Here is a 130511-nt window from a genome sequence, read left to right on the forward strand (position 1 = left end):
AGCGGTTTGCATGTTTGCTCCGAAGAGCAAATAAAATCGCTTGGTTCTCTCCCTTACTTTCCTCCCCTGTCTCTGTTTCACTTCAGTGTACTCTCTCACTCGCTCTCTCTCTCTCTGTGTGTGTGTGTGTGTGTGGTTGCAGACAGGCAGCGGCGGCTGTGCTTCACAGGACTGAGGTGGATTTTGAAGAGGACAGAGCCACATGTTTCAGATTTGAAAGGCTGAATCTGTCATAAGCAGAGAGCACTTTGGAGATATTGCAGTTTTGTGATAAGTTCCTACCTACTTTGTTACTATGGCATATTTTCCTGGCAGGGTTTGGCAAACAGAGCAAGACTTTAATGAAAAAAAAAAAAGCAATATGAGAAAGAAAGATGTATATGTTTATTTATAAATATACACAGATATATATAGTGTAGATAGTATCTACAGTCATGGCCAAATTATTTTGGCACCCTTGGTATATATGATCAAAGAAGGCTGTGAAAATTAATCTGCATTGTTAATCCTTTTGATCTTTTATTTAAAAATTCACAAAAATTTAACCTTTCATTGGATAATAAGAATTTAAAATGGGGGGAAATATCATTATGAAATAAATGTTTTTCTCTAATACACGTTGGACACAATTGTTGGCACCCCTAGAAATTCTTATGAGTAAAATATCTCTGAAGTACATTCCCATTCATATTCACAATTTTGAGCACTCCAGGGTGATTATGAACATGAAATTATCCAGCCATGGCTTCCTGTTTCACAGAAATATAAATAAGAGGGAAAACAAGGCCCAAATTCCCTTAATCATCCATCACAATGAGAAAAACCAAAGAATATATTTCTGATGTGCAGCAAAAGATACTTGAGCTTCACAAATTAGTGAAGTGGCTTTAAGAAAAGAGCTGGAGCAGTGAAAATTCCCATTTCCACCATCAGTGCAATAATTAAGAATTTCCAATCAACATAAAATGTTACGAAACTGCCTGGAAGAGGACGTGTGTCTATATCGTCCTAATGCACGGTGAGAAGGAGAGTTTGAGTGTCTAAAGACTCTTCAAGGACCACAGCTGGAGAATTGCAGAAAATAGTTGAGTCTCAAGGTCAGAAAACCTTAAAAGAAAAAAAGTCAAAAAGCACCTACATCACCACATGTAAAAATTGTGGTGAAAATTATCCTCGCTCATCCAAAAACAAACTCCAGCATATTCAGTTATCAGACACGACTGGAACTTCAAATGGGACTGGCTTCTATGGTCAGAGGAAACTAAAAAATGACTTTTTTAGCAGCAAACACTCAAGATGGGTTTGGTGAACGCAGGGATAAAAAGTACCCCATGTGTACAATGAAATATACTGCTGTATTGTTGATGTTGTGGGCCAATATTTCTGCTGAAGGTCCTGGACATCTTGTTTAGACACATGGCATCATGGATTCTATCAAATACCAACAGATAAAAAATCAATAAGTGACTGACTCTGTTAGAAATCTTATAATGGGCCATGTTCCAACCGTACAATAATCCAAACAAAAAAATGGGTCACTGAGCACAAAACCAAGCTTCTGCTGGCCAGTCCAGTCCTCTAACCTGAACCCTATAGAAAATGATTGGGGTGAACTGAAGAAAAGAAGCACCAACATGGAGCTGGGAATCTAAAGGGTCTGGAGTGATTCTGGATGAAGGAATGGTCTCTGATCTCTTGTCAGGTGTTCTCTAACCTCATCAGGCATTATACATTTAGAGCTGTTAAACTGGCAAATGGAGGTTTCAAAAAGTATTGAATAAAAGGGTGCCGTTAAAGGAGTCATCGGATGCAAAATTCCCTTTACAAGTTGTTTGAACATAAATGTGTTTTTGGAAGTGTGTGTACACATCCATCCTATAATGATAAAAATCCACCCAGTGTTTTTTTTTTAAATCCCCTTTCTCAAATCAGGCTGTTCTGAGGTTCCTGTCAGAATGCCGTGTACAGGCCCCTCCCACGATAGTTGATTGACAAGACCGTCTTACCTTAGACCTGTCCTGAGTGAGCTGAGAGCTGTTCGCCTCCGGTGCAGGGGAAGACAAGATGTCTCAGATTAAGTGATTGAGGTGTTTTGTTGTTGGATGTAGTAATGAATATAGCAGTCATCATTTACTCCCAACATCTGAGCTGCTGAAGACGCAGAGGATTAACGTTACTTTCGCTTTGAAGTGAATGCGCTGATCCCTGATCTACATAGATGCTTCTATGTTTGCCCGAATCATTCGTGATCCAGCTTTATCTACAGAAGAAGAGAGTATAAGGATTTTTATGAATCTTTGCAAATCGCCTTTCCTAATAATGTGCTAGTTAGCCAGTTTCGCGGCTAAAGTTTAGTATGCTCCATAGATGCCTCATTATCGACTGTTTCTATGGGCCGCGATACGTAAGCCATCCGCCATTTTTGTAACGTCTGTGAATCTTTGAGTGCATTGACTGTGTGCGTCTACAACAGCAAGTTATATGCTTGTATATCTTTGAATATTCATTGATTATTATGGTGAATGCGAGATGGCTGACGCGTCAACGTATCTGGAGCGGTCGAATAGGGAATCTACAGTATCTATGGCCTGCTCGTCACTCCAAGGAAGAGAGGGGCGGGGTCAGCAGAGCTCACTAGCATTTAAAGCAACATGAACTAGAACAGCATGCTGAAAACAGAGCTGATTTTGACAGGGTAAAGAAGGTGTTTTTTGCACTACCATTGAGGAATTTTAACCAAAGTATGTTATAGACTTTTCATTAAGACCCTAAAGAATCATATCAACTTGTGGAAAATGGAAAATCTATCTATCTATCTATCTATCTATCTATCTATCTATCTATCTATCTATCTATCTATCTATCTATCTATCTATCTATCTATCTATCTATCTGTCTATTTGTCTGTCTGTCTGTCTGTCTGTCTGTCTGTCTATGTGTGTGTGTGTGTGTGTGTCTGTCTGTCTGTCTGACTGACTGTCTACCTGTCTATGTGTGTGTGTGTGTGTGTGTGTGTTTGTGTGTCTGTCTGTCTGTCTGTCTGTCTATCTATCTGTGTGTGTGTGTGTGTGTCTATCTATCTATCTATCTATCTATCTATCTATCTATCTATCTATCTATCTATCTATCTATCTATCTATCTATCTATCTATGTTTGTTTGTTTGTTTGTTTGTTTGTATGTGTCTGTCTATCTGTGTGTGTGTGTGTGTGTGTGTGTCTGTCTGTCTATCTGTCTATATGTGACCCTGGACCACAAAACCAGTCTTAAGTCGCTGGGGTATATTTGTAGCAATAGCCAAAAATACACTGTATGGGTCAAAATTATAGATTTTTCTTTTATGCCAAAAATCATTAGTATATTAAGTAAAGATCATATTCCATGAAGATATTTTGTAAATTTACTACTGTAAATATATCAATAATAATAATAAATATATATCAGTAATATGCATTGCTAAGAATTCATTTGGACAACTTTAAAGGCGATTTTCTCAATATTTTGATTTTTTTGCACCCTCAGATTCCAGATTTTTAAATAGTTGTATCTCGGCCAAATATTGCCCTATCATAACAAACCATACATCAATTGAAAGCTTATTTATTCAGCTTTCAGATGATGTATAAATCTCAATTTCGAAAAATTGACACTTAAGACTGGTTTTGTGGTCCAGGGTCCCATATATCTATCTATCTAAAATTGTGTTTAGTTTATTTTTACAGTGTACAGTTCAAAAGTTCAAGATCAGGAAGATGTTTAATTATTAATAATGAATTTTATAATTAATTATTAATTATTAATAGATTAAGAATGCATTATATTGATGGAAGTTACAGTATAATTGTACAAAATATTTATATTTCAAGTAAATGCTGTTCTTTTGACCTTTTTATTAACCAAAGAATCTCGAAAAAGTGTATTTCCATAAAAACATTAAGCCATTTTCAATAATACAAAATGTTTCTTGAGCAGCAAATCAGCATTTTAAAATGATTTCTGAAGGATGATGTGACACTGAGTTATGATGCTGAAAATTCAGTTTTGTATCACAGGAATAAATTACATTTTAACATTATATTAAAATAGAAAACAGTTATTTTAAATTGTAATAATATTTCACAATATTAATTTAACTTTTTACTGTATTCTTGATCAAATAAATGCAGCCTTGGTGAGCATAAGAGACTTATTTTAAAAAATATTAAGAATCTTAAAATGAGACAACTGTCCCTTTAATGAAAATGTGAAAATGATTAAATTATAGAAAATACCATTGGCTCAAGAGAAGTCAATGAAAATTCCCAACTTTGATAGAAAATGTCAGAGAGAAGCACATCAGCCTCAGCCATGTGTACCCATACTACTTTTTTAAAGGAGTCACAATAATGTAGCATGTTCCCTTTAATATTAACGTTTCCCAACACTGTAGCCCATTGAGAACTGTTAATTCCTTTCAGAAAAGTTATAATGCAGGTCAATGCCTTGAGCTTTCCATTTAAGATGAAGGCTGAATTAACTTTGAACATATTGCTGGTGGAGTCAGACTCTGGAACGGGGTCCAGCTCAAAATGGAGGCTCAGCAAATGGAGGCACCAAAGCAGCGGCACTCGCCGATTAATCACTGCTAATGAGCTACGGACCCTGAGGAATACAAGAAAAATCAAAACAAATTAATAGGAAGCAATGGAGAAGATTTTAAAATACTCATTTGCATCCCCCCACAACAGACAACAATTCCCCTATCCAATCAGTGCTTGGGCTTTAAGAAATCAAACATACCCTTATCTAGGGAGGGATGCTCCTCTGACAAGCCTGTGATTGAATGAATGCATTATCCATCGCTCAAAGAGACGCGCTGTTTCGCTCAACTTTTCCCAGGGTTGCTTGCCTGAGTCGGCGCATGTTTACAGCGGCCGAGGTTGTCCTGTTATGGATGACTTGGGCGCACGGTGGAGAAAGACTCCTTCAAACTGATGGAGGGTGCACTGCTTATTTCAGCACAAACGCTCAACCCGAGAGCAGGCGTTTAGCATCTTAAGCACAGGCCACGGTGTAGAGCGTGTCAACAGCGCAGCTCTGATAGATCAATCTGGCTTTTCAAGATGAATTCAGTTCTGGATAATTTTCAGCAGCATGGTGAACCTTTCACTGCTCAGCAAGTATTTAAGTCTTATTGAGATGTTCAAAAGGAGAACGCTTGGGTGTGGTGTGTGTACAAGTGTACGGCAAGTTGTATGGGCATCCTTTACGGTGTGGTAATAGTATTATTTTGTAATATATGGGTATATAATGAATTATATTTGGTATATTTAATTTCGAAATGCTTCACAGAATGTTTTAATCATTTTTCAAGTCCCTTGAAGGCATAACCATTATAAATTAATCAAGTGATTTGATTTGATTTGATTCAATAAATTATTTATTTACTATTATAGTATTTATTAATATTTTCAATTAGCTTTCAATAAGTTTTAGTAATTGAGATATGTGCTTTTGTGATTTTATTAGATTTTTAGCTTTATTTTATATTGTACAGGTATATAATAAATTATATTTGGTATATTTAATATTAAAATGCTTCACAGAATATTTTTTATATTTTTTCCACGTCCCTTGAAGGCATAATCATAATAAAGTCAAGGCATTCCACTGATTAAAATGTAATCAAGTGATTTTAATCAAATTATTTGTAATTATATTGCATATTATTAAGATGCTAAGAGCCTATAATTTAATAATTTATTGCATATTACTATGTCAGATGAGTAAATCATTAAAGTGGCTTTAGAAGTATTTTTTTTTTCAGATTATTTAATTGTTTAAAACATTTTGTTAAATAAATACAGTGTTATTGTAGTGTTATTTATATACTATTAATGTATATTTCAATATTTTTGATTGTTGGTCATGCCATTATATTATATTATATTATATTAGTTTTTGTGATATTTATATTTAGCTTGATTTATATTAATTTCAGTTTTTGTCATTTTAGTACTTCAACTTATTTTATTTCAGTCAGATTTTTCATCTAATATTAAAATTATGAAAATAATTTCTAATAGTTTTAGTTAACAGTAACACTGATTTGATTATGGAACATTTTTATAAAATAGTACATTTAATCAAGTTTTATTTGACCTTTTATTTCCATATCATACAGTAAACAGTAAACATACAGTAAGTTGCATCTCACTGTTTTTCAGTGCCTTGTGCCATGAGCACCACATTTTAAGATGCAATGTCATCCATTTAGTTTCTTTTCATTTAACAACAAAATGTGGGGATAAAAAGCATTTTCCATCACACACCATCTAGCTATTTTTGAACGCAATGTATTTGTCCCTCATGTATGGCTGCTTACTCATTATGTGTTGCCTGCTTAAATTCATTTGACATTATTGTTAACATAATTAATTCCATTAAATGAATGTGTTGCAATGACAGCCGTAGTTTAACTGAAATGATGTTCGTTAATTTATAGAGTATTTGTGTTTCCTTAAATCTGCCCTTGTCGCTATCACACAATGGCCGCATGATCCACATGTAAATCTTCCATACAGTGTCAATTCAGATTCAGTTCACGCACAGAGGGAAAAAACTCACAGCAGAGAGACGCTCTGATTACTACTCAGCCATAATCCCTTTTCTCTGATCTCTGCTGATTTTAGTTTAATATTCCTGGGACTTTTTTAGAAGGGGGAATTATTCAAATACAAGGTGGAAATCGCTTCTCTACCTGCAGGCATTGAAGGCAAGTTTGGAGGGAGCGAGGGTGGGTGGGAGATAAATCGGAGCAAAGTGCTTATATGGCCTCCGAGGTTTTTTCTCCCTGATGTTTCCTTCCACGTCACCGGACATCTCGAACACTCGAGGTCATTTCCCCTTCTGCCCTGCTAATTTACTCGCGGGTGGCGTGTGTTTGGCAATGGCTAAAATCTCGCTCTTGAGCTTCAGCTACCCGCCCCCCGGGCCACCCAGACTCTCCCCCCGATCTGGGGTGTTCGCTGATAGCGGCGTGATAGCTGCCATGCCTTGAATTTCATTCCAGGATCACACCTCGCCAGCAGAGGAACAGGGGCTGCTAAATCACCTCTGATAATCAGCTAGACGGCTAAAGCAGCCTAGCATATCAACCATTTACTGGATATTTCCTGCTGCATGTGTGTGATGGGCTGTTGGTTGTTGTAGGTCTATTAATGCATTTAGGTTCATACAATATGGGATAAAATTAAAGGAATATGCCAGATTCAATGTAAGTTAAGCTCAATCGACAGCATTTGTGGCAAAATGTTGATTACCACAAAAGAGAATTTGGACTTGTCCCAAATTTTCTTTACAAAAAAAAAAGGTTACAACTGAGGCCAGTTTTTGGAGGATTCAAAAGCAGAAATGTGAAGTTTATCATTTTGTAAAATCATGTTAATTTTTCACTTAAAATGTGTGTGCAATTTAAGTTATTTAAGGTCATTTCAGGATTTTGATGATCATTGTCATGTAAAATTCGTCATAAGCTTACAAAGAAAAGGTTAGTAAGTAATATTTTTCCACACTTGTATGTTTTTTAATGTTTACAGCCTGTAATTTCTGCACCATTAGTGTCACCAAATTTGGTATATTACTTATTTAAAGCCACTATACGACTTCAGGCAAAGAAATACAGTGCATGTGTTGTATGGATCACTTTTGTCATACTTTTATTGTGTGGTCCTGCATCTTTGTTAAAGCTTGGAATCTTTATTCCCTGTTTATTGTTATTGCAGTGACCACCAGAACATTCTTCAAAACATATCCTTTTGTGTTCCACTGAAAAATAAATTTATACAGGTTCAAACAACATGAGGGTGAGTAAACAAGGACAGAATTTTAATTTATGTGTGAAAAAGTCATTAGAAACATTGAAAACATATACACTTCACCTTTCAATTACATATTTGTTAACCCAATAAACACCTTAAAGAATTGGGTGCAATGTATTTATCATAAATGTTGCAGAAGTGATGTATTACAGATGAAAAAAATGCCATCTTGCTGATAATAAACACATACAGTACATGGAATAGACAAGTGACGTATGTATGACATCAAGACACGATAACAACTGTTCCACCCATAATGCTATTTTTTTTTTAAATAATGGCAAGTCTGTATTGGGGGTTGTTTGGCTGGAAAGCCAGGTCCAGAATGCAACCTCAGCCTTTCATCCAGGACTAGCTTTGTGTCAGTGCCAGCTTGGGGATTCGCACTCCGGGAACAGTCACTTGGAGACCCGCTGTCAACACAAACACAGCACAAAGAGTCCCAAACCGCCTTCACTCTGACAATGTGCAGCTTTAAGCTCTCTGCCAGCTACCTGATTGGGGTGGTGGATGCCAGCAGAAGAGCTTAAGTACAGGCTTCAGAAAGGTTTACCACCAAGATCTGTATTTACCCAGCTTCCCTGCAAACTTCTGTTTTGCCTTTTCAAGGTATAACTAGCATTTTAATTTTCATATCAGATGCTAGCATAACATGCTTTTTATAATGGAAGGTGTCTTCATATTCCCTTGATAGTAAAGTTGTGTAATTTTGTTCTGCAGCAGAATTGAGAAAACAATAACTGTTACCAAACAGGTTTCCCAGGCACTCTCCCATCTGTTGGATGAGCCAGTGTTGCTATGCTAAGCTGGTCCTATATGATGCAACAATTTTTTTTAGATTAGATGTTTTGTTATTTCAGCGTTGTTTCAATTAAAATACATTTTTTTAATAGTTTTGTTATAGTTAATAATTTGATCATTTTTACAAAATAGTACATATATATGTGTGTGTGTCTGTGTGTATATATTATCATGACAACTCTCTGAAGATTTTAGCATGGTAATGGATATGGTATGTTAATGGATATGGTCTTGGCAGAATAGATCTGCTATGCTGGTGCTGCTGTTGGTTTTTGCTGTTGTTGTAGATTATTGCTGCTGCTGCTGCTGCAAAGCAAGTACAGGAACTTGCTACTGCCAGTACATACACTGATACAGTGCTGTGAGTATTTAAGACTGCTGCTGCACAAGTAGCATATATATAATAACCCACAGCAGATTTATACAGGTGGAGCTGGGGAAGGTGGAGGGTTTCAGAGGAACTCTGAAAGCGTGCTGCAAACTGCTCTAGTGAATGCCAACCAGCCATTTAAATTTAAAGCAGCAAGCTCATTGGCTATGTATGCAACATGAACCAAGCAGCTTGCGTCAAGATTTTTAACACTGTGCATATCATCAATTTGCGATAACGACCCATCAGCCTGCGCCATCTAGAGTTGACAGATGACAGAACTTGGCATATACATTTTATTTCTATATAATTCCACATAACGTGCATCTTACTGTTTTTTGTCCCATGAGCACCACATTTTAAAGATGCTTTGTCAAGTTACTAGTTGACATACCAAATAACATGCTTTTTATAGACATAAATGTGCTTCCAAAAAGTGGCTAACATGCCAGAAAGTCTGGCTTTAAATCTGTTGATATTAAAGGCGAGACATTTTTGTTCTGCAGGCACCACCAAGCAGAAGTGAGAAAACAATAACTGTTTTCACACAGGTTTCCCAAATACTTTTCTCTCTATTAGTCGGTGGGAAAAAACATTGGTTGAGACAATATTGCTGTCAAGCTGTTCCTATATGTTGAGCTGGTCAATTTTATTTGATTTTATGTCATTTTTTTTTTTCCAATTAGCCAAAACTATTTTTTAATTAACAACAATTTTAATCATGTTTTACAAAATAATACGTTCCCATATGCACATACATTTTAAAGATACTTTGTCAATTTTAAAAGCATTTTTCATTGCATAGCAGCTAGCTATTTTTTTTTACGCAAGAACACTGTTTATAATATATCTGTATCCCAAAAACCAACCAAACAAACAACACGCATCTGACTTGCTGTTGCTAGGTCTGGCATGCTTAGTGCCTTCCACTACACAAGGAACCAACTTCTGAGTGCAAACATGTCTGATTTCTTTAGGAGGGTTTGAAGAAGTAAAAGAAGAAATCATGCGGGTACTCATAGGGTTCACATTTTTCAGTGTAAATACACTACTCACATGACTTATAAAATAGTGTAAAATAGTACAGAAGTATGCATAATAAGATGATTTTGATGGTGCCTCAGTGTTCTGTAATATTTGGAGAAATCCAATATTATTAGCAGTCCAATTCATCTCAATGACAGCTGCATGCGTTTGAATGGTGTTGCCATAGCTAACCAGCTAAACATTGGCCCATTGGGAAAAAAACACAATATAGTATTGGCTTACTTGTCTCTGTATACTAAGCTAGGAAAAGAAAGTATTCCGCATCCGCAAAATTACATACATCACCTTTAATGTAAGTGTTGTATGATACATTCACATTTGTTTGTGTTAGATTTGGTTAAAAGAGCTACAGTTTCAAATCAGAGCTTTGGCTGAACTATTCTTATGAGTTTGTGTTTTGATGGCAGCAGTCTCCATTTCTTTGCTCTAATGTACAGTGCCCTCTGCAGGCAATTTGTAACTCTCAAATTTGACGTAACTGGCAACATTTTCACTTCCTTTGAACACAGTATGCACATAATAGCTACACACAATGAAATACCTGTATAAACAAAATGAACATGGTTTAATACTTCTTGCATTCGACATTTGACATGACAGACACTAACACAAACACACAGACTCCTTCTAAAAATGTAAACGCCACTCAGTACGCACAGAGCCCAAATGAATTTTAAGCAGACAGATGCATGCTAATTAATCACACAAACTAATGCCTCATACCCCAACAGGCTATTTTCCCTGTGCTCTTCTTCTTGATATGGCAAATAGCAGGCCTGCCTGCCACGCAGCTAGACACTTTGTCAAACAAATATGATCAAAACAAAGCTAATGACGTGTAAATTGTTTATGATGTTCTGTGCAATGAGCAGCCCTAGCGTGTGTGTGTAAGGGAGGGTAATCACTGCCATCAGCTTGACATAATCAGGAGGAAATGAATATGAGTATTTCACAGCACACTTTGAGCCAAACAGTGATCTGGGGGCATGTGATGGATGCAGGGCAATTTGAATGATATGAGTGATCGTTCGTGTATATTTTTCCCTGTGAAGTATAGATCAAATGTGGGGCGTATGAAATGTATTGGAGTGAAACAGGTACGTAATGGACTGGCAGGTGTAAATGAATCAGGTTTTGAGGAAAACTGCAGGAGAACATATGCTCTGAATTTATTATATCAGTGTAGTATAAGAAATGATGAATGCTGTAACAACATTGTGTGTAGGCCTATACATTGCAGTCACATTGAAAATCTGGGATTTTACATCTATATTAAACAAAAGGTTTTCATTGAAGAATTATTGAAAAATACTAATACACTACTTTATATGTATAAATATACAGTGTAATCACATTTGTGTGTATATATATATACATATATGCAATTACATACATTTAAGTACTGAGTAATATTAAATAACTACATGTACTTACATTATGGTTAGGGTTAAAATGAGGGTTTAGTTTAGGGTTAGTTGCATTGTGCCTCATTTATTATTACTATGGTACATGTAATGTGTAACAAGGACACCATAAATAAATTGTTACCTCAGTTTTTCACATACACTCTTACAAATAAAGGTGCTTAAAAGGTTCTTCACAGCGATGCCATAGAAGAACTATGTTTGGTTCTACAAAGAACCATTCAGTCAAAGGTCTCTTACTCAAACCATCTCTCTTTCTTACCTTTTTATAATCTGAAGAACCTTCTTTCGCCCAAAGAACCTTTTGTGAAACAGAAAGGTTCTTCAGATGTTAAAGGTTCTTTATGGAACCATTTAGACTAAAAGGTTCTTCTGTGGCATCATGAAGCACCTTTATTTTTAAGTGTATATATCCATTCACCCACTACAAAAGTAAAACACGGTCATTGCAAATCATTTCTCAAATGATGAAGATTATTGTTCAGTGCTGTGAGTAATGTATGCTAACAACATCATTGGTAGGTGTGTGTAAAAGGAGATGTTCATGCATCAAATTGAAAACACACACTTTAGCTCTCCAGCAGACAGACAGCAACACAGCCAGCAGTTCAGGCAGTCTGCAGTGTCTTCTGTAAGGGGAATGCAGTGTGTGCCTGCTGGGCTGTCACACACCAGCCAAACGAAAGCAGAACCAACCCTAATCCAACACACTGAAGCAATGCATCGTTCTGCTGAGTCCTCTGGCAGAAGTACAGCACACACACATTTAGATGCATGCAGGTGAAACACAAATACATACACATATACTATTTATTGTAATTCTGAAGTACATCGTTTAAATGAATTATTTGATTGTCATCTGCATGCATACATCATCATTCTATACTGACTTGTGATTGGTGTTCCTAATTAACCATTTAGAGCTGCCAAAGTGGTTCTGATACTTCATTTGTGTAGAATCAAAACCAGAAAACCTAAACTTTAACATTATTTAGTGCTTCCTAGTTCTCTCAGGTAAACTAGGAATAGTTCTCTCTAGTATTATTACTGAAACACATATAATTCCAGGTATAGACAAAAAATGCAGTCTGACGCTTATGACTCTTTGAACTGAACAATGTGGTAAAATCATTGCCTTTGGGGAATAATGGGGATATACATATTTATAACCAAACATAAATACAAATACACAGAGACATACATCAAAACAAACAAACAAACAAAGAGGACTAATCTGAATTTCAACATTTGTGCTATGGCTGTTTATGGCTCATTTTAGTGCATTTTGCACTATGCATAATGTAGAGCATTGAAATCGTAAATAAAATAACTATGGTAATTTCATGCAATTTCACGATAGATCAGTGAATAGTGGTTCCAGCTCTACTTGGCTCTGATAGCACATGTAACGTTTGAACCTGAAACTAAAAAATGAAATTTCTTGACACAATCTCACCATGCAAGAGATGGATTTCCCTCTCCAGGAAACGAATGAACAAAAAGAGCATTCAATATGTAATTACCTGTCATAGACACAGTCACACCGGTGAAGGGAATTCAATATGCACCCGTGACACTTCCGGCGTAATGTGATGGAAATAAGTGTTTGTTTTGGTAGGTGGAGGGGGAGCTAGGTTAGTGTATGTGCGCACGTTGTTTGGCGGTTTGTTGGTGCCTGAGAAACTGCATCTAGTTGTTCATTATGACCAACCATAGAAGAAAATGAAGGCATGGAGAGATGTTTCGTTTCATGGACCAGAAACATTGTTTGTGACACTTAAGTTTATCTCAGCCATTTCAAAACATCTCTCTCTCTCTCCCTCTCTCACTCTTTGTAATGGTTGTGTGAGTCTCACTCAGTATTTCTCATTCTTATTAACTGCATGGGTGCAATTTATTTTCCTCTCAGGCAACGGAGGTGGCTGGGAATGTGGGAGACTCTGGTCGACGCTGATAAGCCCACGCTCACATACACGCCTGCAGGAGGGACCAGATTTACCAGGAAGACAATGTCCACTAGGTCACATACGTGTGCTTACACATGGACACGAGTGGAGTAATTTACTGCACCAACATAGATAAACTTAAATTAACAGATAAACAGACTAGCACATGCTTATAGGAGCCAAACATGTACAGTCATTCAACATATCACCTACACATGCACATAACATCATATAACACATAAAAGCAAGTGAACTCGCCACCTGACCCACAAAACAGTCAACCATGTTAAGGGGTAGTTCACCTAAAAATGACCCAAATCATTTACTCACCCTCATGCTCCAGTCTTTCTTCCGTTGAACATAAAGTGATAAATTCTCACTCACGTACTGGTTGTGACCAAATTATTGAGTCAGTGAGTTGAACCTAAGAACCAGAACAGAACCGTAGTGAGTTAAACCTGAGAACCTGATCATTCATACATGTTTTATGAACTGAATCAATTGAAAATGATTCCAAAGAATAAATTGTTCACAAAGCAGAAATACTTGAATTGCTACAGGAATTCTCAGGAATGTGTCTAGAAAAGCTATTGGGTATCAATATTTTTAGTGAATAATGATTCAATTTCACATTGTTTATCACACAAAGCAAATATAGTTCATTTGGACCACTTTTAGGGGCTGTTCACACACATGAGATGCAGAGCATAACAAAAATGGAATAGAAAAAACAGTGTCTTGAGACACAGCATTTAGAAGTTAAACTTAATTTAACTTGAGTTCTAAACAATGGTCAAAGCCATCCTTCTAGCATGTGTTTAAATAGAAAAACTACGGAAAAAGCAGCACATTGGAATGCAAGAGCGCGTTCTGTGTGAACGGCCCCTTATGATGCTTTTATGGTGAATTTTTTGTTATTTTGGAGGTTTACAGCCCTAGTCCTCATTTTCTTTCATTGCATTAAAGGTATAGTTCACCCAAAAATGAAAAATTATGTCATTAATTTCTCACCCTCATGTCGTTCCAAACCTGTAAGACCTTCGTTCATCTTCAGAACACAAATTAAGATATTTTTGATGAAATTCGAGAGTTTTCTGACCCTGCATAGACAGCAACAGAAGTACTACATTTAAGGCTAAAAAAGGCAGTAAGGACATCGTTAAAAAAGTCCATGTTAAACCATTATGTTATGAAGCTACGAAAATACTTTTTGTGTGCAAAGAAAACAAAAACAACAACTTTATTCAACAATGTCAGAACACCAGCTCCTGTGTCAGCAGCACCACACGCATGAATGCGTGGTGAAGACTGACAAGGAAGAGAATAAATTGTTGAATAAGTTGTTATTTTTGTTGAATTTGTGCACAAAAAGTAATCTTGTAGCTTCATAATATTATGGTCGAATCATTGATGTCACATGGACTATTTTAATGATGTCTTTGCAACCTTTCAGTGCCTTAAACGTAGTAGTTGCGTTGCTGTCTATGCAGGGTCAGAATATTCCCGGATGAAGGTCTTATGGGTTTGAAACCACATGAGAGTGAGTAATTAATGACAGAATTTTTTCACCTATTTTTGGGTGAACTATCCCTTTAAGAAGAGTGTCAGGGATGATCTTCAAAAATTTACTTTTTGTGTTGCACAATTCATAAAGAATGAAAATAATTTAAGTAAATAATAGCAGAATTTTCATTTTTGGAAGAAACATTTTAGATAGTTTCTTCTGAACTATCTAAAGGTGAATTAAATGAGATATAATCAGGGAATAGCAATTCCTTTTTTGCTGCTTAGTTAGTAACTAGCATTAAAGAGAAAGTTTCAGAGCTGTAAAAAATATGTAATGATATTCCTCCCTAGTTGCTTGTTTGTGTTTATGTCTGGAGCCGAGCAAAGCAGCAGGATGATAAGGGAGAAAAACGACGGTGCACACTGTGGCGTCAGGAGCACAGAGACGTCTATAAACTAAAAGAAGCACTGCACTGTCGGAATATGACAGCCAATCCATCAGGGAAATGGAAGCTCTGTCTACTGCACCAAGGAGAGAGTGGCCAGAACTTTTATAAATAGTCAAGCATTTTTAAGGGAAATTGAAAGTTGTCAGACATATGCTTTTCCAGTCTTTCTGTTGATCATCCAAGTGGTCGTGTTGGCTGAATATGAACATTAAAGCATACAAAGTAGGAAGGTTGAAGGCTAATGTACGGAAGGGCATGATGGGATAATTTCATTTGTGGCCTTGTGTCTTAGAGCAGATCTCAGCTTCGGCATTCTGGGGGATTTTTTATGAAAAGCTAATAATTAAAATCAAATGTAACATTAAAACAAACAAATTGGACTGAACAATTAATTGATTAATTTTGAGCATCATTACTCCAGTCATATGATCCTTCAGGAATCATTCTAATTTGCTGCTTAAAAAACTATTATTATTATTATTATTATGTTGGAAACCACTGATTAGGTTTCAGGTTCAGGTAGGTTAAGGTTTCTTTGATGAATAGAAAGTTCAGAAGAACAGCATTTATCTGAAACAGAAATCTTTTGTAACATTATAAATGTCTATATCATCACATTTGATCAATTTAAAGTGTCCTTGCTAAATAAAAGTATTACTATATATATATATATATATATATATATATATATTTATACTGACTGTGGTATAGTGTATAATGTTACAAAAGCTTTTAATTTCAGATAGGCTTAAATGCTGATCTTTGGTATTTCTATTCATCAAATAATCCTGAAAAAAAACAAAAAACTTTTAAATATTGATGATGATGATGATGATGATAATAATGTTCCCCTTTCAGTCGGTGATCGTTCAATGTTCCCCTACGAGTCACGTCGGTCACTACGAGTCACGTCGGTGACCGACGAATTGGGATCTCGACAGAGAGACCAATCCACTTCGAGTGTAACTAAACGAGCCAATGGACATTGGCATGCGATTATTGCATCCAGCTGCCACTGATCAGCGTGAGTATAAGAGGCAGCAGGTGCACCGCATTAATTCATCCTTTTGCTTAGGAGACGAGCAGTGGTGCATCACTACTGCTCTCTACTTCGGTGTTGCAGAGAGAACGAGAGAGTGCGGGCGTTACGGCAACAGCAGCGGTGGTCACGGTCTCGCCGCTTCAACGAAGATCGTGCAGACAGCCACACCAGGAGTGTGCGGTGGCCAGCTCCCCTGCGTACTTCAGCACTAAAAGAGCAATTTCTCTAAAAGAGCAACTCGGGTGATCGCGTCTTATAAAAAGATGGAGCTGCTTTAGGGTACGCAGGCATCCCCTCGGTGGAGTGGTCTGTGGCCATGCAACTGTGTCCAACAGCCACTACCACCCTGCGGGGTGATCCGTGTCTCCCATCACGGGCCTGTAAGTATTCGTCAGGCCTAACTGGCCGTGCTTTCAGAGCTTGTGGGGAGGTGGCTTCTGCCCTCCTTACTGCAGGTCCACCATGCCAAAGCCCTGAAAGGCCTGCACGAGGGTGGTCATGACCTGGCGGTTCTACATGAGCTGCGTGCTGCGACGGACCTCGCGCTTCGAGCGACGAAGGTGACCACACAGTCTCTGGGTCATGCAATGTCCACGCTAGTGGTCCAGGAGCGCTATCTCTGGCTGTGTCTCACTGACATGAAGGAGCAGGAGAAGGTACAGTTCCTGAATGCTCCCGTGTCACAGACCGGCCTTTTTCGCGATGCTGTCTAGAGCTTTGCCCAGCAGTTCTCGGCAGCACAGAAGCAGACTGAGGCGATCAAGCACATAATGTGCCGGAGGAAACCTGCTGCTTCCACCCCGGCTGCAGCCCCTCAGCCTGCTCGTCGCCGTGGGCGCCCCCCCCACTCCCGTGCAGCCGCAGCAGCCTTCCGCCAGGCAGTGTCATGGAGCCGGTCGCAGACGGGATGGCCAGCCCGTCCAGGGCCCTGCCAAACCTGGCGGCAAGCGCAAGTGCAAGAGGCCCTTAGACGGGCGACCCAGAGATGGAGGAGACTGCTCGTCGGGAGATGGTGACCGCACCACTCACTCCCCTGGAGGAGGGCCGGGTGGAGAATGTTTTGTTTCATTTTGTTTTTGTTCCTGGTGCTTTTGACCTGGTAGCCAAAACATCAATAAAAGAGTGGTTTCCTCAATCTCTGGGTCTCAAGAGGAGGAGAGTGGTGAACCGTGCATCACGGGATCTCTTCCCTCCTCCTCTCTCGCCAGCAGGCAGCGGGTGGTTGCCCAAGAGCACCCCTCCTGCCCATTCGTGGAACCAGGTAAGGGCGGTAACACTTGAGTCCCCGCTTCAAGTTGTCAAACGCCGGGCTGTCACAAGCCTCAAGCTGGGTTCCTGTGTTTCCTCCCACACGAGGAGGTACATCGGTGGCCCCGTTAGTTCCGCTGGCATGGTCTCTCGGAGCCTGGCTAGTGCTCCCCAGTCCATCCCGGTGGCTCCTGCGGACCAACAGACTCGGCTACGCGATTCAGTTCGCCCGGCGTCCCCCCAAGTTCAGGGGCATCCGGTTCACTTCAGTCAAGGCCATCGATGCCCCTGTCTTGCGTGCGGAAATCGCTGTCCTGCTGGTGAAGGATGCGATAGAGCCGGTCCCTCCAGCCGATATGAGGTCAGGGTTTTACAGCCCTTACTTCATTGTGCCCAAGAAAAGCGGTGGGTTACGACCGATCTTGGATCTGCGAGTTTTGAACTGTGCACTTCACAAGCTGCCGTTCAAGATGTTGACGCTGAAACGCATTTTCGGGTGCATCCATGCCCTAGATTGGTTTGTAGCTATTGACCTGAAGGACGTGTACTTTCATGTCTCGATCCTCCCGCGACACAGGTCATTCCTACGATTCGGGTTCGAGGGTCGGGAATATCAGAACAAGATCCTGCCCTTCAGGCTGTCCCTGTCGCCTCGCGTCTTCACCAAAGTCCCCTGAGAGAACGGGGTGTGCGCATCCTCAACTACCTCGACGACTGCCTCAAGACTTTATCAGGCAGGACGGCGATCCCACTGAAACTCTTTCAGAGGCTCCTGGGGCATATGGCTGCAGCTCTGGTGATAATTCCGCTCGGTCTGCTCCATATGAGACCGCTTCAGCACTGGCTCCATGGCCGAGTCCCGAGGTGGGTGTGGAGATGCTGTACTCACCGGGTTCAGATTACACTGGCCTGCCGCAAAACCTTCAGCCCATGGACAGATCCCTCGTTCCTGCAGATGGGTCCCCAACTGCGTTGGCATATCAATTGCCTCGAGTTGCTGGCAGTACGCCTTGCCTTGAGCCGCCTCAGAGGACGCCTTCAGGGCAAGTACGTTCTGGTCCGTATGGACAATACTGCGACCGTTGCGTATATCAACCGGCAAGGCGGTTTACGCTGTCTCGAGCAGCACATCCAGGGGAGTGGAGACTCCATCCCCAGGTGGTTCAGCTGATTTGGGGACGGTTCGGAGTTGCTCAAGTGGACCTGTTTGCATCTCCAGAAACCACCCACTGCCAGTGGTTCTACTCCCTAACCGAGGCAATGCTCGGCACGGATGCACTGGCACACAGCTGGCCCCGGGGCCTGCACAAATATGCGTTCCCCCCAGTGAGCCTACTAGCACAGACACTGTGTAAGATGTAGCAAATTAGCTTAAAAGGGAATTGTATATAAATAATTACAATTAATTATGATTAATTACAATTATTTATATCGGCTGACAGTGATAACTGTAGCAGAATTAAATTGCCATCGACTGATCTGGTCGTCCAGCGACCATTCAGTGTAAGTTCATATCAACTCTAAGAAAGGATATTTTCATGGCCACAGAAAACACTTTCTTAAGTATTAATGCATTAGAGCATGTAGCGAGGGTCAAAATCGTAAAGGGACATTAATTTGCAAGGCAGAACCAGAAACTCATGTAATTTGTGCACACAACTTTTATTAAGTAAACGCTAACACACATAACTAATCTAAACAAACAAACAAACATACACTCACGCGTATATACAAAAGGGGAGCTAAAGTGGATGAATGAAGCCATTAGAGAAAACAGAATGCAGTTATGGAAAGAGTCAGTTAACCACCTGAGTTAAACCATCAGCGCCGTTTATAACGGGGTCTATAACTTATACTAAATCTCTGTTTAGTTTAGTTAGATGTACCATACTTGCACTTCCACGGCTGTTGACGTGTGTCTGGAATGCAGTCTCGGATGAAAAGTCTTGATGGTTTCAAGGTTTTGGACTCGCAATCACGTTCTTCCGGGTTGAAGAGTTATGAATTCCAAAGAGGTTATTCTGGTTCTGAGGTCCGCGGAGCTTTGGTTGAATGGAAAGTCAAGGCCGCAAGGCCTGGCGCAAAACTTAGTTTCAGAAGAGTTCTAGCTCACATCCTTCTAGGATCTAACAGAACTGCAAAACCGAGATATGTAGGAGCCCACCAGGCACGCCGGTACCGGCTCAGGCCCTCCACACGGGCAGCAATCCGGAGATTTAGCAGTTGAGTTTTTGCATAAGAAGCGGGCGGAACTGTGCGTGAGCCCTTTAAGGTGAGAAAAGTCACGCCTCTCAGGATGGGCTTGACCAATGGGAAAGGCTGAATTTCCAAGCGGGAGTTTGGAAATACTGGGGGTTATGACTCTTTGTCTGAGAACATGTTAATTTGCAAAGGGGTTGGATTGGAAGTTTTTATACAAACTATTAAAGATTCTTAGGACATTAATATGTTGCATAGGTATCAACATGTAATATTCACTCTCACTTAGATCATCCGAAGACGAATTGATAGAGACCAAACATGTTACAGTTAGAGTGATATTAACTAGTGATCTATCAAAAGCATGCATAGAACAGTATACAATACACAAAAACATATACAAGAACAGTAATAATATACACAATGACCTAATGATATGTGTGCTCATTCAAAGAAAGGTTTTTCTATGAATTAATTAGAGAAGAGTCCATTTTATGGCATAATGTCTATGAAGTGAGTGTTGCTCGGCCATTTGCATTCCTTTGAGCAATAAAACTAGTGTTATCTGATGGGTTGCCATGGGACCAGGGGGGCCTGAAGTCCTTGACAGTCCGACTGGCTCCGGGTATGTGTATTGGGTGAGGGGTCTGTGACCATTTGTTAATCTAATAACTAATTGATTTGTTAAATCAAATGCAAAATTGTGTGTCTGATTGGTCCAAATGCTACAAAGATCAGGGAGGACGAGGAGCAGGTCTTGTTAGTGGCTCCATGTTGGCCCAACAGGACCTGGTTCCCGGGAACTCATGCTCCTCGCGACAGCCCCTCCCTGGCCGATTCCTTTGAGGAAGGATCTGCTTTCTCAGAGACTGGGCACCCTTTGGCACCCGCCAAGATTCTAGGTGACCTACCCCAGGAGGTAGCACTCACTATTGCTTCAGCACGAGCACCGTCCACAAGACGGGCCTATGCTCTGAAGTGGAATCTGTTCGTCGAATGGTATTCCTCTCACCATGAGGACCCCCGGAGATGTTCGATCAGAGCCGTGCTTTCCTTTTTGCAACAAGGGTTGGAGCGTAGGCTGTCCCCCTCCACCCTTAAGGTTTATGTTGCTGCTATTTCTGCTCACCATGACCCCGTAGAGGGGAGGTCAGTGGGGAAGCATGATCTGGTCGATTACAAGTCTGGCTTATGAAGCACAAGGTGTGCCCTGCCCACTCAGGCTGCATGCTCACTTCACTAGGTGTGCAGCATCGTCCTGGGCACTGGCTTGTGGTGCCTCGCTAGCTGACATCTGTAGAGCTGCGGGCTGGGCGACTCCTAACACGTTTGCTAGGTTCTATAGCCTGCATGTTGAACCGGTTTCCTCCTGCGTTTTCACCTCAAACGGGTAGTGGCGCTGAGAGGCCTGGTTCAGAGTCGGCTTGCGGCGTCCTTATGCCTAAATTCTCCAGAGAGTTCCCTGACCGGGCAACCCTGTCGAGTCCTCCAGCACTCCGGCGGCCAGACCTTTCAGCCAACGAATTCTCGAAAACTGGTGTGAGGCTAGTGCCCATATGAGTGACCCTGTTGGGATCCCATGTGTGTATTCCACGGTACACTTACTAGGGCCATGTTTCCCTGGCAGACCACGTTCTGCCGTCTCTAAATGATACAGACTGAGTCATCTCAGAGACTTCCATGTGCAATAGGGCCCAACGGGGTTACTTCACATGAGTAATGTCACTTAACCCCCTCTGGGAGGAAGTGACTCCGCAGTGTGCCTCTTCCAGGTGGAAGGGCACGCTTTCCTAATGTTATCCAAGTCCTACTGTTTGGGTTGCTCGAGGAACTGCAGTAGTTGACCTTCTCTGTGTAGAGCCCGGTCCTATCGTCTGCCTTATAGGAAGGATCAGGAGGCCTACACAGGGCGCTGGAGGGGGCAGCTCCTGTGGCGCTTTGGTAGGGATCCCAATTCATCGGTCACCGACGTGACTCGTAGTGACCGACTGAAAGGGGAACGTCTCGGTTACATATGTAACCCTCGTTCCCTGAAGGAGGGAACGGAGACGTCACGTCCCGTCGCCACAGTCTCTGTACCACCGCTGATCTGCCGAATCACCGACTCGTCTCCCCAGTGAAAGCATGAATTAATGCGGTGCACCTGCTGCCTCTTATACTCACGCTGTGATCAGCGGCAGCTGGATGCAATAATCGCATGCCAATGTCCATTGGCTCGTTTAGTTACACTCAAAGTGGATTGGTCTCTCTGGCGAGATCCCAATTCGTCGGTCACTAACGTGACGTCTCCGTTCCCTCCTTCAGGGAACGAGGGTTACATACGTAACTGAGACGTTTCTTGAACAGAAAATCAGCATATTAGAATGATTTCTGAAGAATCATGTGACATTGAAGACTGGGGTAATGATGCTGAAAATTTACCTTTGATCACAGGTATAAATTACATTTCAAAATATATTCAAACAGAAAGCAGTTATTTTAAATAATACAAATATTTTACAATATTACTGCTTTTAAAGAATTAAGATAATTCTTTAAAAAACATTAAAAATCTTACTGTTCAAAAACCTTTGACTGGTAGTGCATATATAAACCTGTTTACTTGCATGTCATGTGGCCATTAACTGACATCAGAGAACCGTGAACATGCAAATGTGCAAATTATTTATTGAAATATTAACATTGAAATCTCAGACAGTAATTCAAGCGAATGTTTTAGCTCTAATTGGTTTGGCTGACAAAAAAAAAAAAAAAAAAAAAAATAGGAACCCCTTTCTTAGAGATAATGAGGGGATGAAACTAATTGAATATAATGGAATAATGTAGAAAAGTGAAGCCTTTTTGGTTAATAACATTGGATTTGTTCCTTTTACCCAGCCAGAGTGAGGTCAACCAGTGACAACTTGTTCCCTGGGAACAGGTTGATTATGGTCTAGATAGAATCAATAAGAAGTAAGAATGTCAGGATGTTTTCTTTATTTTGTCAAGAGACACCAAAAATGGTTGCTACCTCAGATATGAATCATCAAATTCAATCAAAACTTCCATACAGAACATGAGGGTTTGAATTTTTACATTTGGGAAGAAAAAAAATGGAAATGATCATTGAGGATACAAAAATGAAATACAAATTTAACTTCAAAGAGGAAACACAGTGTATCTAATTCAAAGAATAGCAGAATGAAATAGGCAGGAGAGGCAGTTGATTAAAGCTGAATATCTCCTCATGTGGAAATGTTAGGCAGACTTTTGAGAATGCCACGTTAAGGAGACGTACCCCGAGGCTCGGGACAAAATACGTTACTCGGACATGTGGTCATCCTTTCATCTGTGCATGGCCAGCGAGACCTACGCTATTAACCTCATCAAAACTAGCATGGCCTGCAAGTCAAATATTATGCCATATCCTGAGGAATGTTTCCCACTGTTCTTTTTGGACAATAACTGAACCCACATGAAAAAGAAGTTTAACTTTGAAGTAACTGCTAGCGGCTGCAAAAGCAGTTGCAAAGAAGAGTCACATTAAGCTGACTGCCAATTAGCAGAAGGTGTAAGATAAAGGAGGCCTGAAAATTAGCACCATCGCATGGGAGTCATTAAGTCCAATGACTGAAAGAATATGCGATACAGTTTTGCTCATTTAGGTGCAGACAAAATATGTACAAAAATATGTTTTTGTTTCAAATGTCAAACTCAAATAGCTTCCTCAATCATTGGACCTACACATCATTAGGGCTGGAAGCAGTAAACTGTTATTGTTCACAATGTATTTCATTCTTATCCAGAACCGGTTAGATTTTTTCTTTTCAAAAATTATTTTCATGTCCTTTGCTTATAGCATGAAAAACATTCTCAGAAACTGTTCCCTGTAATACTCAGTACTGAGCACCCAGCACGACTAGTGAATGATCCTTATGAACCCTTTTTTAGTGAATCAAAAGTGCGACATACAGCACGACCAGTGAAGTCCAATTTCTAAATGAATAACTCGTAAGGTGGTTCTTTGTAGTGAATCAAAAATATACAGTGCGAACCAAGAGTGTTTCTAGCCTTTGGGGACAGGCCCCTGTCAAAAGTGCACCCACTCTTTTATGATACTGTTTTAAATATATGGATATAAATGGTCTTTAACTGGAGTACAGAGTTCACAAACTGAATGGTGCAATAAAGAGCAGTTTCGTCGCTAATACGTATTAATAGAAGACATTTCTGTATTGTTTCACACTATAGGTAAAGTCTTTATCCAGGGCTTTTTTGGTTTTGTCTCATAAAATACCTCATTAAGGTGTGAGAAACCAAATCTGAAACCAAACTAACTTTGACAGTATTTAAGGCAATTTTGTAAACACTAAATAGCTGATAGAAAACAGGCATGACATGATTGCTGCAAAATTATCAGGGAAAATTATCAGATCGTATATGGTAATCGCAACAGTCAGATAAGAATTTATTAATAATATTTAAATATTTCAGTAAAGGGTAAGGGCCTATAGGCGTGAAAAGTTAAGTTTGAGTCCTGAGCGAAAGACTCGTATCAATCAGTTCTTTTTTGTGAATCAAAACATGCATTGCAAACAGTAAAGTCTGATTCCTGAGCGAATGACTCCCGTGAGCCGATTCTTTTTAGTGGAATACTTATGAATCAGTTAGTGTACTTGTGACACTTGCTGTAAATCAGTGAAGTTACTGACTGTCAATATGAGAGTGCATAGTTACAGATGCATATGGTATTTTATAAAAACTGCATTATGTTAACACATTTTGTCATTCATACCACTTTACATGTATTATACTGGAACAATCCCAACATTTGGCAACAATATTGTACTTTTGTTTTCTTTAAATTTATTCCTCAAAAGGTTCTATTAGAACCATCTGATCCTCAAACACTATTAAACTTTAATGGAAAGTTCAAGAGCTTGAATTTCCACCCCTTTATTCAAAAGAAAAGAAGCTTTTACCTGTATTCCTTAATAAGCTCTTTATATATTGCTAGGCATTTCAGTTATTTTGTCCACCTTTTGTAGCAATGTGTAGGTAATTGTAAAACAGCATGAATATAATCATGCTTCTGCAAAATAAGAGTAAAGATATCCTGCTGTTAATTAATGCATTTTGCTTCTGTCAAACACAGGAGTTTACCAGAATGTATCAGCTGCTCTCATCCAAACAGTGAAAGTGAATGAGAACCAGAGGCGTTCAAAGACCAAAAAGGACCATGAATGAAAGCATGATAAAAGTACCTTATGACTCACGCACCATTTTCCACGTCTTCTGAAGCCACACGGTAGCTCAGTGTGAGGAACAAAGGGTGAGTAAATGATGACAGAATTTTCATTTTCGGGTGATCTATTCCTTTAATGGCTTTGTTTTGCTCGGATGAGCTCCACGCTAATAATTTCAACAGCATTCATAAGAATATTTCTTAACTTCTCTTTGCCAATTAATTTCAGTTTCCAATTGAATAAAGGATTGTGCATTGGTAAAGATTGTCTCTTTCCTAAGGAGTAAATAATCATATCTGAAATGATGATTAAATTAGCGCAGCCCTGCACACGGAGGGTGACATTAAGATAACACAGAGATAACATCTCCACACAGGAGCGATGTGTTTGTAATCAAATTCACTCAATTTCAGCCACACGCTCCAATGGAAGCGCTCGTGAGGAAAAGCAATGGGCACCTCAGCAAAGATAAACGGTGGCCAACGTGGTATGATTTACACCATATGAATGGATAAATATTTCAATTTAAATGCAAAACATTAAACTGGTGCAGGCAGTCGATCAATGCAAGCATTCCGTAACATACTTCTTTAGGGTTCATAAAGAATAGCCCATTCAATTACTCCTCTTCAAATGAGGTTTTAAAGCTGCCGTGGCACAGTACGTCTTTATAGTAATGTTTTGATTTCCTAAACCTTGTGTTATTCTTGTTCTTAATGTAATTGCTTCTGTCTTTTGCCTCATCAAGCTGACAGATATCTGCAGCAAGATAGTTTCTCAAGATCTTCATGCGGCTCCTCTGTGGGTTTCTCCATTTACAGCCTCTCGGTCCATCACCGATATCGTCACTAGATATTGAATAATGCTTTATGCAAACTTAACATAGTCATGAAGGTGTATTTTCTGTTTAATTTCTCTGTTTGTAATCTAAAAGTGTCTGTCTAGATCCCACCAGCTAACGGAACATTCTCAGATCATTTGCGAATGGTAACATTATAAGCATAAAGGTAAAATTATGTAAGCACAAAGGTTACGTGAATAGAACATACTGTACATTCAAAGCTATCTGGTCTTTAGTAACATTCTGAAAACATAAGTACAAAAACTTTATTTATAAATTGTTTATGGAGCATTTTTCTGAAACATTTTATTTTTAAATGTTACTATTTACTATAGTTCAGAGAATATACAGAAGTAACATTTCAATAATCTTTGCAAAATGATAAAATGGAATGTTCCCTTTAATGTTGTCTTTAACGCTCACAGAACCAAGAAAAAACAACAACAACATTTTTTAAAATTTACGTTTTGAACGTTTTCATAACTTAATGGGAATATAATATTGTAAATAATAATTGCTTACAAAATATTTTTGTTAGTTGGGCAAATCTGGGATTTATTATGTTGAGTATACTGTATATTGTGAAATACTTTTGTATAATTTAAAAAAGTTGTAAGATATTTTAAACTCTTATTTTCATCAGCCATATCTCCAGTCTTCAGTGTCACGTGATCCTCCAGAAATCAATTTTAATATGCTGTGTTTGTGCTCAAGAAACATTTCTGATTATTATTAATGTTGAAAATGCTGTTTAATATTTGTTTTGTTTTTTTATGAACAGAAAGTTCAAAAGAACAGTATTTATTTATTTTATTTATTGTATTTTTTTTTTGTGACAATGCAAATGTCTTACTGTCAGTTTTGATTAATATATTATAATATATTAAGCATTAATTCTGCAATACAGCAATTCATAAACTGCACCATACTTAATATAGATGCAGAATGATGCAGAATGATGCATTATTAATATATTTTAGCCCACAAAAATGCCTCTAAAAATAAATAAATAAATAAATAAAAACACTTACTGACAGATATGTGCTGCTGCACAATCATATTCTCCTTGGCTAATATGAAACATTCATTTAATTCATTGGCAATATCACATGTCATCTACAACGGAAAATGCTGGCAATAGAATGGTGACAGTGATGATGACGATGATGCTTATGATGATATCTGAAAAGTGTTTTGATGCCAAGGGATAAAAAACTGTGGCTTTCCAGCACAATACAGTGCCATTTGTCATCGGGCAAGGACAGTCGTAATCATCCCTTGCGCGTGCCTTTCCCCATCAGTCTTCCCCTCGCTGTGTATCAGGATCAATCTAGGCTCATTTATTTTAATCGTCTCCTGTTTGCTAAACTGGCAAAGTCAACAGAGGACGACAGAAACAAGCCTCGCTCTCAAAACAAGCCAAAAACAGTCATTTCCAGTATCATAATATTGCTCTTGTTATTCTGCAAATGTATGAAAAATTTAAGAGTTGTTTTAACTTTAAATGTATCCTTAAATGTAAAATTAAATTTAGTTAATTTTCCTTTCTTACAACTTTTTAGAAAAAGGCAATGGAATTATTTAATATCTAATATATTAATAAATATAAATATCTAACTAATATTAATAAATTAAGGGAGTTAAAGTGATTGAGAAATATAACATATAAGTCATAATCAGTATTGCCTCGATGCATTTTTCAATCTATAACTCTACAGTATGTATTTTATATTTATCCAAAGCAACTTACAAATGAGGACAACTGAAGCTTGTAGTATTAAAACAACTAAAACAGATCCAAAACTAAAAGCTAAAATTTTATAAATACTATATATACACACACACTTAAAAAATAAAGAAATTAAATAAAAATGCCAACTTTAGCTAAAAATAAATAGATAACAAATACAAATCAAACTACATTAGTTTATCAGTAATCCTAAAAAAATAACACTGAGCCAAACACACATGCTAAAAAAACAACAAATTACACATAGTAAGAAATGGTTATAAAAACTGAAACAGAAGTGAAACAGGTAGTAGGAAAGATGAGAAATAAAAAGCGATATCAATCACAGTAATTGAAATAATAGTTCACCCCAAAATGAAAATTTGCTGAAGCTTTACTCACCCATCTAATATGTAGAGGAGGTTGTTTCTCCATCGGAACAGATTTAGATAAATTTAGCATTACATCACTTGCTCACCAATGGATCCTCTGCAGTGAATGGGTGCCGTCAGAATGAAAGTCCAAACAGCTGATAAAAACATTACAATAATAACATTATATAAGTAAGTAGGCTACTATTTAGAAGCAAAAACCGTTCAAACAGTTCTAAACAATATATCAGTGGATTTTGATGTGAGAGAACAACAGGGGATGAACTTTTTGGAAGCCTCATTATGAATTATGGACTATTTTGGCCAGAATCAACTGTTTGTTAAAACGCCTTAATGATGGATTTGAACAATGTTCTTTAGATATGTAAATGTGAACATACACCATGATGGCGTTGTCCATTGACTTATTTGTTGGACCAAAGATTTACAATACTAACAAAAGTTTTTACTTATTATTAGTTACAGTTTCAGCCTAAATAGCAGCGGTGTTCAGCGGTTTTGTTTCCTTTTTATTACAAATAAAGTAAAGCATAGGCTATAGTTTTAAAACTACGACGCAAAATGTAAACAACACGATAAACAACAAGGCAAAGGCAATGTCTTAAAACTCTTTTCTCTGGCATCGGTAATAATGTCACTGCTCCAACTGATGCGGCGGTTGCTATGGTTTCCAACTCCTACTTTGTGAGCTGAACGTCAGCACAATGTGGACACGTGATACACAATGTCGTAGACGTACTACGCAGAACATGAGCTGAGAAGGCGTTCGTTGTACCTTTGTCCAAGCTATCCAAACGCGAAAATCCCACAAAGTGAGTAATCCTCGCTGTTATGTTATACAATTTGAAAGAGAAGAAATAGCGCAACAGAATCACCATTAGAATTTACAACATGTGGTGTGAAATGAGAGAAATAAGCGTTAATAGATAGCATGAGGCTACTGTTGCTTTAGCTCGCTGGCTAACTGATGTGAAGTTCCTTTCTCCATCATTCACCTTTATAAACACATAATATCACACATTTCAAAGAAATACGAACATTTTTCCACCTCATGTTAGATTATACAGCACAGTGCGTCTTCGTATCTCCAGAAAGCTTCTGTAGCCAGCTTAATAAAATCAACAGACTGTATTTCTCTGTGAGCTGTCTACTGTGACAGCATCTTAGGGCATCAGGGACCTGTGTGCCAACATAATGTGTGTGTGAGTGAGGGATTTGAAACACCGCTACAGTCTGTCGTTATTTGATGTTCGTTTAAAACAATGCATTTACACACTGAATACATTTACAGTCAGAGATCACAAGTGTGAAGATATTGTTTACATGGTGGTAGGAAGGTATCACACTCATAATTTGTGTTACCTATGTCAGTTTATGTTTTAGCTTTATGACAGTTAAATAGATTTGGTGCAAAAAGGCTAATTTTCAACTAATTCTAAGTATTTGCAATCATTTAGTTGTTTAATTTTAATTGTTTTAGATAACTGTGTTTTGCATTCGTATGTGTTATTTTAATATTACATTTCTTTCTAAAAAGTCTAAAAGTCTCAATGGGAAGTGTTATTTCTTTATCTAGTGGACCGGGGGTCGAAGCGGCGGCAAGTGAAGCCTTTGGCTGACTCCTTGCTGGATGCTCTGGATTACGACAGCTCAGATGACAGTGATTTTGAAGTTGGAGATGCGTCAGGTAAAAAAAAAAAAATCTCAAAACTCATTCTTGTCACATCGATGTGAGTGGTTCGTATAGGGAGAATGTGAAAAAAAAATGGTACTGTGGATCTGTAAAATAATGACAAGGGGTGATGGCAAGTCTCATACAGTTGAAATATTCAAAACATAACTGATGGTTACATTTATATTTATATTTATACTGCAGCTGGCCATTTTAGACTTGGCCCCTGCATAGGTTTTCTCACCTGTCATGAAAACAGCTGCTGAGGTGGAGATGAGACCTTCATCACTTCCTGCGTCACTGTTTTTCCCCTGCTTGTTGATTAGACCTCCTGCAATGCATTACTAACACTGGAGTCACACAGGCAATGGCTCCATATCACCATGACAGACGGAGGTTAACGCAAAGCTATCCCATCAAGCTGCTGTCAACAAAAGTGCAGAAATATCTGCAACCTGATAATGAAATTCTAACACTTTGACCCCTTTGGGTCTTGAAGTTTTCCTGCATATAGAAGTTTCTGGTCAGAAATAAAATGCAGTGTCAAATTATTCTGATCTGACAATATATCATTGTTAATGTTATAGGCTGTATACAATTATACAAATATATTAATTACCAGCCACGCTTTCATAGTTCATGGTGGTGTTAAATACATATTAAATGCATGGTGCTTCACATTTCATGAAGCTTTCTGTTAATGTTACATGGAAGGATGTGTTTTCATGTTTATCCAATCACTCAGATTGATTATTGCTCAGATCAACATTTTCAAGATTAATTTGCAATTCAACATGTAGCATCTATCTTTACATAACAAAATGTAGTGCATATATATATATATATATATATATATATATATATATATATATATATATATATATATATATATATAATGTTTTTTTTTTTTTTGCAAAAACAGATAATTCGTTTTTTTTTTGTTGGTTTTTTTTTTTCAAAAAACATGTTTTTTATGTTATCGTTAGGAATGCTCCGATCGATCGGTATTGGCCAATAATCACATTTTATGACTCGATTGGTGCTCATACATTTGGCCGATCTCACGTACCGATCGCAATTTGATGATGTCAACGCGTGACGACGTATATGATGCGTGGGGGCATATGCTGCAAGTCATCGCCGGTGTGGAAATGCTATGACGTTTCGAGAAACAATGAAAAATTCGCTGTATGTTTTGCATGATGATATGATGAATGGATGGTTCATTTTTAACAGCAGATTCAGTGACCTTGGAGCTGATCTGCGCATCACTGCACACGTCTGCGCAGGCTTTACGGCTCCACGGGCTACGGAGCTGATCTTTAAAAATATCATATAAAAATGTTCACTCTATGAACATTTATTTATAAAACAAAATATATTTTTTGGCCATATTAGCCTACTCAATAGCATTAACTGAGGCTTTACTCCTTTTAAAGGGGTGGTTTACTGCAATTTCACTTTTTTCATTTTAAATAGTGTGTAATGTTGCTGTTGGTGCATGAACAGTATCTGCAAAGTTGCTGCGCTGAAAGTTCAACGTAAGTGGAGATATCGTCTTTTAAAAATCAGGAAGTTTAATGCCTACAAAAACGACTCATACGGGACTACAACGAGATACTTCCCGGGTTGCATACGTAAAAAACCCATCAATTTGCATCAACCCCTCCCTCCGGAACATGCCAAAGAGGGGGCAAGGCCATGTTCTGCAGCTTTGTCGAAGAGGAAGAGTTATAGTGGAGAGTTGTAGCCATGCCGTCGAAACGGTGTTATTTTCACCCAGCTGTCAGGTCTTCTGTGTTCGGGCCTCCTACGGACGCAGTAGTTCGTCAACAATGGTTAAAATTTATGTTTGATTGTTCCTGACAATTACAATCCTAATTTAGCTCTCTGTGCTGCGCATTTTACGGAAGACAGCTTCCAGAATCGACACGAGTTCAATGCCGGATTCACACAGAAACTATTACTAAAACATGGAGCAGTTCCAACGTTAAAACCAGAGGCAGCAGTTGTTGGGCCACAACCTGTAAGTAAGATTTCATCATTTTAAATGTATTTGCATGTATAATTTCAGATGTAATGTTTTAGTTTTATCAAGGACATAAACAAATGCCAACGCTGGCTTTAGTAGCCAGTTAGTTAAATGATGTTTCGTGTGTCTATGACAAACGCGTACAAACATTTTGGACCCGAATTTGTAATTATGTACTAATTTTGTAAATGTATTTTCCATGTATACTTTATGACGTAATTTTTCACGTAAACACAAGCCAACGCTGTTTGGTTTTAGTAGCCAGTTAGTTCGATGCTATTTTGTGTGTATAAGACAAACGTATACAAACTTCAAAAAATTATATGTAATCACAACAGCAAACTTCCATTCAGAAACATTTGTAAGAGCCGTGCTTGCGGAAGTTCTGCTTGACTCTCTTCATTACTGCTTTCTGAGTCTGATTCTGGCTCAAACTGATACGGCAATATTGACACCATTATTTACATTTGACCGGAGCACATGCAACTGTCGCCCGTAAAGGTAATGGGCCTGAAGTTTCCGGACAATGTGCAGTACGCAGTTTAGCCAATCACAACACACCGGCCCAAATAACCAATCTGAGCCCATTGCCTGTTTCTGAGGGAGTGGTTTCATAGAATCAGGAAGTCAACCGGTCGTTCAAGTGACCGAGGAGAAAGCGGCTTACAATAAAGGTGAAATATATGAAAAATAATTTTTTTAACAAATGAAACACGAAGACATGTTATATTGCACCCCATAAACACAATCAAGCAAAGAAAAAAAGCAGTAAACCACCCTTTTAAACTTTATCTGGATTGTCACCGTTTCTGTCACTGCAACTTCCCGATCAGACGAACACACACACACACACACAATTGAAATAATCGTCAGCCTAATGAAAAAATGTAGTTAATATTGCATAATTTATGATTTATTTTATCCACCCGCGACCCACCCGCAAATAATCAGAAGCATTTTTTTATTACTTGACCCACGGATTATCCGCAGCGCCCGTGGACAACCGTGATCAAACTAGGCCTACTCCTTTTTGTTCTTTCAGTAGTTTAAATGTTTCAATTTCTTTTTTCCTCTTCAGTCTTCTATTGGACCGTATTAAACCTTATGAGTTACATCAGACTTCTCCATATTGGAGTTTAAATGTTTCTATTTATTTTGTTCTCTCTCTAACATTGGATAATCAAAACGTTCTCATCTTGAGCAGAAAAGAAAGATAACAGTTTCAAAGTTTAAATTCCAACCTAGCCATCTAACAACAATTTTAAATATTTATATAGGCTATATATAAATGTTCTTAGCCTACAGATTAATAATGCTAAATGTAGATCAGAAACATCTTGTTACATCTGGTTTGAGTCGTAGGTTATAGATAAATAGGTAGTAAGAAAAATAACTATATTTGCAGCATTGCTTTTTTTTTTTTTTCTGCTGTATTTTAGTGAAAGTAATCTATAATTTTGCCTCTCACCGTGTTTCTGTTCTTGTTAAAATAACCGCAGCAGCTCCTGAACTTGGCGCCGGAGTGCGTCCAGAGAGGGAGAGAGAAAGTGCACAGAGCTGAAAGGGCTTGATTAAAGCGCGTTTAGCTTTAGATAAAAATACTAGAGGATATAGCGCTGAAAGATATTTACCATAAACGACCCTGAGCGTTTGTGATCCGCTCTGCTGTTTTGATGCGCTAATCACTTAAAATGGTGCTGCTGTTACGGCTCGCGGTCCGGATGGATGCCGGGGTGCGGATGCACTTATAGAAGTATTTAAGGATAAAAGGCTCGAGTTGCTTTTAAAATATTCACAAGTCCTTTTCCTCGAGTCGAGTAAAGTCTGGAGTCATTTCAGGTCAAGTCAAGTCTGAACTGAAGGCTATAAAAATGCGACTCGAGTGCCCATCTCTGCCTTGGGTTGCATCAGACACATTTTGTTTGCATTTATTTTTGTTATATTAAGTATCCTGATATACATAATGTTATGCATAAACACCATTTTAAAGGAATATTAAAATGTTCACTGTATAAGGAATAATTTTTTTGATTATTTATATAACATTATTACATATGTTATATAAAGCTTGAAGCATCGGTATCGGCCGATCACCATGACAAGAAATCAGTACTTGGTATCGGCTGCAAAAATCCTGATCGGAGCATCCCTAGTTATCGTGTTTTATTGTGTTAGTTAGCTGTATTTATTAGTTATTTTTTACCTAATCAAAATAACCCGACTGCAGTTTAATTAAAATGCATTAATTAAAATGATTCCTTTACAACAAATAACATTTTAATGAACAAAATTTAAAGCTGTGACAGATTTAAAAAAAGTATTCTTTATCCATTTTAACTGTTACTTCAAAGACTATTACAACATTCTCTTCCAGTTTCATTCTACATCAGCTAGCTATGATGCTTATGATGTATTAAAATAATAAAATTAATTTAATTGTAAGAATGTTAAAAACCTTTGGATTTTTGTTTTTATTTGACCTTGTAAAAAATACCTTTCATTTTAAATCATTTATAAATTGTTTATCCATTGTACATGAAACACTTAAAGTGAAGCTTGCTGTCAGAAGAATCTTTTTTTTTTTTTTTTTTGCATCACATCTGAAGTATGTTGTATTCCGCCCAAAAAACAAAAAGGACACTGCTAATGTAATCTCACATACTTGTATATCAGGTTCAGAGGGCACTGGCAACGGGAGTGATGAAGAGGGTTCAAAGGACAGCGCTGCGGGCTCTGAGAGCGACTCTGACGCTGTTGGCTCTGCCGATGAAGAGGGAATAGAAGACGAAGAGGCCAAAGAATTGAATGAAGACACTGAAGAAGAGGAGAAAGCCAAGGAGCAGTCTCTTTCCGAGGAGACCAACAGCAAAGAAGCAGGGGGAACCTCCAAGAATCGCAAAAAAGGAGAAAAATCCTCAGATACAGAAACAAATGGTACTGGCACCGCAGAGGAAAGCTCAGCGGAGCCGAAAAAATGGAACCTACGGCGGAACCGGCCCATGTTGGACTTCACTACGATGGAAGAGCTACACGAAATGGATGATTATGACAGTGAGGATGACAATGACTGGAGGCCCACACAAGGAAAAAAGAAAGGCAAGGCATCATCTGGGAAGGAGAAAGAAGGGAGTGAGGAAGAGGAAGATGGCGGTAGTGATGAAGAGGACAATGAGGACGATGAGAACGAGACCAGTAGTAGTGACAGTGAGGAAGAAGGGAAGAAATCAAAAAGGAAAGCAGGCAAAAGCACAGGGGCGTTTGATGAGGAGGAGACCAATGACAGCCACAGCACATCACATGGGAAGGGCAATGAGGTAAAATCTCCTCTGATATTGCATTACTGTTTAAGGCCTGGTTTCACAGACAGGGTTTAGACTAAGCCAGGATTAGGCCGTAGTTCAGTTAGGACATTTAAGCAATTTTCATTCACGTGCCTTAGGAAAAACATTACTGATGTGCATCTTGAGACAAAACAAAGGCACTGATATTTTTAAAGATCAATCAGTGCAAGTTTCTTTCAGCTGAAACAGTTCAGAATTACATTTTAGTCTGGGACTAGACTTAAGCCTTGTCTGAAACCGAGGGTACATGTTTAGCATCAATAAGAAATGTTTTTGAAAGGAATTAATATTTTTATTCAGCAAAGATGCATTAACTCGATTAAAAGTGACAGTAAAGACTTTACAATGTTACACAAAATATTAATCATTAGGCGCGTTCAACTTGAAGCAGTGCTGCGCCGAATGATCACTGTGTGACATCAAAGTACCGCGAGAGCAGATGGATCCTTATGCTTTCGAATCGCCATCGCGGTACTTTGATGTCATACACTGACCATTCTGCACAGCGCCGCTTCAAGTCGAACGCGCCTAATGATTTCTGAAGGATCATGTGACACTGAAGACTAGAGTAATGGCTTTGATATCACAGGGATACAGGGATTTACATTTTAAAATATATAAAAATAGAAATTAGTTATTTTAAATTGCAATAATGTGCCATAATATTACTGTTTTTAATGTATTTTTGATCAAATAAATGTTTGTGACCATAAGAGACTTGACATACTTTTAGAATCATTGAAGAATCTTACAGCCCTAAACTTTTGAATGGTAGTGTATGTAAAGATCAACACCTTATTAATTTAACTCATTCATACTCAAAACACAAAAATGTTCAATTTAATTACTTTCTACACACTTTATGGGCTTTATTTTATGTATCTATCAAAGATATTTTGTGGGAGTCTTCCAAGGATTTTCTCATTTTTGTTTGTTCAAACACCGTGTGTGCCCTATTTTTCACAATGAATGCAGATAAAATCAAAAAGCTGATCTATCTACTTGTTTAAATTTGTCCAAAAGTTCAGTAGTATGGAATCGACTTGAATTCTCAAATGCAAATGTATTATTGTGCATTTAGGAATACACAAGCAATCAGATAATCCAGTCATTGGCTCACGTGCCATCAGATTGTTGATACAAAAGAGCAATCCTTGTGAATGGGCTTATCTGAGAACTTCAGTTTATAGGATTGGCTAATCTTCCAATCTCAGAGGTGGAATTAGAGCAGAAGCTTTTGAGTGGCTTTACTTTTTTGTCTCAGGTTTTTTCCACACTGGTCCATTTCCGTTTGTTTTTTCAGAGGAAGATATTTGGACGGTGGTAGTGGACACTAGTCCTATCAGTTGTAACATCCCTTACTAGAGTTGGATTGCTAAGTTATCCATTGCTTCCTCAGGACTCTCTGTTGGAACGTCCCCAGACCTGGAGCTCCCAGAGGATGGAGCATATCCTTATCTGCTGCGTGTGTCTGGGAGACAACAGCGAAGATGCGGATGAGATCATCCAGTGTGACAACTGTGGCGTGACCGTGCATGAAGGTAAAATCCCAAACTCTGCAGCCTGCTGCCGAAAACTCAACTCAAATATTGATCTCAAATGTTTGCACAAAGTTTTGAAAAATGGGTTTTAGAATATGTTTAAATATTCAGTTCCTCCTTTCCCATCGCAAATCTCTAACTTGAACAAAAAAATCTTAAAGGTGCACTCACATTTTGCTAATATTTTGCTAAGTTTTACATATAGAAATATGATGAACTATGATGTATACACACATGATAAGAATACATGAGTCATATCAGTCTTCTAAACAAAGCTCACTTTATATCAAATAATTAGCCGTGTTATGCAAGTTATGCACATCATGCAACCGAGATACTACTAATAATAAGAATGCACCTTGTTTACATTAGAAGGTACTCTTAAGATTACATTTTAGGTGGTTATTTTTCACTTAGATAACAATAAAATCTCAAGCAATAATTCTGTTTCTTGTTTGTTGTGAAACTCATCTCATCGTATGCTATACACTCGCCGTGCGCCTGTACACTAGATTGCATTGTCAAACAAGCGTGAGGAGAATAAACACAGAACGGAGAGTGATCTTCATCATCCCACATTATTAGCTCATTGTGACTCTGACTTGTTGGAAACAAAAATCAATTACGCTTTAAACTGTCTTTTAGCGGCGGCCATCTCATTCAGACAGGCTCGCTTAACACCAGCCAGGCTGGCTGGATCAATGTGTCACCACTAATTTTCAATTACTCACTGATTTATTTCTTTAATTATTTATTTACTGCTTGTTTTTGTGCTGATGTTCTGTTGATTTGCAGAAGCCTCACAGGTAGCTCTACACGGGGAAAAAAGAAAAAGAAAAAGAGTAGTAGAAGCCTGTTCTGCTTGAATACGTTGAGATTCAGTTTTGTGCACAGATTTTTAGATATGATTGGAAATAACCTTCAAAATAAATCAGCTAATTAAAAACATTTTGCTGCTTATGTGATCTCAAGATATGCTTTAAATATACTTATGAATATCCGTAGATGAGTAGTTCACATTAAATCAATAATTCACATTTGAAATTGATATGATAGTTTTATATGGTTTGGTGTAGTGCCAAAAGATGAGGATTGTTCAGAGTAAATCAAAAGGTTGCTGGTTCAAACCCCCTTAGGAACAACAGTCACTGTTGTGCCCTTGAGCAACATGCTTAATCTCAAGAGGGATTGTCTTTGTAACAAGTAAGTCACTTTGGATTAAAGCATCTGTTAAATGACTACTTATTTACCTGCTTGCTTATCAGATTTCATCTGGTGCGGACGCATTAGTTAATTACGTCTTCAGAGCATGGGCCTGTTCATCCTTTCAGCTCAGCACATAGTAATGAGTGGTTTAAGAGGTGGAAAACAAAGAATATATGCACTCAATTTACTAAACCATGCATTAGGTTCGCCTGTACGCATTGTAATAGTACTGTACTTTATGCCACAGCATATGTTCAACCCCCTAGTTGATTCTTAATGAATGTCTCTGTGGATCCTAGAAGGGTAAATCTGCTGATATTCACCTCAAATTCAAAGGGAAAATCAAGAGTTAGATTTTATACAAAGAGAATAGTTTTTAGAACCATTAAGATTCAGCACAAAATTGTCGTTGCTATTGTGGAAAAAAGAGTGTTGCAATGTAATGAAAATCATCCTGATTTCATTAAACCAATGCTTTTTATGCAAAATATAATGTACCATTGAAAAGTTTGGGGTTGGTATTTTTAAAATATTTTTTAAATGTCTCTTATGCTCACCAGGGCTTTATTTGACCAAATAGGGTAAAATAGTAATAATGTAGGATATTATTGACATGTGAAACATCGGAATAATATTTTAATATATTTTAATAAATATTATGAAGTTAAATGTTTTATATTTTAAAATGTAATGTATTCCTATAATGGCAAAGCTGAATTTTCTTCGGTTTCACGTGATCCTTCAGAAATAATTCTAATAACAATAAATATTTCTTATCTTTATAAATGTTGAAAGCAGCTGCTAAAGATTTTTTTTAAGAATAGAAAGTTAAAACTAATAGCATTTATTTGCAAATGGGAGGGGGGGAGGGGGTGTTCACATACAATTCATCCACAAAAGTTATGGAGCATGAGCAATGGCATTTCGACTGAACTGTTTGTATCAAGCAATTCTGTAGTTTTTCAACTGAAAAAAAAAAAAAAAAAGTGTAATTCTAGGAGCCATTTGGTTGGGTCATTTTTAGTCTGAAGCTGTCAGTGGTGTTATCCAAGTCAAATAAGCTGCACTTTCAAACTGATAGCTTGTCTGAGTTAGAAAATGGTTAAATCAGTCACTGGCTCTGCCATCCTGGTTAGATGACACGTATACAACAGCAGTGAGGGATCTTTCCAAACACACACACACACACACTCACTTACTCACTCACTCCTCCCCCTTTAGTGTCAGCTCACTGAAACAAGCCACTTCATAAACTAGCGCCACTGAATCAGAGGGCAACCTTGAAGCATCCAGGAGTCCTTTACTGTGCCAAGAGCAGTGTTGCAGTGTCAGCTCTCAGAACCCCACACTTCTCAGATTCATAGACACACGAAGTCTCTCGCTCTCCTTCAGGAGTGGAATAGAAAGTATAAAATGTGGTGAGGTCTATAGAGGAGTGCAGAATCTGTTCTGTTGCTTCATGATCTGTTTGAGTCCTCTCACTCTCTTCTTCTCACTTTCTCTGTCCTACTGTGGGAATAATTGAGGGCTTTTAAAAGTAGCATGATTAATACTTCACATCATGGTACCACTGATTTAATAGTAACGAAGTATATCACGCTGTAGCTGCTTTGAATAATTTAGTAGTAAAAATAACTTTAAAAAAAATTCTAATAGTATTTCATAAGAAAGATATTAATTTGGATTCAGAAGAATTTGGTATAATGGTACAGAATTTGGATTTTTTATTATTATATTTTATGTACGCTAATTATAAGCAAAAGTACAAAAACAACTGCTTCAAATTGTGCAACAATGATCAACTTTCAAAGTTGGTGAATTCTTGCACAGAATTTTGAATAAAATGTGTTTCTAAAATAAAATTACTACTTTCATAGTTAACAAAGCTGTCTGTGTTGGAAACGAAAGTTTTAAAATGCAGTTTTGCTCTTAAGGGGGTGGTTGACTTTTTTTCTAGGCTTGATTGTGTTTGTGGGGTGCAGTCTAACATGTGTTAATGCTTCGTTTGCTTAAAAAAATGCATTATTTTTCACATAATTTACCTTTATTCTACACCGCTCTGTCCCTTCTCCTCTAAACGTGCTGATCTTTTCCTGCTTTTATGAAGCCCCTTCATCAGAAATACACAATGGGCTCAGATTGGTTAGCTGGCCCAATGTGTTGTGACTGGCTAAACCGCCTCTAGTGCGCGTCTGAACTAGGCTTGCAACTTGTGAATCCATTAGAATGGTTAGAAGACAGAATCGCGATTCATAAATGAATAGATTTTTACGTGCACCTGTAGTTTTATCTTCCTCTTTTCTAAAGCAGCGCAGCACGGCCTCGCCCCCTTTGCTGCATGTTCCTGGTGCTGGGGTTTATGTAAAATTTTGGGTTCTTGACGTAACAGACCCGGGAAGTAACTCGTTGTAGTCTCTTACCAGCTGTTTTTGTAGGCATTAAACTGGCAGAATTTTAAAAGACGATATCTCCGTTTGCATTGAACTTTCAGCTTCGTAACTTTGCAGATGTTGTTTATGCTCAACTTTTAACTAACGTTAAAAAGGTGAAATCGCAATCAGTCACCCCTTTAAAATGGTAAAGCAGAATCTCTACCTCTTTATTTAATGAATTAATGAATTAATTTTTAATTTTTTTTTTAACCACTGTTTACAGCCCAGCCTTTGACAAGTTTTTAGCTCAAATATTGTCAAAGATTGTGAATGTAAATTGATTGTAATACTTTGAAGGTGGCAATAATAGTGAAGTAGGTAATACATTATTGTGATTCTTGCCATTTTCTAGGTGTAATCTTACATCCTGCTTTTGGTAATTTGGTGAGTGTTTGATTCAATACTGTGCTTTATATATAGGTTAGATTATAGGATAGGTCAGCCAAAAAAAAAAAAAATTTTCATAAATCTTACACCCTCATGTCGTTCCAAACCTGTATGGCTTTTCTTTGCTACACAGATATTTTGTACAATGATGGCAACCAAATGTGATGTTTTATGACCATTGACCTCCATTGTATGTATCTCTTGTGTTCTACAGAAGAATGAAAAAAGTTTTTTTTTTTGGCTGAACCATAGTCACTAGTCTAACTCTGTAATAGAGTTACATTTATTTGAACTGATCCAATATTCACTTGAATGATATTTTCCTATAGATTACATCAGGACAGAGAACGGCAGCAGCTTCCAAGGGGTTGGACAGCTGTTTCAGAGCAAAATTCTTGACCTGGGCCAGTCGCTTGCCACCTGCTAATACCATCTGCTCCATGGTACCACTATTCCCAGTGGGAGAGGGCATGATTGGTCCAGGAGGTGAGGCGGCCCTCATGGCTGACTATGCCACAAATGCTCGCTTGATATTTGTGCACTAGTTTGAAAAGGTGACCTTTAGACAAGTGCCACTGAATAAGGTGCGGTTTCTGTAGTGCTCTTCACATGCAGACAAAAGACCCGCAGGTAGTTTGCTGTCCCAGCCCGGCGATCAGCTGCTGTTTCTTCACGTCAGCTATTTTGGGTCAGGCTGCTTCCGCGAAAGCCATAGAGCTTTTGAAAAGCATTGAAAAGAGTCTGTTTTCGGCAGCCTGGTGCAGTAAGAAATGGGATGTCACGTCTCAAACTGCGGGGTGCATGGGTGGCTGCTGAAACAAAGGATTTAGATTCTAATCTGCCTATTTACCGAGAGAAAGTTCAAGTGGCAGTTTTGCTTAACGTTGCAGTATTTGGATAACTCCACTAGGCAGCGAGATTTGGAAATGTTCTTGGGAAGGAGCCAGGAAAAGTGGAATGATAAAGTAATGGAGCAAAGGGGCCACAAGAACAGCACCGAAGATAAGAGACAAGCTGTCATCCTTAGATGCGCGCAAGTGTCTCGCAGCTTGACTCTGAAGCTCAGCAGTCTGTGGAGGCTCTGACCTCGCATATGGCCTCGCTCAAACTCTAAAGGGAAACACTCTATCAGAGAGAAGCGCTGGAGACTCATCTTCGATCAGAGCAGAGAGGAAGACCGGAGCCTTTTGGTTCCAGTAGTTGACACACATTTCCCGTCTGAGCTCAAACTAGCGCTCGCACAAAGCTTTTGATTAGCGTCTAACTCTAACGCGCTCAATTTGCACACTCGTCATTACCCGAGAAGTGTTAAAAGAGGCGCTCCCCACCATACTTGATCTGGTCTGCAATGGCTATTCAGGCTAATTATGAATCCTTGTTTTCCGCCTCCGACTTGTTTGTTGTTTTTATGTCCTTTAGTAGTTCATTAAAACAAAAAGAGGAATTTTACCGGCTGTGTTGTAATGGTCGCCACTGTCATTCAGTGGAGTGAGTTTATTAAAACCGTTCCCCAGTAAAAAGCATCACATCGTTCAGTAATGGCTTTGCACTCATTGGAACACCAATTACCATGCTGCTGGTATTGATTTCAGTAAGACCCTAATGAGTTCTGGACCGTAAAGTTAATTATTTCCCCAAACATGTGCAATCCATTTATGTTGGTTACTTGCTTAAATGTTTTTTTGGTCAAATTTAGTCCTCAGAGAATTTTATTTTGTTGTTGTTGTCTTCTGCTTTGTCTCACTTTGTTTTTTTGTTTTTTTTTAATAAGTTAGTCCAACTTGCATCTCCAAATTTATGCTTGGTTAATATTCACTGAAATAAGCATGTGTTCATTAGGAGTGTATTAACGCATTGATGCATTATGATCAATCTAAATACTCAATGTTGAGTGTTTTATAATTATAATGACTGTAATTTTCAGCAAATTATTTGTTCATTTCTTATCCATAGTAATTCCTGAATTCAGTTGTAAAATAATTGAGAAACTTGAATAATGACAACAAAATAAACCAGACTGATGGCAAATTTGAGATTTTATGTAATCAGATCCAGTCGTTGTCAGAGTAAATATTTGCTAACTAGAAATGTTGGGAACTGTAATCTATTGATTCTGGTTATGATCAGTGTTATTTTAGTATTATTTATATTAGTGCCGCACGATATATCGCATGGGATATTTAATGCGCATCTTGTCAGTAAAGCCAGTTCTGTAATCAGCGGTGATTTCACATGGAGCATCATTTACCACACAGAGCCGTTGTTCACTGACAAGCTGCGCAAAACCACGTTGAAAATGAACAATTATAGTATGTATTAATATTTTGAAGTAGATTTTGTTTTTATATTTTCAATTTGAATTTTAGTTTATAGTCTAGTGATTTCTTTTTTTTTTTCTGCACTTTTGGCATTTTGATTCATTTCTATCTAGCATTAATTGATTTTTTTTTTAAAGTTTTAGTTATTTTAGTACTTAAGCATAAACTTATTTTAGTTGGTTCCCATGGCAACTATCCCCTTTTTATTAATATTTTATTTCAGGTTTATTTCAGTTTTAGTTAACACTACCAACACTGGGTCTGATTGCTCTTTACAATTCTGATTACTTCCTATTCTTTTCATGTTGTCATATAAACGACCAGTCTAACTACATTAATTTTAGTCTCAAAAGTCTCAAATACAACAAAATATAGTAAGTTGGAAGCTGTAGCCTATGCATTTGATTCACTAAAAAAAAAAAAAAAAACGAACTCTGAGTCATTCATTAACGGAATAGAATGCCAAACATTGTACAAACATTTCAAAAAAGAATTGTAATGATTCCTAGTGTAATCTAGTGTTATTTGTTACTTTGTGTATTTGATGTAGATCTAATGTATTTTGGAAAACATTGTTCACGGCACAAAATCCACAGGTTGGAGTAATGGAAACACTTCCATTACCATGTATCAGTTGGACACACTCTTAAAACTTGGTGTAGTGCAAACCATACTAAAACAAATGATTGGAGACTAGTCTGTCTTGTGCTTTTAGCTGTGTATTTTGTTACAGGAATAATGGCTTTGTTTTTCCCCTTTATATCATGTTTTGTTATGACAGTTTTTGTGATAGGTCTATGTTTTGGGAACACAGTGAGAGGCTTTGTGTGCTGAACTGCCTTAGTTTTATGAATAGGTTTCTCATCAGAAGTTAAACAGTTTAGCTTGAAGGTATTTGCTATGCGGAGTGTAGCAGGATGTATTGAAACCACTTTGCACATGTATTTTCACACTGGTGCACCTGGCAGAAGAACTTGCATTATCCCTTTGTACAGATGGGTAATTGCTAAATTAATTCAGGTTAAGTATTTTGCTCAAGGTTAAAAACATGTTTCTCCCTTGCTCTATCTGATCTTCCAGTCCTCAGACCGTAAGCGTTGTTCCCTTGCTTCCTGTTAAAATTTCAGCTTGCCTTCAAGGTGGATTGTATTATCACAATGAACCTGTGATGCGTGTGACCCTAGGCTGGGTTGCGGCATAGTCTCTGCCTCAGATGGTGTGCCTGTGGGTTTACAAGGTACCAAACTGCCAAAATGACACTTTAGGCCTAGTGATTCTTGGCTAGAATAAGCTACAGTGTGGTGAAACAGTATTTGGATTTATTCTGTTGTTTGTTCTTGTTGCTAAATAGTTTCCATTGTTCTTGGAATCAGTCTGTGTCCCAAAATATAGTCAAAACTGAGAATATCCAACTGTGTGTGCGTCACCTCAAGTTAAAGTTTAATTGGATTATGCAGGAGAACAATTATCCAAAACACAGAATTAAGTTAATATCTGAATTGTCTAAAAACAATCAGATTTAAAGTCTAAGAGTTGCCCAGGCAAAGTCCTGATTTGAATCCTTTGGAAAGGATGTGAAAGGACCTGAAAACATTTTAGCGTTGTGCTTTTAGAAATGCCCTTAACCCCGGGGTGCTTCAGGAGTGGTTATTGAACTGTATAGTTTGATTTGGTTTAAATAAAAAGTATCTGATTGTGAAATGTTGTAAAGGAATGACAGCCTGAAGATTTTGTTTTATAATGTAAATGTGCAAGTAGTTAAGTATGTAATGTGTTCAATAGCTACATGCCGGAGTAGTGAAAACACTTTTGACTTGCATTGACTATTGGAACAAAGCATTTCAAACACTGCTGAATAAAACCGATGTATTAAGCAAATTCAAGCCTTTGTTCTTAAAAAGGTGCCTTGTTGAATAACAGCTGAATCACATTGGTTTCATCCCAGTACAAAACCAGCTTCACAGAATTAAACAAGTATTAAATTAAAATGTTATCTTGTTTGATAGAACCTTGGATTTTTTTTTCATTTTACTTCTTTTCACTCGCCTCTTAATGAGGAAATGATTTATTCCACGCATTGCTGGTTATGAAAATGATTGTATTGTTTTGTGAAAGAGAGAGTGCTGGTTTTCAAAAGGCTTTTTTTTAGTAACTGTGAATCAGTTTTGCTGATTTACATCAAGGCAGCTGCCATTCGCAGCTTTTACCTCATCTTTTTTCCCCCCTCTCTCTTTCTCATCTGCCAGGTCTTTGGGCTCTAATTGGCCCTATTCATTCATTCCTGTGCCCCCCCCGACTCGATTCTGTTGTTCCTCTCTGTGGTCCTGCTTTGCATGCTGACTTGGCTAATATTTGAGCTATTGAATAAATCTACTTCATCCTGGATGAAAAATATTAGCATTTAGGGAAGAAACGGAGTGAATATAATTGAAATACATCGCTGCGCTGAACGTTTACTCATTAATCATTTGACAAAGACAGAAAGAGTCAAAGGACTTCATAGTAAAGCAATGTTCTGGCTTCAATACAGAGTAAAAGTTGCAGTTGTTGATTACCCCTGAAAATAATTTTGACTTGTCCTGTTTTTTTTTTTGGTCTTTCAATAAACTACAATACACTGTTTATAGCCACAAGTATATCTTAGCCACACAATTATTTACTTGTTTTCTGGTGGTTTGCCTACCTTGTTTAAAATTTTAGACAACTTATTATTTAGCTTATATAATTTACATTTTTCATGAAAGAAAACACTACCCTTTAAAAGTTTGGGGTCAGTAAGATTTACTTATTTTTTTAAATGAATACTTATTGAGCAAGAATGGATTACATTGATCAAAAGTGACAGTAAGGAATTTTAGGATACACTTTAGACATTTTACTAACTATAAGTAACTTTGCAACTACATGTCAATTAATTCTCATTAATTCGCAACTACATGCAACTATCAGAGTAGACTGTTAGGCTAGGTTTAGGGTTAGTAGAATGTTGGCATATACTTGCAAAGTTTCTCATAGTCAGTATGTATATAGCGTTGGAAGATATTAAACAGAGTCTTTAGTTGCAAAGTTACTTACTGTTAGTAGAATGTCTAAAGTGGACTATCAAAATAAAGTGTTACCTAATTTTATATTGTTATTTACTTTTGCATTGATACAAAATATTTTAAAGATTAAAATAAATTATATTCTTTAGAGAAACATTCGTATTATCAAGACATGTTTCTTCAGGATTTCTGAAGGATCATGTGACACTGAAAACTGGAGTAATGATGCTGAAAATTCAGCATTGCCTTAACAGGAATAAATTACATTTTAAGATATATTAAAAAAACAGTTATTTTAATAGTAATAATATTTTGTAACTATCATTTTTAATGTATTTTTGATCAATGCAGCCTTGGAGAGCATATTTACTTATTTTAGCTTATTTCAAATGCATAAAATCATACCTTAAAAATATGTGATTCACATTGCAGCCTTCGAACCCATCGGATACTGGTTGTTCCATTCAATTCTGTTGTAGGTGCCTGTAGATGACTGTAATTGCAAGTTTTGCTGAAAGAAAAAAAAAAAGAAAGACTTTTTGTGCAAATATATCACGATGACTTCAAGGAATCATTTGCTTCAAGTCGGAACTGTAATGAAGTTATTTTGTTCCCTTTGGCTATTAAAGATGCAAATAAACCAAATCACTGTCATTTGTATTGTATGCAGATAAATTATTGCACATCATAAGAGTGAAGTTGAACACCTAACAAATTGATTGTTGAAGAACAAACACACACACAATACCGGCAGTCTTTGCCTCATTGTCTGATTTCAGTTATACTCTGACGCATACACACACCAGCCTAGCCTGTTAACTCATTCTGAAGCCAATCTTGAAGCTTCCTCCATTAAATCTTAAAAGCGTTCTTCTTGATTTTGTCACCACCCTTCCCCAGGTCGCTCTTTAACTGCCAAGCTCGTCATTTCTGACAAGGATAATCTTCTCCTCAGGGATTATGAAGCTCTCCTATAGTCATCACTTTTTTCCAGCTTAGCTCATATTAGCCAGCACCCTGTGGCTTAGCAGGTCCAGCTTTGTATCTGAGTTCAAAAGGAACATCGGAGATTTGCTTGACGGTTCAGCAGTAAGTCCGTTAAACCAGCAAACTGATCATTGCAGGCTCCAGCCCCATGGTTCAAAGCCCAGTCAGTAATACGCACCCAACTGTTGCCAGCAGTGTTCCCGTAATACCTTTCTTTAAGAAAATAAACGTCAGGCTGGGCTTCGTAATGGCACCCTTTACCACATGGTTCAAAATGACTGTGTGATGAGGATACGAACGCTTCTTATTTGGTCGCACTGGTGAGAGCTGCTGTGTGCCCTTCACATGCACCTGTGTTTCCTCTTGGAAAAAGTGCCCTGGATGATTCTGGCAAACATAAATATTATTTACCTCACGAAATTGCACACCTTAATTTTTCCCCTCAGCTTTAATATCGACCGCTTCCCAGTTCTGCTGTGTTTATCACCACAAACCTAGAAGTTTTAGTCTGCTGGTTGAGACTCAGAGAAAAGCCATGCTTAATCATTCTCTGCACATTTTGCTGTTTGGGTCTTTTGTGGCGAGTATGCAAAGTACCTGAACTTTTATTTGCTTGTCTCTCTCTCCATTTCTCCAATGCCCGGGGGCTGGTTTGCTGTATTAGGAACGGGAACGTTATCTCTGCAGTGTTGAGAAGGAGCTGATTGCCGCCCTTATTGGTGGCATGGAGCACGTTTGCTGAGTGTAATAGGCGTCATGGTAACCTGATCAGCACAGTAATTGTCTTGGCAACCTGAGGAAATTAAGGGGACAGAAGTAAAATGCTTTTGTTGGCCCAATGCTTCCATCTTTGATTTGTGATGCTACCATTTGATCAAATGGCCTTAATGTTAGCTTTGTCTGGGAAAAAGTTTTAGCAACAAAAGCATTCTGTGCTATATATTTCTTTGCTTTTTTGACGTTCTGACATGCACGCTTGCTACATCAGGCAGCTTAGCACGAAGGACATTTTCTGCTGTAGTTTAGATTTTAAATTGCCCTGCCAACATTTTCACATTTCTACCCAAAAAACAAAAAAAAACCTTTTAATGTGCCAGATTTATAAAGAAATGTTAAGGTTTCTTTCTCCAGCAAAATTAAATAAGCTGAAATATGCGTCAGTTTATGAATGTGTCAAAAGATTCAAGATTTTTAAATAAAATCTAAAAGGTTACGGTTACCACAGAAATTTTAAGCAGCACAAATGTTTTCTATATTTGAACAGCATATTTGTGCATGTACTGCACAGATTCAGTATTTTTGATTGTGAATAGTTTACAATGTAACAACTTTATAAGAGGAACTGAGCCAGTACTCAGCATTGACTTTGGCCGTTTCTCAATATGAATGCGATCTCTTGTGTTCTTGCTCATTAACTGTCAAAGTTCAATTCCAATACTCGAGAACGCAAGCACAGAGGACACATGAAAGTGTTCTAGAAATCGAGGATGCATCGAATGCAGACTTGGGAGAATCAAACTGTTGGAAATCCCAAAAGAAGCTGCATGCGAACGACGTACGGAAGCCTGTAAGCTGCTCATTCTCGCTGAAGAGATTACCGCTGCTTGCTCACAAATACATGATGGCTTGTTAAACTAAACATTTGTCATTTTGTTTTGCATAATTTTAATAAAATGAAAGAGCCTGTCGTACATTTTATTGGCATATTAAAAAGAATTTTAACATTGGCAAAGAAGATGTAACATTATACATAGCCTAATCATTTTCACAAATATGTGCAGTAAAAAGCTATAAAATAATATGAAAATATTGTCAATAATAAAATGATATAAATGTTTTAAAAGCATTATTTGTTTGTGATGTTATGTGTTATTTATTTTGCATTGCGTGCTGCTGTCTCACTTCTTATAACCTGCTTGGACTATCAGGTGAGCAGAAAGATCACAGCGCATCTCAATTCTCACAAGGATGCGTTCTGTGTTCTCTCGTCCTTCCTAGTTCGTTCCTTCAAGGCAGCCTGGCAAGACCGGTCTCCATGAGATCTCAAGTCCGTTCTTTGCATTCTTGGAATTGAGAAACAGCCTTTCTCTCTTTTTTCTCAGGTTGTTATGGTGTCGATGGTGAAAGTGACTCTATCATGAGCTCGGCCTCGGAGAACTCGACAGAACCGTGGTTCTGTGACGCGTGCAAGAATGGCGTCACACCCAGCTGTGAGCTCTGTCCCAGTCAGGACGGCATCTTCAAAGAAACTGATGCGGGGAGGTGAGTTTTAACCGATGCTTGGTCTGATATTATCCTTTATCATCATTAGCACACTCATTAAAGGCACAGCCATCCCCGTCACACCTTTCATGTTTCAGTTACTCCTTTAATTGTTGTATATCCGTTGAAAGTTTTTATGCCACCCTCTGTGCTAAGATGCTGGAAAAATGCTAAATAAGTGAAATACTTGAAGAGGCACAGGTATGTGCGGGATGAGTGAAGGAGAGAAAAAGTGGTGGATTTGGCTAGGAGGGAAAGAGGGATGGGGCTGAGAGAGAGGGAGAGGAAGAGAGAGGCGTCTGAAGCGTGAAGACTCAAGCCACGTTATCACTGATAGTGCTCCTCAGCCCGCCTGCACCCAAATTTACTACTTCACTAGAGCATGAAAAACACAGCAAATTAAAGTGTGGAGCGTGCGCTCACCAAAGATGGATATCTTTATATTGGACTTCGGATTCTCCTTCCTAAAGTCTGCATTTGAAATTCTGTCACACCGAATGGTCAAGTTAGAGTATATTTGAACCTGTAACTGAGTATTTCCTCTTCTGAATGGCTTAAGGGTTATAGCAGTTATTCAGGGAATAGTGAATAGTTTTCCATTAACTAGATGCTGCTTTGTTCTGCTAATGGTCGACCTTTGAATTAATGTCATTACTAACATATGATTTGTTATTCAGCACATGAAGTGAATAAGGAACTGTCCTTATACTATGATGATTGTAAAAATAGCTATTATGGATGAATACTCAACTTTGCTTTGTTCTGCTGAAGGTGGGTGCACGTGGTGTGTGCCCTTTATGTTCCAGGGGTGGCATTTGGAGACATTGACAAGCTGCGGCCTGTAACACTCACAGAGATGAACTACTCAAAGTACGGAGCGAAGGCAAGTATCAAAAGTTACTTATGGCAGACAGCTAAAAAATAAACTAACATTAGCTCAAGAACAGGTTATTAATAGTGGCAAGCCACTATCATAATAAACATGATAGTATTTGAACACTATAATCTACTACTACTGATCAAATTACCATCATTTATTTAAGAAATTTCTTTCTTTTGCCGCAAAATGCACTTGACTGTTAAATTCTAAAATGTTACACAATACGACTGTACAGTTTGACTAATGTGATATGATGGCAAGAAATCATTCTAATATGCTGATTTGGTGCTCAAGAAACATTCTGAAACCAGTGAAAACACTTGTGCTGCTTAATATATTTGTGGAAACCAAATATTATTATTTTCTTTCCAATTATTATTCTTATTTTTTATTTATTTGAAATTTAAATGAAACATTGTAAATTGTGTTACACCACATTTGAGCAATTTAATCCATCCCTGCTTATTAAAAGTATTAATTTTGTTTAAAAAAAAAGTTCCTACACCAGACTTTTCACCGGTAGTGTATATGAATATATGGATGAATTTATATTATATTATCACTGTCAGATTATCACAGATTTATCAGCTAAAAGCAATCGGTAAAATATCTGATGAATTGGCGCATCCTAGATATGAACTAATTTGAATTGCTTGAAATCCTGTTTTCTTTTCTTTCTTTTTTCTTGCCGCTTTATTTAAAAACAATAAATTTCTGATAAAATAGGTGAAATGCTGACTTTTCTGAGCAAAGGGCGTCTTTCACTTCTCTCCCAAGAATTTCTGTCGACTGTAGACATTTTGACATTTACTCTATCTGACATTATTTTATGTGTCAGTAAGTCAGAAGAGGTTCCTTTTACTAGGAAGCAAATTACTTTAGAAGCACTTGAAAGGCTTACTTTAATGGTTTGTGCTGTACATGTGAAAAGAAATTACTCCTAGAGAAAGGCTATTATTATTTTAATTTTGAACTCCAGTAATTGGAGAAAGTCAAATGGGCTTTTAGAGACTCGTTGTCCACCTTATCTTAAATATAGAACTATACAGTAAATGAGTGTGGGATTGTTATAATGGTGTTTAAAGATCTTTTTTTCATATTAAAGCTGTGTTACACAATCAGCTTTCGGTTTACCTTTCTTGACTTTGCAAAAATAGAAATATTCCCAAGTCTTTAGAGGGAAAGTAACAAGATGTGAAATTAGTTTTCCCTGTCATGTTTTCTTAGTAGTTTTCTGTCATTTGCTGTTGTCACAATGGCCTGTTTGGGTTAATGGTTTACAGGAGTGCAGTTTGTGCGAAGACACGCGCTTTGCTCGAACAGGTGTTTGCATCAGCTGTGATGCCGGAATGTGCCGCTCGTTCTTCCATGTTACGTGTGCTCAACGAGAAGGGCTGCTGTCTGAAGCTGCTGCGGAAGAGGTTAGTGTGTGGTCATCCTCTTTGAACTGCATTTAATGTTTTTCACCAACTTCCCCACAGTCGCATTCTTGTGATGCCAGCTTTGTAATGTTTAGCGGCATGCTTTTAACATTCCAGCTCTTATCTACCTCTTTCAAGGATTTTTTTTTCTAAAAAAAACAACAACAACAAAACTATTCCTCAGATCTATTTCAAAGCAAATACAGAATTTTTACTTCTCACCCACATTTGTTCTAAAACCTGTTGGACTGGCGACTTTCTGTGGAACACTAAAGGTGCATTTTTAAAGACTGTTCTGGCCAGTCTTTTTACTGTATTGAAAATGGATGAGGACTGGGGTAACAAAGTTCTAAAATGACAAAATCATCATGAAGGTATAAAAAAATGGTCCATTTGACTTTTTTATGGTATAAAAGTTTGTTTTATCATCTGAACAATTTTGGAGAATTTTAGCATTACATAACCTGCTCATCTGTAGATCCTCTGCAGTGAATGGGTGCCGTCAGAATGAGAGTCAAAACAGCTCTCTAATCCATCAAATAATTTCTTGTGCTAATATCTTAATGGATTCTGATGTGAGAGGACAGCAGGGGATGGACTTTTTAATTGGAGGAAGCATTGTTTCCCACAGACTTAGACTCTATTTTTGGCGGCATATAATGCAAATTCATTCTCTGCCAGCAGGAGGCGCTTTTAGAGTGTGTAGAAATAGCGGTTTCCCCGGTAACGCTGTACACAAAGCAGCGCTCCTCTCTCAAAGGCTGCTTTGTCAGACATTACATGCAAGATGAAATGAAAAGGACGTCCAAAATTTTCTTAAGACAGTCGGTTTCCTTCATAAATACAGTGATATAAAAACACCTGCACCGTGTTTCGATTTTGAAACTTGCAGTGCTCATGTTTATTCAACAAAGTCAAAGCTTTTCGAAAAAATCTATTTGTGGCAGTCAGTTTTGATATTGTGGCGGGCCGCCACAAATAAATCAATGTATGGGAAACACTGAGGAAGCATTATCGTGGATTATCTTGCATTTTGGCCAGAATTTACGGTTTAAATTTAAAACGCAAAAACTGATTTGTTTCTTACAATCATGTGGTTTCTCACAATTACAAGATGGTAATTGATGCACTGGAGTCATGTGGTTTACTTGTAGATTGTGTTGTTTTTATCAGCTGTTTACTCTCATTCACAGCATATGTGAGCAGGTGACATAATGCAAAATTTTTCCAAATCTGTTCCGAAGAAGAAACAAACTGAACTCCATTTTGGGTGGCCTGAGTGTGAATGAATGTTAATTTTTGTGTGAACTGTTCCTTTAAGAAGATTGAGATTCTCTGTCAACACGTGTTTTTCACATGCACGTTTGAAGTGCATGTGCGAGAGTTTATCAAATAGATACCTATAAGCATAAAGAGAGGGCTCAGAGCACGAGGTCATCCAGTTGAACAAATTCCTAGCCCAGGCCGTGGTCACAGTCCATCAGCCTCGTGGCTCAAATATGCAGTCCATATTGGAGAAGCATATGATGGTGGCGTTCAGCGCAGATAAACACTGGCGAAAAGTGCCTACTCACTGCAATCCACTTAATCCAGTCAGCTGTGCAAAGGGCCTCATATCAACAGGTGAGTGGGCTGATAGCATCCAGCGAGACACCTTAAGCCTAAATGATTCTGTGGATGATGGAAAATGGCTGTGCTTCCATCTGCCCTCGAGGGAGGGGGTGAAATGCTATGCTTGTGACAAGGAGATGTGAGCTCAGCGAGAGAAACTTGCTGCGAACATCTCAGCTGCAGAGATTTGAAACTGCTGAAATAGGCTGACATTGTTCTAAGATTCACTCCCCTTCCATAGAAAGCTGTTTCTGAGAAAGGCAGATCTGCAGTCCCCTTCCATTCCTGGAAAAATCCCACCAGCCTTACATCAGTCATTGTCTTGCCCCCCAGCTTCAGCTCCCGCATTCTCTGCAAAATGTACTTGTCCTTTAAAAGGGAGGGGAATTTTTACAGGCCTTTTGTGACTGGCTATTTATCACGGCTATCAGAGAATGCGCAGACACCGATGGTCTATAAAAATCTGGAGCGCTGGGCATCATTATCCCAACAGCCAGAAAGCGTGAGCCTGTATTTCAGAAGATACTCCCGTTTCCCCGTAATCAAATTGTACATTAGAATTATCAGGTGCCTGAGCACACAAGCACTTAAAATTAAACCTGCAGCAATTGTGCCACGTTAACAATAGTGAGGTATTTGAGATGATGGGAAATATCTTAAGATAACCTTAATCAAATCACTCAGAGATTTTGTTCTTAAGGACTTCAGCCTTTCTCTCACATTTGTCCAAGTTGTGCGCATTTTAAGAAGTAGGTTTTGCACCACAGCCAGGATTTTTTTTCATGCTTTTAGACGATACTCTAGACATCACTCTGATTTTGCAAGACATTGAACACAGTTTTATTGTTTTCTTTGTTTTTTTTTTTGTTTCTTTCTTTCAATTTTATTGGTTGCTTGAGGAATTGCCAAATTAAGAATCTGTCTTGGAACACCCAGGTTGACCAGTTTGTTTCAAGCAGGTTTTTCAACAGATGGGAATTGGTCCATGTCCAAACTTAAGAGGATCTGTTAGTCGTGTTGTATTTCATACTAATTTTAAATAAAAAAATACCATATTATTTAAAAATTTAATTAACTTCAACCTAGCTAAAGAAGCCATAGTTCAGCTTCTTGTTCCATTGTCCCTCCCAGAATAAATTATATTAAGTAGCAATAAAATGTGATGTACATGTATGACTTTGCACATTAATCATTATTTTAATGGCTTTGGAAAACACACTATCATTCAAAATTGTGGGTGGGTAATTTTTTTTTTTCTTTTTGTTTTCTTTTCTCAAAGCTGCATTTGTTTGATCAAAAATAAATTAAAAAGTAAAAGCAGTAATATGGTGAAATATTACAATTTAAAATAACTGAGTTCTAATTTAAAATGTAATTTATTTCTGTGATGTCGAAGCTGAATTTTTAGCAGCCATTACCCCAGTCTTCGGTGTCACATGATCGTTTAGAAATCATCCAAATATACTGCTTTGCTGGTCAAGAAACATTTCTTATGTTGAAAATGGTAGTGCTGCTGAATGTTTTTTTTTTTTTTGGATTCTTTGAGTAGTAAGCTCCATAGAACACCATTTAATTGAAAGGGAAATATTTTGTAATGTTATAATTATACTGCATTTACTGTCACTTCTGATAAATTTAATTTAAAAACTTTTGAACGGTATCATAAAATATGAAAATGCATTAATATATGCATGATATTATAGCCCAGGCTAATCATCAGTTTTACACAATAAAATGTAACATCTCTTTGTTTACCAAAGGGTACTTGGTAAGAAAACGTTTGAAGACCCCTATTTTAGAGAATAAAAAAATAAAGCAATTAGTTTTGAGAAGCTGTGTTACACTATATACTGTGTACAGTTGCTAAGCAATCTAGTAGCTTGCTGCCTTAATACATTAATACAGATTTGTTTATCGCCATTTCACAGTGGCTGTGTGTGCATTTCATCCAGTCAGAATTTTAATTGGACCCATCTATTTTATATTATTAATAACAATAATATAAAACAGATTACTAGCATGTCATTCATCACTGATTTTTCCTTTTCCTTTTCCTTTTTTTTACCAAGCTATATTTCATGATTTAAGGTCTCAAGGGAGTCCGTCTCTAAAGTCACGATCCATTTTTACCCACAGGACATTGCGGATCCATTTTTTGCCTACTGCAAGCAGCATGCAGACCGCTTTGACAGGAAATGGAAAAGGAAGAACTATCTGGCCCTGCAGTCCTACTGCAAAGTGTCTTTGCAGGAAAGGGAGAAGCAGCTCACACCTGAAGCTCAGGTCCGCTTTACTCTGAGGCAGACATTGTCTTCCATACATCAGATAGGCTGTTGAATGATCAGTCATCATTTATTTTTGAATGATTGTGATATCCTGACCTCTAGGCTCGAATAACCACACGGCTCCAGCAGTACAGAGCGAAAGCAGAGCTGTCTCGAAACACTCGGCCGCAGGCGTGGGTGCCTCGAGAGAAGCTTCCCCGGCCACTCACCTCTAGTGCTTCAGCCATCCGCAAGCTGATGCGTAAAGCAGAGCTAATGGGTATCAGCACAGACATCTTCCCCGTGGACACATCTGATACCAGCGCAAGCGTGGACGGACGTCGTAAACATAAGCAGCCTGCCCTCACGGCAGACTTTGTTAACTACTACCTAGGTAGGTGATTTGAAACAATTCCAATTTCGTTACCACAGCTGAATCTAGTTTAATATAAAGTTTCAACAGTATTTAAGCAATATTTCATCCCCAAAAAATTGCCGAAAATGTACTAACCCTCAGGGCATCCAAGATGAGTTTGTTTGTTCAGCTTTACATTACTTGCTCACCAATGGATCCTCTGCAGTGAATGGGTGCCATCAGAATGAGAGTCCTAATAGCTGATGAAAACATAATAATAATAATAATAATAATAATAATAATAATAATAATCAACAAGTTAACCACATGACTCCAGTCCATCAATGAATGTCTTGTCAAGTTAAAAGCTGAATGTCTGTAATAAACAAATCTATAAAGATGTTTTTAACTGAAGATCTTGGATGCCCTGAGGTTTAGTAAATTTTCATTTTTGGGTGAACTATTCCTCTAAAGACAAGTGAACAGTCAAATATAAAATAAAAACAAGTAATGGCACAAATAAATACAATAGAACAAAGACACAGATGAAATAGTGTACAAACAGTCAAATGTAAAACAACACTGTAGTCTTTACTATTTAGATTAGCGCTGAGCGATTTTTCTCTTTGTCTTTTGTTGTTTGATTATCATTGATACAGACAGCAGCAGGTACATTAGACCTAATGCAGATATCCAGTATACTGATACACATGCAGTTTCTTTCTCAACTGTTTATTTTCACTTAGAAAAAAAAAAATTATGTTTGAGGATACTCACCAAGACATTTGGACTTTTTTTTAATATGTGTTTGTGTTCAAGCACATGATGATGTGAAAGAGAACTCAGTTTGGTACAGTTCTCTTTTGCGTGTTCTTGTGCTGAATCGTTTGAAATTGCTTGAATATTTAAATTGACAAGACTTAATAACATGTCACAATTCTGTCAACTGTCCCGAGTGTCTTTGTTAACTCATAAGGCCTATGATCTGTTATTTCTCAACCCTCAATCAGCATTTCTCAACCCTCTTATGATAATATTTTCCACTTTTTCATTTTAATGGCAAAAACTAGCAATGATGCATTTGCAGCATATGATTTGCTGTTCCTGACATACTTGAATTTGCCTGCGGAACAGCAGGCGGTATCAGACAGTGAGCGTGAGACATGCATCCCACTCTGTAGCCTTGCAGCTAGGCACTTGCCCTCCAAATGAGTGATGTTAAGAGCAGATGTGTAGAGTAACCTTGGGCACACACTCCATTAGGTTCTAGCAGGAGGCCTATCCTCTATCAGCGCACTTTCTCTCCCTCTTTTTCTCTTAAGTTCCTCTTTTTTTCACACTTTCTCCCTCAATCTTCCTTTGATATACTTTTTCCTGTACTCTGATAGCAATCTCAGTATCGATTTGTTCGTGTCTGTTGGTATTCAGAGCGGAACATGAGGATGATTCAGATCCAGGACAACATTGTGGAGCAGAAGAACCTTAAAGACAAGCTGGAGACAGAGCAGGAGAAGCTGCACATGGAGTACAACAAGGTCCGTCTACTGTTGACACTCCAGGCTCTAGCTAGCATCTGTTTTTTTCATTAGCGCATGTCCGTAGCACATTTGTTTTGGCCATTTGTGCTTAAGCAGAGGCACACACAACAAGAAATAATAATGCGCTGCTGGAATATTATCCCAAGAGCAGGCAGAAAAGCTCCTAAACAGTTACTATATAATGCCAATTATGCTTCAGTCTTTCCATTTACTATACAACTGTGAAGTCTCCTTTTAAGCTACTTTGTGCTGGACCAACTGCAAAGAAAGGAATAAAAAAGCAGGGAAATTGTATAACACAAGGTTATTTTTGTTAATGTAAATTCAGATGATGAAAACTGGCAGTGAATAATATTTGATAATAAAATAAATATTAATAAAAATGGCAAAAGAATGAAAAATTAAACTAAAGCTACAAAAGGAAATGCAATAAAATTATAGTGAGAATGAGTTTAGCAGTGTATTCTGCTGCTAACTGCTATTTTAGTATTGTGGTATTTATAAATAATTTGAATTAATAATTTGATAATTTGTTTTTATTTTTCATTTTTGCTTCAGTTGAAGTTTTTGTAATTTGATTACTTTTGTTGTTTTTTATGTAGTTCTCTTTAGCTTTTATTTCATGTTTTAGTGATTTTAATACTTCAACTTAAACTTTAGTTCTTTATTTTTACTTTAAACTTTTGTTTTTCAACTAATATTTATATTTTATTTCTGCTTTGTTTCAAGTAACAAAAACAATGAAAAATTAACAATAAAAACTGATCTTCCACTGAAGCAAAAATAAAACAAGTACAGAAGAAAAGAAAAAAAGAAAATAGCTGATGCTAAATCCAAATAAAATAAATAAACCTAATGAAATTTTCCAAACCCCTGGTCTAACAGCAACTAATGTTCTGTGCTGTCTTTATTTATTTGCCTCCTACCCTCAATCCTCCTAAACATGATCTCTTCAAGCAGATTTGGGTAGATGGTGTTTTCTCATCTGGCCCAATGAGGAATAGAATGAAAGCGAGGAGAGAAAGTTGGAGGAGTTAATGTGGCGTCCAGTCTTTCTGCGCCACATATATTAAGCGGTATTAATGGAGTGTGTGTTGTTAATTACGGCACTCAACATGCATTAGCACGGCGAGATCCCGATGAAAATCAACATCTGTGGAAAGCTGACTACTTATTCACAAAAGTTGTGTCTAAGGCAGGGTCTGAGTCATATGGAAATTATTTCTAATGATCCTGAATTATATAGTATGTTACATGGTTAGTTGGATTGTTTGGTTCAATGTTTTTAACATTGTATAATTGGAAACTGCAGTGCATTTGCGTCACCAATGAGAAAACGCTAATGTGTGACTTCACAGGTATGAGTAATTTTAAAGTGCATTTCAATATATATTGTTTGTGCTTCTATGGAACACAACAGAAGATATGTTGATACACTTTTTTGTGTATACAATGAAAGTAAATGGGGTCCAATATTGTTTGAAGCCCAATGTTCTTCAAAATATAATCTTTTGTGTTCGGCAGAAAAAAATTAAATAATGACACAATTTTTGTTTTTGGGTGAGCTGTCCCTTTAAATGCCCAAATGCTTGTAGAGGCCACTGTATAAATAGGATTGAAATTTGTTGTTAATACAATTTTTGTAAAAACCATTAAAATTAATGATATGTAACTATATAAATAATTGCATTAATATGTGTTAGCCCCCGCTGAGCCGTCAGTATTAATCTGTGGTGAAGAGGAGCCGGTTTTAAATGTTAGCTCAAGCTCCCTACGTGGAGCCTCATCTTCACAGACAGCAGAGATAAGGGGCGGCTCTCTGTAGTTTCGTTTCACATACCCATAATAACTTCACCTCTCCACTGTTTCCTCTCATCATCGTCTTTATCAAACGCCTGCCTGATGCTTATCTACTGTCTGGAGCTGAGAGTGGCCCCTACACGGCGAAATGCCACTGTGTGTGTGTGTGAAAGAGACAGATGTAAACGCAGGAAGTGTAATGCCTTATTTCATGGTGTGCTGGGCTCTGAATCTGTTAATAGTAGGAAATGTTTTTTTTTTTTTTGTTTTGATGTGTAACATTTGTTGTTTGCCTAAAATCAACCTGGATTTTGTAATGCACTGTAAGCATATGCATGTATTGGCCATTCAGATGTTCACAGATATGTGTACACTTTTGCATTTGTACACGTTAGTCCCTCCGTGTGTGTGTGTGTGTATGTGTGTAACGGACTGAGCTGCCCAACTTGTCCTTGTCTTATCTTATCTCCCGCCTTGCTGCGGTTTTATCTGCCACAGCTGTGCGAGTCTCTGGAGGACCTGCAGAATGTCAATGGCCAGCTGAGGACCGAGGGCCAAGCCATATGGAGCATGATGGGGGGGGTCCTTGGACAGGTATGGCTTACCTTCAACTGCCTCATCCTTTCTCTCCCCTGTCCATCTTCATTCCGTCTCTCTCCGCCCCATCCCATCCTTGATCCGACTGTACGCCTCATCTATCACAGCTCCAGTGAGCTTACAACCCACCCTGATACAAACCGCTTCCTTCAAGCACTCTGATCAGGTTGGGATGGGCCCATATTTTACACTTTCATAGCATATTTCTGATTTCCACTTCAATCCTATGTAACTCAAGGTTTCTTAAAAATATTTTTTTATTTCATTTATTTATTTTTTGTTTTCTGCAACTATTTTCCACCCTCTTAATGACCTTTGGATTGAAGAGGCTGTTTTTGTTACTGTACCTTTAATACTTCTGTATGTAAATGCAGTGTGTGTTGTTTTGAAATGCATTGTGATGTCTCTATTTAATTTACATATCAAAAAAAATATTAAAGCAATCAGTTTTTAAAGTGGATTTATATAGGATAATATTTAGAATGAAATAAAGCATAAAGTATTAAAGGGATAGTTCACCCAAAAATATAAATTCTGTCATTAATTATTTACTCTCATGTCATTCCAAACCCGTAAGAACTTGGAACACAAATTAAGATATTTTTGATGAAATCAGAGAGCTTTCTGACCCTGCATAGACAGCAATGCAACTACCACATTCAAGGCTCAGAAAGGTAGTAAGTGCATCATTAAAATAGTTCATGTGACATCAGTGGTGCAACTGTAAGAAAACGGAAAAGAAGAAATTGTTGAATAGTCATTATTTTCATGTCAGTCTTTGACGTGTGTTCATGACAGTACCATGACGCATGCGTGTGCATTTCATAAAATTACTGGTGAACCACTGATGTCACATGGCCTATTTTAATGATGTCCTTACTACCTTTCCTGGTCTTTAACGTGGTAGTTCCGTTACTATCTATGCACAGAACCCTATAGAGGATCGTCACAAGGGTCAGAAAGCTCTTGAATTTAATCAAAAATATCTTAATTTGTGTTCCGAAGATGAATGAAAGTCTTACGGGTTTGGAACAACACGAGGTCGAGTAATTAATTCATTTTTGGGCGAACTGCTTTGGTGAGGTCTTTTTTTTTTTTTTTTTTGGTACTCTATTTGTATCTGTCTGTTTAAAACATTGGTTCATTCATTTGTTTTTGTTATCCTTTTTGAACATTTTGTTCCCCGCACCTTTTAAGTTACGCTACCATTCAGAAATTTGAGGTCAGTTAAGTTTTTATTTATTTATTTTTTTTTTTAAGAAATAAATATTTATTTTAGCAAGGATGTATGAAATTCACAATATAATAGTGACAGTAAATGGTTATATATTTAAAATGCCATTCATCAGACAATCCTACAGTTTTCAGCAATTATAATAAGAAATGTTTCTTGAGCAGCAAATCAGCATATTAGAATGATTTCTGAAGAATCATGTGATAGACTGGAGTAACGACTGATAAATTAAACTCAGAAAATTAATTCCCTTAACATGACATCAGCTACTCTGAAACAACCTTTGCAATAATTAGCTAATGTTTTCACTTGAACTATTGGCATAGTATACATGGCATAGTGTATATATATATATATATTTGAACATATATGTCTGCATGGTACATCAGACTCTTATTTTGAAAGCTATATTGAACATAATAGCTTGTTAACCTTTAGTCAATAAAGTGTGAAGTGATTTGAGTCAACATCTCTTTGGCTAATAGACACATTTCACAGTTTCACATGAGACATGTCACTTGGATCTGGCAGCAGGAGCATATTGTTCACAGAATTCGTTTTTGACTTCACAGTGAAAAGAGTGTAAAGAGAGCAGAAGTCTTCTCCCTGGATTTTTTGCACCTGGGTAATGAGCTGTGATTGAAAGAAATCTAGATTGTAGGCAGCACTCCACAGGGTAGACAGCGTTGAGGTAATTCTCTTCGCTGTAATGGGCCTCCTGTTTGCGAAATTCTTTCATTTGCGCTAACTGATTGACCTGTCATTGGCCATGCACTCAGCCCTGACTCTGTAGCTAAAAGCCGCCAACCTCTCCCCTGCTCACTATGGCAACCACATCACCAAGGTGCGTCGCCATGGGTGACGGTCACTTAATGAGTGCGAAAATGTGAAAGTCTGAAATGTTCTATAGATCTCTCTTTTTGTCTAAATAACAGTCTGTGCTTAGAATGCCATTTAGAAGGATATGCCCGAAACAAAATGTCATTGGCAACAGCAACCGTGGAAGGAATTGTTAGGATTCAAGGTTTGAAAATATTCCAAAAGTTTGTCAAAGTTTATCTCCTTTTGTTGGAGCTAAACGTTGCTCAATTTCATGCAGATTATGCGTGCATATGTGGAGAGTTAGTGTAGTGGTAAAAAGCCAGTGTGGCTTCAGAATGAAAACATGTCACTGAGGAGGTATCGCCAGTCCTCTGTGTTTTGTCACCTTTTTAATCACTGTGATACACCCGGGAAGAGTGAATTTGATGAGATGCCTGTCTGGAATGAAGATGAGAGTCCAAACTTCCTGCGATAACCTAAAACCACAACAGTCTGAACTGCTGCTCGCGTCATTATCTCACTTTTGATGCAGCGACAACGCATTTAAAAGGCTCCCATTTGTATGCACCCATGCGCACTTGTTTAAAACTTAATTTGCGTTGAATAACCAGTTACCCGGCTTAGAAAGTGTGTAAGATGGTTAATTAAAAGGATCTCTTAAAATGTCCTCTCGGCAGATAAATGCTGCAATAATGGAGCGAGGAGGTAGAAGGAGGCGAGGAGAGCCGAGTGGTCTGGAAAAGAGCGAGCCAGTGAATCTGCAATGATGGTCATAAATCACATAATTAGAAAACGCGCAGCTCTTAAGTAGCAACATCAGTCAAGGCGCCCCACTCCTTTGTGTCATCTATCTACTACATTTTTGTTCCCTATCAGTCATTGGCGTCTGCACATAACCCTCAAATTATTGATGATCTCAGGAGAGGGTCTCGTCTCTCGTGCCACCCTGGGTGAGGGAGAACTTTCACCGGTGCGCTGTGAGAGGGGGTATGAAAACGTCTTTGGTAGCGAAAGGATCTTCTGACCTTTGCAAACTTGTATGCAGCATATCTTTTGTTGTCAATACGATCTTCTAACTTTTAAAAACACTGTACTTTTTGTTGTGTTACCTTACAGCATTAAATTACAGCTGCTGCATGAGTGTTTCTAATACAACGGCTGGGGCGTGACGGCGAATTTGACATTTTTCACTTGTCTCTTTTCTTACTATTGGAGCAAATGGTAATGCAAAAATTATATTTGTTGTAGTTTCTGTTCACCACAATGACTTCCACTTCTGAAAACCCCAGAAATGTGAAAAGGGTTCATTGGTGTGCAAAATATTTCCAAAGATGTTATAATTTGCGTCCTACAGTTACATTTTAACTCATGTTGCAACAATGATATCAAATTGAACAATGATCTGATTCACAAATGGACTATTAGGCTATTATTCGTGAACAAATATTCCACAGTTTTAAATGTTCTTATTAAAAGACAATTAAACTTTCATCTTAAAGTTTAAAGTTATTGGCAAAAAAAGCATATCAAAAAACAAAATTGCAGCTTTATGAACCATCAGTCCAGTCATTTTCAGAAAATGATCAGTTTTGCAATGGAGGTGAAAAATTATATTTATTAGGAATGTAACGATTCACTCAACTCAAACAATTTTTTTCTTTTTCTTTTTTTTTCTTTTGGACAAATGAAGATTTAAGACAAATGAAAAAGTGTCCTTTTATTATTGCTTGGACAAAATGCGGCATATTTCTTTGTGAAATTGAAATATGTTGAATAACAAAACTAAATTGAAATAACACAAATAAAATAAATCTCTTCATATAAACAAGGTTTTGCCTGTGCTCTTGCCATTTAAAATTAAAGGCAGCCAAAAAATGTGCTGCATTGTTACATCCCTAATATTTGTGGTAGTTTCCATTCACCACTATGACTTACACGTCAGAGAAACCTGGAAATATCAAAAGCGCCATTGATGTACAAAATTATTTGCAAAGATTATATATCTCGATGCACACTTTGACACTGATAATGACTCAAACTAATCCAATTCAAAAATAAAGTTGAATGATTCATAGCCGAGTCAAACTGATCAGGTTCTTGACACTTGAGCAAGTTATTATTTGCTATATGTGCACACTTAATGCCCATTAAACTTTTACACAGTCCTAAGTTGGCACAAAAAACAAGCACAACGACAAAGCACTGCTTTTCTATGTACAAAAACTTAGACATTAGTCTAACTATTTATTTATTTATTTATTTTTAATCAAGTTTTTCAGAGAATTTTAGAAAAATTCAGCTGTAGACTTTGCTGACAATTTATGGACAAAAAAAAGTGTCATTTTAATTAATATATATAAAAATCTTATATTAAATTAAATATTTCATGTAGACACCAACGTCATTGTGGGCTCCCCAGACAAGTCCACCTCATTTGGAAATTTCGTTAGTTATATGACCCCTCTCAATGTACCTATGGGATTTTCCACAATCTCTGCAAGACAGCAAAGTCTGTCTGGCTCCCTCAGCAGATGGCCAACCGCCTGTTCGGCTGTTTTGTGAAGCTTTTTTTTGTTGTTGTTGTTTTGTTTTCTTCTTCGGCAAACACCTTTCTCCAAATAATATTCCCCCTGAAATAGTGTGGATAGGAGGGACTGTCCACAGTAACCCAGAGCTTGCAGGATGTGAAACCTGGCATCTCCTCGCTCAGCTCTCCGGCCTGTTATAATCCCTGTGGTGCGGTGGAGAGGGACTGTCACCATGGGCACACAGAACTGAGCACGCTCAGATTAGAAAGCCCCTAGAGAGAAGCCGCTCTGTGTTGCTGCGCGACCGGTTCCTACTAGATAATTTTTCTAATTAACCCAGACAGAAAAGATGCAGCACAGATGTATAGACGGAAAATAGAAAACTTTTTTTTTTTTTCCTGGCCACCATCCTCTCTCCAAACCATCCAAGCAGCTCTAGAAGTAACTTTCTTAGAAAACCTTGATTGAACTTATTTACATTATATTATTGCAATAGTTGTACCTACTATCTATAGATAAAATGTCTAATGTTGCTTATTGGCATTTCAGAATGAAAGACACACAGTCACCTCCTAAGTAAGATCTGGCTCACCCTTTCTTTCATTTCCCTTTAAATATAAATACAAAGTGTATGTCAATGTCAAGTGACCTTGTTTGGTCAAAAGATCTTTAAAGATCTTTAGTTTCCTTGTATTTGCACTATAAAAGGAGTCACAGTGCTTTGTGTGATGCACCGTAACTATGATGAAAGCTATTAGGAAAGTTACATGTAGAGGAAACCAGAGTAAAACAGACATAAATTGAGTTATTTCTGTGCCAACAGCAGCATCAAACAGAAAAGCATTAATTCAAATAAATTTCCCAAATGCTCCAGCCAGCATCCGTTGTCACAAACCCACCATTTATTGAAGGCATCATTTGTTAAGGCAGTGTTTCTTAGTCAGGCCGCTCAAACAAACATATTGAAAGCTCCATAGAGCCACAGTGTTTGTGCTTATTGTTGTCTCTTCACCTAAGGATTGGCTAAAAGTATTTTAACATTGAAGAAAAACATAAACAGAGGGGCAGACAAAGAAAATCTTGCACACAATATTGAAAGAAGAAATTTCTGAGAATATTAATAAGCAAGCAAAAAATGCCAAAGTGCTCAGGGACAAAACATTCTCGATTGAACACTGATGATAATGTAAATTGAAAGCATTTTGTTCTTGCTCTGAGCACTTTTTTCCTCAATAGATTTCCTTGATTTTTCTTTTGAAGGAGTATCACCATTTGCATTCCCTTTTATTTATTTTAGCCTACGTTTGTGTCCATCCATCCATCCATCCATCAAAAAAAAAAAAATAATAATAATAATCTTTTGATTTATCTACCCCTTCGTCCCTCTATTTGTCAAAAAATCATCAAAAACAGATTTTTGAAAATTAATGATACCGAATAGTGCTTGATAAGGATATTAATACCTTAAGTTGTGCAGTTATTTGAGGAGAGAGATGTGCTGATACTTTTCTAAAGTGGTTGACTTACAGTTTTTGCCTGGCAGACAATAAAACAGGCTGAAATATCCACTAGAGATGCATTGAAGGACGCATGCAATATCTAGTTACCCAAATATCATACTGGAGGTGCTTCACCCAGATCACCTTATCATCTGCACAGCACTAGCCTGGCAAACACTCAATGTTTTCTTTAGAATATGACCTTAAAAGTCTAGTTATGAAGGTGTGGTTTAATATTATGCTGTTTATGTGTCTTTCAAATGTATCTGAATTTCAGCGCTCTGCTTTATTTGCAGAAATTGAACTCTCCTGCAGTTCTGAAAGCTCCCAAAGAGAGAAAGCCAAGCAAGAAGGAGGGAGGATCACCAGGGAAGTCGTCGAACCTCCCAGCTATGCTCTACAGGTTAGCTTGCAGCCAATACAGGGCACCAGCATGTGCCCGGCATCGTTGCCTGGCCACTGTTATTCTAATATCTTTTTTTAAACATTGACCTAGAGTTCATAAATTATTATGTGCTAAAAGAGAGAAAAATGTGTGAAAAGATGCCTTAAGAGGCAATGTTTTAATATGGTTGTGTGCTGTAAATAAGAAACAGTTTCATGTTCTGTGCAGCTGTGGGATCTGTAAGAAAAACCAAGACCAGCATCTTTTACTGCTATGTGACACCTGTAAGCTGCATTACCACCTGGGCTGCCTGGACCCGCCTCTCACACGCATGCCGAAGAAGACCAAAAACAGCTACTGGTAAGAATAGGAGTGGGAGATGGAATTAAAATGTTATAGAAGTAACTTCTTGAAGTGCTGACATCTCTGGAGCAGGGTTTCTAATAATCAATACTGGCTAGTGATTATAAAAATGTAAAGGGGGGGGGCATACTAGACGGATTGAAAATATTTAAATACCCTCAAACATAAGCACAAGCAATTAAAATTCTGGCAAACTATCCAATGTGTTTTTGCGGAATTGAGCAATGTAGCCAAACACGGATATATCTCTTGATTTCTTCAACACAATGGCTAATCAGAAATGTTATTAGAGTTTTCAGAATTCACTCACCGCTGAAAGCGCCAGAGTTTCGAATGCTCGTGAATCATCTCATAAGGGCAGACGTGATGTAAATAAGAAATTCATTTTGTAGTTTAGAGAGCTTCATTGATTATAATGGAACTTTGTGAGATCACAGTGAACTAAGATGAGTGATGCTTTTAGTGACAAAAATGGGAGTGCGCTTTGCGTGCTTTCTAGGCTATAATCCGTTCAGAATTTGTATGAAACTTTCGTTTTTTTTGGACACATACATGCTGCAAAGTTTCGGGAATGACATCCGCATGTTTATGCTGGATTCGTTCTCAAAATATCAGCGTCCTCAGCGAGATCCAGTTCACGGACTAAAAGCGTGTGTAAACTTATTGAGATCGGGACATATCAACCAGTAATTTTGTTTCCAGTAACAGGCGGTAGAAAGTTCAGAAATGAATGGTATGCAATTTATGACAGAATAGTTCCACAACTGATCGTTCATTTTTTCTTCACGGGTCAAAACGGACACATTTTAAGTGACATGGGGAAAAGACATGGAAAACTTAAATGAACGTCAGAAAAGCGTGCACATTTCTGGTTAAAAATGAAAGGCCACTTAATACGGGAAGCATCACCATTCAAATCAGCAACAAGAGTTAAAAGCTCCAGTTTAGTAAACGCAGGCAACCACCTCTTGTTATTCTTGAGTGCGCTGTATTGACTGCTTTGATGCGTGGTAGGGCATTGTTTTGATGCATACATCCGAAAAAGATTAATGTGGCCCTTTTTTTTTTTTTTTTTTTTTTGAATGCATGCTTGCTTGTCATGTGAAACATTCAAAATCAAATTATAAAAAAAATCAATTATTGAAATACTAACTTTTCCCAAATTTTGGGAACCCCTGCTCTAAAGGAAACCAACATTTTATAAACAATTCCCTTTTTTGTTAATCTAACAAAAAGCTGTCAATGTAACACAAATTTTAATCGTATTACATGAAATGCTAATAAATAAATCAAATTTGTATATGGGTCAGGGGGCATGATTAATTGCAAGATTTTTATCGCCTTTTTGTTATAATTAATTACTAATTTAGCATGTTAAGTTAACAGCTCTATTTTTTCAAAAGTCTATAGCAAAATAAAGGTGCTATTTCAAATTCTAAGTGCAGTATTCCAGTTGCAGTACTTTCATAAGGTTATACTAACTGTCACTTTGAAAATTTATGTGGAGCTCCACAGTTGCGTGCGTGAGCGTTTCTGTGTTTTGTTTATTTGTCAAGCTGAGCCCAATGCTTTCGCTGCTGATTCGAGTAATTCATTTAATCCATGAATAAGAAAGCGTGATGTTGTTCCGCACTGCTGGATGGAAATTAGAAAGCATTTGAAAGATAAAATTGTGTGGGGGGCCAAGTCGTACCTAATTACTGGCAACTGCCTGCCCCAGAGACAGTAATACTGTATAATCAAAAAGCTTTTGCTCGCACTGAAGAATTCGGCTATTCCTTCAATTTCATATATTGTTTGTGCAGGATATTTTAACAACCCTTTTGTTGGAATGAATACGACACATCTGCTTCTGATGGAAAAACATTGACATGGACCTTGAAAGCCTCTCTCTCATCTCAAAGATTTCTCCATATTGAGGAATCAATAAGGTCAAATGAAAGCAAAAGAATACCTGACTCCTTTGTCTTTCTCACTCTTTCTCTCTGTCGCTCATCCTTTTCCAGGCAGTGCTCTGAGTGCGACCAGGCCAGCAGTGATGAGGCTGACATCGCCATGGAGACGCTACCAGATGGAACCAAAAGGTCCAGGAGGCAGATCAAGGGACCAATCAAATTCATCCCTCAAGAAATGAGCCCAGAGCCCAAGAAGCTTCAAGTGAGGGGGACTGTGAGTATGAGCATATCATGAGTTCGCTGATGACGAACGTGTGTCAAAAAGCCAATACTTGAAATTGGGCTTCTAATACCCACCAGCTGCGTTTTGCAGATTTCCACTAAAGATAAAGGTGGCTTTGATAACCATGGATGCTTGACATCATCAGTTATGTCTTAGTTCAGCTTCTTATGTTAATGAAAACATGGCTGAGAGAGACCCACAGATCTTTTGAAAAATGGGAATTACTTGGCTCAAGGGACTTTGTCCACTAGTCCGTTCTAGCTCTCTCTGATTGGTGGTTTAACTCTAGCTGTTGTCTTGGGTGAAACATTCATTTGCTGACACGAAATTGATTCTTTGCTCCTCACGTAAAATAGATAATTGACCTGTTCTTTAGTCTCTTGAGCTTTCGCATAGGTTATCGGTGAAGGTCACAACAGCTAGCCTTGTTGATTACTTTGAAATAGACAACCTAAACACTTTATCATCTTTAATTGTTTTATAAAACCACCTTGAAACTGATACAGCCATAATTAAGCCATCAGTAAAAACCCCACTGGAGCTGCTCCCTAGCATTTCAGTTTTATTAGAACATTAGCATTTAGAATTGTTTCCGAAACTTAACGAGGTGCCTTGCTGCCTACCCCGTACAAAAGCAGTTGCTGTAGAAGATAGCTCAACCTCACAAGTAACTGATTTGGAACACACTGTTACACAAATAGCGCTACATCTTGCTTGGCTTAAAATTGATTCAAATACATTTGACATTAGCATGTTGCTAAATGAACAGCACAATGTCAAAGACTGTGTATAAGTACCAAGATGGTCTCACTCAATGGGAGAAAGTGTAACACACAGTTGGGCAGAATAAGTCCCTCCATAAAGAAAATAGCCAGCTGCCAGTTGGTAAAATCATTGCTTCATTGCAGCTGCTATTGGAAGCTCCTGTTTTCCATATCAATATTCTGTTTTTAGATGCACACTGGGCTGCACATGTGCTTCGGCTGTACCAATGTGAAATATACACTTTTTAAATTATATTTGAGGATATAAAAAAACATTTATGGGACAGTTTGTCAGATTTTGTTGCTGCTTTACAAAAAATGTTAGTTTGGCAAGCAGTGTTTGAGATTTCAGTATTTCTCCGTTCATTTTAGATAGAACTTGGTCTTGCATGCCTTGCAATAACCCACTAAGCATAAAAAACACAGATGCATAAAGAACATAGATGCTAATGCTTTTCATTATTGAATGAAATTTGTAATATTTATGAACAACATTTCTTCAACATTTCATGGTGTTACTGAGTCAAGGCAGTGTTAAATTTAGAACAGGCTTAAGATGCTGTTACATTTACCACCGCTTGGCGAATGTTCACTGGCAAAATTCTGTCATTTCAATAGGAATCCATGCTTCCAGGAATTTTGCGTGAGGGAAAAAAGATTTCCCCACCCAGATTTCGTAATGGGTTTAAGTTGGTCTCACGTTTTCGTAGCATTGACCAACAGAAAACTGCTGTTTGAGCTTTGCTTCACACATCGCTACACGATAATAGAAAATAGACTTTTTTGCCAAGTGTGTGTGTACTATTGTTAGCTCACCTTGATGCCTTAAAATGCTGCCTTTATAGGCAGCTTACTGTAACAGTGTGAATATTCAATTGTCTGTTGAATGATCAGGCGTGTGCACCAATACCTCTAGATGTAGAGGCAGAGTGCCACATTGAAGTGTGAGGGTAGGTGTGTGTGTGTGTGTGTATTCAGACTTGAGATAGGGCTTGTCTTTCAGGCTCTCCATGGCTTCCACTTATCACTGTCCAGCATTCTCTGATCCTGCGATAGCACTCCGGCTGCCCGGCTCCCTTAAGGAAGACAAAAGATATCCATTGGAGAAACGACATGCTCTCCAGCCCTCCTTCATTTTGTCTTTTTCAACCTTTTGTTTTAAAGCTTAGTCAATAAACCTTTCCCTGACAGTTTTTTAAAATTGAATAAGAAAGTAAAGCGCAATTTTAGAAGGCTCCTGCAGCACTGCAGCCACTCACCTTGGCTGATGGCTGTCAAAATAGCTCAAACGCAGGTAAAAGGAATGACTTGTGTACAATATTTTTTGTTTGCTGTATTTACGTGTGAGTGTGGGCTTGCGTATGCCAGGCAGGGTTAATGTGTTTTCCCTTTAGTCTCGGAGACGTGTGCCCAGAAGTGAGGCGAAGGCTTCAGTGGAGAGCAGCTGGATTAAAAGGCTTTTATTTTTCTCTCTCTTCTGTAGCTCCGGCTAAACTCCACCAGAGAAAGATGCTTCATTGCAGAATTTATCTTCACTTGCACTCCAGTGTGTGGCAGCAGCTGAAGGAGCCCTGCTTTGCATTTTTAATGCCCTTAACCAGCCGGTGTGGCGGTGGCAAGCCCTTGTAAAGCTGTGTACTGATTTATCACGGCCAGCTAATCGACCCCACGCCATCCCTCCATTCAGGAGTCAGTGGTGTTCGGCTTCACTAATGTGCCGCACTGTTCCACGGACACTGAATACCGGCTCTCCTGCACACGTGAAATGGCTCTCATGACTGGCACACTGAAATTTGGTGCAGACTCTAGTGAACTTGAAAATGTGAAAAAAGGCATTGGAAATCTTGCTATAATTAGTGGAGTTTGCAAAAGCAAGGGTCATTTGGTCATACTTTGGTTTTTCAAGTATTAAACTTTGGCACTATTAGAAATACAGACATGCAAGTTTTGCAGCTTGTAGGGGAGAGGTGTGCTATTACTTGTCTAAGCAATCAGACTTTTTGTTTGTGGCCTTGGTTGACAATAAAATAGGTGGTAAAATCCCATATACTTACTGTAATGGAGGACTTGTGTGATGTCTTGAGACCAGAATATCATAGACGCTTAGAGTTGGGCTCTTCAGATTTGGCCCATTAAGTAACCACCTAGCAACCACCCAGAACACCCTAGCAACCACAAAGCAATACCCTGACAACCACCCACAAGAAGAAGCATTGAGTTTAATGGGACGGGCACAACTGATAAAAAATCTACTGCAATGCATTAAAAAATCTATTTGTTTATTTTTATATTTAAATTTAACCATTTGTGTATTTATTTATTTGTGCCCTTTACTTTTTTGTAAAAAAAAAAGTTTTATACTTTAATCACATATTTTTTTAGTTATTTTTAGTTACATATTTATTTTTTCACTCTTGCCTTTACCCCAAATAATTCCATAGTTTTGCATACTTTGTCTTAAACAGTTTTTCTGATAAAACACCTTTTAATAATACATTTTTTTTTTAAATAATATGAATAATATTGAATATTAATTTTGAAAAATATTTAATATTGAAATGTTTAATATTTATTCATACATTCATTAATTTTTTCACTTATTTTTTTATTTGTATTTATTCACCTTTTGCCTCTGTGCCCTTTAGGCCAAATACTCCTATAGTAGTTGTTGTTGTTTGTTTGTTTTTTTACTTTGTAGCAAACTGTTTTTCTGATCGAACACCTTTTTGATTATTTTACATATTTGTCCTGGATTTTAAGCCATTAGTCTTCTTTGAATTACCGCAGTAGGCTACTCTTTGTTACGGTCCCTTTGTATGCACCAATAGTTTTTCCAATCTTGTGGAAATTGATTCAGTGTTTTTAAAGATGCAGCATTGCAAGGTCTTTAATTAAAAAGTAGGGTTTTTTTCGCAGAGTCGTCTTGACTGTCCTCCTCCAAGTGTAGATTGTTGTTTACGTCAGCCCTTCACCACGTTTACAGTACTTTACCGTTACATAGAGGATCTCGGCACAGAAGACCACTGATCTAGCCTTTAATAGATTACCTTAATCGAGTCTGCCGTAATGGAATAATGAAATAAATGAGTGCCTTTGTTTGGTGCCACCATCGAGGGAGAAGTGGCAGAGGCATTTAAGTGCCAATTGGCAGTGTGGAAGCAGTTAGCATTTATAATGATAAGTGTTCCATCTGCTGTGTGGTGGCAAGCCAAAGGCGACAGATGGAATTGTTTTCACAATCTGTTTAAATATGTTGTCGTTTTTTCTTCCCTTTTTAAAAAGCCCCAGCTTGGCACACTCATACGCCTGTTCGCATTAAGGTGGAGACGTTTGATTTGACTCGTGCAACGCTGCTGTTGTTTTTCTTGTTTATCAGCCAGTGATGGAGATGAAGCGTTGATCCGCCGATGGTAGACAAGAAAAACAGCGCAAAAAGTGTCTCTAAGCGAACAGGAGAGTGCTCTGTGGAGAACGAGTTTGGATACTCAATCTTGGTTCATGGCACACACAAAAATCCAATTTAACAGCCAGGGTTGACCCAATTGCGGAATGGCCTTATATCTGGATAGAGAGGGGCACCGTTTGAGGCTGTGGTCTGGGCTCTAAACAAAGGGATTGAATCCCTCTATGGCACACAAGGGGAGCCGGACTGAATGAGAGATTTGGATTAGAGAGGAGCACCACTGTTTGACATCTGTAGCAGCTACAGTGAGCCGCAAGTCACCAGCTGCTCTGCGTGAGCCGTTTACTTGTGGAGAGCGTTAAACTTTGTTCTGTTCAGCTTACTGCCACATGGCTTGAACAACATCACATTACAATCCAACTGAGCAGCTTTTCAAATCTCATTTTACTTTATATATATATATATATATATATATATATGTATATGTGTGTATATGTATATGTTTTTTAAATTGGAATAAAATGAAAATTAAAAGAATTTCAAATCACATGAGCCAATATTTTATTCACAATAGAACATAGATAACAGAGCAAATGTTTAAACTGAGATATTTTATGCACAATATGAGCTCAAATTTGATGCCTGCTACAGGTCTTAAAATAGTTGGGTCGGCGGCATGTTTACCATGGTGTAGCATCTCCTCTTCTTTTCAAAACAGTTTGAAGATGTCTGGGCATCGAGGTTATGAGTTTCTGGAGTTTTGGTGTTGGAATTTGGTTCCATTCTTACCTGATATAGGTTTCCAGTGGTCATCTTTGATGTATTTTCCGTTTAATGATGCACCAAATGTTCTCTATAGGTGAAAGATCTGGACTGCAGGCAGGCAGGCCAATTCAGCACCCGGACTCTTCTACTACGAAGCCATGCTGGTAATAGCTGCAGTATGTGGTTTTGCTTTGTCCTGCTGAAATGCACAAGGCCTTCCCTGAAATAGACGTCGTCTGGAAGGGAGCATATGTTACTCTAAAACCTTTATATACCTTTCAGCATTCATAGTGCCTTCCAAAACATGCAAGCTGCCCATACCGTATGCACTTATGCACCCCCATACCATCAGAGATGCTGGCTTTTGAACCGAACGCTGATAACGCGCAGGAAGGTCTCCCTCCTCTTTAACCCAGAGGACACGGCAATGTCAAATTTGGACTCGTCTTACCATAGAACACTTTTCCACTTTGAAACAGTCCATTTTAAATGATCCTTGGCCCACAGGATACGACGGCGCTTCTGGACCATGTTCACAAATGGCTTCCTTTTAGCATGATAGAGCTTTAGTTGGCATCTGCAGGTGGCACGGCGGATTGTGTTTACCGACAGTGGTTTCTGGAAGTATTCCTGGGCCCATTTAGTAATGTCAATGACGTTGTGTCATCTGAGGGCCCGAAGACCACAAGCATCCAACAAAGGTCTTCGGCCTTGTCCCTTACGCACAGAGATTTCTCCAGTTTATCTGAATCTTTTGATTATGTTATGCACTGTAGGTGAAGAGATTTGCAAAGCCTTTGCAATTTGACGTTGAGGAACGTTGTTTTTAAAGTATTCCAAAATCTTTTTACGCACTCTTTCACAGATTGGAGAGCCTCTGCCCATCTTACTTCTGAGAGACTCTGCCTCTCTAAGACATCCCTTTTACAGCTAATCATGTTACAGACCTGATGTCAATTAACTTAATTAGTTGCTAGATGTTTTCCCAGCTGAATCTTTTCAAAATGTCTTTCTTTTTCAGCCCTTTGTTGCGCCGTGCCAACTTTTTTGAGACCTGTAGCAGGCATCAAATTTGAAATGAGCTCATTTAGTGGCTAAAAATGTAAAAGTTCTCTGTTTAAACATTTATGTTCTCTATGTTCTATTGTGAATAAAATATTGGCTCATGTGATTTGAAAGTCTTTTAGTTTTCAATTTATTCAAATTTAAAAAACGTCCCAAAATTTCCGGAATTCGAAAATAGGGCAGCTTACGGGGTATCAGGAGCCCTCCGTGGGCTAGACACAGGAACAGGAAGCCCTCTCAGGGCTAAACACACAGGAACAGGAGCCCACTCTGGGCTAGGCTCAGAGTCTGAGGCCCTTTACTGGGCATGACGGAAGTACAACAGCCCTCCTTGGGTTGGACGTGGAGTCAGGGGCCCTCACAGGGTAAACTCAGGAACCACTTCCATATCCGCAACAGGAGAGGCAGGCGGACGAATTTGTGTGTGTGTGTGTGTGTGTATATGTGTATATATTAGGGCTGTCAAAATTAACGCGTTAACGCAAATTCATTTTAACGGCACTAATTTTATTAATGTGCGATTAACACAGCGCTCATTTTTTGTTTGACCCGTGGCCTAGCCTGTAGTTGGAGAAATGGATGGTGATGCTGACAGTGTTGCCAATTTAGCGACTTTTCAGACCACTTTAGCAACTTTTTTTTTTCTTCAAAAAGAAGTCCTAGTGACCAATCTTTAGGGTTTGCCCAAACCTTATTTAGTTTCTGAGACTCAATGGTACTGCCGCACGAGCGCGAGATCTCTCTTTCCCAGCGCACACGCCTCTCTCTCCGTGTCTGCTCTGTTCAGCGAGCGGCTGAGAGGAACAGTGCTTTCAGTTAAAACGCATATTATGTTGCTTTTCTAATTTTAACATGCAAGTGTAGCCGAAATCACAGCGCAGCTATTGTCTTTATCTTATGTGTAGCCTATTTGATTTTATCAGACGATGGCTGGATTATAAATCAGGATTTTTGTGCAGATTAACATCTTGGAAGGGAGAACTGGTTATTTGGTCGCGTTTCAGTCACTATTTCATATTCATTCCGTTGTCTGACAACAGAAACCGTAAAATATATCAATGAAAACAGTTTTATTGAGAATTTAGCTGCATCAGAATACAGTATGTGGGCACAGAAAGGCAAACAAATGTAATAATAAATAATAAATATGCATTTTGCATGTTCAGAAGAAGTGGTGTGAAAATGTAAACAGGTTTGTGTAAGTAAATTGCTCAGTGCAAAGTAAGAGAAGTAATGGGAACCTGATATTTCTATGTTCTTTTTTTCATGTCTAATAGAAAACATCTATGAACATAAACATAATTTGAAAAACATTTATGATCTTTGAAACATGTCTGGTCTTCATGCTCTGTTAACTATGGTTTCACTAATAATAAACACATATTGCATAAAGCATCCATATCTGTCCAAGTCCCTGTTGATTAGAGTACTAAAAACTTGAAAAATATTAATTTAAGGTACATTTAGAACAGCTAAAAATGTGTGAATTCTTAATTTTAATAAAATCAGCAACACAACAGACTATATACTCCTTTAAAACACATCCTTTGATTTATGTCAAAGGATTTATGTCATGTCGCTATTTCAGTTTTATTTAAATTAGCTGTGCAGCCCCATTTGTTTATTTTAATGTTACATTTTATTTATTTAATTAATTATTAGTTCTTTTCACGCCCCCTGCAGTTCCCACATTTGGCGAAATCCTGTTCTACCCCATTATTATTGGAATATGGCAACACAATACAATTAAATGGTTCCCATAATTATAAAAATGTAAATGCTGCAAGTGTCGCATTGCACTTTCAACAATTTTATTTCTATTTTTGAAGTTTCTACCCACGTCGCCGCCATTGTTTTCGCAAGCGACGACGGTGTACAATTTGTAACGCCATGGTAAAAGTTAGAGAAAAGCATGCTAACTGTTCTGTCTTTGGCTGCACTGATGAGCACAGAACACTATTTAGAATCCCAGCCTCAGAGGAGACAAGAGAGCAGTGCATTTATTGATTTATTTACTGCATATTACGCTGCTGCCATACAGATCTAATATAAATGTGATTTCTTTCCCAGCTGTTTTTCACACATAACCAACTGTTTTTGTAACTTGTGTGTTTTTTAACATAAACTTGAGTGTATTTGACAGTTAAAGCGCAATAAGACATGAAAGAGAACTTAGTTTAGTGCTCATATGCTATGTGAAATCCACTTTCTGTGCGTGTGCTTCGGATGTGTGCGCTCAGAAAGCCGTATATCAGAAATTAACAAGGTTTAAAACGCATTTCAGCATTATAGACATCATGATAATCAAAACCAAACAGATGTTTTTTATGCAGTGTATCCGAGGAACGAGCTGTAAAGGCGCACAGCCCTATTCTGGAAAAGGGGGTGGGGAGCAGCAGCTCATTTGCATTTAAAGAGACATGCACCAAAACAGCGTGTTTCTGCTTCCACTCAAAATAGGCATTTTCAAAATGATATAATAAATGATCTGTGGGGTATTTTGAGCTGAAACTTCACAGACATTCTGGGGACACCTAAGACCTATGTTACATATTGTAAAAAGGGGCGTAATAGGTCTCCTTTAAAGCCAATTGATCCATTCTGAACATGAACATTCTGGGGTGTTCTGTTAACAGGACTTGCGTCGTTTTTCATTAGTTCTCCTTTTCTGTGGATTGTTTCACAGTGGGATTTTAAGTGAAAATCCATTTGAGATAATTATTCTAAATACTCCATTCAACAAGAATTCTTAAAGCAAATGTTAATCATTTAATTCCCATGTTCATTTTAATAATCTTAAATCGTCTTAAAAACAGTAACCTGATATTAGAACGGTTTTGAAAAGTTCGACATTCTGTATTATGACCGAATCTCATTTTCCCTTTGACCAGAGAACCAGAGGCCAGAAGAGGAAGAGAACGTCCATCTGCGAGGAGGAGAAGATCGAGGTGAGCTCTCCCTTCCTCACCCCGCACTCCTTTAAGACTGTCTATCTCCCTCATCTACCTCTAATATTTAGAGAGCGTGATGAAGGAAGACAGCTTGTGTATGTTTACACAGCAATCTCAGCCTCTCCACTCACCAGCTTCATTCAAACACACACGGCGGTCGCCTCTAATAGCTTGCGTTTCCATAGGAACCTTCGCCGCGGGAGCGCAGACAGAGGCAGTCGACTCTGCAGAAAAAGCCCAAAGCCGATGACACGCGGACCGAGTGCACCACCTGCAAGGGCCCTGGCGACAATGAAAACCTAGTGAGGTGGGTAAAGCCTGTGCGATGCGCGTCTCTGAAGCATCTGCGCGTGCGAGAGCGTGTTTGCTCTGGCGGGGGGGAGGTGGGGGTTATATTTGCCTAGTGATTAAAGTTCAGGCTTCGTTATAAGGACTCTGCCATGCATATGTGAGTGGGAGGTAGCGCTGGCTCCACAGGGCCTTCTCTATTTGGCTGCCACATGTATTTGCTCACTTGGTTTGGCAGTAATGAGCTGTCTGATTTACTGTCACCACTTGGCCTCCGGTATGAAGTTGCTGTTCCTTTGAACAGGATTATTTTAACGTAAGCGTCAGATCCAGATCAATTATCCTGTCTTTTTCCTTCCTTTAACACCTCCTCGTCATGCTTTTCAATGGCATAACCTCGTTATGTTTTTGCTAAAATATACGCAAGCATGACTAAGAGACTTTTAATTGACACTGACATAATAGAAGTGCCAAACAGTTGCCACTTCCGTCACATCACAATCTGACATAAAGCTGTTTTTGGGTAATTGGAAAATGGCTCATCAGGTTACAAGTACTTCAAATGCTTTTAGGAGATATGTAATGTTTTGCGGCTAGTTCGGGTTTGCTGCCGTTTGGCCTCAGCTGTGGTGTGAGGTGTGTTGCCCTGACTCTTTCTATCTTTGCATTGAACAGGTTGTGAGAGCCGGGCACCACCTCCTCCCCTAGAAAAGGACAGATGAGAGAGAGACAGGGAGAAAGAGAGAGGGAAATTAACTCGTTTGAAGAGCGGCGTTGGGGTCGGGGAGGAGCCGCCTCTGACCGCCACCTTCGACCGTCCCTTCTGCCCAAAGCGGACCGTGCCATGGACTTGATCATGGTTAAACGACGGTCCGGCGAAAATTTTCTGAAAGACGAAAAGACTATCGTATGTGGACTAACATAAAATTGATTCAGTTTGCACTGGGAGGGGGAGATCAACCCTCATTGGACACTATAAACGGACTTTATATGGACAGAATACTCAGTTAGCCAGTTTGGAGTCACATAGCGTCGTACTTGTGGAATACATGAACAGTGACGCTGGTTTTGGGCCTTTTGCTCTGTGGATTAAGCCAGATTCTGGGCCGTTTCACCATCTTTGCAAGCGATTTGCTGTCATCTGGCCTTCTCTTTATGCCCTTCTGGACTTTCTTTTTCTCTCTCGCTTTTACACTGACTCTAAAACAGAGCACATCTCACCCGATCAGCTGTGCTGATTGAGTCAAATGTGCTTCTGAAAGCTAATTGTGTCTTCTGTCTTGCTTTTATTATGAATGCTTTTAATGCTTTTGTTTCTTGACTCTGCTCTGTTTTGCCTGTGATGTGTGAATTATATGGTTAAAAGCGGTTAGATAGAATCAGTAGAATCTTTTTTTTTTTTATTTTTTTTTATAAAGTGTTTTTTTTTTTTTTTTACTAGTTGTGGTAGCATAATATAGCTCAAACTGATAATATCCGTACTTAAACTTATAGTTGTGTCCTTAGTATCGTATCAGTGATAGTGTGAATCTCACAAAAACATATCTGGTTATATTTCACCATTTTTATATTTTTACATTATTTTTATGATATTTAAGTACTTTTTACATCCCAAAACTGATTACCATAATGGTTTTTTATTTTTTGAATTCTCATTTGATAAACCATTATTGTGATACAGTATGCAATACTATAATTTTTAATTTCTTTTTTTACTTTTTGTTATGTGAATGCTTTACAATGAAAAGTGTCACAATATAAAAAATATATATATATATATAATCAACATGCTTCATTATTTTTGCTTTAATAATTTGGGGTGAAATGTGACCTACAAATGTTCTTGATAGGAGATTCGCCCAATAATTGAGTCATAGAATGCTAAAACTCCGAAGTTACAGTAATTAGTTGTGAACGTTGGCTGTATTGGTATTTTAGCTTGCATCTGCTTTGACTGTCATCCTGTTTTATGCTTTGCAATGGCAAAACAAAATCCTAACACACTGAAAAGTGCTTTGCTCCCAAACCCTGTATCCCATTCACTTGTATCGCAGTGTATTGCACTATTGACAGTTGTAGCTACCTAATTCCTAGCAGGATGGCTTACAGGTGACATGAGGGCCTATACTTTGACGGTATCCTGTGGCGTCTGCCTTTATGCCATTGGGAACAGCCTCATGCCTTCTCAAACTGCTTACTCACAACACTTCCTTCCCTGGGATTTACACATCTTTCCCTCTCTGGATGACTTCAGCTGCCCTTTAACCTCTCACCCCACTGTATCTTCAGCCACAGCTTTATCTCTCTCTTCTACAGCTGTCTTACCTAGCTCACAGCATACTATGTGTGTAAGTGTTTGTCGGGGCACATACTGCATCTGCTTTGCCGAGATAATGCTGCAAGATGGAGCCTTTTAGATTACAGGTTGCCTGTTAAGTCATGTGATGTCAGTTTAGCGAAGTATTGAGCTCTTTCTGGCATGAGCCGTGCTGCAGTTTAGTTTTTTTGCTCCAAATGTTTTGGAATTGAAAAGTTTATTTGTACTTGAATTTTTTTTTTTTTTTTGTACTTGATGCATTTATTTAATGTAAATATCTGACATGGTAATTTATTTGTTAGATATTCCATATATTTTATGTGTTAATGTGACTTGAGCTGAGATTATGGCATTGCATTCGTGAGTGTTTGTGTTCTGTGTATATGCTGTGATTTTGTTACCATGCGTCATTTCGCGCGAGTGGTCTTGGGACAGAGGCATTGCATCATGCAAGCCTTAATAAACTTTTGACTTTTTCACCTCATTGCCATCATGATGAATGAGTCTCAGTTGGTCCAGCTAACGGATTGTGCAGGTTGTCTGTTGTTTATCACTAGAGGTGTGTCTGGTTCTGCTGGTCCAGTCTGCAGCTGATTCTGACCAGAACTGTGCTTAGACAGAAAATTAATATTTAAAGTCACCATGAAATAAAAAGTGGATTTTTTTTGGCTTCACGTGGCCTTGTAATTTCAATCAAAAACATGAATTTCCCCTTCCCTTTGCGTCAGCATCTCTTCTCTGATGACATATGAGGGCTGGGCAATAATCCTTCCCATCCAGCAGTGATCCATGTAATCCCTGTTGAACAAAATCAACCCTACTTTTTTTTTTTTTTTCTCATTTCACTTGGATATCATCACAATAGCAATAGGAGAAATAAATGACCTCAATTTCCATTTTCCATTGCATGCCAACTTGCATATCATCACAATAGTAATTGAAGAAATAGGAGAAAAACGTCATGACAATGACAAGTAAACTGACCAGTCAGAGTTTGTTTTGTTTTCTGTGTCATGGTAAATGTGATAAGCCAGGCTGATAAATTGTCCGGTATTTTTTTTATTTATTTTATTTTTATTTTTATATATATATATATATATATATATATATATATATATATATATATATATTTTTTTTTTTTTTTTCATCTAGTAAATTTTTCCTGTTTGGCTCATTAGTATTGGAAGCACAGATTTACCAGAGTTCACAGTTTACCTCGGTCTTAATTTGTGTTTTTCACCAATTTCAGTTCCTTGATTCCATTTGAATTTTTTATTTTTATTTTTTACACATTTACAATCACAGAGCCAACGATGTTCATTCAATTCTTTTTTTAAAATTAAAAATCTAGATTGGGAAACAAATTAGAGAAGAAAATAAATGCAGAGAAGCACATGTTACAATGTTGTATTTACTTTAAATTGTGATGCACCAGCTTTATATTGGCCATTCTGCTCTTTTAAGATATTGTATCAGCCTTCAAAAACCCTTTTTGGTCAGCCGCCAATTAGGACTGTCAATTTCAGTCAGCTTCTGCCATTTCTGTGCAGTGTGCATACAAAGACAGTCAGTGAACAGACTTTGAATGGCCCATAGCCTTGATCGTAAATGGAAAAAGATCCCCGGCAGACATAAGGTGGCTATAACACATCTCAGTTAGTGTAATACTCTCTCTCCTGCTGTTTTCACCTGATGTTTTTCCTTCTCTTTATCGCCGTTTTCCCATTTAGCACATCTCATCTGCTCACACTTGCGCACTCTTCCTGTCTCTCTCCCTCTTTTCCACCAGCCGTCTCTCTCGTCCCCGTGCCAAGCCAGCTCTACAAAGAGCGAGAGGAAGGGAGAGAGAGGAGAGGCTTTCATGGGAAAATCTAGTTAGCGGCATAACAAAAAGCCCAGTGTGTCTGCTAGTAAGCGAATGGCATTTGTGCTTATACAACAGTGGTGACGGTGGCGGGAACAAGCTGCATCTCTGTGGCCCCGTCCCACCAAAGCTCTGAGCCTCTTATTGTGGACCGGAAAGATAGAATCAGTTTGGCATGACCAAAACCTGAGCACCCCAATTCCTCATACTCAGTCCAGTGGTCTGGTACGATGGGCCCAGCGGGACGAACGGTTCTGGTCTGAACCCAGGGAGCAGAAAAACGGGGGAGGAGGGTGTTCTGGAAGAGCAGTAACCTTTCCGATGATGAGCGCCTTTCCTATTACAGACCTGACACGGGATTCAGGGAGATGATTTAATGGCGGCATTTTGTTTTTGCTGACTTCACCTCTTTTTTTTTTTTTTCCCTTTGCACTCCCAACCACTATTAAAACAGAAAACCCAAGCGGCAGGGCTGCAGAGTGTGGGAAGAGTGGCCAAGCAGCTAAAATCTATTACGCTACAGCTTCTACAGTGTCTTTTATCCTAGCCAGTTCACTGCAGTGTATTTGTGCACCGCTGGTCTTCAGAATCGAGCGCCTCCCCCTCTTTGTGCATTTGCTAGATGACTTGCGCAGCCCAGAGGTGCCTAACTAATTAGCAAAAGCATGGTAGAAGCCGGTGAACTGCATTGCTGCCAAAGCAGACTGCCTGGAATTGATCCAGAGCTGAGGTGCTGTAGGACGCTGTGGTAAAAACAGCCAAACTTCCCTTCCAAATCCACTATCAACACCATTTACATGCTTTATAGGAATAATGTGGGTTTAATATACTGTAAAATACTATAATACAGAACAGAATCTGCTATTATTCGGATTTGTTGTTTTCAGTTTTTGTAAATGAAATTCAGACTTTTTTTTCAAATGCATCAATTTTCAAATGAATATTTTCATTTAAAATACTATAATATAGAACAGAATCTGCTATTATTCTAATTAATGTATTTGTTTATTTTCAATTTTGTTAATGAAATTCAAACTTTTTTTTAAACGTATTCATTTTCAAATTAACATTTCATATATTTTCGTAAAATGTGTTGTTTTATTAATATTTATTTTAAATGGTCATTTATTACGAGTTAAGGTAAATCAACGTTTATTGCCAAAAAAAAAAAAAAAAAAGTTGATTTGACCCCTGACTATCTGAAAAAAGGCAAAAATGAAAGTCTATGTGATGTACTTAAACTGGATGTAAATAGGGACATTGTTTTGGAGGATTTAAAAGCAGAAATGTGAATCTTGCAATTTCATAAAAGCACTTGCATGAATTCTTATGTTAAAACTTTCATATTATGTGAGCTATAAAACTTAGTTAAGCATTTTTTACACTCTAAAATCATGTTAACGTGTATTGTTTACATCTTTACGGCTATACTATTGAAACTGTGAGTATTTTAATGGTTACAAATTGTCTCATTTTACATACATTGTAACCTGGATTTTGAAGAAAAAGAGACAAATGGAAATGATTTTTTGTGGTAATCAACATCATATCACATGTGCTGTTGAGCTCAACTTGCACCGAACCTGGAATGTTTCTTTTAACCTCAACCAGCATCATTCAAACGTCCAAACTGACCCCCCATCAGCTGTTAGAGGCAATACTGTGCAAAAGTTGACACATCATGGCCCCCTGCTGTCTACTCGGAGAAACACACTGCGTCCCTCAGGTGGCTGGTGTCGCTCGAAGTTAGCATCCCCGACGGCCATCCTGGCTTTGAGTACCAGACTAAATGAATGAGTGAGCCATGTGGTAATGAGATAATAAAGAGGAGTTACTTTGTCAGTGCATCGGCCGGCCACTGCAGCTTCAGCTATAAGCCCATTCATTGCCTCTCCTCCTTGTAAAACAAAGGCCTCTTAATAATACCATTCCCACCTCAACAGTAAATCAAAAAGGAGGAGGCTCACAAAGGCTGATAATCTGCTCCCTCAATAGAAGGGATTCACAAAAAGCCACGGGGGCACTTTGTCATGGCCGGCAGTCAATGGCCGAGTGTCTTGTGCCATATTGATCCCTGTCACGTGGTGGCTCCCCAAGTAATTACGCTGGACCCAAGTGATAAATTTGCTGCGTTTGTACCATCCATATGGGTGAAAGTAGCAGGCCCAAGAACTAAACAGTTGCAGTACGAGTCTTGTGTATAACACTTTGGATCAGAGTAAATCCAAGAAATAGCCAATTTATCGCTCTATCAAAATTATAATATGCAATCTTCTGGTCCGTACATGGACAAGACAATGCAGCCGTTCAGATGTCTTGAGGTTTGCTTAGTGTTTTGGTGCGCAAGCATCTGTAGCTACTATTAAACGCATCGCTATTGTTCAAGAGATTTGCGTTTCTGCCACCCAAGCGTTTTTGTGGGGTCACTGTGGAAATTGCTCTCGTTCGCAGGAAGTTAATCCACAAAAGGGCCAGTCAAAATTACCATGCAGATTAATCCCTTAGCATAAAACCTTTAATTACAATGTTCAAACATTTAGGAAGTAATCCTGTCTTTATTTTGGTATTAAAGGGGTGTTTTAGCTGTAGCTTATCAGGAGTAGTGTGACGATTCTTGTTTGTTGCCTTGTTTTGCACTTTGTTTTTTCAACTAGTTCTAGATGTCCTCGAATGACATTTTGTTAGATCCTGAAGGTGTTTGAAGGCGAGTATTACCATGCTTCATACTTTTGAACAAGATGTGCATCCAGCATCATTTGTGTGGACGTGATATCTAAAATCATGCAGCTTGTTACAAAGGGTGTGCTATTACTCTTCTCTGCAATCAGACTTCCTACTTTCCCTAGAGAATGACAAAAAAATAAAATATTCCCATAGAGGCTGATGGAATGACCCAAGCCATATCTAGGGACCAGAATATCAGACTCAGAGGTGGGCTCTTTGAGGTTGTTTCCATGTTGTTGTTTTTTATTCTACTATAGTGCATTTTACTTTTTTATAATATAAACTGCCATTTAAAAATGTTTCAATGATTTTAAAAATGTTTTTAAAGACATCTCTTATGCTCACCTAGGAGCTGCATTTATTTGATCAAAATACAGTAAAAGTGTTATTGTAAAATATTGCAATTTAAAATAACACTTTCATTTGAATACATTTTAAAAATTTATTTTTTTATAATTCAATCCTGATCCATCCCATGATCTTTCAGAAATCATACTTTACCATCACTTTTGATCAGTTCAGTGCATTCTTGCTGAATAAAAGTGTTAATTTCTTTAAATAAATAAATACATAACACTTTAGTTTATTAAAAAAAGACTAATAAATAAATTTCAAAATTTTGGTGTCAGTAAGATTTATTTTATAGTAGTATATACTCTTAACTTAAAAACAAACAAAAAAACACTCTGTTAGTTTATTTTCTCAAAAAATAAATAGCAACAGCTATTCTGTTTTAGACTTGGTATATGTAACCATTTCTATTTTATCCTTCTTTTATTCAATCTTTTGCTGAATGTCTGTAGTTCAGGACTGATCAATTTATACTGATCCTCTCAAACAAGGCCACATTATCATTTAATGAGGACCGATATAAATCTCCAGAGTGATTTTTCTGTTGTGCCCCTCTGCTATCTCTTCTCGAAATTTCCAATCGAGCCTAAATGTTCCAAGAATTATTCTGATGTTGGCGATTGCCCGTGTCTCTTTAAAATGCAAGATGATTGCAGTAATAACGATCTGTAAAACTGCAGCCGGGAGCCAATTTAACTTAAATATATCCTCTTTGCTTTATCCAGGGAGATTTAGAATCGTACATTATGGTATTAAAACATGCTTTGATTAAAGGGAGTTGTCATGTGTTATCTCTCCAATCAGCGGGCTGTGTAGACGAAGGCCCCTGCCCTGAACCTGGCTGACCGGATCAGCCTTTAAAAGGAGCGTTGGGCCGAAATAGAGTTCTAAGTGGTAGGATGTGAAGAGATCAAGCAAGAGAGCCACCGGGCTTTCACCCTGCACCGAGAAACCAGCGAGACGACGGGGAGGCTGAGCGTGCCAGGGGGTCTCTAAGAACTCCTCTTAGAGATTAAACAGTAGATGAAAGAGGATACGCATCGCTAGCCGAGAGCAACATGTGTCACAGACAAAAGCAATCAATCGTGTTTTTCCCCTCACCTCACATCCCAATAAGATTACATCAATCAATAGACTCTCTTATGAGTGATTGGATTCCGTCCGAGATCGGAGGAGAGAGTTGGAGGGGAGGAGAGAAACGAGCAGCTCAATTTTCCCAATGATTAAAGCGGACCCAAATTGCTTTGATAACATCAAGGACTTTGTGACGGGGTCCAGAAGGGCAGTGTGTAGAGCAGATAGAAGTTGGCGCCTGCGTGTTGTGGGAATGAGGATGACGCGTCACCTCGCGGCGCAGAAACTCTTCAGAAACTTCTCTCATATGCTGGTGGAGCGGTGCTTTGTTATTAGTCGAGAACAAGTCTTTCTTTCAGAAGTACATTATAGAGTTTGATCACTTCCCTATTGGAGAAGAATCATGCTGGCTTTCTATTATGAGAGCATATCCACTCCGTTCTTACAAATCAGTGGTTCTCCACTGGCTTTGCTGCAGATTGTATACTGAACATCAAGTGGCAAACCAACACAGTGCCGCTTCTGTTTATTATATAAAGTAAGCAATAGCTTCTTTAAAATCAGGCATTGAATTGTAGGCTATTAACGTTACTATGAACTGCATGGACCCAGCAATTTGTAAAATTATTAACATGAGGTTGAACTGGACATATAAAACACTACCGGTGTTAGGTTTGGGTTTGTATTTATTTATTTTTTGTGTGTTTTTTAAAGTTGCTTATGGTCACCAAGGCTTAGTTTATTTGATCAGAAACATAGTGAATATTGTAAAATAGTATTACAATTTATAATAACTTTTTATTTAGACAGTTTTTATTTAACTGTTTTAAATTAGAGTTTAAAATGTAGTTTATTGATGCGATGGCAAAGCTGAATTTTCAGCAGCCATTACTTTACTGTCAAATGATCTTCAGGAAGCATCCTAATATGCTGATTTGCTGCCTTAAGAAACTTTTTTTTTTTTTTTAATCAACGTTAAAAACAGTTGTGCTGCTTAATATTTTGTGGAAACCAGGATAATTTTTTTTTCAGGATTCTTTGAGTAGGAAGTTCAAAAGAACAATATTTATTTGAAATATATATATATATATATATATATATATATATATATATATAATTTTTTTTTTTTTTTTTTTTTGAAGTCTTTACGTTCTGTCTTTATTCAAAGACAGACATTGAAGTCTGTATACTGTCAGTTTGATCAGTTTAATGCATCCTTTCAGAATAAAAGTATTAATAGTAGTGTGCATGTAATATATTAGGTGGCCTTAACTACTATGTACTTACATCAAAAAATAAGTACAATGTACTTATTGTGTTCATACTGTATTGCAAAACACTTACTGCTATTGAGGTGGGATACGGGTAAGGTTAGGGACAGGTTTGGTGGTATGGGTAGGTTTAAGGGTGGTGTAAGGGATGGGTCAACAGTGTAATTATGAATGTAGTTACATAAATTAATTACAGATGTAATTACATATAGGTATTTTTAAAATATAAGTACAATGTAAAAACATGTATGTACACAATAAGTGCATTGTACCAAATGATTATTTTAAATGTAAGTACATAGTAGTTAAGGCCACCTAATATAAAGTGGGACTGAAATTTCTTTATTTTTAAATAATTGTTATGGGAATTAATGTCCCTCTCTCTAAGCCTATAAACTTTGGTATCTTAACTGTACATGATTATATGAATTGTTGCATTTTATTATTTTCATTTTTGTATAGTTGTGTGCCTGCTGTTCTTGATGCATCAGAAGAAAACTGCAATTGAATTTCAGGTTACGAGTCTCCAGTTGAGACCTACTATCAAACAGTTTCTCACTAGAACGAGATGTCATCACAAAATGTAGCAATTCAGAAAGCATTGAAACCAAAACACAAAAAAGTGATATATATTATATAGTATTTCAATGAAGAAGATTTGTTCTCAGTAGTCAGTAGAAAGACATACTATTTAATTTCTTTATTCTGCTGCAATGAAAGAGAAATTAAAAGTATATGTATTCATTTTGAAAGGTTACTTCCTGTTGAACCGCCTATGATGATTGGCCATTGTCAATTTGAATTCCAATTAAGCATAATCATCGGCCCGTCTGTCTGCTTGGGTCTGCATCACTGAGCAGTGTTTTAATTCAAAGATGTTAAACCGTGATACACAACAAATGCTACAAAAGGTTCATTAAGGCAAAGTAATTAAAGAAGTAAATGGCGAAACGGGGCGTGCTCTGCTAATAAAACGCAAGCCTCCTGTGGCTGCCGCAGGTCCTAAACTTTCCCCACAGGAAGCCAGAGGAGTCTCTCACTCTTTCTTTATTTGCCAGAGCGAAGGATTCATATAAAATCAATCAGCAACTGTGTGCAACAATAGCCACGTGCTCATTAGTGCAGCGCACACGCACTCCTGGTCATTTGTCTTCTTTTCACGAGGAAGCCTGGAGGTGATTTAAATTCCCCTTTCCTGTGCAGATATGCCTGCTCAGCCTCTTTATATGTGTGTGTGTTTGAGCGCACCGCTGTGTGTGTTTGTACTCGTAACCTGTCCTCACATCTGCTCAGACAAAAGAATGTGCACTTGAGGTTACGTTTGTAATTGTAGTTGTCATCCTGCTTTGTGATTTCATTGTCTTTCTCACGTTTGTTATTTCACCTTGATAATATTGCAGTAAATTGAACTTTCGGGATAATTGATACTTGTGTTGCTTTAATGATTTTCTTTAAAGAATTATTCTGGGTTCAATACAAGTTAAGCAAAATGAGCAGCATTTGTGGCATACAGTTTATTAGCACCAAAATTAATGACCCTCCTTTGCTTTAAAAAAAAAAAAAAGAAATCTGGGTTACAAGAAGACACTTACAATGGAAGTGAATGGGACCAGTCCAAAAGAAATACTCAATAGTGCAGTCACAATATGAAAACAGTAATAACATGTTCTGTGTTATATAAACAGAAACAAATTCACTGTTGTATACACACACACACACACACACACACATATATATATATATATATATATATATATACACATATTCTATATTTATAATGGCCAAAAACATCGGCACCCTTGGTAAATATGATCAAAGAAGGCTGTGAAAATTAATCTGCATTGTTAATCCTTTTGATCTATTATTTTTAAAAAATAAATAAAAAATCGAACCTTTCATTGGATAATAAGAATTTTAAATGGGAGGAAATATCATTATGAAATAAATGTTTTTCTCAAATACACGTTGGACACAATTATTGGCACCCCTAAAAATTCTTATGAGTAAAATATCTCTGAAGTATATTCCCATTCATATTCAAAATTTTGAGCACTCCAGGGTGATTATGAACATGACATTATTCAGCCATGGCTTCCTGTTTCACAGAAATATAAATAGGAGAGAAAACAAAGCCCAAATTTAACTTAATCATCCATCACAATGAGAAAAACCAAAGAATATATTTCTGATGTGCAGCAAAGGATAATTGAGCTTCACAAATTAGTGAAGTGGCTTTAAGAAAAGAGCTGGAGCAGTGAAAATTCCCATTTCCACCATCAGTGCAATAATTAAGAATTTACAATCAACATAAAACGTTACGAAACTGCCTGGAAGAGGACATGTGTCTATATCATCCTAATGCATGGTGAGAAGGAGAGTTTGAATGGCTAAAGACTCTCTAAGGACCACAGCTGGAGAATTGCAGAAAATAGTTGAGTCTTGGTTGAGAAATTCAAGACCACTGTTACCTTCTCAAGAAGTGGTCGACCAACAAAGATCACTCCAAACCAGAACGTGTAATAGTCTGCGAGGTTGTACAAATTCCCAGGGTAACTTCTAAGCAACTAAAGGCCTTTTTCACATTGGCTAATGTTAATATTCATGAGCCCACCATCAGGAGAACACTGAGCAACCATGGTGTGCATGGCAGAGTTGCAAGAAGAAAGCCACTGTTCTCCAAAAAGAAAATTGCTTGCTAAAGATCATGTGGACAAGCCAGAGGACTATTGGAGAAAGGTTTAATGGATGGATGAAACCAAAATATAACTTATTGGTTTAAATGAGAAGCTATTATGTTCGGAGAAAAGAACACACTGCATTCCAGCTTAAGAATCTTATCCCAATCTTAACTCCTACATGTTATTGTGCAGGACTGATCAGCATTTACAAGAAACTTTACCTTCAGTTACTACAGCAAAAGGGGTTCACACAAATACTGAAAGCAAAGATTCACATACTTTTGCAACGCACAGATATGTAACACTGGATCGTTTTTCTCAATAAATAAATGACAAAGAAAATATTTTTCTCTCACCTGTTTGATTCGGTTCTCTTTGTCTACTTTCAGGACTTATATGAAAATCTGATAATGTTTTGGGTCATATTTATACAGAAATATTCTAGAAATATAAAATATATATATATATATAAAGCATATAGATTTTGTTTAATGACGGATGAGTCAAAATTACTTCTTGTGGCAATCAACATTATGCCACTAATACATATTTCCACCCTAAATATACCTTTAATAGGTATAACAATGCTTTACTTGATCTTGATTAGAATATATCATTAGATGATCTTGATTCAAATATTAGCTATACTATGCTTAAAACACAAATGCTTCATACAGTCTCATGCAAGACCGGTTCATGTTAGCTGTCTGGCTCATTTAACAGCTCTTTTATGGACAAAATAATAAAACAGAAGGGCATTTGTTCTCGTTAACTATTCCACTAATGAGTGAAAGGCAGCCGTTATTGCAAGGTATAATGGGATATAAGCAAAATTCTGGGAATCTTTCCGTAACAGGATTTTTTTTCCCTTTACCCACTCTCTCTCTTCAGAGGAGGATCATATAATGGAGGCAGCTTCGAGTTGACAGTTTGTCGCCGAGGGCAAGCCATTTTCTCATTGCTCTGTCACAATAAATATATGGATTAGAAACAGGAAGAAACCGTGCATGCTGAGGCACAAGCAGTATGCACCGTTTAAATGAGCTTGTGAATCGACTGCTGCTACAGTCTTATGTTTAATAAAGAGATGAGGTTTGTGTTTGTTGAGGGAAATTAACACGTTTTATATTTTTCTCATGTAACAGAATAAGAAATATATTGTCAGTGTGATTCACTTTAATCATACACAACTATACATGCAGCTGGCAGTTTTGTGTTTTTAGCATTATATTTTTGGTAACGCTTAAGTATAGGGACTAATTCTCATTATTAACTAGTTGCTTATTAGCATGCCTATTATTAACATATTGGCAGTTTATTAGTATTTATAAAGCACATATTCTGTATGACCATATTCTATATTCCTAATCCCACCAAATACCTAAATTTAACAACTACCTTACTAACTATTAATAAGCAGCAAATTAGGAGTTTATTGAGACAAAAGTCATAGTTAATGATTTGTTAATAGCAAGAATTGGACCTTAAAATAAAGTGCGGCAAAAAAATTTCACAGTGTCCACTAATGATGTTAGTCGAGGTTTTTTGCTGACTATTTGAATTAAATAATTAGTTTTTGATATTGTCACTTTTATCAGGATAAGGCTAAGTTGGAATGTACATTTAAATAGTTGAATAATGATTAGGTATTGATATGTACATTTTTTCATATTAATTTTGCTAGTGGTTGTCAAGAAAAACCTGGATTAAGCCCCATAAATTAGATACAATTTAAATAAAATAGCTGAAATTAGGCTACCTTTATTTGATCAGAAACCTAGTGAAAATGGTAATATTGTGAAATAATAATATTGCCATTTGAAATAACTGTTTTCTTTTTTTAATATATTTGAAAATGTAATTTATTCCTGTAATTGTAAATCTGAATTTTCACATCCTTCATAAATCATTCTAATATGCTAATTTAGTGCTTAAGAACCATTTCTTATTATTATCTATGTTGAAAACAGTTGTGCTGCTTAATATTTTTGTGGAAACTTTTTTGTTGTTGAATAAGTTCAAAGAACACTTTTAAAAAGTATTAATGTCCTTATTTTAAAAAATAAAATAAAATCGTACAGACCCCAACTTTTGAACAGTGATTATATATGTTCAAAATCATGGCTATAGTTTTTCTGCTGAACCTATATAAATAATCTTTACACTTCTAAATAGTTAGACTTCTCTGTATCCCTTATTGTGACACAATAAAACAGCTTGAATTGTAGTAAGTGAGTCAAACCAATAGGTTACGATTATGTCTTAGGAGGTTCCAGACTACAGTAGTTTTGATCCAGTGGGAATTTGTGAATGCTTTTGTCTTTGGCTGCCCTATAGCAGCTCTGTCAGGGTTGGCATGGTAACCACAGGTGAGAGTCGGCTCATTCCCTTTTGCAAAGGCACCTTGAAGTGCACCCTTAGGACTTGAGAAGTTTATTTGGTTGCTTGATCAAAAACAGTGTGAAATGTGCTGTGTGGATATGAGCAGCAGGAGTCATTGTTGGCTTTTTGATCTTCAATCAGACTCTTAATGGCAAGTAAACCCGTTGAACATCAATATGCGCAAGTTTTTGGTGTTTCTGCCATCACATTTCCTTAATAAATGAGGCTAATAAAGCAGAAATCAAGAGTGCGTTTGACCTTTTTGTGTTCTCTCAATGATATGCGGTACTAATGACCAGAAAACTATATTAATGTGATCGGGTTAGCCATTATATGCTGTATTATAGGCTTTCGGTGTTGACAGAAGGTGTACATGTGTCTTCGGCATGAGACTCTCTGCTCATTAGCACTGAGCCGCATACCCGTCCAGTCCTTTAATTAGCATTTGAAGTCTGTGATGGGCCTGAGTTTGAAAAGGGCTTCCATGTCACCCAGCATTGGGTTCGGTGACACCAAGAACAACCCTTCCTCCGCAAAAGTCTCAATGTTCCCGCTCGCTCACCTGGCAGAATAAAAATATGGCATCTGTCCCTGTCTTTTTCTATCACCTCATCCTGCGGGCTCGCTGATAAGACCGTCGTGCCCCCGTCCCGTAATGGAGACGAGGATGGGGAATGGGCCTATTGACCTCCCCGGCTCTTATCGGCTTTATCTGATTTACATTGCCAAATCAGAATCTACTATATTGATTACAACGTAATTAGTTAATTATGGACAGGAAGGAGAGGAGAGCATGGACTGCAGGGTGAAGGGCATGTGGGTCCTTAGAAGATACACCTTATGAATGTTAAATGAGAGCTGAACTTCATGCACTGTGTGTTTCTTACAATAGTCTTATGAATGTAGATATAGTTAATGTGTTTTAACAGCTGTCATTTTAGCATGTTAATTTATGGCAGTTAATTATTCAAAAAGTAATAAAGATGCATTTATTTGTGCCCACGGACCTTGAATATATTATTTTGTTTGGAAAGTTTTTATAAACTATCAAAAAAACCAAAAACTTTTTATTATATCTATATAAATACTATCTATACTATCTATATACTATATTAGTATCTATAAATACTAATATGTATTTTAACATTAAGTTGTGTACATTGTGAATAATGTATTTGCATTATGAACAAAAAATGTATTAGTAATTAACAATGCTGCTTTTATTTGATCAAAAATACAGTAATATTGTGAAAAAAAGGTAACATTTTTGAAATATTATTACAATTTAATATGACTATTTTCATTTGATTCGAGAATATTTTAAAATGTAATTTATTCCTGTAATTGACAAAGCAGATTTGCTGCTCAAGAAACATTTCTTATTATCAGTGCTGAAAACAGTTGTGCTGCTTAATATTTTCTGGATTATTTGATGAATATAAAGTTCAAAAGAACAGCATGCATTTAAAATATAATTTTTATAACATTATAAAAGTAATTTATATATTTACTACTGTCACTTTTGATTAATTGTGTTGTTGCAGACCAAAAGTGTTAATTTCTTTAAAAAACATGTTGATGTTAATGTTAAAATGTTGCAGAAAATTCCCTATCATGAAACTTCCAAGTCAGCAAATAATAGATAAATAAATAAACATTACTTTTTTATCACTTTGTTACCAAATGTTTCTAACATTGGAGCAATTTGGACCTCTCAAGATACTGATCCTCAGATATGTGTATGGGATCATTTCTAATGAATTTAATTAATCACTGTATTGTGTAATGAAGTGCTTTCTGAAACTAATGTGGAATGGTCCTGAATTCTTCTGAGGATGTTGCATTTTGTTTTAACTAACAATATTCAGCGCAGCACTTTGAACGGCTGCAGAATAGCATAATAATCGAAGCAAGATGGAGGTTTTTTACGGTTTATGTAAAATCGGATAGCAGGAGACGGTGGTTGAGCAGATCTATAACTAAGGACAGAATCTCAGTGTCTTTCTTGACACCTTGACTCCGGAATAAAAATCCTATAGAGATTTATCGACAGGATGAGCTGAAACTCATTTCAGCAGGACCAATCGAGCAGCGTGTTTTATGATGGCTGTACAAGGCCATGTGAGAGGTTGTGTGCCAATGTGTTTTGAATCTATTAAGCATCTGTTACCTGACAGCAAATGGCTCTGTCACCATCTATCATACCTGCCTGGTTAGGGCCATACTGGCCTCTTGGCAGAGTATAAGCAGATTGCATGCGTGTGAGTGCGTGAAGGCACCGCAGCTGCATTTTAATGTATTCTCGCTGCTAATATGCTTCCTGTTTTCCTCATAGGTGTGATGAGTGTCAGCTCTGTTACCACTTCGGCTGTCTGGACCCTCCCCTGAAGAAGTCGCCCAAACAAACCGGCTATGGATGGATCTGTCAGGAATGTGACACCTCTTCATCAAAGGTGAGAGTCAACAAGAATCCCCCTCTACCCGCTTCAATCGTATCCTTACATTCTCCCGGGATTCCAGCTGCATTATGGCGCATGGATGGTGCTAATGTTTGAGCCTCACGTCAATCGACCATCTAAAATCTAGTCAGTCGCCTACCTAGACATCATTTTGAGGCACTTCATTATATGGCCACTTGCAATGATTTCCAAAACGTAGACGGCAAAATTATGGTTCTTTCTAGGGTACTTGATTTTCACCTATGTCTTAGGGAGTATCACAAATCTTGATGCAATAAAATCCCAGAATGACTTGCAGCAAGAAAGAAAATCTATCCATGATGAAACTCAAATTGAAGAGAAATATTGATTATATATTAAATACTGGACAATATCAACACATTTTTATTCTAATTAAAGTTGACTCTTTCCTTGCCCAAGCTTGTTTGCTAATAAAATAATGATAGATAGATAGATAGATAGATAGATAGATAGATAGATAGATAGATAGATAGATAGATAGATAGATAGATAGATAGATACTGATTAAATAATTAATTGACTGAATAAATATTAAGTACTCATTAATTAATTAATTGAGTACTTATTTTAGGATTACTTTCTTGTAATTATGCATAATTTAATGTTATTACTATAGTAATTACATGTAAATAAAAAATTAACAATACTTTAAAATTGCGTTCTCTCTGTAGCATTCCCAGAAAGAAAGAAAGAGAAATTTTTTCACTGCATATCCTACAAATACTCTAACCAGGCTTATCTGTAGAGATGTTCCGATACCCTTTTTCCCTTCCCGATACCGATTCCGATACCTAGGCTCAGGGTATCGGCCCGATACCGAGTACTGATCCGATACCTGGGTGTGTATCTGGTTATACAGCTGTATGTACTACTAGCCCTGTATGAATTGATACAATTATTTTATGGTGTGCTTCACCATATACTGTGAGATAGATAGATAGATAGATAGATAGATAGATAGATAGATAGATAGATAGATAGATAGATAGATAGATAGATAGATAGATAAATAGACAGATAGATAGTCTGGCGAGTAAACAAAACCATATAATATATAATGTTTGGAAAATGGCACATCTTTTTAAATATCTGAAAGTACACTCTTAACATCAGTCAGTCAAGCAATTTGAATATATTACGATAATCAAGTATTATTAAATGATATAACTTTAGCATAACTGAACTTAAGACTGGTGGTGGTGCTTTTTTGGTCATTCAGCATTTCTGTAAAAAATGGGGGGGAACTATCAGTAATACTGATAATAATCATACTATGAACTCTACTAAGAACAATATAAAACGCACTTAAGGATTAACGAGCTGCTGGGTTCATGAATATTAATCAGGTTGTGTGCTTTCGCTCAAACTGATTTGCTGAAATCAAAACAGGGACGATAAAAGGTGAGCGCCAGCCAATGAGATTGTTGTTTGCGCATTAGCTCCGTCTACTACCGGAGAACCCGGCAGTTCTTAAAAGCTGAAGAATTACAAAGGAACGCTGTTATTTTAACAGGAAAATACAGCAAAGAACATTGTTTACATACCATGCAGAATTGACATGCTACATGTAAGACTCTCTCTCCCTCCCTCTCTCTCTCTTTGCGTGTGAGAAAAAAAGCAAAGCGACGGCGAGTCGTGCGCTTCACACTAGAGGTTACGGTGCGTCAAATACAGGTGCGCTGTGCATTCATTCAGATGATCTGAAACTCTGAAGCGCTCAGTCAGTGTTCGAGAGTGACGATATATCTGTGCTAAACTTATATATAGCCTCCAACTCACACACTGGAGAGTAAAATCTGATTATTTATTAGCCAGTGGCTAATATTATACATTATTTAGTTGCCCAGGGTGAAGATTTAGTCACATATGCGAGTGATTTACTGGCAATGTGCTAGGCTAGCATGTTTGTATTTCTTCTTCGCTGCTCTAAATAGTGGTTGCTTGTGGCAACACAGCACAACTTCCTGTGTTTGCATTCTGAGCAGCGAAGAAGAATTGATTTCCGTTTTGCAGCGTTAAGCAAAGCTAGCGCGCATAACTATAGGTCTCGTTTAAGAAAATGGTATCGGATCGGTACATGGGTTCAAGTACTCGCCGATACCGATGCCAGAATTTTTTGTGGTATCGGTGGAATTTCCGATACTAGTATCGGAATCGGAACAACCCTACTTATCTGTTCCCTGGCTTTGTTAATTACAGATAAAAGCTAAGCGGATGTTGTTTGAAGATGCAAAAGAGCGTGATAGCAGCAGTGGTGAAAGTCAGCTACAGTTTTAAATCCTTAAAACCTTCCTCCTCTAAAAATCCTAAAAACCTTGCGCACACACATCAGTGGCTCCTCCCGTTCATTTCCTAAAAGCCACGTTTAGCCGTGCTGTTGAGTTAGACCTTACCCAGCATTGATTTGTTAATATTATTTTTGGAAATTGGCGAGTGCATTCACGTTTCCCCAAACATTTCATTTCTATTTCTCATTGAATTACGGTGCAATCAAAGGCAGTATGTGTCTTCTTGGAAACCTAATTAAGTTAATAAATGCATCTGCTTTTCAATTTATCTTTAAATGGACAGTCCTGCTAGGCAGACTCTAGCGGCATGGAAAATGGGGGTTAATTGATGTTTGCTGAAGAGAAAGTAAAAGATGAAAAATGATGGTGTTCTGACTGCATGGCGGAATGAGTAACATGAAATTATTGCTCAGGATTAAAATTAAAAGGTTAAAGCAGAGAGCATGATGATAGAATGAGAAATGTAGACACTGCCAAATACTCTATACTGTATATCTACATGAATCTTAGCCTGGATATGCTAAGAAGAATGGTAGTGCTATGCTAATAATGGTTATGATGATAACATGGTACATCTTCTAACCATCTTGGTTGTGATTTAATGATTGAACCCCTCAGAGATATTAATACATACTCAAATTCTACCAACACTATTCATTTTATAGCTCAATCGAATACTATATGACAACAATTGTCATATTTGTTTGTATTTTCACTTATTGAATTTTTGTTATTATTAAAATTTTATCTAAAATATGTATAAAGAGATTATTTTTCACTGTCCTAGTGTTGTCTCTGTAAAAACATGGTATTACCATAAATGTACAAAAAACATGGTATTACTATAATACCATATCCACACACAGTATTACAATTATAAATGTACAAAATGCATAGTATTACTATGGTAAATATGCAAAAATGTGATGTTACTATGATACCATGTGGGGGGAAAAAACATGGTATTACCATGATAAATGTACAAATATGTTATTACTCTGATAATATACAAAACATAATATCTTAGTAAATGTACAAAATATATGGCATTACTATGATATCATAACCAAAGACATGGTGTTAAAATTATAATATTATATGATACCATGTGCAAAAAATGTTGTATTACAATGGCAAATGTACAAAATAATGGTGGTACTACGATAATGGTATTACAAGCATGGTATTACCATAGTAAATGTGCAAAAAAAGCATGATAATATGATAGCACTTGGAAATTTTAGTATGTGTTTTTTTTAAAAATTGGTTAAAGTTTGTTCACATACATTTGTTTCATCTGTTCAGAATTTGAGGATGAAAATGAGATAAAAGAGCTCCCAGTCTCTTCACAGGAGCCCTTTGTTTCAAATACATGTAAAAGTGCCTAATGTCTCGCTCATAAAATCGACTGATAAAGAATTATGTTCTGGCAGCAGACCCCCTTTGTGTGTGCTGTGTATCTCTTGTAAATAGGCCTATTATAAATCTAAGGCGTTGAAGAAAAGCTGCAGATCGGTAACCTGCTGCTACAGAATGAGAGCTGTGCAGTTCAGAACAAAAGCGATGGAAGGAAGGCGAGTGGCGACAGAGAAAAGAGCTTTAGACAGTGGGAGGTGCACCAGGGCCACGGGGATTAAACAAGTCTTTGCCTTTAGAATGTGTTCAGTGACAGCCTGCCGTGAGACCAGCCGCTCCCCGGGGACTCGCAGAGACCAGACACAATCCTGTTTAATCACAGACACACACACACACACACACACTCAGGAACACCAGGCCACACACCTCTCTCTCTCTCTCTCTCTCTCTGACACACACATGCTGTGCGTGGTTTTAGTGGGACCTGCTGTCTTATCTCGCCCTCACTACCTGGTTTCTGTCGTCCTCTTTGGATTTTTCTTGCTCCTTCTAATGTCGTCGTTTTATATCCTTTCTTCAGCTAAATGGTAAAGGAATGATGACAGAACAAGAAACAGGAAAAGCTCTCCATCCTTTTTTCTTAGCTCTAGCAGCAGTTGGTTGCAAAGCCACATTGCGAATGCCTAATTCACATTTTCTGCTCAGAATGATTTTTCACATAACTTTAAATATAATCAGGCATATATTTTATTGTGATATAATTTATTTTCATATATTATATTGTTATATAATTAAAATATGTAATATAATGGTAATGAAATATAATTATATTCATACATTTTGTATAATATGATATAATTTAGAACATCTATGCATTTCATCTATTTTTTTATTTATTGTCAATGCTACCAATTCATACAGATACATACATAGACCTATATACTGTATATCAGTGTTATTGGTCACTTTATTTTAACGTCCAATTCTCACATTAACAAACCATCAACTATGACTTTTGCCTCAATAAACTACTAATTTGCTGCTTATTAATAGTTAGTAAGGTAGTTGTAAAGTTTAGGTATTGGGTAGGATTAGGGATGTAGAATATGGTTATGCATAATATGTGCTTTATAAGTACTAATAAACAGCCAATATGTTAATAAGAGGCATGCTAATAAGCAACTAGTTAATAGTAAGAACTGGTCCCACTAAAGTTACTGGTACTTTGATATTAATATTTTGATTTTTCATTTTCATTTTAGATCAAATATTGTGTTTTAATTAGTTTTTGTTTCGCATTATATCTATATTTTATTAAAGGGGTCATATGATGTGATTTCTTGTTTTCCTTTTTTTTAGTGTGTTATGTAGCTGTTTGTGCATGTATACGATCTGCAAAGTTAAAAAGCTCAAAGTCTCCCACAAAAGGATTTATATCTATCTAAAAGAGAAGGCTGATCCAGACGCCTCATTAAAACATGCCCCCACATGTCAACGTGACGATGTGGAAATATTTGCGTAATGCCGCCCAAATGTGCGCGCAAAGAAAGAAGGTGTTGTTTCAGTAACCGCAGTAGTGTTGATGCAGCCATGTCAGGGAGATGCTGTGTGTTTCTATGCGAAAGCAACAGCACTTTATTTGGCCTTCCGGAAGTAGATGCAATTAGGAATCATTGGTTAATATTTGTTTACAACAGAACAGCACAACCTAAATGTTCAAATTGATGCAACGCATTTTATGGACGACCGTTTTGTGAACCTAGAAGAGGCTGGCTGTGCACAAACGCTATTTCTAAAAAATAAAAATAAAAAAGGGTAATTTCCGACTTTGCTATGACAATCTGGCGCTTCTGAATCAGCGACTGTAAGTATGTTTTGTTATTAGTTTAAGTACTTGCTATTGACTGTTCAAATGTGGAGTTATGCGCAGTGTAGAGTAACGCGTTGTGTGTGCGTGTGTGTGTGTGAGAGAGAGAGAGAGAGAGAGAGACACAGGGTCACATCAAAGTGGAGTCAGCTGTCTTAACCGCGGCTTGTATACTGCAAATACATACCAGCTTCATCACTGTGTCTGTCACACGACTCTGTTCTCCTTTCAGACTTGAACTGATGGTAAAATTAAGGACATTATTAACTGTCTTTATATTTACTTTGAAAGCTGAAGCTCGCGATTATGGTAAGGGGCGTTACATTTCCGACGCGTGCTTGTGGTGTTCGGCCAATCACAATGAACTGTGTCAGCTGGCCAATCAGAGCAGACTGCGCTTGTTGGAAGGAGGAGCTTTGTAGAAAACGACACATTTGAGAGAGGCAGGGCATAGAGCACCTACAATAATGTACAGTATTTGAAAAATAATGTGTTTTTTGAACATTAAAACATGTCAACATATTCTGTTACACCAAACACACAAAATAATGATCTTTAAAAAAGCATCATATAACCCCTTTAATTTTATTTAGTTGCAGTTTTAGTTATTGTAGTACTTCAACTTAAACGAAAGGGATTTTAAGTGAAAATTTATTTTAGTTAATTAACACACACACACACACTTTATTAATTTTTATTAGTTTTTAAATTTCTTAAATTTTTCAAATTTCATTTAATGTTATTTATGACTTGGATAATTTGCCCAATGTTAACACACATTCTGATTTGAATCAAAACTTTGCATTTAAGATTTTTGTTGTTCACATTTACTTTTAGCATCTGGTGCATTTATTCACATTTTTATCTTTAATATTTCAGTACGTGTGTTCCCAAGTATAACCCATGACCTTGGCATTGTTTGTGCAGTACTCTACCTGACAGAGCTAGAGAGAAAACAACTGATTTGTATTAGATTTGTGCAGTTATTTAACTGTTGTGTAAAGGTACAGTAGCCTAATTGTCTTTTTTTTTGTGAATTAATTCATTGGGCATATTTTTTAGAAGTAGACATTCAAATAAAGATCTTCAGGTTTTTCAGCTCTAGACATTTAAAAATCATTAACGTATTTGGTAGAACAATCATCGTACTGTAAATGTAGACACATCTGACCCTTGCAACAGAAAGTCAGGGTAAAGGGTAGAAGTCCTTTGGCTGTAGCTGCCATTTGAAACACAATTGATTCCATTATGAGAATCAAAGAGCACTCCAGAGATGAGCACTGCATTCAAGTACTTTACGTTCCGTAATCTGCCACACTGTGAACCTCTTTACCTGCGGTTGGTCCGAATGTTTTTTAAAATGCCATCTTAAAATGCAGCCAGCTTCATCTGTAATTCTTCTTCTCGGCAAGATTGCGGGGGTCGACATTAAAGGTGGAACGGTGCTTTGGTTTTGCCGCAGCGAAATGAAGAAGTAGTGGTTCAGAAGTGTGGAACTGAAGAGGTGATTTGTTATCCCTTCCAGCCTTGACTTCTAGATGTGAGCGGGGAGCATTAGTGAGAGAGAGAGAGAGACAGAGTCGAGAGGTTCGCACCTCATGGAGCCATCTTCTTTTTCAGCCTCTCGATCAAAATACACACTCCCACTGTAGACCCTAAACCCTTATACATAGGGCCCGATCCATGGGTGTCGAGACTGTGTGGTTATCTGTCTCTGTGCGTTTCTCTCACTCATTGCCTTTTTAAAGGTCACCATAAATGGGTTTTTGCCTCTAAGGTCTTGATTAATAAAAAATGTTGTTTAAGTTGTTTCTCTGCGGATGATTTGTCGCGTTGAGACGTTTGTGTTATTAAATCACTTAATTGCATTTGCCTTTTCCTCCCAAGCAAAAACCGATTGTGAGAAAAAGCTCATTTTCATTAGTTTACGAGCACGCAGGCGAACAGGTCCGATGCTGGTATCAGTTCATACGTGGCCCGGCAATAAAGGCTTTATTAGTAAGAGTTGAGTTCATTAGGAAGGCTGTGTATTTCCCTGCCTGCGCACGTCAGATAACCCCCGGCCAACGAAGGCCACATCCCTCTGCTGTCACTTTGGAGCCCTGCCGAATTGATTCGGGTAATAAAATGACAGTCCTGCCACAATATACGGATGGCCTTTAGTTGGAGAGCCCGTTAGGTGGTGGAGAGGGGCTTGTTTGAGCTTTATTTACACCCGCGTGTCACCACGGCTCACCCTCATGATAAAACGTTTCAACAGATCTGAGGTGTGTTTGAAATGCCACGAGGCGCACCCGACTCAGGCGGGAATGGAAAAGCTTAAAGGACAGCTTTTGTGGATTGTTAATTTAGTCGCTATCTAGACTCGGGGTCAAAAGCCTCGTTACTGCAGCAATTACAACACTTATGGAAATGCATTTGTGGGCTAGCAGGCTGATTGGACAACAAGTAGAGTTTGTTTGTGAAGTACGCTACTTCTTGACCCTGAGGTTTAAAATGAACTATTTTAAATTACTAAGACTTTTCTCTTGTTTATCTGAGACATTTTAAGCAATTTTATGCAATAATGTTTGATATTTAATTTATTTTCACTTTTTTTTTTTTTTTTTTAAATGTTCTCGCAGCTTTATCTTTTGCGTCCATTCCACTTAAAAGTTAAAGTTCATACATTTTGGTTTGGACTTTTTGAAGAAACTTGATGAGGAAAGGAAATGTTGGAATTAAGTGTGTGCAAGATGAGAATAGGGAGATTTGATGGCTCTGTTTTCCAGGGGGTTTTTTTAGATTTAGAACCATTTCCGTATTATTGGGTTACCAATAAATTAGTAAAAAAAAAAAAAAAAAAGCATTTGCTTGTGAGGATGGGTACATAATTATAGTGTTGGATTTTGCTTTACTAAGTGAGTACAAAAAATCATTAAGAAATGAATCTCGTCAGAGTCACATGTAAAATCTTAATGGATGTTTAATTGAATCAATTAAAATGGCTTTATTCCATTAAATTTACATGAATAAATGATGTTTTCTCACAAAGAATGATTGAATTTAACAAAAGGGGGATTATGTAATTGATTCATGTATTTTATTTTAGTTTGTTTGTATTTATTTATTTATTTATTGTAAAATAATTTTATTTATTTATTTATTTAGTGGCCCTTTTTAAAAAAAATGTGCAAAAATGATACCCGATTATATCAGCTTGTATCTTATTTACCACTAAAAGTTTCATAGTAGTACCTTGTTATTACTCTAATATGCACATACAATTTTTGCACATTTTTCTTACAGTGTAGGTTGAGTCCTTTTGAAAAAACGTGTCATTTGTTTTGAGCATTTTGACCAGCCTGATGCAACACCACTGACTCAGCCAATAGTGTAGGTTAGGAGGCGGGACTATCTGTTTGCTGGCCAGTGGATGACAAGCAAAGTATGTGAGAAACCTGTTTGAAAACAGTCTTTATTTATAGTCTTTAATTACATGTAGTAACACTAGTAGTGCAAAAATAACAAACTTTAATATTTAAGACTATGGGGGAAGTTCTTTTTCATTCAAAGCCCCCAAATTATGGAATGCACTTCCTTTTAATATCATAAATGCACCAACTCTCTCTGGATCACTTTAAAAAGTTGATTAAGACACATTTATTTAATGCTTGTTTTTAATTAATTCTTGTATCTTTGTATTGCTCTTTTTAGTTCTACTGTAGCACTTTGGGTCCGTATAATAAGCTGCAGTCCGTAACTTGCTCATTATATAAATTTTGTACATTTTGAACACAAAAAAGTTACGGACTGCAGCTTTAAGAAAAGCACATTACAAATAAAATGCATTATTATTATTATTAGTAGTAGTATTTGATGTGATGTCATGTTCAGGTTCTTGGGTGATTATCTTCCAAGCGCAGTTGTCAGTCAGTGCCTTGACAGACTGACCTGCTAAACAGCCTAATTAAGTTAGGCTAATTAACTTAATTAAGTCCCTCACTCAGCCAGCTTTACCATGGAATGAAAATTGTAAGGGAAATGAAAGAACATTACTTATCAAACTTTTGATTGCCACCTGACAAGAGCAAGGGCAAAATCACTAGCTTAATATAAGTGATTCCATTTCTACAGGTTGAAAAGTTTGTAGCAGGTCTCCTTCAGTTTACCTTCTTACACTGTTCTTAAGGCCAGTTGAATAAGTGTTCAGTGGGGCTCTGAGAGGTCAGACATAAATAGGGTGAGTTATTGAAGCTGTGCAGTCAGAGATGCAGTCTGGACCAAAGGTTAGCGTTTCAAGAAAAGGTAGCGTGCTTTTGAGAGAGGTTACCTTGCACCCCTGCTTGCCGGTGAGTTGGATGGAGAGTGTTAAGACATAGGGAAAATCAATGCACCGGAGTCACGTCCATCACCTTAACTAGGCAAGCTGGATGCCTCATGTCCTCTCAGGGGCCAATTTACAGAGTAAACAGGACCCTGGAGATGGCATGGCAAATTTCAGCTGTCCCGTTGGTCACTTTCTTAGCACTTAGTGGGTTTTATTAACTCACTTACAATGTCTCTACAACACAACCAGGGTGGACCTGTAAAACAACCAATTTCTCCCTCGCACCGTTTTCCTGGTTGTATTCGCACCTGCAGCAGGAACTCTGGAGCAGCCAACAATGACGTCTTTATTTCGTGGCATCTACAAACGTCAACAATCAGTGAATGGACGACGCCATGATCGTAACTGTTTTTGTTGTATTTCACGGGTTTTGTGACAACGGAGATGGAATGGAAATGCACAATGTAGCTGGTGTTTCGTATGCGTGTGGCTAATCAGCGTACACTTATGTCACTGGTAGTTCATATAGAACTGCTTTAGACCCTGCTTAAATTAGTAGGAGATAATTTAGTTCCTAGAACTAAATATGTTCCTAGTTCCCACAGTGCGAACACGCCAAAAAGCATGAACTTCTGCCAACAGCACCCCTCCAAAAAAAAGTTAAAGGGGACCATCAATACAGAATTAAAATTTTTGGGTGAACCTTTAAGTGTTGTTGTTTTGTGAGAAGAGTTGTTCTTGATACATTAGTTAAAGTTATACATTTCTGATTCTCAAATTTAATTAGCTGAGTGGCTTTTCAGTAGGTGGCATGAGTGAATCATCCAATAATTCATCTAACTGATTCGTTCAAACACAGATTCATTTAGGAATAAAACAGTTGACAGTCTTTATAAGCGAATCATTCACTGAGTCGATTTGTTCAATCACACTGGATCAAAACAAGTTCTTGTCTTTAAGAGTGAATCTTTAAATCATTCAATGAATCGATTTGTTCCAACGCATAGATCCATTCCTGAATGAAGCAAATTACTTTCTTTATAAGTGAGTCCTTGAATCATTCACTGAATTAATTTGTTTAAAAACACCGGTTCAGTCAGAAATGAAACAAGTGACTCTCTTTAAAAATGAACCACTTAATGATTCACGCGACCGACTAAAACACAGATTCATTCATTCTTTATGAGTAAGTCAATAAATCAGTCAATTAGTTTGAAAACACAGATGCATTCAGAACACCACTATTTGCATTTTGACTAGTTTGTCCAAACATTGCAAGGTGGTGAGTATTTGGAAAACCTGTTTGGCAGCAGTCATTATTTTTGCTATTCATATTTTTGTGCCACTAATCAGTTCCAGTTTTAATATCCAGAACTCCCAGTTTATCATTTATCATAGGTGGAGCCTTTCCTGTCTTTATTTTAGTAAATCATAATTAGCTACAAGGCATAAAATAACCCCAGAAGGTGTGACTGCTTTCTCGGTTCATTGAAATAAGTAGGTGACACGTGAAAGACGACAACAACAGGAGGGTAGTAGAGGAGGCGGCTCTCCCCTTCACATGCATTATTAATAAAGGACCAGGAATTGCCTTATCACACACCTTAAAGGTGACATTGAACATGACAAGACCATACAACCCTCGGACCTCGGGGCTTCTCAGAATTGTGACGAGTGCATTGAGTGCATATGCACTGCCTTATTTAATTTGGCTGTATTTGATGGGACATCCCCCCAGTATCTGCTGACAAAGGAAGACTCATAACAACTGTAGGGATGTCTCCACACCTGCACACACACTAACAGATCTGTTCAAAAATTGATTCTCTCACACTCCCATATGCACACCAACCGGCACACTGTTTAACAAATGCAGCCTTAGAGGAGTGTTACTGTGTGATGCTATAAATCACATTAATGGGGATCAGCAGACTGCATACTGTTCATAACAGAAAGGCCACACACACATAGTCAGTCTTGAGGTCTCCATTCTTTCCTTAAAGGAGTAGTTTCCAAAATAAATTAAAATTCAGTTATCATTTACATACTTGTAATCGCTGCAAAGCAAACTTCAACATTTTTTATATTTTATTATACAATTTTATGCATATTCTATTTTTTATATATATGCTGTAAATAAATTATTGCATTTTTTAAGGACTTTCTATTTACCAGCATTCGTTTGGCACAAGTTGGTGTAGGTGTTCGCTACTCTGCAGATGCAGCTCATCTGTTTTCACTTGCGAGTGCTTGTTTTAGTTGCTACTTTATTAGCGTGCTCTTTATTGCTTCTGCTTTTACGGTGGATGTTGTTTAGCTTTTAGTTCGCTATCCATTCATTTGCTGAGAGCCTCCATCCGTGCATGTAGCCATGTGACCAATTTTCTCACAGAGTTTGAGCACTTACATTTATTTGTGATTTAATATTTCACCTGAAATTGGAAATGGAGAGAAAGTAGTTCCTCTTTTCCGTATACCACACCTCCTCCCTGCAGCATTGGCTCTTATCAGATGCGAGTTAAAAAAAAAAAAAAAAGGAAAGATCTCTGGCTTGTGCATTTTACTGCTGATTTAATTAGCCATCTCTTGGTAAGTTCACCTCAGTATCTGTCACACCTCACTAAAATGAAAATCCATTCTCTAGGAAAAAAGGTAGATTAATGAATGCCCTTTGTAATAAATGAAAATGGGAAGCGCAAATATGCATAGTCATGAAATTTAATTGTGCTTTCTGGTGATTGGGTTTTGCTGGGAGTGGGAGTGTAGAGAAAAAGGCGATAGGGCCAGAGGTGGCTCAATGTAGCGCGTAACGCACAGCTTCAGCTGCCTAATGAAGCGAGTGTTTATGACTGAATGCAACTGTGTCATATCCACTACGCTGAAACACACACACGTCCTTGAGTATGTGCTTACAGACCACCATCACACTGCATTTGTGTACTTGTACTAGATTGCTGTCAGCTTTGTTGTACAAATCCAGACATGTAAGTTTGAGTTTTATGAAAACAGACACAGAAACAGAATCTTTCAAAATTCTGGGCTTGGTAAGATTTTTTTAATGTTTTTGAAAGAAAACATCTCCTATGCTCAATAATTCTGCATTTATTTGATCCAAACTACAGTAAAACCGTAATACTGTAAAATGATATTACAATTTTAAACAAAATATATTTTAATAAAAAAAAATTATTTAATCCTGTAAAGGTAAAGGAATTTTTAGCAGCCATTACTTCAGTCTTCAGTGTCACATGATCCTTCAGAAATCATTGTAATATGCTGGTTTGGTGCTTTCTTATTATTATCGATGTTCAAAACAGTTGAACTGCTTAATATCTTTTTGGAAAAAGTGATTTTTTTTTTTTTTTCAGGATACACTCTAAAAAAAATATGGATTAAAAACAACTCAATTTCTGGGTTGGATAAATATAGGACAGAACACATGTTTTATAGATAAAATAAAATGTACACAAATCTGTATTTTACTGAAGAAATGCATCACTTTGATGGCACTTATATCGTCTCCTGAAGACGATGCAAAAACCCTGCAATAAATAACTAAATAGCTGGGTTATGTCTGATCCAGTATGGGTAACACAAAAACTACCCAAACACTAAAAAAAATACAAAAAAATGGCTCAACACAGCATTTGGGTTGAAAAAATAACACAGGATTTTTTCAATATAATGTTTCCTTGCTGATTAAAAATGAATTGGATTTCTATCAGTTTACCTAGAAACAGTCGTGTTTATACTGTAGGTGGATACATCCACTTCCGAGAATTAGACAAGCATTCCATTTTTGGAGTTTGCCAGGTTTGTGCCATTAAACCTTTAAAAAAATATTCAGTTGTTTTATTTGAGGCACTTAATAACAGTTTAATAAGATAATAATTAGCTAATCTGTACAAACCACTTTATTTGGTATGTCCTGTAGGTGAAATAGTCTGTCTTTATTATTTCTGGACAGTCTATACACTTTTTCTTCATTTTGTATAAGTCGTTTCAGACTAGCATGGTGGTATAATATCTTTCAGATAAACATGCCAATAAATAGCTCAGAAAAAAATGCAGTTGGTCACTTGAAATGCTAGTCAGATGGTCTCTCCTTGTTTGAGTAGGAGGTTCTTGGTTAGAAGCAGTTGTGGTGTGGATCAAAACTTCTGCTGTTCAGTTAAAGTTCTGGTTACGCAAGACTAGCCTTCTCTGGGTGAGTATAGCTTTATCAAATTACACTGACTGGTAAATATTTTTCCACCATCTCTATGAAGAGAGATGGTTAGGAGGGGTCATGAATAATCCTGGGGTCTGATAGCGCTCTCTCTCTCACGTCTTCCTGAAGACACCCATTGGTTTGAGCCACAGCGCTTCATTTTCTCTAGATGTCTCTCCTGCTTCCTTACATGCTGCGTGTTTTCATCATCGTTGTGGGACATCAATCTGTCTTCCGTGGAGCGTGCAGGATTGCAGACGCACTCCGACACCTATCAAACGGGGGGAGGCCGGAAAGCCGCTTCTTTCCTTTACACCACATAAAAGCCGTATACAACACACATGCACAAATAAATACAAAGAAAGCAGAAAACGCGATAAAGAAATAAGTCATACTAATTAGCCCGCTAATTCTTTGAGGACTGTGCCAGCTTGATAAAGGATGCTAAAGCTTATTAAAGTAAAAGCAGCGTTGTAAATTTTTAATTCTTTTTTATGTAATTTTTTTCAGTACAGCTTTATTTTAATCCCACTTTATGAAGTTTGCTGCATGTAGTGTGGGTGGGTGGGTGGGAAGAAAAAGGAAGGGGGTTTGATTGTGTCGCTGTAAGGCAGCGGGGGTCTCTGACTCAGATGCATTAACACGCCACAGGCCTTTGTTGCCACCTAGGGTCCAGACCACGCTCTCGCTTTTCTTCTGTCTTTCCTCGCTCTCCCGCACATTTCTCTCGCTCTTTCACATGGGCTAGGTTTTTTTTTTTTGCCCTTTTAAAATCTAAAATGCAATTAGAATGAAGAATGTGGCATTTCATTATCATACATGTATAAGCAGTAGCCAGAGGGCTGGCTGCTGCATGGAGAGTGAATGGCAGAATGAAGGCTCCAGCTTTCCCTGGAGGAGAGTGATGGAGATATCCCACAAAGCCGCTGCCTGTCAGCGTGATCAGGCCCGCAGTGGGCCAGTGTCTCCACCATGTCTCTGCCTCACAAAGCAAATGTCACACTGTCAGCAAAATGAGCACCCTGACTCAAAAAAAAAAAGAGGATTTGAAATTGAAGCTTTATAGAGCGAAGAAGAACTTCACATTTTGAAATTATTTTGATTTTGACGTATATATATAAAACATTTCATCCGGTTGGGGATGTACGACGGGTGTGAGTCCTTTTCTTTTATACCCTATAGCTGTGCTTCTCAAACTTTTCATCTACTTCAGTTAAAGCAGAACAGGAAGTACCACCTAGTACTGACAATGTTCCCTCCTTTTTTTCAGCATTAAGCATACTGTCTCTGTTTAAGCTGAAGGATCTAGTTCACCCAAACATGGAAACTATCATCAGACTGGTTTCAGTTGTCTTTTGACTTCATTTGTATGGACAAAAAATGGGAACGAAACTGTTATCAACATTCTTCAAAACATCTTACACTGAAGAAAGTCAGTCATAGAGGTTTGGAACAACATGAGAGATAATTTGTGATGGAATTTTAATTTCTGAGTAAATTGTCCCTGTAAATTTTGAGCAATATATTTATATGAATTATTTATTTAGCATTTATGCAAAACCATGGTGCAGTAAGATCCCTCATCAGCCCCTTTTGCAGACCTGTAGGACTCAGACCAGCATCTAAAATCACAACATAAAAAAAGCATTTAGAAATAATTTATTATGCAAATTTTGCAGTTCTGTTCAAATGCACTTTATTTTAAGGTGTCCTTGTTACAGTGTAATTATATATTTAAATACTTTATACATTTAAATAAGTAATATTAATTAGCTACATGTACTTACTATATGGTTAGGATTAGGGTTACTTGTATGCAATTATGCATAATTTATTGTTATTATAATAGTAAGTACATGTAACCTGTGTAACAAGGACACCTTAAAACAAAGCGTTTCCTAAAATTCTTACAGACTTGGCCTACAATATAACATAAAATCTACTTAAACTTGAGTGCTGAACACAGTGTAAATATTCTCAAGTTAAATATGCTGTATGGTCACTATAACCTTGAAATCAGTAAGTGCAACTGGAAAACATTTCTCAAGGTCTCACCTCTTGCCTTATTGTCATTGCGGTAGTAATAATGTATATTATATACATTAATGTGATATATACTTTATCATTTCAAAGTTTAGGGTAAAGTAAGATGTTATTTTTGCAAGAAATTAAAACTTTCATTCAGCAAGGACGCAAATCAGCATATTAGAATGATTTCTGAAGGATCACGTGACGCTGAAGACTGGAGTAATGATGCTGAAAATTCAGATTTACCATCACAGGAATAAATTACATTTTAAAACATATTCAAAACAGTTTGTTTTGTTTTTGTTTACTGGTGAGCTTCCTGTGTAGCTGGTGTCCCATGTCTAGCCAACCAAGAACCAAGAAGTATCCAAGAGCCCTGATTTCACCCTGACCCAGGATAAACACTAAATCACAAATGGGCCATGACGTGTGGGTCAACGAGTAAGCGTTTGTGTCCATGTGTGTCCATGGGAGTGTGAAAAAGCTCAATCGAGGCACTCCATGAGATTGTTAGCATGCACCGGACCATCCTCCCCTCTTGTATCCCTTTTAAGTGCTGACTGGCCTGATGATAATGTATGGCGCAAGAAGTAATTGGAAAATTGGCAGGCTTGTCAGAGAGATTTGGTGGATGGCACCGGCTGATCCGGCAGCAAGGTTCATGAGATGTCGTCCCACTGTGAGATTTATATCGTCGCACAGGCCGGCAACAGCAAAGTACCCAGAGTTCAGGAAAAAGTAACTCATTTTTCATAAAGGCCTGGCTGCATATCAGAAGTCATCCACAGACAGAGACAAGACCCATATGGGAGCGACATTGCTGAATAAAGCAAAGCTGTCTACCCAGATTAACTGCTGAGGCAGCTCTTGAAGCTGTATATTGGATGTGTTTCACAATTCTGATGTTTGATTATCTGGAAATTAAGCAGGCCTAAAGTTGTTTCCTTATATTGTGGGCATACTTTATTACAAAGCTATTATTATGTAATGATTAGATTATTACTGTGTAATTACTATGTTGTTACAATGTCTTGAATTTAAATGTATTAGGAGCTTTAGGGGATAATGGATATTTTTAAAGAAGTTGTCTGAAAAATGAAACTGCCTAAAGTTGTTTTGGTAACACTTTATTTTAACACGTACTTGTTACACGTTACATGTACTGACTATTTTAATGACTCTAAGCCAAACCCTAATCCTAACCATATAGTAAGTAAATGTAGTTATTTAATATTACTCAGTACTTAAAGGGTTACTCCACCCCAAAATTAAACTTTTTGTCATTAATCACTTACACCCATGTCGTTCCAAACCCATAAAAGCTTTGTTCATCTTTGGAGCACAATTTAAGATATTTTTGATCAAAACTGGGAGGCTTGTGACTGTCCCATTGACTGCCAAACAATTAACACTGTCAAGGCCCAGAAAAGTATGAAAGACATCGTCAAAATAGTCCAACTGCCATCAGTGGTTGAGCCGTAATGTTATGAAGCTACAAGAATACATTTTGTAGGCAAAGAAAACGAAAATAACGACTTTATTCAACAATTCTTCTCCTCCGCGTCACCGTAGCGCCATTTTGGAGAGTATCCGTTGGACACTGTGTCAGCCGCACCACATGGACACGCTGTTTTCATTCAAATCAAAGCGTAAATAAATGTAGAAAATGTATCCGTGTGGTGCGGCTGACTCAGAACAGCATACGCTGTTTGCGCCCAGCGGATACTCTCCAAAATGGCGCTACGGTGACGCGGAGGAGAAGAATTGTTGAATAAAGTCGTTATTTTTGTTTTCTTTGCATACAAAAAGTATTCTCGTAGCTTCATAACATTAAGGTTGAACCACTGATGGCAGATGGACTATTTTGACGATGTTTTTCATACTTTTCTGGGCCTTGACAGTGTTAATTGTTTGGCTGTCAATGGGATAGTCACAAGCCTCCAGGTTTTCATCCAAAATATCTTAAATTGTGTTCTGAAGATGAACAAAGCTTTTACGGGTTTGGAACGACATGGGGGTAAGTGATTAATGACAAAATGTCCGGGTGGAGTAACCCTTTAAATGTATAATTACACTGTATTAAGGACACCTTAAAATAAAGTGTAACCACAGTTTTCTAATATATTGAGAACACCTTTCATTACAAATGTATGACTATGTAATTACTATGTAATTACTGTTATAACAGATTTGTTTCTATAAATGTATTAGGAGCTTTAAGGAACAATAGATGTTTTTAATGAGATGTCGTCGTTGATGTTTTGTACTCTTGATGCTTTCTGTAAGTAAAGCCATGAATCATCAGCTGCTTTGAGTGTAGTTTGTGGTCAGGGCTCTGCCATCACACATGGCTGTGCGTAGATGTGTTTATTAACCTTTGGAGGAGGGGATAATTGCATCTGTCAGACTCACTTAAAAGCTGAGATGGCCGTCATTTCCTGTTTGTCGTCTGCTCTAAATTTGCAGGTTGTGTAAGTGACTCTGGCATGACGTTTGCTCTTTGTTCTGTGCCGTATAGGTACTAAAATTACCATTATTCAGAGCTAAGCGTGGCATGTCAAAATACAGTTCATTGGGACTTTTCTAGTGATTTTTAGCAACATGTATCCAAATTAGGTAATGTATGCAATTAAAATAATACAATGAATAGAGCCTACCTTTTTTGAGGATGAAATCGGCTAAGATGTGTTTTGAGGTGTCAAGCCATTTGGACATTTAGTTGTTTGCACAATGCGAACTAAAAGAACATTATTATTAGGGATGACACTTTCATGTTCAATACCAATTCCAATATGTTTTTTTTCTTTTTCTAGATTTTATCTTGATCAGTTTAGAATATCTACCTCATTAACTTAATTAACCGCACACTACTTAAATATGGTTAATACCATACATATGGTTAATATTGTGTACACAACACCAACCTTGTTTTTGTTTGTTTGTTTTGTAGCCTTAGATTAACCACAATAACACACAGTATTGGATTTGGACATCACACCCGATCCCGCAAAAATGTCCATATCGGTCATATACCGATATTGATCGGTACATCCCTGATTACAACCTGGTCTCATAAAAATACGTACCTCTGCGCACTTTTTGTGCGACACCGTTTTACGTACCTTGCTGCACGTTTCGCCGCAGTTTCAAATAGAAATGTCCACTGAGTGGCGCTAAAACACAGGTTCAATATGTGAACCCTGGCACGTTTTGGCATGTATTGGTGTTTTTTTATTCCGTTGCTTCAGATATGTATTGTGGCGGTTCAGAATTCAAAGATCCGGGGACTGTCGCTAAAGGTTAATGCTCTATCGTGTTGGAAATATGCCCTACACCAAATCCAGCCCTAAACATACCCGATAGTGTTAACAAATGCAAAACTGATATAAAAACGTATTAGCTGATGCAACTGTGCCATTTGAACTTCCTTTTATGCAGATTTTAACTGCTTTGTCGAACCGTAGTTACATGGGATTCGAACCGGTGCTTCTCATCTCCTAAGTCCGTCTCCGTACTCCGTGAGCTACCGAACAAACTTATCATTTATGAAAACCCATAGATATGAAGCTGGATGTGTACGATGCTAACGTTCAAAAGCATCAGTTTTCAAATCTCCCAGCATATTAATATTGTTTTGAAGTCATAGCATGATATTCTTCAAGTAATTGTGCGAAAATTACGCTTTATTAATCGCAACTCTGTAAATTTGTGTGAAAGTGTTCATTTATTTTGGAAACTGCAGTGATATGTACTTATTGGTACGTATTTCATGTCACGCTAAAAAGTGCACCAAGGTACGTAAATGCCATGAGACCAGGTAGGCTGATTATTATGTGTTATGATGTTGTATGTCTGCTAATGAACCCTGAACTGAACTGAATATTCAAGCTGAATCATTTATGAACATCTTAAGAAACTATTTTTCAAATAAAATGTTATTTTCACTGAATAGGCTATTTGTTTTTTTTTTATTATTCAGGAGGAAGAACCACAAGAGGTGGAGGATGAGTCTGTGAAAGAGGAAAGGACTGAGCAGGAGATCCCAGACTGAAAATCTCTCAACATTACCTCACATGAAGTAATCGTCTTGTCTACAAAGTCAGCGCCATCACCTCATTTCCTGCTGAATAGCGGGATGCAAAATAACTCACAAATTAAATCAACAGACGTGAACTGCCACTGCTTCACCAGACTGAAATTTTCCTCCTTTGTTTACCAGAAAAATGATTAAATGACCACAATTGCCAGCTTAAAAAAATGTCAATGCTGTGATCTCTATATATTTTTTCAAAGACTCGATGTATGTTCAAGTCCACCGTCATGAATGCTGCAGCTGATCATGATCTGCATATGAGCTCGTTTCTACCTTAAATATACTGTATGTCCAGTCAAAGTTATTTTTCATACACTAACTGTCATTTCCCATGACTCATGGATGAGAACATGGTATCCAGAGATTACTCAAGCAGGGTTTATGATCGTATTTTTTATATACAGAGACTGCACACTATTTGTTCCTGTCCCACCAGCACCCTTTTTGATTATCAGCTTTATAATACTTGCTTTTGTTTTTATTTCATATTTTTAAACACCAGTGCATTATATGCATATGAACTTGTATTGACAGTAAAACTGACAGTGGCTTGTGTTATATAAATAATTCATTACTTCCTGATATAAGAGCAAAGTCTATTTTATTATTTTTACAAATCTCATTTTTATAACTACAGTATATTCCAGAACATCCTTTATCATAGACAGTGTTGTTGTCCGCACTCATATTTGAGGCTATTCTCAGTTTTAAACGTTATTTCAGTGTAAAAATAGTAGGACAATTCATCTTCCTCAACACTTGAGTTCAAGACGAGTCTGTATTTAGGTACTTTAAAAAAAAAAGTGACCTTCGTAATAAACAATTCTTGTGAATTTATTATTATTATTCCTGTTATTGATGCTAAACAACAGTGCTGTAACTATTGAGATGTCAATCAAGATAAAGTGCACTCAAGATCTCAAGAAAGAGGCATTCTCAGGGACTAAAGTGCACTTTCCACAAATAGGGTACGAAATAGCACTTGCTTCTTTTTTTTTTTTTCTTCTTTTTTTTTTCAAATAATAGTCGGTGAAAGTAGACGATTAAATGTTGATTATCAACCTTAGGATATCAAACTAAACAGTATTTTGTTTCAACATTTCAGTTTTTTTTTTTTTTCAGTTTTAATCATTAACTTAGGATGGATTTTAATAGCAATTATCTATTAGTAAACAAGTGTTTGTTTTTTAATTATTTTATTTACATTTTTTAAAGATGATTATTCAGTGAGATTATTATTTGTCTATCTGCCATGAAATAACTATTTTGTTACAATTTTATAATGGATGTCATTATTGAGGACAAGCTGTGGGATGTCGCTAAATATTATTCACTACAACGAACTGAATATCAATTTAACAGCTTACGTCAGAATTAGTGCTGTCAAACGATCAATCGCATCCAAAATAAAAGTTTTTGTTTAAATAATATGTATGTGTACTGTGTATATTTATTATGCATATGTAAATACACACACATACATGTATATATTTCAGAAAAATGTGTTATTTTTATATATTAAATGTATTTATTTATAATATAATTTGTATGAATATAAATACAGACATGTAAATACATGCAAATATTTTCAAAATATATACTACATGTGTGTATTCATATATATACATAATAAATATACACAGAACACACACATATATTGTGCAAACAAAAACTTTTATTTTGGATGCGATTAATCATTTGACAGCACTAGTCAGAATTATAATGATTTTAAGGGGCATACAGATGTGTTTAAATCTGGCTGCTTTACATGCAATTTTAATTTTATGTTACATATTATTTGTATTAAAAAAAACACAGAATTTGTGCCTAAAAAGCTTTATAAATAGGTAATGGCACATCAAAGTGTACCATATTCTTAGAATGTGTTGAAGACGTTTCTCAGATCTTCTAAAATATCACTGAGCGTAATGATTTGATAATGAAAGCATTACTTTCATCGCTCCAATGATAGATGAGTTCAAAGCTGTTTCTCAAGGGTTCAGTGAAGCTTGCCAGTGGGCAAACCCAACAGAAAACTGTCTTTATCCAGCTCTGTCTTGTCTGTTACTCACAGTGCACGTCATTTAACCATTCCCTCACACCACAGGAGCGAGAGAAGAGCGTAAATGGCGTTTTCTCTTTATATCCCATTGCCTGGCGAAGCTTCTCCCGCCCTCACCCTGTCAGGGAATCTGGCTTGCATTCTGACATTAATGCATCGAGGGGTGTAATTCCAATTTGTTCCAAAGCAACTATTAATTTGCCCATTTCAGGGCCATGCAGGAGGAACCCCTGTAAGACCACTGAACCATGAAAGACATTATCTGAAGGGCTCTGTTTCTTTCGTTCTGTTTTTTTTTTTTTTTTTTTTAAGGCGAAGGATTTCGATTGATGTGCATTGATGACACGCCGCCGGTTTCTGCAGCCGTTCGCGACGGACCCCCTGAAGCTGAACGCTCAGCGTGCAGCGTGCAGAGTGTGTCATTAGGGTTGTAATAATGGCAGCGGGTGTGCTTATGTCAGAGTGGCCTTCTTGTTCAAGACCCCCATGCCCCCTTCTACAATCTGATTACAACCTCTGCATAATAAAGAGGCCCGTGATGGTGGCTTCATGTTTGCTCAGCAAGCATACATTTTAGCCATGAGAACTCAAAAACTACCATATGTAAGAGTATGTGATGACTTCTCTAGATTACGCAATAGTGATATGAACGCCAGCTGAAGAAACTGTTGTCGTCACGACAGTCTGAAGCAAGGAGGTCTTTCAGTCATTTCAGTGGCAGTTGCTTGGCGAGTGCAAGACATAACTGTGATGGCACTGGTGAAAATTTATAATAAAATGAAATAGTTAAGTACTGCTTGCAAAAATGTTACTGTGTAGTTATTTACCGGCAGAGACGCTAATGAATATATGCTAACCTGTCAAACACACATAAAAATATATAAATATAGACGCATTATTATTATATAAACATTAAACAAAATAAAATACAATATTAAAAACTTTTATTTCAACTAGTTGATAAGGCAAAATTTCTCATCGTAATTTATTTTAATCATGTACTAAAATAACTAAAACTAAAATAAACAGAAAAATATATAAAACAAAAAAATAAATACTAAAATGATTTTAAAAAATAAATAAAAATTACTAAAACTTTAAAATTAAAATGAATGTTTTTATAAAATAAAATCTGATTACTACATATCTACATATTCATAACAGCCGCTGACACCCTGGAGCTCACATCTCCGAAAATGTTGAAGCAAATTTTCAAACAGGCGTTATCTTTATCAACAAACTGCATATTTGAAATCCAAACAAGTACATTCTCACCTAAAAAAAAACCTCTTAAAACTACACAATCCGCAAAACAAAACAGTATTATTTTTAAAATTATAGTGGATTTGGGTATATATATATATATATATATATATATAAGTATATTTATTAAAATATTGATATTATACTATATATTTAAATTATATATATATATATATATATATATATATTTTTTTTTTTTTTTTTTTTTTTATTATTAGAAATGTTATAGGCCTTAACACTTCTGTTTAATAACATGACATCTTTAATAACATTTATTTTTGTAAATACATTTTAATAAAAAAATACACAGAGTCTATCTCTGGCTGAGCATAAATGTTTTTTTTTCTTTCTTTCTCTAATCATTTAAATATGTATCATATTGTGAAGGAAAAGTGCTTAAAAAGATTTCTAAAAATCATCCCATCAACTTTTCTACACACAAACACAAAGTTTCCACATTGAAATATGCCACTATCTGCTAATCACGCTGATCTTTGCTCTGACAGCCTCCACACCGTTCTCAGTCTATCAGTCTGCTTCTAATATTTCTGCTGTTTGCTGAGGGAATTAAGACAGTAAAGATTCACTTATGAGGCAGCACGACATTTCGATCAGAGCTCTGAATATCCACAGTTGCTCTCGCTCCTTGTCCCTGGGTTTTAATTGCTCCAGATAACGCTTAAAATAACATCACCTTGGTATCTAAGCAGCGTGTGGATGACCTTTTCCAGACTGTGTAGTGCTGTGACATAGTCATTTTCCAGCCCTTAATGTACTCAGAGAGTACTCTGTTCGGAGGGAACGTTCACAGGGTGCTAATCTCTATCTCTCAACACCTCGTTCCACACATAGTCATTAGGAGAGGGGGGTCTTAAAAGGGTTCCTGACACACTGGAGTTAGACATGTTAATAACTCTCATTTCAAACTGACTGTGCATGGGAAATACTGTATCGAAGATGACAGTGTAAAATGTAATGTGATTTTCTGTTCTTTAAGGTTTGTAGAGGTTCGGCCTTACATTAAGAAGGTTCTCTCTGTTAAATAAAGCAGACATGACAGCAACGGGAGTGTTTTTAAGCTATTATGTAATTGTTGCCTTGTAAGATGCAAGAAAAATAGATTACATCAAGTGAAAGTCAGTCATTCATTATGTAAACAAATTTTTTTATTTTGGATGTGATTAATCGCAATTAATCATTTGACAGCATTATAGATCAGTGTTTTCTATAATGTTAGTGTTTGTACCCACTTGCAAATACAAATCTGCTTGGTCTTTCATGTGCTTCTAAGTACTTCTACTTTTAGATTTATTTTCAAATTTTTAGTCTTAAAATGAAAATTACTCCTCAAACATAGTTTCTTATAAAAACGACTTTCATCACTTTTCAGAGTTTACAGCAGCTCTGCATTGAGAAGTCCTGTCACAAGCTCACTCATTAATAGTCACATAGGCCAAAGCAAGTAAATGTGTCCTCCTTTCATCTTTGGCGATGAGCCTGTTTGCAGTGTAAATTAGTTTGCTTGTGGGTGTTGACTGCTGACCTGAAGGGAAGAAAGTCCTGTGGAAATCTGAGTGAATGAAAATGTTCCAGATCGGCAGATCCTTTCATCTGTGACACTTTATGCACCATCCAATGGCCATTATACTCAAAACTAGCTTATCGTATCCTTAAATAACCTAAGAAATCTAGATACCATTCAAAAGCAGTGAGTAAATATGCTTCAGAAGTTATTCCAATATGCTGATTATCAATATTGAAATGTGTTGTATTCCAGATTGATTTGAAACTGAAATCTTTTATAACATTATACATGTCTTTACAGTCACCTTTGATCAATGCATCTTTGCTTAGAAAAATAAATAAATAACAGTAGTGTAAATAAAATGTTGAACGTTATTTCTACTCTATACTAAATATATATATATATATCATTGCATGTTTAACTTTTCTTAATGTTGCTTGTTTGGGTTACAGTTCAGTTTCATTCTAAACACTTAAACTGTATATTTGCCAAATTAACTGATGCAAATACTGATGCTTTTATTTTTTAATTAAAAATTTTTAATTAATCAATGAGGTCACTGCTGGGGTCAATTACAAATGCCTTTTTGAGGTCACTGAGATGGTAATAATTTGTGGTCATTAATAAGGTAATTCATGTTATCATCTCTGACATCAACACAAATCTCTCTCTGATTTTCAATACCTTGATTTAACGACCACTATTATCTATAAAATATTGCTAACATGACAAGACCAAGGAAGAACACTAGCAATACTGTGCAATAAATGAATGAGGTCATCATAAACACACAGGGAAGGTCATCCATGAAGTACACGGATCTCTGAAATATATGATTCTGATTGGTCAATAATGACATTTAGAATTTAAATATTCAGTATAATTATGATGAAGTGTATATTTGACCATTATCCCTGCTCTAAACTGTCAGTTTCATTTCTCTCTTGTATCACCAATGTCTCTTATAGAATAAAATATGGGATTACATTAACCGTTCATACAGTGATTTCAACATATATGCACAAAGGACATCTGAGGTTGACATCAGTCAGACAGGATTATTAAATAATAACACTGTAGCACTAAAGTATCTCCTCAAATCCCTCCCGCTGTCGTTCTATCTCATGACCCTGGCTCTATTTCTGTGTCACTTGTAGTCAAGACGGGAAGGTTTCCGCTGTCCTTGGTCCCTGCAAAATTTACGCCCATATAAAAAGGTAAATACCCTGCGAAGTCTTACTGATATAAGCTACTGATCGTCTCCCTATTACAGTTTTATGGACTGTGTAATTTAGATGGACCCAGCATGGCTTCCTATAACTCCCTTTGCTCCTCCCAGTCCTCTGCGCTGTCTTTACAGATTGCTGATCTCAAATGCATTATCTCTTATGACGGTACACACAGTTTATGATAACATGCAAGAAGTCCTTACTCCTGTGATAAAAAAAAAAAATTGAATTTACTGTTCAATCTTAAAGGAAGGAATTACATTTTCTAGAATTTCCAACTGGGGTACAGATATAAAGGCACTTTTAACTGTAGTGGATATATATATATATATATTAATCATATAGTGTCTGTTTTCTATGGTCGCATCAGCATTCTGAAAGAGGTCTTTATACAGCGGTATCCCATGACTCTTTCAAAGCAATAGAGGCAAATGTTGTTATTGCTGCTGTGAGTGGTATTGGATATGCAAGATAAACCATTATCTAAAATAAAATGAAATTAGCATGAAAAGTTGATCACAGGTTTTGACCTCCTTGACTTCTGTTTCCAAAAATGAAAATGATAAAACAGTGAAAATTTAATCATTATCTGTTGAATCGACACATGAAAAAAAAAAAAAAAAAAAAAAAAATATATATATATATATATATATATATATATATATATATAATAATAATAATAATCATTTTTGTTGCAGTTATTTTATTTTAAAAATCATATTAAAAAAAAAAAAAAAAGAAATACTAAGTGCTAACCTTATCACCAATACTTTTTTCAATTTTATAATTTTTATGAACTTTAATGTTTTAGATAACATTAAACTATATTTAAACATGCAATGCAGGGGGGAAAAATTGCTGTCATATGAAATGAATTGAAAATGATATTTTTAGTTTGATCTCTTAAGATCACCATTTCCTGGTTCCTCTTCTCACTGAACATTTTAGAAATGCAAGGAAATTTGTGGAAAGCACCATACAGATGTTACACGTCCTGTGGAGGACAAACTGAAAAATGAGTTTTTAACTGTGTGATTAGATAATAATGGTGGTCAGTCATTGGCTGTCAGGCTGCCCATCATTGTCTCAAGCAGGAAACATTGTCTTCTTGTGTCTCTTAAAACAAACGTCTCTCAAGACTCTCAATACACGAGTCCATTTTTCTCCCAAAAGCAAGGACAGCGTCTTCTCACACTGTCACCGCACATATTACTACACCTTAGCCTCCTTCAGGCCACAGCTGACAGTGCAGTGACACTAGTAAACAGCTCAAGGAAACAACTTCCTTCAAGACAACAAATGATTTTTTAAGTCTTTTACAAAAGGCACATACATAACACAAATACACTTTGTTGGTAAACTACCAAAACAAACAAACAAACAAAAAAAAACAATCTCTAAGTAGCTACAGTAGCTTATTGTTTTACAATGATTGATCTGATTTGTATTGCACTGTAAATAAAAAAAGTATCAAAGGTGAAAAAAATCAAGATGATAAAATGTAATGTTTTAAGGACAGATGTTCTTATGCAAGTGTATCAGTAGTTGTAGATTTAGTTATAGTTTTAGTCAGATTGTTTTTTTTTTCAGTCTGGTTTTAAAACTTGATTTGAATTGCTAATTTATTTTATGCAAAAATACAATCTTATTCAGACGAAACAAGCAAATCATTGAGTAACAAACTGAGGCTGTACGCTGCTGCTTATCTTTAAGCTGAGAGGCACTCACTTTATGCAGAGATGCTATCCCGCTGAGCTCACAATGTGTTGCAAATGCCAGATCTAATGCATTCTGCATCTGTGCCGCATACGATGTAACATTAGGCTGCTTGCGTCTCATGCTCTCCCTCCTCGTCATCCATTAAGCAGTGAACTTGGGGAAGCATGTAGTGAAGATACCATATCTGTCAATAATAGAGCCTACATTTTTATGATTTCAAGATTGTAAGAACTGGACAGTAGCATTCAGGGTGTCACGCGCCTTTTTCATGTGTGGTATGCCTATTTAAATATAAATATACCCTGTACTTTTTAAACTCAGTACAGGGTTTTCATCTGGGGTCTGAAAAGTGCTCAACATTATAATTTAATTGAAAATGTTTATTTTCAGGTTTATATCTCTAAAAGTAATATAAATGTAGGTAGAAAAAAGATACATTTACAGATATTTTAACAATTTGCTTTGGCTTCAGTAACAAAATATCATTTAGCATTATTTAATCTTTATACATAAAAATATTTATCTACTTTTATAACCTTGGCAACAATAAGTGAAAACCTCTGAATCAGTAGTTCTTTTTTTTTTTCTTCTTTTTTTTTAAATTTACATACTCCGTTCAAACTTTTTTTTTTTTTTTTTATTATTATTTTTATATAACCTATTAAGCATGGATGCATTGAGACATTTATAATGTTACAAAAACTTCTATTTCAAATAAATGAGCAAAAACAGAACAAAAGCATGCACATCACTGGCAAAATGCTTTTCGTCTGTTTTCGTTTTTCAAATAAATAAATAAATTGCAAATACGTTGTTTTATTTTGATCTTTCTATTCATCAAAAAATAAAAATCCAAAAAAATATTAGGCAACACAACTGTTTTCAACAATACATTTTCAACAAATAAAAAATATTTCTTGAATACCAAATCAGCATATTTCTAAGACTGGAGTAACAGCTAAAATAAATTACAGGAATAAATTACACTACAAAACACTTACTTAAAATTGTAATCACGTTTCACAATATTACTATTTTTACTGTATCTTTGATCAAATAAATGCAGTCTAAATGCGTTTTAATGGTATGGTTTAATAACGTGGCAGTCATCAACATGCACTTACAAGTAAGTTTGCTTTAAAGTTGCATTCAAAATCCAATTAAAATTAAAAATGTAAGGGGGAACGACTCTTCTGACAGTGTATATGGTTCATATGTGTACATGTTCCACCTAGACAAAACGAATTATGCTTACAATTGCGGATAATATGAGCATTGAGATGTTGAAATGTAGTTTCCCAAGACTCCTCAGGTCTATATTTGCAGGAATGCTCCATTATTAAATGGCCGCAGTGTTCTAGCGCTCCCCATGACCTGCCAAGGATAAAGAATCTGTTTACTGTAAATTGCACCCCACTCCCCCCCAAATACCATCTGCCACTTAGAAGGCCGCTGTGTTAGCGCTGGCTAAAAATAGACCTTCTGATTGGCTCCTGAAGGGAAAAGGGCCCACATCACCCAAAAAGCTTCGGGATTTGATGGATAACCCAAAAGAACATTGGCACGGGGTCGCCATCACTTTGAAGCCGCCTCCATCCAAATCATTTAGCTAATTTTGTTATCTGGGATGAACGGGAAAACAGAAGATAAGCGAATGACAGAAAGAGCATTTCGAGAACGAAAGCAACTTTTTTTTAAATCTCCACAGCGCTCTCTAGGGTGGGTTTGCCGGCCAAGCCACCTGTAATTGGCTTATCCTGCCTTCTCTCCAACTCTGTCACTGTGATTTGCCAGTTTGGTGATATGAGGAGACAGAAGTGCTGCTTCTGTGTCTCTTTGTGTTTGACTTTATGGGCTCTGGTAAAGTGTAACAGAGAGCAGAAATGCTGAGGGTGATTCAAACACCGTGGCTCCCTCCTGCTATGCAGTAATGGCACAAAACACACAGGCATTTATGGGCGAAGTGAGAGCGCTGCAGTCTTCTTCTCATTTCCTAGGAGACTGACTCCCCTACAACATCCATTTACACTTGTCATACTGACTATTTCAATAAACACTCAGAAAAAGTCTGTAGGTGTAGCCATGCTAACAACTGAGTAGGGGAACTCAATATTTTCAATGGCGAAAAATAAAAAATAGAGTGATGTATGCTGCTATACCTCATCCAGTTGCCAAGACATTATGGATAAAACCAAACGGCCCATTCACAACATCCAGAACAACATATTTTTCCTTTATCGTAAAACAAAGCGCTTTCACCTCTGTTCAAAACAACAGAACTTTAAAATAAGACAAGCACAATACTTTCAAGATAAAGCAGACTCCTGTCGCATCTGTAATCGTCTGCAGATGGCGGCTGTACCTTTGGCATGGAGATGTATTTAAAGGTCACCAGTGGTTTTACAAGAGCCGTTAATGGTGCCGCTGCGTTTGAGTGAATTGGCCGATCTGTCAGAGAGAGGCTTGTTTATGAGTGGTTGGTTGCCCCCTCCTGTCCTGCCCGTGCACAGAGCTCATTCCAGAGGCCATAAAAGTCCACAATTGCTCCGATTCATCACAGAATTAGCAGGAATGTGACGGCTCTACTGAGGTGCTCTTAACTGATCCAGGTGCAGATAGCAAGAGGGGGCACGTAAGGTGTTCAAATTAGCAGGAATCTCGACATGACAATAGCAGAAAATAGTATAGCGGCACTGGATGATGAAACTAAGCACATTGGAAGATACAGCATAGGGATTAATAATACTTTTTTATGTTTCTGAAAGACTCATGCTCATTTGATAAAAAAAAAAAAAAAAATACAGTAAAACAGTAATATTATGAAATATTATCGCAATTTAAAAGAACTGTTTTCTATTTGAATATATTTTAAAAAATGTATTCCTATGATGGAAAAGCTGAATTTTTAGCATTATCACTCAGTCTTCAGTGTCACATGATCCTTCAGAAATCATTCTAATATGCTGATTTGGCACTCAAGAAAAAAAACATTAAAAACTTTGCTACAGTTTTGCATGATTTAAAAACAAAAATCAAAAGAACTGCAGTGATTTGAAAATTAAATATTGTGTACTGTCACTTTAAATCAATTCAAATTTATGATTGATATCATGATCAGACATATCACTGGCCTAGATGCAAATTGAAAAGCTTGAGTTAAAGGGAAATGTGTTTGTAGTGCAGGAACACTCTGGTACTCTTCTAAAATCAATTTAACATCATCACTTTAAATAAAATCACAGCATGTAATTCTTGTTCTAGTTGCCTCCTCAGAAAGTCATGGTAAGCATTTTACTAAAAAGTACATTCACTTGAGCCTCAAATAGGTTATTAAAGTTTCCTAAATGTGTATTCTCAAAGGATTTGCATTATTATGCACTAGCACAGTTCACTTCATTTAACAAAGTTATCCATAACCTGCAAACCAATTAAAGTTTGTAGTGTTTGTTTTTTAACCTTAATCAACCTGTTGCAGTGATATTCATCCATGGAAACAGCTTTGGTCTTTCTGGTTGAAAATACTTTGTTTGGAACAATAGCGCCCTCTCTCACCAAGCAGCTTGTTCTTTAAAGGGCTCATTCACCCCAAAATTAAAATTCTGTCATAATTTACTCACCCCCATGCTCCTCCAAACCTGTATGACTTGTTTTTCTCTGTAGAGCAAACACACACACACAATATATATATATATATATATATATATACATTCTAAGAAAGTTTGTAACTAAACAGTTTTGGTGACTATTTAACATATAAATATATCTAACATTTTCAGGGACATTTCTAAAAAATATCTTATGTTCAGCAGAAGAAAGCAAGTGAGACATAAGAGTGAGTAAATGATAAAAGAATTTTCATTTTTTGGATGAACTATCACTTAAGTAATATCACACAAGCAAGAGCGCTGTTCCTACAGATCAACAGAAAAATTGCAAAAAAGTGTGAAACTGCTTTGATAGAACTGTTTGATCAAAGCTCACATTTTAAATACAATGTTACCACTTATTTTGTTTGCATTCTGAACAAAACCACAGCAGAACCAATGTGTGTCTTTTTAATAGTGTTTCGTTCCTAAAGGAATCAGGGTCTTTGAATGAATTGTTTGAGTGAATGATTCAACGACTCACTCATAAAGATAGGGCTTGTCCAAATACCCACACTTGCAGTCGTGTCCACTTGAGAGTACACACATGCAACAGAAAGTGTGTGCATAAGACTGTGCCAGGTCTGAAAAATGCCAAAACACAGCAGTTTATCTGCTTACTCCCAGGGCATCCAAGATGTAGGTGACTTTGTTTCTTCAGTAGAACACAAACAAAGATTTTTAACTCAAACCGTTGCAGTCTGTCAGTCCTATAATGCCAGTCAATGGGCACACAATCTTTGAGAGTAAAAAAAACATGCACAGACAAATCCAAATTAAACCTTGCGGCTCGTGACGATACATTGATGTCCTAAGACACGAAACGATCGGTTTGTGCAAGAAACTGAACAGTATTTATATCAGTATTTTTACCTCTAATACACCACTATGTCCAACTCTCCTGAGCTCATCCACAACATCCGGCACGTGACGCGTCAATGGCTCTGGAACATATATATATATATATATATATATATATATATATAGATAGATATATAGATAGATATATATGTAGATCCTTACGTATGGCAGCCCATAGAAACAGTCGCTAATGAGGCATCTATGTATATATATCTACAGTATGTGCCAGAGCAGGTTGACGCGTCACGCGCCGGATGTTGTGACAGTCGGACATTGAGGTTTATCAGAGGTAAAAAATGATATAAATACTGTTCAGTTTTTCGCACAAACCGATCATTTCGTGTCTTAGGACACCAATGTATCGTCACGAGCTGCAAGGTTTAGTTTGAATTTGTCTGTGCATGTTTTGTTTTTTTTGTCTCTCAAAGATTGTGTGCCCATTGACTTGCATTATATGACTGACAGACTGCAACGGTTTGAGTTAAAAACCTTCTTGGATGCCCTGGGGTTAAGCAGATACAGTAAACATCAAATTTTCATTTTTGGGTGAATTATCCCTTTAATTAGAAGCACCACAATTACTAAATTGTGTAATCTGACTACTGAAGAGACATTTAGAAGTTTATTTTAAAATCCCAAGTATTTCAATTCAAATAAAGCTCTGCATTTTTTTTACAACACTATAAGTATGTCTCACCAGGTAATGAAAAGTTCTAAACACTTGTGGTCTTCACGCCCACTTGAACACTTGGGCCAAATATGGGAAATATGTCATGTGAGTAGACAAGTGTGGGTATTTGGACAAGCCCAAAGTCACTTTTCGCTCCTGAACTCCTGATTCAGGTTTGAATGAATTGGTTAAATAAGTGAATCAACAACTCACTCATTAAGACAGTCACTTGTCGACCCTACCAGCGCACCGATGTAACCTGCAGAAAGAGTAACTAAAAAAATGCCTCCACTAATGAATAGACTGGCAGCCTGTCTAAAACAAACACAGACAAACAGTGAAAAGTCCTAGTGCTGTCGGACTGTTTTATCAGCACTCTTGGAGATTTGATGACCAGAGTTAACATTACATGATGTACTATATTGTCAATAATAAGCTGGAGGTCGTATGAGCGAGCAATATTTTTTAAATGAAAGCAGTGCTGTTCAGAGAAAGGGAGGCATATTTTGGAGGACTTGAAGCATTAGGATCCTCTGGAGCTCAGACAATTGGCTGTCAGCATCTCATTGAATGGTGGGGCTTGTGTTGAATGATTCTGCTTGACTGGCACGCAAAGCCCATCACTCTCACATCTGAATTGCCCACGATAAGGCTTCATTACCATAAGTTTATTTTCTCCTATTGAGGTGGGCTGTCTAAAACAAAGGCCAGTTGATTATTTTGCTTGATCATTGTACCATTCAAAGCAACCGATTGCAAACGGAAGGGAAACAATGGGCTTTCCCAGAGGATCCCGGAGGCTGACATGCATACAGTAACAGGACTGGTGACACTGACGCGAGATCAGTGCGGCCAGGCCTGACAGTACACCCATGGGACGCACAAGAGCTCAGAGACACTGAATCTGAGCCTGTCAAGGCTGTCTATGGGTTTGAATGGCTGCAGTCCACCGAGGATTTTGCATTTCAGCAGTCCGTCACTGTCAGACAATAGTAACGTATTTGGTTGCTGGACAACAATATGATTTGTGTTATTTGTAATATTATATGTTACTAATACACATATGTGCATTGACAAGAAATGGGCGTTTTATGATAATTATACATCTATAGGAACAATTAAATTGCCTCAAATTATTATAAATGCTTTCTGAACATGTGTTTTGGATGCTAGTGTCCAGTATTAAATACTGGTGCTTCCAACCCATATCCTACAGTAAGTAGTTGATACATGAATTACTAAGACCTCTAAATTATTGCTGTGATCAAAACTTTGCTGAAAAAACCTATTGCACACAATCTACTACATGCCTTCTGCCCTCTGACTGACAGTTTATACTTTATTAGCGAGTAAAAGGCCTTTTAGTACAATTCTAAAACTGTCCCACTTCAGCTTGTGGTGCATGTGTCTTTTTGCTGTGAAATCTTTACTGTATTTTATTAAAAAAGTTATTTTGTAAGAATAACTTTTATATTGTTAGTAATATTTCAAGGTAAATTTACTGGATTGCATATACTGTATCCTCCTCAAGTGTGAGCTTCATATTCTCACTGTATCATACTATACATATGGGCAATAAAAGCAAGATGTAACAAATATGATACAAAATATAATACAAATGCAAACTTCTTTTTTTTTTTATTGTCTGAAGGTTCAAATGGTATCAAACTGTTCAATTAAAAAAATAAAAAATAAAACGGCCTATTTCATATATCTTAAACAGCGATATTTGCTTGGTAAAGCAGCTTTAACCTAGTTTTGCTAGTCAACAGAGCACTCACTAGTCTAGCAGCTTGGTCTAAGCTGGCCCTTTTTATAGGTCTGCTTGAAAAGGATGCAATGCAAATGATTAATACAACCAAATTCTAAGCAATGATTTGATGGTAGTATGCTGGACCAGAGCTGTTTGCATAGAGGATTATGGTACATGAAAATGGGCATTGAATGGTACAATAGCACACAACTAAGAAGGAGAGAAAACATGGGATTACATGTGGTTTTCTGCCCCTTAATGTGATTTTCTTAATGACAGTTTTACCTTTTTATGCACTTCAGTGAGGACAGTGGCGAGGTTGAGATTAGTGAATGTATTTTGCCCCAAAAGCCGATTAGCCTGATTTGCAACAGAGCCAAATTGAGCCTATTCTATTCTCATTCACAAAGACTGGGCAACAAAACGTTAAATATTCAGAGCAAGGCTTTGTGTTACTTAATGTTCTGTCTGTTTTCATATTAC

General features: G+C 37.3%; 1 protein-coding gene and 1 long non-coding RNA gene across 5 annotated transcripts; one reads left to right on the plus strand and one right to left on the minus strand.

Annotated features, from left to right (window-relative positions):
- Positions 1-7968: 7968 nt before the first annotated feature.
- On the minus strand, positions 7969-29405 carry LOC131525925 (uncharacterized). Of its 2 annotated transcripts, none has more exons than XR_009267320.1 (4): positions 29126-29405; positions 28088-28214; positions 13777-13870; positions 7969-8271 (listed from the first exon to the last, which is right to left on the minus strand). It is a non-coding gene; the product is annotated as an uncharacterized LOC131525925 (long non-coding RNA). The 2 variants fall into 2 exon arrangements; XR_009267319.1 differs by lacking the exon at positions 29126-29405 and adding an exon at positions 28458-28670.
- Positions 28761-116685, plus strand: phf14 (PHD finger protein 14). 3 transcript variants are annotated; one of them, XM_058753927.1, is made up of 18 exons: positions 28761-28889; positions 29654-29764; positions 34455-35095; positions 36522-36663; positions 49140-49299; positions 50071-50182; positions 51463-51600; positions 55348-55494; positions 55599-55869; positions 57259-57365; positions 59667-59762; positions 66145-66251; positions 66462-66593; positions 68603-68765; positions 77663-77719; positions 77908-78029; positions 95007-95124; positions 115189-116685. In XM_058753927.1, coding segments are annotated over exons 1-18 (2697 nt in total). In that variant the 5' UTR covers positions 28761-28888; the 3' UTR covers positions 115261-116685. The 3 variants fall into 3 exon arrangements, with proteins under 3 accessions (XP_058609910.1, XP_058609911.1, XP_058609912.1); XM_058753928.1 differs by lacking the exons at positions 95007-95124; positions 115189-116685 and adding an exon at positions 78686-79567; XM_058753929.1 differs by lacking the exons at positions 68603-68765; positions 77663-77719; positions 77908-78029; positions 95007-95124; positions 115189-116685 and adding an exon at positions 68402-68562.
- Positions 116686-130511: the final 13826 nt, after the last annotated feature.

The sequence above is a fragment of the Onychostoma macrolepis genome, chromosome 19 (genome assembly GCF_012432095.1).
Source record: "Onychostoma macrolepis isolate SWU-2019 chromosome 19, ASM1243209v1, whole genome shotgun sequence".
In the NCBI taxonomy this organism is placed as follows: Eukaryota; Metazoa; Chordata; class Actinopteri; order Cypriniformes; family Cyprinidae; genus Onychostoma; species Onychostoma macrolepis.

Bases quoted from the DNA above. Each gene is read 5' to 3' on its own strand.
- phf14 (XM_058753927.1), top strand. The intron at 36,664-49,139 runs GTAAAATCCCAA...CTTTTTTCTCAG, and splicing joins TGGCGTGACCGTGCATGAAG to GTTGTTATGGTGTCGATGGT. The intron at 49,300-50,070 runs GTGAGTTTTAAC...GTTCTGCTGAAG, and splicing joins AAAGAAACTGATGCGGGGAG to GTGGGTGCACGTGGTGTGTG.